The sequence below is a fragment of the Sinohyriopsis cumingii genome, chromosome 15 (assembly GCF_028554795.1).
Source record: "Sinohyriopsis cumingii isolate HCF-2022 chromosome 15, ASM2855479v2, whole genome shotgun sequence".
Lineage (NCBI taxonomy): Eukaryota > Metazoa > Mollusca > Bivalvia > Unionida > Unionidae > Sinohyriopsis > Sinohyriopsis cumingii.
In genome coordinates, this window is record NC_142975.1 from 48,394,720 (window position 1) to 48,503,559 (window position 108,840).

General features: G+C 36.8%; 2 protein-coding genes across 3 annotated transcripts; one reads left to right on the forward strand and one right to left on the reverse strand.

Moving 5' to 3' along the window:
* Positions 1-30,219: 30,219 nt before the first annotated feature.
* Positions 30,220-63,204, forward strand: LOC149781762 (enolase-like). Its single transcript, XM_089935895.1, has 14 exons — positions 30,220-30,372; positions 36,889-36,978; positions 38,296-38,391; positions 39,968-40,026; positions 41,088-41,157; positions 43,041-43,108; positions 45,572-45,713; positions 46,448-46,537; positions 51,465-51,521; positions 53,084-53,229; positions 56,442-56,581; positions 59,134-59,250; positions 60,508-60,616; positions 62,413-63,204. The coding sequence occupies exons 1-14, from the start codon at positions 30,294-30,296 to the stop codon at positions 62,539-62,541; spliced, it is 1,392 nt and encodes a 463-aa protein (XP_089792021.1). The 5' UTR covers positions 30,220-30,293; the 3' UTR covers positions 62,542-63,204.
* Positions 63,205-66,423: 3,219 nt separating this feature from the next.
* On the reverse strand, positions 66,424-108,139 carry LOC149781763 (caspase-2-like). 2 transcript variants are annotated; one of them, XM_089935897.1, is made up of 9 exons: positions 108,089-108,139; positions 104,929-105,101; positions 93,863-94,172; positions 89,605-89,768; positions 84,977-85,144; positions 75,804-76,026; positions 73,433-73,588; positions 71,031-71,140; positions 66,424-68,360 (listed from the first exon to the last, which is right to left on the reverse strand). In XM_089935897.1, the coding sequence occupies exons 2-9, from the start codon at positions 105,058-105,060 to the stop codon at positions 68,262-68,264; spliced, it is 1,362 nt and encodes a 453-aa protein (XP_089792023.1). In that variant the 5' UTR covers positions 105,061-105,101; positions 108,089-108,139; the 3' UTR covers positions 66,424-68,261. The 2 variants fall into 2 exon arrangements, with proteins under 2 accessions (XP_089792023.1, XP_089792022.1); XM_089935896.1 differs by having other exon boundaries at positions 107,981-108,131.
* Between the last annotated feature and the right edge of the window lie 701 nt (positions 108,140-108,840).

The following is a 108,840-nucleotide window of genomic DNA, read 5'->3' on the forward strand; positions in this document are numbered from 1 at the left end:
AAGTTCTGAAAAAAAGTATCATCTTTAGTGAATAAATTTACATTACAATAGCATGTAATATAAAATTAAAAACTATATATATATATATATATATATATATATATATATATATATATATATATATATATATATATATATATATATATATATTAAACCAGATATACATAACAACTGTTTAATTGAAATTATTTAAATTGACTTTTGGTGCCATGTATTGTGCACCCTATGGTATATAGAGACAACTTATAATATGCTAAAATGAGAGATTGCGCAGTTTTACACAGATGCAGCAATGCTATTAAGGGCACTATTTGTAGCTTTAAGGATTCATTGTATAAATATGCAAGTTCGATTGAAATAGGAATATAAACATGTGATAATAATTTATTGATCTCATTACAGAGTTATAATAAATAAGCAGGAATAGTATATTGGTCTGTATATTAAATCACTGTGTCGAAATGGAATTTTATGCAATATCTAGGTAGCACTAAATACGGCACAGATGTTGTGGCGGAAGTTTTTAATAGCTTTCTATTTTAAATATACTTCGTTAACACATATATCCCTTTAATTACTTTCTTGTTTTAACTGAAACATAATTTTTTAATCTAAGGACGACAGTCAGCATAAAAGAATTTTTTATGACCAATTATTAAAACATTTATTAATTCCAGTATCTTAAGGATAATTATGTCTGATTATGATGATGATTATAATGATAACGATAATGATGATGATCTTTTACAGGAAGGACTGATTTTATTTTATCTTCATTTGCTTTATTGACAACCGCTGTTACTATAAGGAGTGCAAATGTCGACATCATCACATGTAAACACGCAGAACAAATTATTGTACATAATGAATAGTAGCTATGGAGAAAGAACATCAATATTATCTATCTTACATTGGATGGAATACCTCTCTGAATGCCATCACTTCCTTACCCAAACATATCGTATACAGGTTTCGCACGGTCATTGAAGGTCATTGAAAGTCAATGAGAAGTGAACACTTCAATTCCAGGCCTTGAAAGTCATTGATGTTTCACCTAGGTCATTGAAAGTCGTTGATTTTTTTTTAGAAATTTTGCTTAAAAAATGAAACGTTATTGAAAATGTTACTTTCGAATAATTTATTTTACGTTTGGTGACGATTAGAAGTACGGTTTGATTTTCTGTCATATGCTAGCAATGCAACTAATATCGTAGTCCACATGAAGTAATCAGATATTATGCACAGTGCCCCTTTGACATAATGTCATTAACACTCTTTGACTGCACTAAGTTTGTCACATTGGTCACATAAAAGACCAATCTGTCATAGATTGAACCATGCATCGACGAAGTTTTACAAATGAGTATTTAAAATACAGGTTACGTAGACAATCCAATAACAGGTGTTCGTTACAAAGAAAATTAGGAGTATTCATCTGTGAATCAAAGGATGGTGGGGGGTCTAACCTGTAACAATATGTTGTTGTTGTTGTTGTAGGGTTTAGCGCCATTTTTCAGCACACGATAGGCTATACATGGCGGCCAGTATTAATGGTGGAGGAAGAACCCGGGATAATCCCGTAAATAACCACCGACCCACGAGAAGCAGCAGAGAGGGTGAACAGCCTCTAATTGATTCACTCCGTTTCGCAAAATAAACCTTCCTCGAAAATCGCAAAAAACAAAAACAAAAAAATCGCGATTGACTCAGTACCTGGTATGAGACGAAACTCTAATTGACTTAACCAGTCTATCGCTGATAAGTTTTTCTGATCGCGAAAAATCTCAGGAAAATACGCGATCGCGTCGGTGTCAAGTTGAGACATCGTCCTCTCTGCTGCTATTAATTAAAAATTGTTATATCAATAATAATTCGTCCAGAATCTTATACTGCCCGGTTAGCTCGAGAGCAACTAGAAGCAATTAAGAAATTTAGTTAAACCTGTTACTAAAGTTACTGAAAGAGTTGCAACAGCTACTGGAAGTTTTCTTCCACTTTCCGAACAAATCGCTAAGCAAATTGCAAAGATAGCTGCCGCTCAACCTTAACCCCAACCACGAGATCTTGACGTTGACGACCCTGCCGCGAATAAAGATGTTGGTAAAGAAGAACATATAAAGAAAACTAAATTTACGGAAAAATTTACTGATGGTGGTATACTAGAAATAAAAAATTATGTATTAAAAAGTAATAGGGATGATGTGGAGTTTGCTTCGTTTGCTGCTGAAAGTTATTCATCCAGACACAGTTTTTTAAAACCTGAATAGACTATAATAAGTCGTGATACATGAATCGATTGGGTGTATAAAATAAACAAGGGTATTATTCGGATATCCAAACAAGACAATATTAATGACACTTTTTTAGGCGGAGCAGTATTGCATGATGAAATGCAACGGAAACAAGCAGAACAAAAACAATTGGAAGAGGAACAAAAACGGGAACAAAAACAAAACGAATATGAACAAAAACAAAAGGAAGAGGAACAAAAACAAAAGGAAAAGGAACAAAAACTACAACAAAAACTTATTATCAACTTACTCCTCCATTGCAACAAACGGAAACAGATGAAGACTTTTATAAACGATATGGAGAACCTACAAAATATGAATTTTACGATGAGCCTGGTGATACTGGTAACGGTTTGGGAAGTGGTTTTGTTTGTCCTAACAATATTCTTTCCGACATATCACGATTAGAAGTTTTTTTTTGGGGGGGGGAGCGTGCTGATAATAATTCTCCGGAAATAATTAATGAAGCCGCTGATATTTGTCAGAGATTATTCACAGGTGGTATCATGGATATTGACGCTTACCGAGAACCTATTGATGAACTCGGTGATGATTACGGTGATTAGATAAATGGCAAGTAAATTAAGATGATCATACACAATGGTCAACATAAACCTGTAATGGTCAGAGTAGTAAACTCGCGATTACCGGTTTATAGAATGTATTACGGAGATGGACTTGATGATGTTGTTCGGGGATTGTTCAGAAGATTAGTTCCAAAAGTAGCTCCTGTTGCAAAACAATTATCTATGAAAGCTATTGATGTTGTTCGTGATAAAGCTCCTGGGGCAATCGTCAATGTTGCTGGCAAGACATTCTCGGCAATCAAAGAACGATTAATACGCAGACAGAAAGCGGTCCGACCACAATTAGTGAAATTATCAAGCACTGAAGTTATGCCAGCAAATGTCAGTAAAATAATAAATCAAGCTGCAAAGAAGAAACTGGCAGCGCTAGCAGATCAAGAACTCGGTGAAGCAGGACATAATATTTAAAGTTTAATATCTGAGAGCGGAATTTCCCAAAGAAGCTGTTCACGTGTTAGACGAAAATAATTATAATAAAAATGTTTCAGCGCATGCCCAAAAACAGCATTTTACATAAACGCACCTGTCCTTAAGGACGAAAGTGTACGTGATTATCAATTTTATTCTTATAACGCATACGTGCCTAACGAGCGAGGAAGAATTGAATTACAAGTCCACGATACAAGCAGATACCGTTTGCTCGCCGAGGTTTTTATTGAGGTAGAAGGTGAAATTTTAAAAACAGATGATATTACATATGGCGCAGACGATCAAATTGGCTTTGTCAACAACGGCATCATGGCGCTGTTTGAGAGCGCTAGCTATTTGATTGATGGAGACAGTATCGAAATGATTCAGCAAAATGTTGACGTTGCCACAACAATAATAGGACTAGAAAGATACTCTGATGATTATATAAGATCAGCAGGCCCCACCATGATGTTTATGAAAGATAATTCTAATCACCCAGACAGCAAACTCTATACTGAAAGACGGCCAAAAAACACAGCACTGCTGCTGACGACGCAGATGTGGCGACGGTGGTCATAAAAGCTAATCCAATATATAATTTAGGATTTGCAACAAGTCGATCAATGTTGGATGGAAATCGTAGAAATTTTTCATGTGCGATTCCACTGTCGCATATCTTTGGATTTTGCGGAAATGTTAGAAAAGTTTATCTTTGGAACTAAACACACAGTTGCTCTTGTGAGAAGGCATACCGACAACAACCCGCTATGGAGATCTGCTGGTGATGCTGGTAAAGTGGAACTGTCAAAACTTTCGTTGTGGATGCCGGTAATGACTCCATCGCTTGCTTAAGAACAGAGATTACTTTCTTTCATGAACACAGGTGGTAAGTATCTGTTGTCCTGGTTAACAACAACCACTAATAGTATACACTCTAACGTCGACGTGAAATTTACATGGCATATAGCATCACAAATAATGTTTCTGCACCACGGCATGTATTCGTTGCTTTTCAAGAGACTGCGCGATTCAATTCACATGAACGTTCCAATATGATATTTCACCGACTTGGTGTTACCAAGGTTTCTTTGCGGATAAACAGACAACAAGAACCAACAATAGCATAATACTGAATTTTGAACACATTGGTGTAGCGCGTGCATACCATCAGTTAATGATGTATATGAGATGTGATCAAAACGTAGATACTGGATTACAGATCTCACAGCATGATTTTAGAACTCTGTATCCAATTTATTACTTTTCACTGGAGCATCTTGATTTATCAAAACAGTCTGTCGTTGATATTCTACGCCAGAATAGATACAGGTGGTGCCGCATACAGAGCAATCGCGGTTATACTAAGTGACATGGCAATGTTACTTGAGGGTGGAAGTGGTCAAATGAGAGTCGTTAATGCACCAGTGGAAAATCTTTAATCTTTTAGAAACACGAGTATTATAGAAAAATGTCATATCATCATGCTAGTGTCAGTCTGACTCTGGTCAGATCAAGAAATTACAATCCGCATCAGCAAAAAAAATGTGGGACCACAAAAAAGCTAAAGCAAAACCAAATCACAGGCGGTGAAAACAAGCTGTCGCTGACAGAACATCAATTTAAACATCTTGATAAAGCCAAACAATCCAAAACTGGAATACAATACGACTTGAACTTTCCGCTGGTGCCATCAAAGATACTGCTAAGACAGGTGGGATATTCCCACTTCTTGCGGCAATACAAGCATTGACAGCTGCTGCTGCTGCAGCTGTTGCAAAAGCTGCTGCGTTAGGTGCTGTTTGAACCGCTGAAAGTAGTGAATGGGGATACTATACGTACAATGGGAATTAGCATTACAGACCCCCCTGGGTCAATATACGTACAAGGGGAATTTAACATGGGAATAAATCGTGGGTCAATATACGTACAAGGGGAATTTAACATGGGAATAAATCGTGGGTCAATATACGTACAAGGGGAATTTAACATGGGAATAAATCGTGGGTCAATGTACGTACAAGGGGAATTTAACATGGGGAATAGAGTTTGGGGTTGTTTAGGGACAAGGGGAATTGAATATGGGATTATTTTTTTTTTTAAATTTTTTTTTTAAAAAAAGGGGTAGGCAATTGAAAAGTCATTCTCTTTTCGAGAAATATGGCTGGCCCTGAAAAGGGCCTTTGGCTTTCCTCTATTTCCTCCATTTACTCATCCAGCCCCTAATTTTTCCCCAAATTCCTTTTTTCTTCTTCTTTTCATTGTCCGGTATCCAGTCCGGGTGACCCATGGCTCGGAACTTCTGTTGGATTTTTATCCAGTTATTGTTCAGTCTCTCGTATTCTTCTTTTTTCTTTCTATTCTCTTGTTCTTTTCTATCTTTTGCCCACCTGTCCTTAATTTTCTGCACTTCTTCCTCTATTATCTTTTTCATCTTTTCTTCCGCTTTCTTTAGTTGTTCAATGCCCCTTTTCACGAACTTCCACTCTGACCATTTCTCTAGCTCTTCTAAATAGCATCTCACTGCTTTTACCTTGTCCATAGACTCTTTTATAGTCCCCACTCTTACATACTCTGGTTGAATCAATCCTCTCAATCTCTGATAACTGCTGATCTGTTATTTTTTGTTGTAATAGTTGTTATTGGACCTGTGGGGGTTCGCGCCCTACATTTCACACAATATACATCCATATTTATTTATCTTTTTATAACATGAATGTAATTGATTTTTCTGCAACACGAGCGCGGGAGCCGGTCAAGCACCATGCTGCGCTACCAAATTCTATGCGAATGATTATCATAGGTCCATCTGGGTCTGGTTAAACCCAGCTGTTACTTAATCTGATTATGAGGTGGTTGAAATGGAATAAGTTGTATTTGGTAACTCCGTCTGTACATGATCAACGATGCTATGATGTACTTCAGGATTTTAATGAAAATGCAAAATCGTTAAATGAAAACGGAGACGATGTTGTTGAATTTATCACTGATATCGATGAAGCGCCGTCTGTAGATGATATTGATGGATCCGTTAACAATTTCGTGGTGTATGATGATGTAATGTTGGATTAACATTCAAATCCTGCCAGAATATTCTCGCGGGGAAGACATAAAAACTCGGATCTGATTTATGTAACCCAGCGGTATACACAAATTCCTAAAGTGATTAGGGATAATTGTAATATTCTCGTTGTGTTTAACGGGGTTGATACTCACACGTTGCAAAATATTCATTGGACCTGGTGCGACGGTGACATGGATATAACCCAATTTAAATATGTATTTAGTCAGGCTGAGTTATCTCCACATGGATTTATAACAATAAACTTACATGATCCTCGAACAGGATACCGAGTCGGTCTTGATACAATTTTTAATTAATAGCAGCAGAGAGGGCGCTGTCTCAACTTGACACCGACACGATGCGTATTTTCCTGAGATTTTTAGCAATCAGAAAAACTTATCAGCGATAGACTGGGTAAGTCAATTAGAGCTTCGTCTCATACCAGGTACTGAGTCAATCGCGATTTTTTGTTGTTGGGATTTTCGAGGAAGGCTTATTTTGCGAGCTTTCTCACATACCCACATTAGCCGAATCCTCGACTCAAACCCACGCAGACAGAGTTGAGATGGCAGTGATCCGTAACGGATAGCGCTTTAGACCAATGGGTCACTCGGGCCCCTGTAACAATATAACACCCCATCCGTTGATTCATGGACGGTTACTCCTACTTTTGTTTGTAACGAACCCATATAATCCAAATGGGTTGAATCCCAGCACGGATGATTTAGTTCGGCAAATATGCCTACTGGCTGATGATAGTGGTGGAAATTTTATTGTTATTGTTGTTGTAGGGTTTAACGCCATTTTTCAGCGCCGATAGGCTATACATGGCGGCCAGTATTAATGGTGGAGAAAGAACATAGGAAAACCCCAAAAAGAACCACCGACCCACGAAAAGCTACTGGCATTTTACTAACATCAGCAAAATGACTTGAAGCACGTGTCAGATTGTCAAAATTATCGGCCCCCCCCCCACAAAACCCCAAAACGTACACATACAAATGTACAGTCATTTTTCACTTGAAATGTGACCATCGTTTTATTATTGCGCACGTTTATTGGGTATTATGCACAATCTGAGTAAACAGACGCGTACATTTTTGCTTGGGCGCCCTTTCGAGGAAAGTCATGGTGGTTTTGAAATTTTGAAAATAACCCCCATCCCAGGTACAACACTTGACCTAATCCGGCCCTGCTAATGAACTTGAAATAAATGTATGAGGGACTACAGCAACCAGTTTTGTTTGGCGATTCATATGTATTGCCAAATAGTTGATGAGTGTGTGTGATTTAGATTTTTAACGTAGCTTTAACAATTTTCCAGTCATATCGCTACGACGTCTGCAGTGTGGAAGTTTAAAGTGATGTCTAACACTGGGGCATCATGCCACAGACATGTAGCATGGTGTCCCACCCAGTCACATTATCCTGACACCAGGCCGACCAGTCCTAACACTAACCTCTTAATGCTGAGCGCCAAGAGAGGCAGCTGTTAGAACCATTTTTGTAAGTCTCTGGCATGACTCTGCCGGGGTTCGAACCCACTACCTCCCGCATCAGGGGCGGACGCTGTAACCAATCGGCCACCGGAGCTGTCCACCTGTTTTATGAAATCGACCAGAATGGTTGTTGCATAGCCAGCTAATTCATTGAGAGTCAATTGGATATGTTTTCTATTTGAAGAGCAAATCGTTATGCCAAACGAGATAAAAACCACAACAACAACAAAAAAAAAACAAAACAAATAATAATAATAATAATAATAATAATAATGAGGACTTTGTCTAGCGCCTAATCTTTAGAAGCTCTAAGTACTTTACAACACTATACAACATCTATAAGATATAAAAAAAAACATAACGATATGATAAAAAAACAAGCACAATGAAATTAGAAAACATAAAAAAACATGCTGAGAATATTTAAAGTAGGAAATATTTTCAGGTCTTAAAGCTTGTTCTTGCAGTCGAAATACGTGAGTTTTGAGAGCACCCTTGAATGGAATCACTGTGTCTTTATGTCTAAATTCAGTGGGCAATTCATTCCACATTGCTGGGCCCTGGTATGCAAAAGAACGCTGTCCATATGGCTTTGTTTTCATAGTGAGAATAATGAGTATATGATTGTCAGAAGAGGAGAGTAAGTATCTTGCTGGTGTGTACACATGGGTGAGGTCGGATAGGTATATTGGAGTCCAACAGTGAAAAATAGTACAGAGAACAAATTTTGTGTTTGACTCTGAATCGAATGGATAGCCAGTGTAGGGTACAGTGCAGCAGGGAGGTGTGCTCTGATCGGGTACTCTAAGTATGATCCGAGCAGCTGTGTTTTGAACTTTTTGAAGTTTCTGGAGCAGTTATTGAGATGTGAAGAGTGAAAACCCTTTGTTGGAAAACTGGAGTACAATTCTAGCTCAAATTTAGTTCACAAAAAAAAAAACAAAAAAACTGGCATTTATAATAGCTTCATTGCAAATATTTGGAAATAATGAGTTCTTGAATAAGATGCACCGAGGCGATGACTTTTAACATTCGATGACTGATCTTGTCAAGTCCACAAGCCTTTGACTAGGTATATCTCTTTTTATATCTTGAAAATCCTGTTTTATAATTGTTGTTTTTTTTTTTTTTCCATTCAGCTTGTAATACATTTTGAGGTAGTTCAACTTTCCTATCATCAAATTTGGATACTGTAGTGAAAACAGTGTTAGACATTCTGCTGCTTTTTTTTAAAAAAAAATCAGTAAACTCTCTGTTTATATAGTTCCGTCGCCTGCTGTATGTTGGTATTGTATTTATTTTGTTTCTAATTACATGCCAATAATCATGCGCATTATATCGCGTGTTGTCAATGTTGTCATATTTTGAGACAAAATGACTTTGCAACTTGTTCCGGCTGTTTGCAATATGTCTGAGGTTTCTAAAGTTGTTTTCTTTTATATTGCGACTATAGACGTGGATTATTATTCTTCGTTGCTTTTATCTTGATACGATCTCGATTTATTGTGGTTCCAATGGCCAACACTGTTAGTTTTATACTGAAAGCGCGTACGTGAAGGAAAACATCCCCCTAAAACATAAAATTGATCTTACCTAGATCATGACCCAACAACGCGCGGACGTGAAGGAAAACATCCCCCTACTTTCTCATTTCATATAATATAACCCTAACTATACTCTCTACATACGCTAAGAATCAATAAATAAACCCATAATCTACTATTCACACAAACTTACTTCAGCATTTACAAACACAAACACACAAACACATTCACTTCCACTATTAATAAAGAGTTAGTGTTTATATTTACACTACTCTACCTACACACATTGGCAAATCGATCGTTATTCCTTTTCTAGAGTATTGGGGTAGCCCTGAAAAGGGCTGTTGGTTTTTTTTTTGAACTCCTGATGCACCTATCTAATGGTTGCACCTTCCTGGCCTGGCGCCACACACGCATCTTCTTCCCCAGTCTTCTTTCACCTTTCTTCTGGGGAGCGCAGAGGGAGGATGATTCGCTTCAACACCCCAATCCTCTGTCTCGGGAATATTGAACGACGTCCTGTCTTCTCTTTTCTTTTCCTCTTCTTCCCTCTCTCTTCTCTCCTCCTCTTCCTTCTTTACTCTTGCTTCTTCTACTATAGCCTCCGCTGATAGTTCGTTTACTATGCGCCTGACATATTCCAGGTGCATCTGGAGTTCTAACAGTTTCACTATTCTGCTATTCATTCTTCTGGCTGTGTTGATCAATCAACAAGGGTAGCTAGACTGCCCAGCGAGTTTCAATTTATAGTGAAAGCGCGGACGTGATGGAAAACATCCCCCTAATAACATAAAATTGATCTTACCTAGATCATGAACAAAAAAACAACAACGCGCGGACCTAAAAGAAACACTCACTCACTTTTTTATGCTACCCATCACTATTGTAAAATTTTTTATAAATCACTTCAATAGACTATCCACATACGCAAGGCAATCCAATCTAACCCCAAATATACACCTCAAACAGCCCAAAAAAACAAACATCATTTTAATCTACTATCCACACCAACCTACTTTATCACTTACAAACACAAACACACAAACACACAAACACATACCCTCACATTTTTTTAAGAAAGAGTTAGTGTTTATTTTCACACTACTCTACCTACACACATTGGCAAATCGATCGTTATTTCTTTTCTAGAGTATTGGGTAGCCCTGAAAAGGGCTGTTTTTTTTTTTTTTTTGTTTTGCTATGGCATTCTTTTTTAGTTTCTAAGAATGCGATGTCCTCTGAGGATAGACTTTCTGGCGATAGGTCTGCTTCTTCGGAAAGAGAAGAAGAACTCTTTGGTGTCGATACGACAATCGACAAAGCCTCTGTCAGGTTCAGGTTGCTGCTGCTGCTGCTGCTGCTGTTGCTGTTGTTGCTGCTGTTGCTGCTGTCTCTGAAGTCTGTACTTCTCTGTCCATTCTTCTTTTTCCCTGTTCATTTCTTCTCTGAAGAGCTCTTCTATCAGGTCTTCAGTGATTTTTAACATTCTCACATTCTCTATTTCTTCTGGCTTCGGTATCAGACTGTGTCTGACCCTATGCAAATTCACGTAGGCTTCGTTGAGCTTAGCTAGTTTGGAGCACATCTTCTTAGGAGGATGAGTCGACAATGGATGGTTAGACTGGAAACAACCCCGGTTCTTAAAGTCAAAGCGCGGACGTGAAGGAAAACATCCCCCACACGGTTTTCGAGTCGCAACGTTCAGTGAGTGTCATGAGAGGGATAGTAAGAAATGAAAGAGCATCAATCCAACATTCTTATAGCTAAACAAAAGACAAAGGCATTTTTCTAAACACAACATTTTTTATTCAAAAATCACTTAACACTAAACAACAACATTTCTAACATTTTTTAACAATAATCCAACACTATAACATCAAACAATTTTTTTCAAATCACAAACATTTTTTCTCAATGGACAATCTACTTTGAACAGGACTGACAACGTTGTGAATGAAATTGTGATTTCCACTGTTGGAAATCATTAGGCCATTGACGGACACTACGTTTCCTAGCTTGAGACAAAAGATAAGCATAATGGTCACAAAACCATCGATCTACTTTCACATCGTTTCTAGCAGAAGAACGAGGATCAAAATGAGTCACTAAATGTTCTAAGGAATAGCCCAGGCTGCGATGATGCAGAAAATACACACAGTACTGTCCACACACCAAGGAATCTGTGCCTTGTAATTTCACATTATTGAATCGGGTGGTTTGAGCATTTCTTCTCATAAAGTCGATGATATCGTCTTCCAAAGGGGGCAATCCGTACGAATCGAAATATTCCACACATCCTTCTTGAGGAAAGTAGACGGCTACCCAGTGGGTTCCTGGGAGATGACTGTCGTCCGTGTTGATCACATAAGCTTGACGGTCTTTAGGTTTGCGATGAGGGAGTTCATCTTTAGCACAGACAACAGGATTCCAAGAAGCCGTATACGAACTGTGGTTCAAAAGGTAATAAAGTTCCCAGGTATCCATTTGTGTTGTTTTCTTCTTCACAGATAATAATAAGTCGTCAATTCGATCCTGACTTTTTGCTTGAAAATGTCTGACGAATAAACGGTTATTCGTTCTGTTTCCTCACTCTGATTCAGGAGAGCTTCGATACGATGGATCTCTTGAGTGGTTAATGGTGGACAAGAATGTTCACACAAGTCTTTATACCACTGGTGCAACACGTCTTTGTTCGAGATGAGACTCCAAGCTTCGTCCAGATACTCGTCCAATTTTTCTTCTTGACTTAACATCAGGCATTTATCGTGTTGAATTTGACTGGGATGATCGTTTTGACATCCATAGCAATTTTTCTTGATCAATTCCGTCATTTTGTCGACCAAGTGTTTGGCAAAACAGGAGACTAAATGGGCTTCTTGTTCTGGCCATCTCGATTTCATCATGATCACTTCTTCCACAGTCTCCTCACATTTCATGTCCAAAGTTTCTCCACTAGGTAAAGAGGGACAACAGTCTTCCATGGTTTCTAGTAATCTAGGATGACTTCTCTCAAACTGTTGATTTCTATTGTATTATCGAATTCTGCATACAGGAGAACGTTCACCGTCTCTGGTAGAGCACTCGAAAACTGAAGTTCCACACGAATCTGGCCAGATTTTATAGGGTGGAAATGTCCCTCATCGCTGCCTTGGTCTGGAGTGAAATCAAAAGCCCACAAAGCATAACCTCCTGCATAATCGTCGTACGTAATACCGTGACTGGTGTTGGTTCCTAACTGTCCCGTGGCTTCGTACAGGGACAAGTACGATCTCAAATAATTCTTTGCGGCACCAAAGTTAGGCTCAAAAGGTCGGGTACACAAGGTCTTGCCATCGCGACTGACTTCGATCTTGGATACATTGTAATGTTGAAACTCAAAAGGATTTTCGTTGTGGAATCCATTGAAGGCTGAATTCTTGACGATACCAACAATCAAACGTTTGGGTAACTGTCCTTGGAACAGATGATCTTCGATCATGGATCGCTGTCCAGTGGGAATGGTGAAGGTTTTCACTTCCACGCGTCGAATCGGATACTTGGCGGTCGTTCTGCTCAACGTCTGACTGATGTCGTTACCTGCTTTAGGTAACACTTCCACACGACGCACGTAAAGTCGGGCTTCTTGAATGATGGTTTTGTAAGTGGCGTCATGAGACATCAAATGGAAAGCGGCACTGCTACGATTCAGTCTCAGACGGATATCCACCCCGTTCAGTTTTTCTTGTAACCACATGTCCAAATGCAAACGATCCATCAGTTCTAAACTTCGCCCTTGCAGAATTTTCTGTCGTCGAGCCATATATCCCGCATTGTGAGGATTGTCATCTTCTGCTGCAATAGCTAGGTCGGTAAACGTGGTTGTACCCGCTGTGTCAGGTTTCCATACCACGCAAGCATCCAGATGAGTGTTCTTGGCTTCTTTTCCGTACGTCAAGAGATTTTCCAGGTAGGCGCGATAAGGGTAAGTATCCATGCTGCTGCTGACCAGTTTGTTATTCAAGTACAAGTCCACTTCGCTGAACAAGGAATGCATGAAATTGTTGACAGGAGCTACTTTAGCATCGCCTGCAGGATTAGTGTTGTCCGTTTTGATCACTTTCACTTTCAAATACAGGTAACTGCTATTCAGATCGATGTAATCTTCGGGTTGTCCTTTGATTTCAAACTCGATGGGAGCGGAATCCGTCAAAGAGGAGACGGGATGAAATTCCACCCACTGAGATTCTTGCATCGTCATCATGGTAGGGGGCATGGCAAACAGATCCAGTTCTGTCTTGGAACAAGCACAAGACTCTCGGTGCATCATTTTTTTCTGTGTCTCAATAATCGAAAACGTCTAAGTCTCGAACGGTTCTTCTTTTCTTGGCCTTTCTAGCTTGAAGTCTGGTGAAAGGGTGTTTTCTTCGTCGTCTCTTTCTGCCTTGTCCTTGCTGAATGCCAGACTCGGTAGCGTGCAGGGCATTTATAGGTGTGTCTCGTCGGCCCAAAATGTCTTTACCCGTTTGCAGCAAGACATTTTTGCCAGCCCTCATGAAGGCTTCTTTAGGGTTTTGTTTGTCGATGATGACATTTTGGAGAAATTCTTTGCCTTGCGTCAGTGCCGCATCTTTCAAGGCGTGCAATCCGCGTGTCACCATCGGTTTCAACACCGGAGCCACCGAACGAAAGGCCGATTTTAACATGTCTCCTAAACCGTGTCCTCGCTGTCGAGCAACCCCTCGGTACACTGGATACATGACTTACTTACGAGTCGTGAGAGAACCGTTTTCGAAAATGGAGTTTCACCGTGACTTTTCCTTTGGTGAATGGAATATTTTGTCCCAGATCTCCTTTTATAGCAATGTTGACCGTGTCCAAATAAGACTTGCTGACGGGCAAATAGTGAGGATGGACAAATTCGCGGTGGATGTGGTAAGTGTTTCCACCTTCCTCGTCAGTGGCCGTGGCAGAATTTACTTTGAAAGGAATGACACGTAGTAACGGTACGGAGGTGTGTCCCACCACGTTGTACTCCACCACATCGGAGTACACGAAGATCAAATTCAGTCCTTGGTTCAGTTCTACCGGGTAACGAAAATACCTTGCAAAATGCCCATCGTTGTCAATCTCTGCCATTTTAATCTTTTTGGTGTCCTTATCCATGACCATTTTGAGGTCTCCACCCAAAATGTCATACAATCCAGGGCAAAATTTAATACGTATACTTTTTTCATCACTTTCAAATCTGATGAGTAGACGGTGAGACTGTTTGTGGTACTCGATGGTGACACGTTTTTTTGCATTGGTCAGAACTTTGTCAAAGGTTGCATAGAATTTGTCAGCGATGGCTTCCACCAGATGTTGACCACTAAAATAATGGCCTGGGTTAATTTTAAAGTGATAAACGAAAAGAGGAGGAGGAGGAGGAGAAGAAGAAGAGTCACTGCTGCGGGATAATAGCTCCCTTGCAGAATGTGAGTTATGTTGAGGACTGCCCGTCATCTTTTGCTGCAGTGCTGGGTCCAAAATTTCGACGTAAAAAGTGTTCTGAGTTTCAGTGATGTTTTGGATTTGTGTTGGGTGAATCATTTCTACTAAAGCCACTTCCCAATGGGCTTCGTGATCTAACGGGATGGCTTGAGGTAATTTGGCCGTGTAACAGCACAACGTGTTGTTGGGAAACACCTCCATGGAACTGTCACTGGGTAAAGTTAAGTAAAATTGGTTTTGGTGACTCATAATTCCAGAGTTCTGTGGCTGTCCGAGGGGTTACTGGACGTCAGAGGCGTGTCTCCGTCTAAAATGGGGTTCTGATTGTGGTTGTTGGAGTGGTGACTGACACTGGCGCTGGACACAACGTTCCCGTTCGAGGAGAATTTCAGGGAGGGATTAGGAAGCAGGTAACCGATGCAACTGCTCAATAAAATGGTCCACAATTGTTTGTCTCCTTGTTGCAAACTCAAATTGGCGATGGCTGCCCCGATGACACAATACACCACGAAGATCTGGCAGAAAAAGACGATTTGCGTTTTAGGCACACGTTCTCCACACCACACCCACAAGGGTTGTTTTTGTAAATCTTGCACAGAAGAACTAGGTGAAGAAGGACTGGTCGACGTAGCTGCGTCTGCTGAGTGAAAAGGCATGATGGTCACTTCTTCTTTTTATAGTCGATGACTTGCGAAGCGTCGATCCAAGAATCAAAACTGGGTGGATATCCTTTCCAACGTACTTTGACTTCTTTGACACGTCGTTTGCCCACTTTACGGGTTCTGCGTTCGAGAATGCTTTCGATGTCGTACACGTCGTCTTCTTTTTTGGTGACACGTTGTAACTCGGGCAAATAAAACGTTCCTTTGAGCACTTCTCCGTTCATGTCTTCCAATTTATAGACGGCAGGATGACGGCCATGCACTCGTCCAGTGACGCGAAACAATTCGGTCGTCCAGTTAGGTAAGTAACCTTTGTCGAAAGTGCGTTTGGTTTTGCCAATGCGCACCCAATCTCCTACGGCCAACATTCCACTTTTCTTGGGGACAGCCCTCGTCGGGGACGTACCAAACAGGCGCTCAAACACCAGCACTTCGTTCTCGGGAGTCACGTCTTGCGGGGCACGTCCGATGCTTCGATGGTAAGATTGGTTGTACGCTTGCACCAGGTGCGGTAAGATGTCGATGTACTTCAGAGTGTGGTGATGCGTAAAATATTTCCACATGCGTTCTTTCAAAGTGCGTTGAAAACGTTCCACGATGCTGGCTTTGGTTTCGGGATTCTCAGTGGTAAAAAAATGAATGTCACGTTTCTTTAATTCTTTTTGGAAAGCTTGGTTCAGAAATTCGGTGCCTTTGTCCGTTTGCCATCGAAGAGGGTGACGACCGCTTTGTTTCAACACCCGTTGCAGGGCTCGCACTAACTCGCTGCTCGATTTGAAAGTCAAGGGCACGACCCAGGCAAATTTGGAAAAGACGTCGATGACACAAAACAAATATTTGTAGCCACGATTGTAGCTGGCCAAATGAGAGACATCAGCTAAATCGGCTTGCCATTGATGATCGATGCCTTCCACTCGGGTGCGACTTCTGGCAAACTTGCGTCGAATAGGTTTGTGTAAAGTGTAGGTAGCTTGTTCTTGTAACCATCGTTGCACTTGAGGTAAACGGAGACTTTTCAGCCGCGTTTTGGCAGCACGATACAATTTTTGAACTCCTGCGTAACCTGCAGGATGCGAGGGATCGTAGTAAATGCTGGCTAAGACTTTTTCCATTTTTTGTGTGTTAATAAGTCACCCACTCTTCGGTGATGCTACTTTGGGTGGGACGAAAGGGTGGTTTGGAAACGGATTTACGTGTCCGATGGGCTACGGGAGTAGAAGTCGAAGGTAGTGGTGGTGGAGGTGGAGGTGGCAATGGAATGGCTTTGGTTTTCTTTTCTTTTTTCACTTCTGGTTTCCCTTCTTTCTTTTTCACTTCTGTCGAAGGAGGCGTGGACATCATCTTTTTAACCCAAGCTTTCATTTCTTCTCGTTGGGGTGTGGGGGACGGGGTCAACAAGTATGCTGCAATCTTACTCGAAATGGGAGCTGCTGACGGTGTTTGAAACACTTCGCGCATCTCTTCTTCCTCAGGTCTTTGTGGGGTAGCATCTCTGGTGACCCTTGGGGATGGCAGTGGTGGTGGTAATGATGATGATGGTGCTGGACTTTTCATCAAGGTCTTAAAATCTTTCAGAGTGGGTAGAGCTGTTTCGTCTAAAGCTTTCTGGTGAAAGAGTTGCAGTCGTTGCAAGAGTTGACCGTACTTTTGCGATTTTTCTGTTTCGGACAAATCTTGGCGATCCATCAAGGACTGCAATTCGTGTTGTAACTGGGACATCTCGCTCAAATTGGGATTGGGAGGTAAATGCGGGGTGCGTTGTTCTTGCCACCGATGGTATTCCATCCATCGTTTGTAAGGCACTAAAGCTAATTTTCGTCCTTCCATGGGGTTGTCAGGGGTCGATTCTGAGATCTTGGGACTTCCGAGGGTCTTTTTATCTTGCTCCCACCAGTCCTCCCAACATGGTTCCCAAGACTCCTTTCAGTATGGGACCTAGCAAGAGAGGTAAAATGCCTCCACGTTGGACCAGCATCTTCTTATTTTGACGAATGGGAATTTTCTTTCGAACCATTTGGCGAAGAACGTGACGATGTTTGCTTAAGCATTGTTTCTGGTGTTTGGACAAAGGAATTGTGCCTTTCAAAACGTTCAAACAACATTCGCACACGGTATCGATGACCTCTTTGGAAGCCGTTTGAATGAGTTTTTTTCGTAGGGGTGAAGAAGCTTTGGACAGGACAGATAACAGGTCCCCATGTTTGGCTAAACGTGGTGGTAGTCCTTTCCTTTTCTTTCCTTGGGGTTTTTTGGAGGGTGACATCTTTGAGTCTTTAGGAGCACCAAAAAAACACTGATACCCGACTTGGTCACAGGCCTTTTTTATACTGGAACGCGTCGCCACTGATTGTCTTTACGGCGTATTAGTTTGAGGACAGGCATGACACGTCGTGCAGGGGTACGTAACGGACTAAATCGAGCCAGTTCTTGCTTGGACAAATCCAGTAAACTTTGTAACATGCCCGATCTTTCATGGACTTTGATTTTGGGAGAAGGTACTTTGTGAGCAGCAGCCACTGCCGCTAAATTGGAGGGTCCTGCCACTGGGGAAGTTCTTTTGGGGGTCATCAACGGAGAAGTTCTTGGTGTGATCAACGTCTCCAAGTACTCTTCAGTTCTGGGTGTCATTAACGGAGAAGTGGACAAACGTGAAGCTGCCGGAGACGCAGTCACCGCTGTGGCAGGTCGTGGTTTGCGAGTGTAAGGTTGCGTCCTGGCCGAAGTGCCTCTCTTGCGACTAGTTTTCTGTGGACTTTTCTTTTTCTTGGGGCTTCTTTTCTTTTTCCGGGGTGGTGTCTGGTAAGAGGAGGGTCCCGCCACTGGAGAAGTTCTTCTCTTTGGGGACGTGGTCTTTTTCTTTTTCTTCTTGGGGCTTCGTTGGACTTTTGTCTTGGGAATAACTTTGGGGGCATTAGGATCCCATCTTAAGAGTGAGCGAATGATGACCCCTCCTAGAGTACCGCTCCCTCCAGGTTTCAAAATGATTTGTTTTTTGGTTTGAGTGTCGATGCGGGGATCGGCCAGTTGGACCAAAGCGACTTTGTTTCGATCGAAAAAGCGTTGGGTTTGATGAGGAATCTGAATGATTCCTTGGAGTAATTGACGTGCCGTCAGCGTGAACCATCGTAAGACTTCTTTGAGACTAGCTTCTAAGACACGAGCTCGTGTTTGTGGATCTTTTTCTCGACTGATGCCATACAAGGCACGAATCAATTTGACGGGAAGATGCGACTGAAGGGACGTCATGTTCACACTGTGTGAGACAGACGAAAAAGGGTCTGAGGTTTTTATAGATTTTTTCATGGGGAGTGAAATGAAGTCGAGGACGGAGACGTGTACAGGACAGGCCCTCCATCTTGGCACCAGTGGTGAAACAAGTGGGTACGAAATCGCAAATCCTCGGGAGTCGTAGGTTTCAAATCGACGAGTAAATAGGCGTGTGGCGTTTGAGTGGCATCGTCGTACGCCTGAGTTAGCCAAGGCGTTCCTAACTGTTTGGCTAAGACTTGCACTTGCGATTTATCTCGAGGGCTTTTAAACAAGACCACGTAATGCTCATTGAGACTGATGGTGCGATGGGCTTTACTTTGTTGAAACAAATTTTGGGTGATGTAAATGACACTGGCATTACGGTGATGCCCTTTGCGCGTGAACCACAGTTTAATTTCTTCTTCGTCTTCTCCTAACATGTCGTCGAAAATGACCAAATGGGTTAGACGGGAGTCAGAGACGATGCCGTCGTCTTCTTTAGGAATGCCTTCCACAAACACGATGGAATCGCCTTGACTTTCTCGCAAGAGGCTGTACGCCGATTGCCACTCTTTGTAACACCACACGATCCGTTGAGGGGTCGATCGATCAAATGATGTTTATGTTCGATCAAACGTTTGACGAATTCGGTTTTGCCTGAACCGCTAGGTCCAGCAATGAGCATGTTAAAGGGATGGCGAAGATACAAAGCCTCCCAACTGGCACGATCTAAGTGTTCGTCGATGACTTTGACAGTAGAGGAAGAGGGAGCAGAGACAGCAGAGGTAGCCATGGTGTGAGAAATGTCACTTGTGACACGAAAAACAAACAAGACAAGAGTTTATATACTTTTTCAGAACACGTTTATTGAATCTTTTTTTTCAAACATGAATACGAAAGACAAAAATACATAAAAGCCAAAGGCTTAAGTACAAGGATAAAAGGCACATGATAACGATGAACGTAGAATAAACACAAGTGTCTCTACAACAACATGTTTTGGGTAATGTTCTAACCAGTTCTATAGTAGGGGGTAAGGTTACACAAGTGTCCTCCCGAAAGGGTCTTTCAGGCCTGTCCACGACAGTCCTGTCCTGGGTGACGGGTTCTTCTGGCACCGTCACTAACACGGGTTGAAAAGTAACTTTTTTCCTTGAACAACTCTCGTGCATACTGGGCCACTTCTTGGGTCCAAGCCTCAAAACCCCATTCTTTCCAGGCACGGACATCTGTCCAATGGGGATGTAAGTCACAAGCTACACACACATCGTCATACACGTCTTGGGTAGCTAAAAGTTGACGAATCTTTTTTTCCTGTTGAGGACGAGAAGTATCCAGATGAAAACGCAAGGCTTTGAGCAAAAGGAGTTTTTCGTGACCATTTAAGGCCATTGAGGTGGTAAGTACTGATCGTAAAGAGTCCACAAAGAATCGGCTGGTAAACGAAATCCCAGAAAACAAGTCACTAAGACACACACCACTTGTCGTCCCAAATTGAATGGATACAGTTCTTGTAATAATCGATGGTAATGATCCACAGTTTGAATATGGTCATTGAGTTCCTTCCACGGAATCTGTTGGATGACATACGACATAAGTCGTGGCATAGCAGCCTGTTTTTATAGTCTCTTTGTTTCGAAAAGAATACACGTACTTTCTAGCCAGAGATCTTCGTTCTCCAGTTGGGAATGTAAATCTTGCATACTGTAACCGAAACGTCAGAGTTCGATTAGAAGTTTCCTCTTCCGCTAAGTAGATTCCACGTAACAAATGTTGGTAATCCTTTACCTTGTCTTCCTCAATGGGTTGCTCTAGGTGAATCTCGAAGTAACCAAAATGATCAACACGTGAATCATCGGGGGCCTGGAAGTATTGAACAAGGTCTGACCACTGAAACAATTTCTGACGAATCAGTTCTCTTATACCATTTAGGTACCAGTGGTTAAAGATCTGGTGACGTAACGGATGCAGTTGTTCTTTACGTTTCACTTGTATTTTGACCAGCTCTCGGTAAATGCGTTCTCTCAACTCCACAGGCAAAGCACGAATGTTCTCTAGCAAAGTATCCATGAATAGGTCATACTAAATCCTCTTTGGTCTGACACAAGAAATGTACTCTTTGCACAAACATGGTTTCACTTCAGTGTCGAATTTAAATCGTTGAGTCACTAATCTACACATTACAATTCGTTCAGAAGTTTCCTCTTTCACTAAGTTGACATTGTGTTCAAGATGTTGGTAATTCGTTAACTCTTCCTCTGGAATTCGATGCAGTACGTTTACAATGATGTAACTACAATCGTCCATACCAAACCAATCCTTTTTAAAACTAGAGGATCGTTGATCAATGTCTGTCCGATGGAACACTTTCAATTGAATCAATCCTTGTATAGCCTTCAGGTACCAGTGGTTCAAACACCGGTGACGTAACGCATGCAATTGTTCTTTACGTTTCACTTGTATTTTGACCAGTTCTCGATAAATGCGTTCTCTCAACTCCACAGGCAAAGCACGAATGTTCTCTTGTAAAGTATCCATGAACAGATTATTATGGTAAGAAGTTACTTCAATGTCTCGGTCCCACTAAGGGTAAGTAATGACAATTCGGTGACCATCGAGCATGTTCTACGTAGGCCGAATCTTGCGGTTCCCAGTGGTGAAGTGACACACCGCAACTGAAGCACTTGACTTTATCTCCTTCGCCCAAGTAGAAAAATCCGGCTCTGGCTAATTCTTCGGGGGTCGGTCCTCCCAGATACTTTGGCCATTTTCCTTTGAACGATTGAAGACGATTTTCAAAGTCGCAGTATTCCGACAAACGCACAGGAAACGAATATTCGTCTTTCACAGGTTCGTTTCGATGAGGGTTGAGTGACATGGGCAGGAGTTTGTTCAGGGCTGGATGACATCCGTAGGGGGGTAGACGTGAAGGTGAACATTCCCCTTTAAAACGAAACCCAGTAAAATGTCCAAGAGGACGAGCGGCATCGCTTTCGCATCCCACAGGTTTGACACGCACAGCATCACTTTCCATGATAGGGGTAGGGACACTAAAGTTCCCATGATGCTTTACGGCATCGCTCAGGTCACAAGGTACAGCATCGTATCCATCGCAAGGCTCACAATCGCACTCATCTGCAAACTCCGTTACGCAATTACAATGGTAACCACATGGACAATCGCAGTTTCCTTCCGGACATTTTCCGTCGCAATGCATGGGTCTTATCCATCCAATATTAGTCACACTAGAGGAAGATACAACTTTTTTACAATCCCCAAACTGGAACGATGCCTCTTTCAAAGTATTCATCTTGTTCGCTCGGTCTTGGTAGTCACAATGAACTATCGATCTTGCCTAGGGTTCCTTTTTTATATACAGACCAATACCGACGTGACCGTACGGCAACGTAAAGTGATTGGGAAGTCGCACTCGCTTCTGGTACACGATTTGATAGATTTTTTCCAGGGGTCTACTGACGATGTGGTGAGTGGGTAAACGTACAATCTTGTTCGGTTGGTGAGTGGTCACTTTAAAGTTTCCATCCTCTCCCGATTGCAAGGCTTCTTTCAATACCCCAAAGTTGACCACTCGACTGGTACGATAATTCAGAGTCAGTCCTTTCACTTTGCACGTCGTGTGCACTTCTCCTTGTTTGTCCCGGTATTCGTAGCCGTAATTTTTGGGACCGCCACTGACGAAACTTAGAATCTTGTCGTTGGGATGTTCGTCTGTCCAGGCTCCTAAACGGTCTCCTTCGATGTCAGGGTGATGTTGAATCGGGTGATGGATGTAAATGCAACTGTCCGTGTCAAAGTACAGGACGCGTTCTTCTAACAGTTCTAAAGCTTCGTACAATTTTAAGCGAGCATGGGCTGTCACGTAAGCCGCAATGATGACATTTCCAAAAGGGTCGTCTTGTACAAAGTCCAGATCTTCTTCGTAATTGACCAAGATTAAATCCTCTCGAACGACGTCCACGTGTTTCATGTATTTGGTTTTGTCGTGAATCATCTGGAAGTAGCGGGAAGGTTCTGTCAAATATTCCGTCTTGGGTAAACACGGTCGTTGTGCCATTTTACCCCACAAGCAATTTAACATCACTTTGGCAAACGATCGCCTGCCTTCGTTTTTTTCGATGTGGTCTAAAGTGATGCCTTCTTGTTCATAGTATTTCTCTTTGAATTGTATTTGGTCTTCGGGAGTGTGACACCAGGAAGGATAGCCGCTGGCTTCTTGCTTCAGTTTCAGAAAGGCATCCACGTAGTCTGCGAAAATGCCTTTCTGAGTAGGGTCACCCTTGTGGTATTGTTGTGTCTTGGGAAAGTGGCAAATTTCGTACACTTCTAACAGTTGGTATCCCATGTCCAGAGCTTTGAACAATTCTACGCTGACCCAGGTTCCCGTCAAGGCCCGTTCTTCCTGGGTGTGCTGACAAGGCTGATCTTGGTTGCACGTTTCGGCACAAGTACGGCACAAGGGAAACATCAGTTTGCCTTGACAATGGTGAGGTAAGACGGGATGGTATAGGTTCGTGGGAGGCAAAACTTTGCACTTGATCAAGCCTTCGTATTGTCGAATGTTGACCAGGTCGATGTGTTCCGTTAACAATTGCGGGTGCCCTACAGGAAAGCGACAATATTTGCACACGTAGGGATACAGCGAACACACGTCCAAGTATTTGATTTCTTCTCCTTTCTCTTCGTCGGCTTGGTACAGCAAACAGGTGGCATTGGTCCTTCCTCCGTACAAACTATCCCTCGGATTCAGCGGGTCCATAAACTGGTAACTTTCCACGAGGCGTTTAAACTCGGGATCGGTTTTCATACGGTGATCGTACTCGTGTTCCCACATTTCCACCACTTGGTATCCTTGCTGTTCTAACTTTAGGCGTCGCTGACAAGTGTCCTGGTACAAGTCTTCCATGGTTCGTTGCAAAAACTGATTTTTAGTGCCACGGTCAGGGTAACAGACGGGACATCCGTGAAATAAGCAACCGTTAAACTCGTACACGATCTTGGGGTTTTCTAAGTCCCAGCCATCGACCGAATACGTTCCGATGGTCTTTTCGCCCCCTCCGTTGCGGGCATGCTGAATCCACTTGTCTTCCTTGTCGCACAAGTAATGTAACCAACGTAGGGCTTTGACCGAGTATTGACGTTTGACAAAGTGGGTCGTTTGAGGACTGATGACAGCCACGGTCTTTTCAGGCATGAATCGTTGTCGATACACTAAGGAACACGCTTTGGCAATGGTGCAAGCTTCTTTCAAAGGATCGACCCCTCCGTGTTCCATGAACAGTTCTCGAAATTTTCCTCAGCAACGCCGTAAAATGTCCACGTCGGAACGACAATACTTTAGCATTTCTTCCTGAAAGTCGAAAGGGTCCGAGGCGTGAATCTGGTACCAAGCGTAGAAAGCTTCTCGTTGTTCGGTACGCATGTTGTCGGGGTCGTAATAGTGAGCCTCTGGTAAATGGGGTAGAACGGCGTGTTGATTGGCTTCCGTATTGAAAAAGTGTGGAAAGTACCCTTTAGCCATTTCTGTCATTCCAAACGTTTTAGGCATTCGACTCAAAGGCATGGCCAAATAGCTCATCGAATCTTTAAACTGTACTTGTCCCACTTGCATGAAAATGATTTTGGCTCCGTTCAAAGTCACTTTAGGACGCTCGGTGCCTTGTTCCGTATAGTACCTCAAAAGAAACTGTCCATCGTATCCGGAGAAATTGTGAGCCATCACCGTGGCATGACGATGACAATCTCCGTAACGTTCGATGTCCTCTTGGCTCCACGTCTTGTCGATGGGGTCTAAGACCCATCGAGCGAAATCGGCTAGCGTGTTCGGTCCCCGAAAGATTTTTTCACGTCCTCCGGGAATCTTGCTGCAGTGAGGGCAATGATTGAAGATAGGTTCTTGAATGCACTTCTCGCACGCTCGATGAGCCACGCAGAAATTAGGAATGTGAATGCCGGTCTCTTGCATGCATTCGAAATCGAAAAAGATGAAATTGCCTTTCTTCTTGTGACCGTCCTCTTTCTCTGGTGGGGGCTGGTATTTTTGCACGTAACATTGGTGTTCCAAGTCCACGATGTGGTGACAAATGTGACATTTTTTCTTTCCTGAACATAAGTGTGCCTTGGTATTATTGGTACGTATGACTTGTTCACACGTAGGGCACAATCTCAGCAGTTGACAAGCACATTTCTTCTGTGAACCTTGTGTTTTCAGATGTTGTTGGTAACAGGTAGGGCTGACAAACGTGCGCAGACAAGTTGAACAAGGCACTGGTTCTTCGCTCAGACAGGGTGAAGAGGCCAAACATCCTGAGCATTTCGATCCACAATGCTTGTGTTGCTCTCGATTGTTATAACCATGGTCACATTTCTCACAATAATAAACATATCCCAGGAATCCAGTGATACTGGTAATGGTATCAAAATGGTCATCGTGATGATAAAGGTGAATGTATTTTCCGTCCTTAAAATCTTGGCCTCGAAACAACAGAGGTCCGCGCACTTCTTGAGGGTGCACTTTCAAGGTGTATCGTGGAGCTAGAACATCTTGCAATTTTTGCATCTCAGGAATGCCACAGGGTGTGTCTTTGGACAGGCCAGCTTGTTGCAACAGGAGTTCTGCTTCGTTTCGTTGTTTGGCTCGGTCCGATTGTCGAATAGTTTTCCAGGCTCTTTTCCATTCTACCGTGTCGTTCTTGTTGGCATAGGTTCGTCCCACCACGATGGCACGGGCTAAACACATCTGGTCTTGAGGGTTGTGAATTTGGACGAGGCTCTTTTTGGTACTGCGAAGTTCGTTCACCAATAACACCTTATTGCGTTGTCCGGTCCCTTGAGGAGGAGAGACGTGGGTCATGTCCAGTGTGGCTTTACCATCGGTGATGTCAAACTGGTCATTAGATTGTTGTACGTGTTGAATCTTGTCCGTGACTTTGGAAGCGGTTAATTCTGCAGGGGTGCTAAACTCGATCCAAACAGGGGATTTCAAACCGTCGTGTTGTATGGAAAGTCTCAAGCGATCGTCTTCTTTGGGTTGACATTGTCGCTTGAGTGCAGTGAGCAAAGAATCCCACACCCCAGTGATGAACACTTCTGCTTTCTCTAACGGCACTTCAGCCTTGAAATCTTTAAACTTCACCGTGTATTTGTAAGCCGTGGTTCTAAATTTTCTAGAGGAGCGCTTTTCCGTCTCTCGAATGGAATAGTATTTTTCAGGGTTGACTAAGGGTGGTGAACTTGGTTTAGAGGTTTCTGATTCTGGTTCACTCATGTCCTCTTCAAAATCACTGGCATGAATTTGTGCCAAGATTTCAGCCCTGGTACGAGGCGATAGATCACGTTTCTGCCTCTTACTTTCTTCTTTCTTCTCGAATGAATGGGATCGTTTCATCTTGAAAGCAAAAAGTCAAATGACTCAAGTTCAAACACCATGAGCTACTTTATAGTCATAGCAGACCAGCGTATATAAAAGGGTGTGTGTCTTATCCTTTCACTATTCATTTCACTCTCAAGCCGAGCACAACGATGGAAGAGACTAACCAAATCGAACGTTTCGTCAGAGCTTTGCGAGGGGTCATTAGAAAATTCTCTTCAGACCAGCCTACGGACTACTCTCCTTCCTTTCGAGATAAAAGTCAGGATACTTGCTATATCTGTCAGAAGAAAGGGCATTGGTCTTCAGAATGTCCAGACCGTCAAAAAAGAAAAAAAACAGGGGATAAAAAAGACAAAAGTCAAGATACCTGTTATTATTGTAAAGAAAAAGGACATTGGTCTCCAGATTGCCCAAAAAAGAAACAAGAGGAGTCAGAAGAAAAGAAGGATTCTTCAGAAGAAGAGAGGGATTCTTCGGAAGAAGAGAGGGATTCTTCAGAGGAAGAAGAGGAAGAAAAAAGACAATTCTATTTAAATGAGGCAAAGAAACACGAGAAGAAAAGAAGAAGGGAAGAAAATGAGAAGAAAGAAGAGGGAATGAAGGTGAAGAAATTCAAAAAACAGAGAGACTAAAAAAAAGGAGAAAGAAGAAGTCAATGAACTTTTTATTAAAGTGTTGTGTTGTGAATTGTGAATTGGATTGTAAAAAATGGATAAAAGAATAAATGAATGATATAAGGTAAGAGTCTTTGAGTTATGATTTTAAAATAAGAACGTACACTCACGCACTCATACACAAACACGTACCATAAGGGTAAAATGGGTGGGTTTATTTTTGAGTTATTGGCAAATTGAAATTGTATATCTTTTCGAGAAATGTGGCTGGCCCTGAAAAGGGCCTTTTTTATTTCGGTGCAGGGGTGAGTTTAACCAATCAACTTTAACTGCCTTATGCCTTTGCCACGGCCAAGGCCTACTTCTGAACTGCGTAATGTTGATGATTGGGTTGAAATCACTAAGGGTGGTACGGTAGGCTTAGTCACAGGGTTAACGTGTTTAGCTCGGGAAGGTCGTATTCTCTTCGGTCGTGATAAAGAAGTCTGATACATTTGTTTCAGACTTCTTAACTCCGCTAAAATGTCCAACAGTACCGTGACCGTTTGATTTTCACCCTCTTGTTTCTTTGCTGCTACTTCTTCTTGCTGTTGTTGCTGTTGTTTTTTTTTCTTACCTCTTCTTCTTGCTGCTGTTGCTGTAGGAGAAAAACTTGTTCGGCTTCCTTTTGTCGTTGTATAAATTTCTCCAATTCTTCTTTCTGTCTCTGTCTAAAATTCTCCACTTGCGGTAATGAAGAAGGTAACACAGGTTCCGGAACAAATTCTTGCGAGGAGAGAAAATCCACAAAATCCCAATTCACCTCTTCTGAAAGTAAGTCCGGGTTCCCTTGGGCGGTCTCCCCTGCTGGTGCACCCCATTGGATCGTTTTCTGAGTTTCCGTCATGTTGAATCACTGTCGCATAGATTGACTGCACACAAGCGCTAGCGAATCTATATTGACTACGTGACGTCACAGACTGCTCTCTTCGGATTGGATGCGGGCTGACTGAATTCTGTAACGCGTGTTCGGATTGGTGAATGAACTCAATCCGTTTCAATCCTTTCTGTCCCTATAAATAAGCGCAGTTCACTGCATTGATTCACCTATTCTCGGAGCCTCAACATGTGGACCGACGTTGAATCTTCAACCCTTGTGTCAACAATGATGTTCAGGACGGACATGCTCATGTATGTCCGATCCAAGTGGACCGTTGTCCACAGGACCAGCAGCAGCCTGTGGATAAGAAGAGTCTATATAGAGAGACAAGGTTGCCTCAAGAGGACTCTGATGTATGGCCCTGCTGTAAGACGAAGTTTGAGGACAAGAAGATGTCGCAAATGCCCTTTATGTTAAGGGCATATTAACATAAACCAAAGGCCCTTTTCAGGGCCAGCCATATATCTCGAAAAGAGATAGCCTTTCAATTGCCTACCCTTTTTTTTTTTTAAAAAAAAAAAAAATCCCATGTTCAATTCCCCTTGTACGTATATTAACCCACAATTTATTCCCATGTTAAATTTCCCTTGACGCTAATCTGACCCACGATTTTTCTTCATGTTCAATTACCCTTGAGGCTAATCTGACCCACAATTTTCTCCATGTTAATTTCCCTTGAGGCTAATCCTACCCACGATTTTTCTCCATGTTAAATTTCCATTGAGGCTAATCTGACCCAAGGGTGTTTTTAATGCTAATTCCCATTGAGGCTAATCCTACCCCCTTCACTACTATCGACATTCATATTAAACTTTATGGTTCGGACATTTTGTTCCGAAATTTTGAAGGTACGCATCTTATGACAAATTCTGTGTGTGTGTGTGTTTGGATTTTTAACGTAGCTTTAACAAGTTTTCAGTCATATCGCTACGATGTCTGCAGTGTGGCACATTATAGTGATGTCTAGCACTGGGGCATCATGCCGTATACATGTAGCATGATACCCCACCCAGTCATATTATCCTGATACCAGGCCAACCAGTCCTAACACTAACCTCTTAATGTTGAGCTTCTAGCGAGGCAGCTGGTAGTATTTTTTTTTTTTAATCTTTGGTATGATTCGGCCGGGGTTCGAACCCGCGACCTCTCGACAGAATATGTAAACAAGGATGTAAATCAAGTTACACTTCCATTCATGTTACATCAACACTTTTCCCATTTACGTTTTCAGATAATCTCATTTGATTGGAGCCAAACTTCTTATTTGTGGCTTGAACAAAACTCAAATACATTTTAATCGTCAGAAACGTAGCTAGATGGTCACTTCAACAGTAACTACACCCAAGAGTTACGCGACAATTGTGCTAGAGTCAATTAAAGCAGCTAAGATATCAATAATCTTCGTAGGATCAGTTATTATATTCTATAAACTGTTGACTGACATTATATCCCTGAGCTTTCTCAAATCAGTGTTAAGTCAACATTTAGACCCCGAGAAAAATCTTTCATTTTATAGTGATTGTCGGCACGTTTATTGGTAATATATAATGAATCCCATAACCCCACAGCTGATTATGGTGGCGCCACCAGTCATATCAGAAAAGGGTAGTTAACAAATTATTGGTCTAGTAGTCCATAACTACACATATCACATAATTACAATGCTCTGCAACACGTTTTGACACTATAAACCTTCTAAAGTACACACGCGCGCGCACGCACACACACACAGACATACATGCAATCGTACGTACGCTCGTGTGTATGTGTTAGATACTCCAACATCATATATAGTAAAAGTCATACATGTTATGGTTGGGTTCAGTACCGCGTGTAGAATGTAGAATTTGATTACAACTACATTTTAAATGGCGAATATGTGCTTTATTTGGATCCTCATATATCGATATTCCTTTGATGGTCATTATGTATAGGCCTCTACAAACACGTACCGCAAAACTATATTTTAAAGTAAGTGGACATATTTGGATAAGGTTATCTTAAAGGCGCGATACAGAAGACTGAATGTCGCACGCTGTCATGTCACTTAAAGCTATGTTATGTTGATGAGAGAGAGAGAGAGAGAGAGAGAGAGAGAGAGAGAGAGAGAGAGAAGAAGAAGAAGAAAAAACATTCGTACTATCCTGTATTGTGATGATTAGACCCGACGTACTCTTATCTTCACCAAGTTGCGATGAATAATTTTCGTTTGGAAGTTTCTTGGTGGTAATTAAGGTGCAGACCATTCATTAATCAGGTTTGAGTAGATTTTGGAAAAATTATATTCGTAAGAAATTTTTGAACAACAATTAATTATGTAATATGAGTAAATACAGCTCCATGACCACGTTAAGTAGTGACTATATAAGTCTCTGTTGTGGTCGTAAAATACAGCTCACTGAGCTACGACAAGGGTGTAGCTTGTTCTCGGTAGCGGAAAAACCCGAAAATTTTGGAATAAAATAATATCTAACAAACTTGTGTCTTTAAAAGATATCAGTAAAGAAAGTTTAAGATGCGAAAACCAACAAACAAAAGAGGTCAATTCACGGTCATATATTTTTGATTACAAAACATTTCCGTTCGTTTCACTGACCATGATCAATTTGTTACCAAGGTCAAGGCCACTATTCCTGCTAGTGAACGCTGCTCATCTTTTACCTCGACAACAAAATAGTGAGTAGAAGGTTTTTGAATTGTTTATTTCAGCTGTTTTCTTGTATTAAGGTTATTTATACAAATGTTATATACCTTTTATTATAAAGAACGGTGTTTTCTTGTGTGGCAAAACGTATATTAATTTGACCTTGAATAATTTCTATACCGGCCGGTGAAACGACCTTGCTCGCAGTTGGTACATTGACAAGTGATGCAGGACACGTACTTTATTTTAGCACTGTGTCATCGTTAGGGCATCTGTTCTTTTCATTTTTCTTACGTTTTATACTTGATGTGGTAGGAGTTGCACTAAAATTAGTATCGTATATAAAAATGTAATATGTAGGTCTGCATGGGAAATATATGGGACTTAATAAGCTACCATGGGCGAGTCAAGTATAAGTCATACAGGTCATATAAATGTTATAGTCCTACACGTAAGACCTTGACGCTGATATGTATGTTGTGGGCGTCAAGTTCTTACACCTAACTAACGGCGCTGTGTTGCATGTTTTTATGTCGACTAACATAGTTACGAACGTCAAATTTGCAGGAATATTTCACACAACTGACAACTAAAATAACGACTCTTTTCCACAGAGTAAAGTCATAATGTTTTAGTCAGACTTTACTTACTTTGATGTCCTTTTCTTAATAAATTAAAATTCTCACAAAAGAAATGGAATTGTTTTCAAGTTTTTTTGGCCTACATTTCAGTTAACTTAAAAGCAATGAAAGATGGAAATGCCGAAATTGGATTAAGTCGAAATATTATTCTTTAACAAAACAAATAAAAATATATTATGCCTATTGGAACTGTACGCAATGGTTCATTTCGCCTATCCCCAACATGAACTTACTTCGGCATACCTTGACTACCGTTGCATTGCAACAAATTCAAATGTATGTCAGTGGAACGTGAAAATGTGTCCATTTGCTAGTATCATATTTTCATTTTGCCAGGATAAAGACAGAACAGTAACTATATTAATTACACATAAATGAGTGGAAGAGTGTTGATATCTTCTGCCAAGTGTGTGCGATGTTCCTGAAAATTTGATTACTCATTCTGATGTCAACGCGCTATACAAGGTCATTATTTGGATAGTAAGACATAGCACTTAAACAAAACCAGCTTGTGCTATGTCTTACATTGTAGAACTAATAAATTTTACAAAACACTTAGAAATCATATATTCTTGGGAAGTTTATGACTTGGGAAGTCATGATCTGAAATCATTTCTTAGATATATTAATGTTTCAATCTGTATCAAATGAGGAAAAGAGATGGTAAAAATTCAGTTTGTATGCATGAAAATTTCAGATGAAAGCAATGAAATAGTAAATAAAGTTCAAAACACACACACACACACACACACACATATATATATATATATATATATATATATATATATATATACACACACATACATACAAACATACATACATACAACAAAATGTATTATTTGCATATCTAAATGTATGAACTTGTCACCTAGGTACATAAGCACATTTGCAGAGATGTCAAACAGAAAATGGTCATGTTTTTCTTTATTTAGGTTACTTCTTTGGGCAATAATAACGTGTACATGCACACTTGGTGTTCATCCATTCTTTATAGTTTGGAACGTGTGATAAATATAACAGTAACTTTCTTTTCTCATTCTTAGAATATCCCTGGATTATCCTAAATTGTACGTTTTAATGCTAAATTTGAATGCAGTTTAATAGTGTATAGCTGAGGAAAACTCAATTCCAAGAACCATATACTGTCAGTAATTTAATTCTGTAAACTGCTAACGCCATAAATTTTAATTTAAATGTAAATATATTTTGAAACAAATGAAGTTAATACTTGCACATTCTGTTGACATGATTGGAAATTCATTTTTCCAAGGGGCCCCAAGTGGTCTAAAGCGCTTTCCATTATGAATCACTGACATTTCACCTCTGTCTGCGTGGGTTCGAGTCGAGGATTTGGCCAACATAGGTATGTGAGAAAGTGTGCCAGTAGTTTCTCATGGATCGGTGGTTCTTTTCGGGATTTTCCTGGGTTCTACCTCCACCATTAATACTGGCCATCATTTATAGCCTATCGGTTGCTGAAAAATGGCATTAAACCCCACAACAACAACAACATCATTTTTCCAATAACATTCCTTTATAATTTACTTATTGTTCTCGTTCTCTCGTTTCCTGACATTGCGAGATATAATCTTTGATTAATACCTGGAAACTTGCATTTTTCACATAAATTTAACCGGTGTCCTACGGCTAATTTTATTACCCGGGTGATTATGAACCGATGGTACCCAGTTACCCATTGAAAGCCCTAGAAATAAGCAAGGCATGAAGAAGCAGTTTGACCAATACAGTATGGACAGATACTCAGTTCTGACCATACTGCATCAGCTTTCCAGATCGCAAAAGCATATATTGTCTTTGGTATAATGTTCGAACTGCTGACAAACTGGTTCATCAATACAAATTAGCTATTTACAAGTAAAGCTGTCAGGAGAATGTTAGCTCTGACCCATTTTAACATTTTGTTCCATTATAGAATTTTTAACATCTTACCTTGGCTTCTTTCTGTTGTAGGTCGAGCATTGTAGAAACTGTCAAACAAGAAATTGTTTATGCAAGGAAGTTTCTTTAAATTCCATGGTCTACTCATGTATGGGTGGACTTCAAGTTGCTTCCTATCAACCTCTATCCAACGAAACATCCTATTAATGTCACACATTTCACTAATGACATACAACTTTAAGGTGTGGGGAAAAATGTCACCAGATCTTTGCCTCACAGTACGAGAATACCTTCATGGGTGCTCTGAACGTCAGGTAATATTTTAAGTCTGATACATTTCTGGCTGGCTTCGTGTTCTGACCATCTCATTATCAAGGGAAGACAACTGCATCATACAGAGTTGTTCCTTCCCGGAACTTTGCACCAGGTCTGTGCCTTTTGGGGCTATTCAGTACTTGATATTTTCTTTGTCAGTTTTCCATGACCCCATTAGCATGGGGTGTACAATCAGCTGTGAAGTAATGTGGGTATACACCTTCATTCTATCAGTATTCCACTATGATGAAACACTGTGAACCAAATGAGCCATGGTGCCCTCCACTCTGCTCAAGCAGTTGAGATTATCACTAATTCCATCCATCGCCAGAGAAACTCCTTCACTCCTGGCTCCTGATTGAAAAGAACTTTGTAGCTTCAGTCCTAGAGACGGTTGCAGCAGCTGAAGAATATCCACATTGAGGACATACAGAGGGAAATCATTTGTTGTCAGTGACTAGTGTCACATCATTGAAGTCGCACCACTCTCAATGCCCATTACCCACCTTCCAATATCTTTCTCCTTTTCTCATGTCACAATTAGATAATACTATCACATGATCTCAAGGCATGAATAGGCTTCACAGAGGAAATAAAATAAATAATCTCCAACTTGCTGCCAATTCTGACAAATCCAGAAACATGCTCACTCAATAATCACAGTGGATTCTCCAGGGTTGGACATGGCTAAACTTGTCAAAGCTTGAGCTAATCACACACACACACACACACACACACACTGAAGTAGCTATCATGTGGATTGCAGTTTATGATAATCAAACAGAATGAGTGGAGCTACATGCATATACAATAAATGTAAATCTAAATTACAAGCAGTTTTGTTTTGATGGTTTGGTCATTATGATTGTACAGCTAGATTCTAAGAATTGGTTCTTGCCACTAGTCAGCCAACAATAAATATTCCGTCTCTCAGATTTTGTCTGAGACACAGACAGTACGTGCATCAAAGGTCGGCAACCTATGGCATGCATGCCACAAGGTGGCACATCAAGAGGTTTTGTGTGGCATGCGAAGGGCAGCCAAAAATCAAAATTGTAAGTGTACTCTTAATGATGGCATTGCTTATTCATTTTTTAATTAGTCTGGAAAAAAATGGCATGCTATATAAAATAGGTTGCTGACCCCTAATCTACACCAGCTATAGAAGACTATTCCTATTGCTGAAGGCAGGAATGTAGAATATAACCCCACAGGTGCTGGTCACATGGCTAAAGGGATTTATTACTTGGTGTACTCAGAGGTCTCACAGGATCAGGTACACTAATGAACAATTTAGCTCATGAAATACAAGTGACTTGCATGAGTCCAGCCTTGAACATAATTTTTCAATTCAGGACAGCTGACTGGCATATTTAGCATGCCTTTTGTTTCCACTGGAATGACATGGCCTGGCTAAGGACAGAATTGAATCTCTTTGGAAATTCCACAGTGATCTCCTATGCATATGTAGCAATAAATTGTCTCTTGATTTACCAAACTAATATTAGGAGCACTTCATCATTTTAATACAGTAATCATATACCTACTAGGTCACACAGCTAGGGTCAAGGTGCCTATGATTTCTTCCTCTCCTTCTCATAATATGATGTGATGAGGTAATGTATTTTACAGAGAAAGTAAATGTTTTAGTAAATTGTTTCTCTGATAATACTTACATGATTACATAAAAAATAATCCCTCCCACCCTTCTTTGCTCAGAGAGCATCCTTTAAGATTTTGCTGCAGATGGTACATATGGGTATAATGGCAGCCACCTGGCAAATAAAAAGGGGAAATAATCTGCTATAGTTACTGCCCTTTGTCTATTATATGGACAGAAAGACCCTGTTTTCTTTCTAGGAGTGATGGATTTGGAGAAAGGTATCCTAATGTAATGTGAATAAGTCAGGGTCTTCCATTTGGTTTAAAGTTGGAGGGTGAGTTGCCATAGTGGGCAAGGGATTACTGTTACAGAGACATCCCTCAATGGGGATAGTTAGTTTTTTTTTAAAAGTAACCAGGTGTAAAGTAAAAGTTGCCAGGTAAATAACCCAACTCCTGGCTGGTAAGGAAAGCCCTGTGAGCATAATTGGACAAACACAATTAGAAATAAAAATTGTTTTTCCTTATTGGAAGCCATTACAATTGTTCAAAATCTTTCTAATTTTTTTTTATATTGTCAAAGAACTGTTTATTACTCCAGTAATTGGAAGAGAAAAAGTTTGGATAGTTGGCAACGATGCATACTAGTAAATATGAATACCATAATCATTTTAATTTGTGTCTCATTATCCCTTTACATGTTATGCCTCTTGTAATAAATATTAAAGGGTTTGAATGTGAAGGGTTAGCAAGTTAACAATTTTGGTCAACAGATATGTCATTTTTGACAAGCCCGTGAAGCATTAAAGTTGTTCTATATCTTATTTTGTTTGGAAAAAAAACATTTAATGACTGCTTATTGTGTAGTGATCTTTTCTTAATCAGCTTTCCTGAAGCATTGTTGTATTCTCTAGCTTATATATAGATTTACTCAAATTCATATGACATACTAATCAATGAGCGATAAAGGAGCAGAGGACTATATATCTTAAACTGATGATTTGTTTTAATGATCCATGACAGCATTGTCACTGTTTATTGATCAGAAGACATTAGTAATAAGGGAATCTAACATGGTCTCTTTAGACTATAGTGATCAAAATAAAGATGGGAGTCACCATGTGCAAACATGTTTACACTCAGCAAGAGAATGAAAATAGATTTATTCTTAAATATATTCTGAACAAATAGCACATGCTTATAATGAGAACAGCACATGCTTATAATGAGAACAGAGTTGAACATTGAAATCCTTTGGCTATTTAATTATTAAAAAAGTGGGGTCCCGGGTGGTCTAAAGCGCTTTTCGTTACAGATCACTGCCATCTCACCTCTGTCTGTAGCGGTTCAAGTCTCGGATTTAGCCAATGTGGGTATGTGAGAAAGCTTGCCAGTAGCTTCTCATGGGTGAGAGGTTCTTTCCCGGGTTCTTCCTCTACCATTAAAACTGGCCACCATGTATAGCCTATCATGTGATGAAAATTGGTGTTTAACCCCACAACAACAACAATTAACAAAGTACCAGAAAAGCAAACAAACCACATACTGCAGCACTGGTATGCATAATAATTTTATGAGCATCCAACACTTGTCTTGAAAGAAACACAGAACAATGGTCAGTGGTACATATCAAAATCATATATCCTTAACAGTTTGAAACTGTTTGTCAATGAAATGTTACTTGGAATGGATATGTGGCATTGTTATTGTAGGGTTTAACACCATTTTTCAGCACATGATATGCTGTACATGGCGGCCAGTATTAATGGTGGAGGAAGAACCCAGGAAATCCCCGTAAAGAACCACCAACCTTCGAGAAGCTATTGGCAAGCTTTCTCACATAACCACATTGGTCAATTCCAGATATTTGGATGGCATTGACAGTACATTAAGAATCGTCCACATGCTTGGTCGATTCATGAGGTCACTGCTGGTGTATACATGATTGAGGTCACTGTGCAAATTTAGCATGAATAAACTAAGATTGTGCAGTTATAATACTTTAAGACAGTATGTACCTTCATAAAAACTGATTCCTATCCCAATGCCATCTACTGTATCCAAAAAGTGTTGTCGTTATTTTTGTTTCAGGTAACATGCCTTTCAAGAGTGTTAAAGCACGTCAGATCTTTGATAGCCGAGGAAATCCTACAGTTGAGGTGGATATTGAGACTGAGCTTGGTAAGACTTTTAGAATTGATCACAAGCCATGATTTAAAAAGTCTTTAAAAACCGTTTGCGTAGCCAACTGCACCTGTACCCAGATAAGTGATTGGGTCCTATGCATAGATCACACAATAAGTGGGAGCACAGGACAGCAAGGGCTAATTTTAGTCTCCTTATCCTACACAAACATGAATTTACCCTATTTTAATATTAAATGATATTGGCTCTTAAGAACTCGTTCAGGATAATAATTTGATGCCAGACTTTTAATATAAATCAAGTTGACATATAGTGCTCACAAATTCATGTATCAGTAAAGCTGTCCCTTCTCTCAGACTAATACATGTATCCATTGTAATCAAACACAAATGAACAAAAAGGTTCATGGCAAGATTTAAGCTGAAAACATGCAAAAGCCATCAGTATTTTTGCCCAGGTTAATTCCTTATGATTGTGATTTTAAGTGTCACCATAAAGCTTTTCATCTGTATTACATGACAGTGGCAGAATTCAGCTTCATGTCATTATACTAAAAAACAGTTGGTACATATTGCTTGCAGTCCTACAGTTTTCCCCACGTGTGCAAGATTTAGAATCCCAAATCACCTTGGTGTTAGGATGGGTGGGGTAAGATTAAAAATTTGGGGATCTCTGATGTATAAATGGTAAAGGAAAACACTGGGTGATAGAATACTGCATCAAGGTAACGAAAAACTGAGAAGAAAGAGGAACACAAAATTATGAACAATTGCAAGTTGTTTTCTCATGTATTTCTGCAAATTCTACAGAACAGTCCACATATTAGTTGTTATCTCTGATTTAACAAGAAATTGGTATTACCTATACCTCTATGTTACTGTAATGTTAGCATAATTCGTGTGTTGTTAACAGCTGTAGAAAATTATTCTGTCAATTAGCTTGTGTCTTAGTGTACTATGAACAATAAATTCTCCGAGTTGTCAAAATAAAGCCACCGTAGCTGCTGAATAAGTACTTAATTTGGTTCTCATGGGAGTGTTTGTGGGCATTGCAGTGATAATTTGGTTGTCATGGAAGTGTTTGTGGACATTGCTGTGACAATTTGGTTGTCATAGAAATGTTTGTGGCATTGCCATGACAATTTGGTTGTCATGGAAGTGTTTGTGGGCATTAACAGGTAAATGCCCACAAACACTTCATGACAGCCAAATTGTGATGGAAGTGTTTGTGGTTCTGACTTTTCTGTTCTACATTTGAGGCACATGTGAATGTCAAGATGTAGTTTAGAAAGATTGTTACAAATTGAAGAGATGTAATTACTTTCTCATCTAAAATTTTTTCTTTCTTCATTAGGTCGTTTTAGAGCAGCAGTCCCAAGTGGTGCCTCTACAGGGATATACGAGGCTTTGGAGCTTAGAGATAATGAAAAGAAATTATACCATGGAAAAGGTACTGACTTTGATAACATTGTATTTTCAAGATGTTTATGAGTGAAAAGTAGAGTCTGTTATCAATGTACTTACAGACTGTTTATAAGTGAAATGTACCAAGTTTGAATATGGGGTACTTACTGGTTGTTCTTGAGCAAAATGTACAGAATTTGAATGCTGTGTAATTAATTGCTATTGTGAGCAAAATGTACAGAGTTTGACAACAGTGTATTTACAATCTGATTACAAGTAAATGTGAGTAGAGTTAGACCAAGAACAGATTAACCTCATTTGTTCTACAACTGCCATATCGTGATAAGCCGATGCTTGATGGCCCACCTGGCACATATAGAAAATGTTAGCAAATATTTTATTAAAGATCTTTTTTTCTCTTTCTCGTTACAAGTCCGCTTTCTTCGTTTCAGTACTGGCATTGTCATAAAATCTACATTATATTTGGTCATAGTTTTAACCGTGCTATGATGATTGTGATTTCGTAAGTGTCTAGAAGGTATTGCAGCCAAATTAAGGTAGGTTTTTGGGTTATAACCTGATACAAACCTGACCATAAATTGTTCACAAGAAAACAGTATTTAAAAAAATGTGTTAAGAGGATTCCTGCTAAGTTTCTGGACATCAGAATGACTTGTAAATTTGTCAGACCCTGTATTGTGCAGGTTGTTCAAAATCTAAATCGTTAATCATGTGGACTGGCTAATCCCATGTCTTTACAGATGTGCTTTACTTTAGAAAAATAATATACTCCCTCGTAATTTGAAAGTGCTATGTATACCACACTGGGAGTGCTTTAAGATCAAAGTAAAGGGTAACTATTTAATTTTCCATCACATTGTCTTTTGTTTCTATTACGTCATCATTGGGTGTGTTGCAGAAAGCATGGGGATCCTATCTTTTAAGGAAAGGTTATGGGCCAGTAGTTCAAATTTTGATTTGTTCTCCTTTTCATTCTGCAACTTCAGAGCCATATGAGATTAATTGATGAAGCTTGCTCTGTGTGTCATATACCACATTGAGGGTTTTGTCTTCAAGATCATTGTGACAGATCAATATTGTAGCTTTCTTTAACATTTTCCATACACCCTTTAACTTATGAGATGTTTAAAGATAAATGAATGAACTTTGAATATGTGTATATTATCACAAGATGTGTTGCATTCTTTATTTGGGTTCCTATCTTTATGGTCAAGTGACAGATGTATGCATCATGGTTGCATTTGTTTATGCTTCACTTTTTAAATGCTATTTGAGGCTTAGGATGAACCATAATATGTTTATGTTCCTCTGTTTCATATCTCATTTATCACAGTCTGCATTTTATCTTCAATGTCAGGGTCACTGATCTACAGATTCCCCATTTCTTCATGTTTACTCTACCACCCCTTGAAATACAAACTGTAAGCTTGGCTTTGTTCCATATCTGTTTAGTATTTCCACAGCTCAGTAGGTAGGATCATAGTGTAAACCAGTGTAAACTTTCGGTGACATCACCAACACATTTGACAAATAATCTTTGAATTTACTAGGTATAATTAGATCATGTCTGGTGTAAATAACATCTCCAATATTCATTGCAGGTGTGTCTAAGGCAGTCTCCAATGTTAATGATGTGATTGCACCCAAGCTAATAGCCTCTGTAAGTATTTTCAGGAGATCGTAAACTCTTAGCATGCTGTATATAACAGGTGTAATGATTCATCAATACAGAACTGTATTCTTCCAATATGTTATAAATTTGGTAACAAAACATTATGACATGAAATCTTGCATTAATACAAAGTTGTGAAACTTTCTCAACACAAGAGCCTGTGCTATTTTAGAATCTTGTACTTATACTGAAGGATAGTAGTACAGTAATGTAGCTATAAATCATACCCTGCAAGTTATAAAATACTAGTCTGGTCACAGTTGTATGCTAACATCAGTTAATTAGTACTTAGTGGGCACACATGCCCAACTCTCAACAAAACATTGACATCATGATATCTTTGCTATACATTACCATGTTGATCAATGTACTTGTGCCAGAATATCCCTATAGCTATTTCATAACAAGCCTGATGGCATATCAGTGTATGACTTGGAGACAATATATGCTAATGAACAAGAATGGAAGAGAAGAAACCATTTAGCAAGCGGCTGTTTAATTTCTGTCATCAGCTCAAAATTAAGGTGCTGGAATAGTTTTCTTCCATCCCTGACTCATTGCAGTGTTCTGTTCTTGTGTCAGCAGTTGGATTATCAGTTCTTGACAGATTGTTTTAAATATTTAAAGGATTTTGTACTTTTAAATATTTAAAGGATTTTGTACTGTCAAATGAGGATAAGCTTTTAAATTCATAAGGAGTCTCTTTTATGTTAGGTGTGCCCATTTTTCATTAAGAACAGTATCGTGTGTGTCAGTATTCTATAGATGCTTTAGATAATTGTTTTTATTTTCATAACATTAAAACCCAGGTATTTTTCTGCCATAAGGCTCTCATCATTTTTGCACAGGTTATAGATGATATATAGCATTGAGGACTAGACATCATGAACATGTTGACCGTCCAACTTTATGCTAGTACAGTTGGATGTGGAATGCATGTTTGTAATGCCTTTTGTATATGACTTTCATGGTTATGAAAACGTGGCAGATTGAAGATCTGTGCAGCAGGGAACTCCAGTGATGCTAGTAACAACCTCTTCTTTTTTTAGGACCTGGATGAAACAAACCAAGAAGCAGTTGATAAATTCCTGAATGATCTTGATGGAACCAAGACCAAATGTAAGTGACTCCCGTATCATTATCATTCAATGTCATGTCATTTTAAAAAAATTGTAAATCAAACTACTACACCTAGCATTACCAATGAGTGACAAAGTCTTGGCAGCACATTATAAATTGAATCGCTAATTTATGTCAGTCAAACATCAGATTTATAAAGGTTCAGGAATGTGTCATTTGATGCCAGCAGCTCCTGGCATATAAGGTTGTTGTGTTGCTTAATGGTTCTGTCTACAAGCAGCTCCTGGCATATAAGGATATTCCTTGTGTTGCATAATTATGTTAGCAGAGTTTGGCATATAATGATATTGTGTTGCTTAATTGTTCTATCTATTGAACATTCATTCATTATCTCTTCTGTTTGATTTCATAATTGTATCATAAAACATGATATTTAGTCAGTAGGATCAAACAGCATTATGACATTCAGTCAGTATGTTAAAACAGCATTAAGAAATTCAGCCAGTATGATTAAACAGCATTATGACATTCATTCAGTATGATCAAATAGCATTATGACATTCAGTCAGTATGATAAAACAGCATTATGACATTCAGTCAGTATGATAAAACAGCATTGTGCCATTCAGTCAATGTAATCAAACTGCATTATGACATTCAGTCAATATAAAAAACCCAGCATTGTGGCATTTAGTCAGTATGATAAAACAGCATTGTGACATGTAGTCAGTATGATAAAACAGCATTATGACATTCATTCAGTATGATCAAATAGCATTATGACATTCAGTCAATATGATAAAACAGCATTATGACATTCAGTCTGTATAATCAAATAGCATTATGACATTCAGTCAGTATGATAAAACAGCATTATGACATTCAGTCAGTATGATAAAACAGCATTGTGCCATTCAGTCAATGTAATCAAACTGCATTATGACATTCAGTCAATATAAAAAAACCAGCATTGTGGCATTTAGTCAGTATGATAAAACAGCATTGTGACATGTAGTCAGTATGATAAAACAGCAATTTGGCATTCAGTCCATGTGATCAAACAGCATTGACATTCAGTCAGTATGATAAAACAGCATTATGACATTCAGTCAGTATGATGAAACAGCATTGTGACATTCAGTCAGTAAAATAAAACAGCAATTTGGCATTCAGTCCATGTGATCAATCAGCATTATGACATTCAGTCAGTATGATAAAAAAGCATTATGACATGCAGTCATTATGATAAAAAAGCATTATGTGATAAAAAAGCATTATGACATGCAGTCAGTATGATAAAAAAGCATTATGACATGCAGTCAGTATGATAAAAAGCATTATGACATGCAGTCAGTATGATAAAAAAGCATTATGACATGCAGTCAGTATGATCAAACAGCATTATGACATTCATTCAGTATGATAAAACAGCATTATGACATGCAGTCAGTATATGATAAAAAAGCATTATGACATGCAGTCAGTATGATCAAACAGCATTATGACATTCATTCAGTATGATAAAACAGCATTATGACATTCTGTCAGTATGATAAAACAGCATTATGACATTCAGTCGGTATAAAAAACAAGCATTATGACATTCAGTCAGTGTGATCAAACAGCATTATCACATCCAGTCAGTATCATAAAACAGCATTATGACAGTCAGTATGATAAAACAGCATTGACATTCAGTCAGTATGATAAAACAGCATTATGACATTCAGTCAGTATCATAAAACAGCATTATGACATTCAGCCAGTATGATTAAACAGCATTATGACATTCAGCCAGTATGATTAAACAGCATTATGACACTCAATCATTATTTTTAAAAAACAGCATTATGACATTCATGATCATAATTTTGTCTACTGTTGTAGTTGATGTCTAGTAATCATCTTTTTTGTTTTTGTAGCTAAGCTGGGTGCTAATGCCATCTTGGGTGTTTCCCTAGCAGCCTGTAAGGCTGGAGCTGCCAAGAAGGTAATTGAACATATTTAGTAATTCCTCTCTTTGTGATCGTTTCCAGACTCGAAGCACACCTCAGTTACAGCCATGTTCTATTATTCCTGCTTATTATATATAAGAACTAAATGATCCTCTGAAATAAAACCATTCCTTTCCTAATCATGAGTTTGAGAACCACTTTTTCTCCATCATTTTTGTTGAAGGCTTTACTGGGTATTTTAAATGTAAAGCTTGTTTCATTGATTCACACCATAAATTTTTTTGAAAAAAGCAACAATGAACAACTATTATTCTTTGGGAAAAAGGAAACTTTTCTAATCCAGTAATTAAAGTAGTATTAAAAAATGCAATTTGTGAAAATCTACAAAAACTGATACAGACAAAAATGATTGAATTCAGTATATGCTGTTCCATTTTTGCCTATTCAAAAAGAAGGATAAACTCTGAAGCACTTCAATGCAGTTTTAAATCTCTTTATTTTAATTTGTCACTCACTTAACCCTTTCAGCACTAGGTAACTTTTGGGAGCATAGAGTCCTCAACACTAAGTAACTTCAGAGTTGTAAAGCAAAATGACTTGTAGATTTTGAAATAACATAACTTTGCCAATTTTAAAGATATCTGGCTGGATTAGGTGTCAAAATCAAGGTTACAAATCAAATTTTATGACTAATTGACTAAAATGTGCATATCTATTACAACTGTTAAAATACAGGTACAAACAGGTAACACAACAGGTAAATATAAGTAATTATCTATTTACTTCTAAGAAAATTTATAAAGTTCCCAAAACTTGTTCAATTGACCCTAGATGTACTCATGAATAATTCCAGTAGCAACATAAGTCTTTCCTTCAGGTATATGACAGGTAGAAATTAAAATTCCATAAATGCCTTGATTTCATCCAAGGTGAGATCTGTCTACACACCTCACCTCTGGCACGTTTGATTGTTGCATTCATATTCGTCAGACGGACAGTGTTTCCAAAAACTTCATCTGAATAGAATATTTGAAAATATTCCAAAGCTTTCCTGGAGCCGTCTAACACTCGGGTGGGCCCAACTCTCTCAGAAAACTGAAATAAATCTTTTTGGTTTTCCAACTTCGACCAAACAAAACCACGTGGAGCGTACACTTCCTCTGGTTCAAAACCTTCAAAGTCCTCTTCATCTTCATCACTGTCACCCACAAGTGCATTAAATTGCCTCACCAGCCACCTTGTCTCATTTTCATCCAACTTTACTGGGTCGAAATCCTCTGATAATTCTAAATCTGACACTTCACTCTCATCTGATCTTTCTTTGAACTCCGCCATTTTGGATAAAAATTTCACCATTCAGAAGAGTCGTTAAAAGTGCCTACTTTGTTCAATATTTCTAGTTGTGTATAAGCTAAACTCACAAGATAATCCAAATATAATATCTACATTACAAGTAGGAAGTTATTAGAGGTATCCCAAAATTTGTATAGACTGGTACTATAACATTAGAGAAGAACACTGTCCCAGACCAGTAAAGCAGTCCATAGTGTTGGGGGACTTGTTTCCCCTAGACCGGTAAACCGGTCCATAGTGTTGACAGGGTTAAATATCAGGGGCCCAGAGTGGTCTAAAGTGCTTACCATTACTGATCACTGCCATCTCGCCTGTCTGCATGGATTCAAGTCTCGGGCTCGTCCAATGTGGGTATGTGAGAAAGCTTGCCGGTAACTTCTCGTGGGTCGGTAGTTCTTTCTGGGGTTTTCCAGGATTCTTCCTCCACCATTTATACTGGCCACCGTGTATAGCCTATCTTGTGCTGAAAAATAGTGTTAAACCCTACAACAACACTTAAATATCATTGTGTAAACAGTAATGTGAAACAATTGAGCGCTGAGCACACAACAGAGAGATTGGTATGTCAGACTTGTTATGTAAATTGATTCATTGGATGTTTTATCGATACAGTATGTTTGGAATTTCATTTTATTCATGAAATCCACCCGAGTACTATTATCGAAAAAAATTCCATTTTCGAAGAATTGTTCAACTTTTAAAGATCGTGGTTCTATATGCTGAGATATTGCATCTGGCAAGTCATTGGTTATGGCATTATTTTACAACTGTGCATTTTGTTTTTGGTCAAGAGTATGTATTTTATTACATCTTAAAATTTTTAATAAAGCTATTTGTTGTAGCAAGGGACCAGTAAATTTTAACATAAAAAGCTGATATTTTGAAGTAATTGAAAGAGTTAACTAGGCTGGATTGATAGCAGTCTGTGTGACCAGAGGAATAATGTTGATATTTCAGATAGTAATATTGTAAAACAAATCCACTCAAATCTGCATTCAATATTCATTTAGTTTATTAGTGGTGTTAATTAATATAGTTTAGATAAGATTTACATGAAGTAGAATCTTATATTAATAATAAAATTCTTTTATTGCATCGATCAAGATTTGTCTTTGCTTGACAAAAATTTGTCTGTTTTATTTCAGGGTGTTCCTCTGTATAGACACATTGCCGATTTGGCAGGGAACAAGGAGCTAATTTTGCCTGTTCCAGCATTTAATGTGATCAATGGAGGGAGCCATGCTGGAAACAAGTTAGCTATGCAGGAATTCATGATCTTGCCTACTGGTAAGCCTGTTAGCTGTAGGGAACTGTGGTAGCGCATCAGACTTGTAATCCAAGGTTTGCAGGTTCAGTACCTGACCTGGCCAGCCCAAGTTGACTGCCTCAGTGTTTTTCTTGTAAAGGCACTTAGCTACCATTTCCTGGGCATGATATAGCCAATAATTTGTTCCAGTGCCATGAAAACCAACAGGAAAAACAAATTTGGCTATAGTAAATAAGAATTAATGCTTTTTTGTGGATTGTAATGAAAAAGTGTATTGGTGTTCAGAGGTTTGTCATCTTCTGGTCTCACGGACACTTTGAAGTTTTGCAGACAAATCACTTTGTGATTATATATACTGATTTCGAAAATAGGAAGAAAAATATTTAAACATTTTTATATATATGATCTTCAATAATTTGAACTAATGTATAGTATTACTGTTATTGCATCTATGCCTTATAGTGGAGCTATACAATTTTTTTTTTAAATGCATCAGTTTTAGTGCAACTATTCACAAACCACCATATTGCAAGAAATTGAGCTGTTCAAGGGAGATAATCATGTTATAGCTGTCAATGACCTAGATAAATGAATGAAAGTTTGGAAGATCAGATTCTGGCTTGGTTTTAGTGTATCTGTTGATGGGAGTTTCAGTACATTCTGTATGGCTATAGACCTTTAGCAAATGATAAATGAAGATTTTGTGGTACAAAAACACTCCTTTTCATGTCTTAAAATTCCCTTCATTTTGCAGGTGCCACCTCTTTCACTGAGGCTATGAGGATGGGATCAGAGACCTACCATCACCTAAAGGCTGTCATCAAGGAGAAATATGGACAAGATGGTGAGTTAAAGTATAAGAACAGGTATCAGTCTTGTTTCAAATTAATGAACACCAGTGATGTGCCAAATATGCAGCAAGGTTTCACTTTATTTTATTTTTTTAATTGGTGCAAATGCTGTTGCATTTGCCTGCTTTGTCAGAGGTAAATGTCTGCCAGTATATTTTTTCATTCTGATTTTTAAGGTTTTAGCAAGTCTTTTTAGATGAGTTGTGCTGTAATCTACTGAACATAAGTTTGTACATGTCTTGTTATATGTGAGGACATCTACAGTTTGTATGTCCAAGTCCTTACTCAACCTGCCATCTAACTAGCTGTCCAGGCAATACAGACTATGTTGATTGTTTGCCCATCAGTTCAGTCCCCTTGTCGGGGCCCCGAGTGGTCTAAAGCGCTTACCATTACGGATCACTGCCATCTCACCTCTGTCTGCGTTGGTTCGAGTCTCTGATTCGGCTAATGTGGTTATGTGAGAAGCTTGCCAGTAGCTTCTCGTGGGTCGGTGGTTCTTTCCGGGGGTTTCCGGGTTCTTCCTCCACCATTAATACTGGCCGCCATGTATAGCCTATCTTGTGCTGAAAAATGGCATTAAGCCCTACAACAACAACAACAACAACAACAACAAGTCCCCTTGTCAGACTATGATGGCATATCCTAGTATCCTGTGGACAGATACTTCACTACGCCCAGGGACAATGCTGCCTCTTGTTCCATACTGCAGGGCATGATATATGCAGAATAAAAGCATCATTTGAGTGGGGGATACTTCCATGAAGCAGAATGAGTTTAAATCAGTAATATATGAAATTGTTTGCACTTTGTTGTCAGCTGAGTGCTGTGAACCAGGACATTGGTTGGAGCCTTGTTAACAACCATTAATGAGGATGTGCATCCCTCCTTCTGTGTACTGCCACAGTTGACAAATATTAAGGAAATCTTGGATGATGTAGCTTGACAAATCCCCTGATTTTTTCAGCATGGTATAGCCAGTAATGTGTTAAAAGTGTGATGACCGCCAGCAAAATGAAACAAAAAAACCCCAACAAAATCCCAGAACCAGTCAATTGCAGCAACATCTTCTTGTACATATACCATGCTGAGGTCCTGACTGTAGATAAGATATTGTAGTGTTGAACGTGGTGACATTGCCCTGGTGTCATTAGTGTTTTTTCATCTGTCCTGAAACAAACCCTTGAACATTCAGAAATCAAACTTCATTCCACCATTTGGCATACAAATTTGTCCTTGCTTAGAAATATTGAAATCATTGATGGAATTGCTTATTCCCAAATCACCACCATGGTTAACTAAAACTCCCACAGTAATGCTTGACCTTTGCAACTTAAAAAAGTCCTGAACAATCCCTTGTTTTTTTATACTAAATTCAATGGAATCTGAGCACTTATAGTTGTACGTCCTTGTATCCTGACAGTTTTAAAAACAAATTCAAACTTGCAGCATCCCATGACACCATCTAATGCCTTTTCCGAGCTAAAACCACAATTTTTATTGCAAAGATTACAGCCATACTCGGTTCTTGTCCAAAACAAACAGCAAATTACATAGTCTTTTTGGATTCCCTTTTTACATTGAAATCATTGCTGAATTTTAAAACGGGCCATCCATTAATGTCCAAGATATTACAGAAATATGATCTTCTTGTACAGTCTAGGAAAATCTTATTTACTGTTGGCTGCATAATCACATTAGCAAAAATGGTAATGAAAAGGCAAATAAAGCAGCCAAAGATCACTGCAACAGTTTCTGAATGGAAGATTCCATAAGCTGACTTGAAACATTTTATAAATTAGTATTCTTATCATACTTAACAAAATATGTGGAACGAAAACACCGCAGTCAAACCCAAGAACATCAAAAACCCACCATCGGAAAGTGACATCCATCATATCGACCAAAATGGAGAGATGAGGTGGTATTGTGCAGAACATGTATTGGACATCTATGCCTGATGCACCTTTACCATTTGAAAGGTGAACCTTGACCAGAGTGTGTGCCTTACCAGTGTCCACTGACAGTGGAGCACAATCTTGTTACGTATGTTGACATCAACACTGACTGTGGAGCACATTGTTGTTGTGTGTTGACTTCCACACTGACACTGGAGCACATTCTTGTCACGAGTGTTGACTTCTGCACTAACAGGTAAAGCACATTCACGTTGTGTCGACTTGCACCTTGTGAGACAGAAGTATTTTTATGTAAAATGCACATTTACAACTTGAAAGGTGAACCTCGACCAGAGTGTATGCCTTGCCAGTGTCCAGACAGTGGGGCATATTCTTGTCATGTATGATGACTTCCACTGACAGTGTGGAGCACATTCTTGTTGTGTGTTGACTTCAACACTGACAGTGGAGCACATTTGTGTTGTGTGTTGACTTCCACACTGACAATGGAGCACATTCTTTTCATGTGTGTTGACTTCCACACTGACAGTGTGGAGTATATTCTTGTTGTGTGTTGACTTCAACACTGACAGTGGAGCACATTCGTGTTGTGTGTTGACTTCCACACTGACAGTGTGGAGTATATTCTTGTTGTGTGTTGACTTCCTCACTGACAGTGGAGCACCTCCTTGTTATGTTTTGACTTGCACCTTGTGAGAAGCATGTTGATGTAAAATGCTCAAACAAACTATGAGGATATAACATTCAAGAAATATTTTTAAGGGAATGATTCTTATACAACAAAATTTTAATCATGTTTTAAAGATTTTAGATATGTTACCTTTGTCTGTAATTTACATAAATTTACAGAATTTTGTCATCTATACATGTAGTATTTTATCTTCTTCTACTTAACTTTACATCCACTTGGAAGGCTTTATCTTCCTAAATTTTGTGCAATTTAGTTTTACATTTTTACAAGTTAACCCTTATGTTGGTACTACAAAGTCACTTTGGTGCTGTGGTATCTATCATAAAACAATACATACATACTTACATTTCCCAAACCTCAATAATCGTCATTGACTTTCAGCCCTGTCTGCCTTGTGGCAAACTGCAAAGACTCTATCAATTTTGACAGGCACAACTCTAATATTTTTGTGCAAAATGAATGGGTTATCCAGGTTGTTTCAGAGGGGCTTCAGACGTCATTCACTGAGCCCTCTCCCCTTTTGCTCTACCCTTCCATGTCAAAGGTCCAGACTTATTGCATGAAGATGGAAATTCTACTAGAAATTTGTTCTTTACTGTCTAAGGGGGCAGTAGAGATAGTTCACAGGCAAAACTTTACAGGGTTCTGCTCTAGACCTTTCCTAGTGCCAAAACTCTATGGAAAGCTCCATTTTGTTACAGACTTGAGTTAAATGCTCCATTCAGTTATAGACTAGAGTTATATGCTCCTTTTGGTTATAGACCTAAATTAAATGCTCCATTTGGTTATATACTAGAGGTAAATGTTCCATTTGATTAAATACCTGTTAAATGATCCAGTAATTATAAACTCTGAGTTAAATGTTCTATTTGGTTATAGAACTGAGCTGACTTAGCAGCTGCATAGGCACACCAAAGTTCAAAATGTGCTTGGTATAGTCAGTAAGACATTTCACAAATAGGGACAAGCTTGCGATCAGTCTCAATTGGACTGAACACATTTTCATATCTATATTCATCAGGCTTTGTGCAAGTTTCTTTGCTTTACACTTCAAGAAACTATTTACCAGCTTTATGCACTCCCATTCAGACTGAACCTCAGCTCATGGGAATCATGAAGGTCCTGTAATGTGTCGTCACCCTGTTAAGGTCAACCTCATCATCAGCAACTGTAGCATGCCTGGACAACATCCATCAGAAGGGGGCCCCGAGTGGCTGAGTGGTCTAAAGCGCTCACCGTTCCGGATCACTGCCATCTCATCTCTGTCTGCGTGGGTTCGAGTCCAAGGCTCAGCTAGTGTGGGTACGTGGGAAAGCCTGCCAGTAGCTTCTCGTGGGTTGGTGGTTCTTCCCTGGGTTTTCCAGGGTTCTTCCTTCACCAGTTATACTGGCCGCCACGTATAGCCTATCTTGTGCTGAAAAATGGCGTTGACCCTAGAACAACAACAACAACATCCATCAGAAAGATAGGGATGCATGCACAGATACATGGGTGGTGTCTCATGATTCCTACCATTTCTTACAAAAGTACACAAGGAGGAATTCTAAAAGCAATCTTAATGCTATGAAACCATCTTGATTTGAGAACTGAATCACATTCATTAATACATGTTATAGTCAGCCTTATTACCACCAGCAATACGGGGCCCCGAGTGGCCGAGTGGTCTAGAGCGCTCTCCGTTACGGATCACTGCCATCTCACCTCTGTCTGCATAGGTTCGAGTCTCAGATTTGGCCAGTGTGGGTATGTGAGAAAGCTTGCCAGTAGCTTCTGGAGGGTCGGTGGTTCTTTCCGTGGATTTCTCAGGTTCTTCCTCCACCATTAATACTGGCCGCCATGTATAGCCTGTCATGTGCTGAAAAATGGCGTTAAACCCTACAAAAACAACAACCACCAGCAATACATGTATGTGATAAATAGACTGACATATGACCAAAAAGAAAATCGCGAGAAATGCAACCAAAATTTGTTTTTTTTTAGACAACATGTAAACACCAGGAAGCACATGTTCTTATTGGTAAGAAAGGATACGATACAATGGGATTTACATAGACTTTGTATGCTTGGTGCATCGCTACACAGTCTGACTAAAATATAATAATTTTCAGACAGTATTCAAGAATATTATCATTTTATGTAGTACACAAATTACCTTTTAGCAAATAAGTAATTATATTTTAGTGTTTAGATATTGGGGTTAATGACAGTGCTTCCTTTGCAGTGTAATACATTATATAATTGAATAATGAAATTTAGCATACTTGTTTTATTTTTTCATCTAATTATGATTTTGTTTTCTTTTGCCTGCAGCTTGTAATGTTGGTGATGAGGGTGGATTTGCTCCAAACATCCAGGACAACAATGAAGGTTTGTATATAAATATGCTTTTAACTTTGTACACTTGGAATAAGTCGGTTACTTTTAGAAAAGTAAAATAATAATAGGGTCTTCTAAGGGTTGCCAGTAAAATGCCTTTAATGCACAGTGCAGGACATGTGTGCATTCTCCCAGATGCTTGAAGAGAATCTGTTTGTGTCAAGTATTTTGTGTTCCTGGAAATTTGTTAACTGTTTGAATGTGATTGGTGTCACACAAGTTATAAATTTTGATGTATCAAACTCTTCGCATTCAGTGGCATTTGGGTTGCTTTTATGCACTAAATGACTGATTCAGTTTTATTGTACCTGATGTATGGTCACAAAGCAGCTATCAACTTTTTAACAATGATTTTTATTGTCAGGGCCCCCCCCCAAAAAAAAAAAAACCATTTCTTGAAAATGAATTTGCTGCTGTTTGTTGCTAGCAGTGTTTTAATTACACAATGTGTTTGACAAAGTGTTGGGTTTTATGTTCATAGATGCTTATTACAAAACAATTTATCTTTTTGCTGCTCCCATTTATAAAATTTTCTGCAAAATTTAAAATTGTTTTCTTTGATTGAACAACAAATTCAGACAATTCAGTTTTGATTACTCACATAATCATATTGAATTTTTGACAATCCGATGTCAATTCACTTAGGAAGTATATAGAGTTTTCTACACGTATTTATTTGATATGAAATCTATGATAATGATTAAAAAACATCATGTCACAAGCATCTTTTCATGAGGGGCATAATACATTATCAGTTTTATTTTAATTGAACACATGTTTAACAGTCTTTTTACTATCTCATAATGTTATGTACTTTGCATTATTTATGACATTGTTTGGCATTGCTATGTTTTATGTCAGTTTTGTAAAACATTTTTATGGTAAAAGTTATTACTGTTGTAGAATATATTATTATACAATCACTTATAAATAGGGTCCAACTGCAAACAACACAGACCCTGATTTGCTATTGTAGAATGTTCCAGCACATCCAGACCAACTGCATAGACTCTGTTGGTGCATAATACACTGGCAGATCAGGGTCTTTGAAGTTTGCAGTTGGATCCAACTTGTAAGCGAGTATGGTTGGTAAGTGTGAACTTGATAATTACCCATCTTGCACAACCTAAAGAAAGATTGGCTAATGTAAATGTGTTATCTCTGAAGAATGAGGCAAGTACAATAGTAAAAGGAACATATAAGAGTTGTCTCTGAAGGATTAGAGGCAAGTACAATAAAATAAAAAGACCAAATACATGTTGCCGTATTCAGACACTGACCTGAGTATAAGGGAATATTTGAAAACAAATTCAAAACCTTACATTTAAATTCTTTTTAATTGTTCCCATGATCAAGCTGTAAAAGTCGACCTGTATTCATAGACAGTGTCACTGAGCAAAATAAAAATATTGAACTACACATAGTTTAAATTTAAAAAATGTCTCCAGCTCCATATGCAAGTCCAATGTTGAGAAGGTTTTTAATACAAAATAATTGGTAGTAATAAGGTTGGGATCAGTGATGTTAAGTATGAAAGTGGGTCTTTTTTTTAGGTCTGAAGCTGCTTCAGGAAGCCATAGAGAAGGCAGGCTATGTGGGCAAAGTCAAGATAGGGATGGATGTGGCAGCCTCTGAATTCTGCAAGGAAGAGAAATATGACTTGGACTTCAAAAACAAGGATTCCAAGCCTGAAACTTGGGTCAGTGCCACCTTCACCCTAAATATTTAAAATTCAGATAACAAAAGAAATAAAATATGCTTGTCTCACATATCTGTTTATATTAAGCTGAGAAACAATTCCATGGTTAATTCAGGTTTCAAGTGTCAAGTGTGACACCACTTACTGAATGGCACAGTATATAGAAAACCAAATGGAAAGTAATCAACAGAATGCTATTATTTGGAGGAATTATTTGAATCTACTATTGTGTAAGAAAGTTTAAACTGAAATAATTGGTGGTAACATGATCCATAACTTTGTTTCTAATCCCAAAATGAGTAGCAAATACCCCCACTTTTCCAGTAATGCAAAACTGGTAAAAGTTTTCTGAAAAATACAAGCCATACTTTTGGTACAGCAAACTACCAGTACTGAAGGAAAGTACGCAAATACCCAGAAGTTGTGCTCATCGTAATATAAATAGAAGATACCATCAAGCAAAGCTTTCACCATTCTAGAATCTCCTATCTCTGTCTACCAGATAAAATCAACTGATTGTATTTAATTATATGGGGCATTGACCATAAATAGCTTATGGGATTTCCTGATGTCTGTTGACTATCCATCTGTTAGCACATGTTTTGTTATTGCTACATCTCCTGAACTGCTTGGAGTATTGCTATGAAGCTTTACACATACACACACACAGTCATCACAGTGACTAGTTGGTCCTAAATAAATATCAGGGTTTGTATGGTCTTGGACAGTTTGGGTAAAATGAGGTAGCATTTTCAAGGCTTTGAAAGTTTGGGAAAATTAAGCAGATTACCCTGAGTTCATTAAAAGTTTAACATAACTTAATCAAAATGTTAGCAAAAATAGGTCTTGGAAATCTGTTTTTGGTCTTTGAAAGTTTGGGAAAAGTCTTTGAATTTATCATTCAGAATTCTATATGAACCCTGAATATGGTTCACCTTGGACGTACAGTGTGGCTGCAACAATGGCTGTCTCGAAAATCTTGTTATTGCTACTCCTCCTTAATGGATGGTCACATCAGTATGGGGTTTTTAACTAAAAGACTTCATATCTATTTGGTCCTAGTGGAATAGTGCTGATCTGGTGTCCATTATGGTTGCCACAGCAGCTATCTTAGGAATCTTCCTATCACTACATCTGAATGGAAAGTTGTATTGGCATGGGGTTTTCACCAGAACATGAGAATTACAATTTCCACAAATATTCATCTAATGGATTTTATTATTCATTGGTGGATGTTATATGTAAAGATGTCGCAGTTAGTAATTTATGACTAACATGCAATATAAATGGTACCTTTCATTTATAGTAACTTGCCATGACAATTAATCTGTTAACTCATTAACCCCTGGTGCATCGTTTATGTGTCAGGAGGTAATAGCCTACTTCCGAGCTCTGTAGCGTCAAGGTCATGATACATTAAAGTGGGTGGTATAGAAAAGGTAGACATATGTAGCTCTACAATGATACCAAATAATCTGTATGTTATAGTTGCACTACAAAATACAGAAGGAAAACATAATTTTTTGGACCCAGTTTTTTTTACACCAAAAATTTGACCATGGTCGGAATCCAATTATGTGTCCGTATTTTAAGATTTTCTGCCTCAGATTTAAGGCAGGCTGGTCTGAACTGCACACAGACAGGCGAGCCTTTGCAAAAAGTAGGATATGATGGTCATTTGGAATAAAGAGTGGTCTCAATGCAAAAATGATGGGTCTTTTAACAACTTTTACCCTTCTCATGAGCAAGTGAAATAGCCAATGAAAAACAATGTTTCTAACACATCTAGGCATTGGGTTAGCTGGAAATCTCTTGGATGTATTCATATAGCCCCCAAAATGTGTTTCCTACTCGCATCTCAGGCGAAAACAACAAAAACCTCCAGGGGCTAATGAGTTAATTAACTTTTGTAATTGTGCCATAGGACCATCGGGTATTTGACAGTTGCCAGAACAAATGCAGTACAGCATGGAGTAAGCATTTAGTTATGTTCTCTGGCCCCCAAAAATGACATTTCTGGTTGACCAACTGTCCCAGTTTTTTGTTGCCGACCCGAGTAAAAAAGCAAAAAAGAAAATTGTTTGAGAATTTATGAAATTGATTTGTGCATCAAATTGAGCTGATTTTTGCCCTTTGCTTAAAGTACTTAGTACATTGTATATTTGTATATATTAATCTTGACTATATATATATATATATATACTACTGTCTTAAAAGAAGAAAAAGAAACATCACCTACCCTAATTTTAAACCAGTGCAATGGGAAATACATTTTTGGGGGCATCGTAGAAACACAGGGATTGTTATAACAGTCGGTTGATTCATTTTTACATTTAAATAGAAGAGCACATCACATTTGTAGAGATTAAAATAAAACCAAATTAGGAAAAGAAAATTAATACCCAAATTTGCTTGATAGGTCTGCTTTTGTTGGTATTTATATCTTATAATGTTGCCACCAACAGGCATTTCCCAGCATACTCATAGTCAGTATTTCATCATATATTGTGTTATATTTTGAGAAAATGTTTTTCAGACAATTTTTAAAACATACGATTTCTTATTATTTCATGATGTTGATTAACACAAACTAGCCACTTTCAGTGTCAAAGCTGGCAACATATTGAGCTTTCATTTACCCTGTTTGATGTGATTTTTAAATATTGAGGAAATAAGAGTCTGTTTTTTGTCATTTCTAAAAGGAAAAAATGGGATCATTTCATGTCATCATATTACATTGGGATTTTAGGGAACAGTGTAGATGCTTTGAGAGGTTCTTAAGAACTGTCAATGTGGACTTGCGATCAAAGCTATGGTAACAATCTGCCGACGGGTGGCTGAAATGAGGGGTTGGGCTTTGGAAAAAGATAGCATCTTGTATTATTGTTGAAAGTTGGTGTTTTACTGACAATTTTAAGTGAAATGAAAGCAGAACGCAGAACAAGTACAGGTTAAATGCAAAATGAACCTGAATGAAAAGAAATTAATTCCAAGAAAAACTGCAAGTGCAAAAAACAACGACTGATAAACTAATCAGACCGATATAGGAATGCATGGTATGAATATATTTGAAAATCTGTTATTTTCAGGCTTCTATATTTCCATGGTTGAATGACTTTCACAAATTGGTGGGAGCAGATGCCTTACATTGAAAAATTTTCACTCCTTACAAAAAGCTTCTTTATATTTAAGTGTCATCTTTCTCATACCAGCTGACATCCGATGCCCTGGCCCAGGTGTACAAGGACTTTATTGGCAACTATCCAATTATTTCCATTGAAGATCCATTTGACCAGGATGATTGGAAAGCATACACCAAGCTCTCAAGTGAAGTCAGTATTCAGATTGTGGGGTATGTGTAATACATCCTTTGCACATCTAGAGTGGTTGATGATTTGATTGCCATTTTACAGTGTAACACTAGTTTAACAGTACATACCAATAAAGGCTGAAAGCACACAACGCTCTGCATAAGTGCATAGTCTATGCAGGGTAAGAATCATGCATTGTCCTTGCCATTGATCTTTTTTGCATTGTAAGCATCATTAATGTTGACCAATCAGACCTCAGTTGTGTATGTAATTGTTACACAGAAATAGATGAGATTGTTTTCAGTAAGGGATTCAATGCTGGTATGTTAATATCTCTCTACCTCATGAACATGCACGTTTCAAGTCCAAATGAGACCATTTTCTTTGTTTCATTGATTTATTCCAAATATATGAAATATTTCAATTAAACTGAAAGACAATAGCTTTGATGTTGACTTGTTTTTCTTTTCAGGGATAACAATTTTGTGACCACTAGCATTTTCAATTCTCTTTTTTTTTATAATCCTGCAACATTCCGCCTTTTTAAATACCTTTATTCATAAAGGGGAAATAAGAACCAACCTACTTCTTGACACTTAAACACTTACGCAAGTTCCCTCTTGTAATAATTTAATTCTTTCTCGGTTGGATTGTCTGCCTTGGATGCAGAAGGTCGCAATTAGAACCCTGGCTTAGTCATACCAAAGACTCATAAAAATTGTCCTAGCAACTGCCTTGCTTGGCACTCAGTATTAAGAGGTTAGTGTTAGAAATAGTCATCTTGGTGCTAGACATCACTTTAAACTGCCACACTGCAGACATAGTGATACGACTAAAAATGTTAAAGCTACATTAAAAATAAACACAAATGCCCTCTCTCTCTCTCTCTGGCTGGCTGCTAGGCGGGGTGCCTCATGGGAAGGAACTAGCTAGATCATTTTATGAAACATTAATTTGATCAATTCATAAAAATTAAGGAAAATTCCAACTACATAATATTCTTTTGCATGTTTTGTATTGTTGCTAATTTTTGTCATCTTACCATACAATTAAAATTCCTTGTGAAACAGCATCTTAATTCATCCTCCAAAACTTGGCAACAACCCGAATGAAGAGGTATCACAACAAAGCTTCAAATGCAATCTCGTTATCAACACTTAATACACAAATTGATCTCATGATGGAATCTAGGTATCTAACCTAGATGTAAGGCCAAGTGAGCTTAAGCTATGCTTCTGTGCTTCATGCAATCATTGAACATTTGTTTCAAATCTGTAACCAATAAAACACAATTGGTTTTCAAAAAAAAAATTCAGAGAGCATTCTAGACTGAATGCTTTTCAGATTTGTGCAAATAATACTGATTCCCAATAAGATGTGATGACCATTACTAAAAATATCAAGACCTTGAAATGACTTGCACTAACATATTGCTGAACAGAATGTTATCAACTTCACTGAAAGCATTTTGGCATGAAGATATTTTAAATCTCTGTAAATATTAAGGCCATTGCTGAAAACAGAATAACCGGTCTTTCATCCCATAAACAATTAATATTGTCAACTTCTGAGGGTCAGTTGATTTCCTTCAACACCTGATCATGCCATGTAATATGCCAAGCTGGCCAGTGGAAAATTGTATTAAGTCAACCCATGGATAAAGATGTAAATACTGTATAGACCTTGAAACAATTGTTTCATTGCATATGCAGTGAATAGCATTGGAAGAAACTTTTTGGCCCTGATTTCTTGATGATGATGAGAGCTGAGTAGATTTAGATGCTGCTGTTGCTAAGTGAAATGTGTTCTGTGGATACATTCAGATTATACCAGGAGTAAATGGCAGTCATGCGTTGTCACCCTTTTTGGAGTTATTTGAAGATTACGGTAAACAAAACAGATGCAGGTATCACAGTTCATGCAAATGAAAATGATTTCCAGGAGCTGAACAGGCCTGTCCTCAAATAATAATTTTTAGAAAGCATCATTGTTAGAGTTCATCTCATCCGTTGGTCTTTCTGACTGAGCTTATCTCATCCATTAGTCTTTCTGACTGAGCTTATCTCATCTGTTAGTCTCTCTGACTGTGCATCTCTGTATGTTCTGTCTATAATTCTCAGTAAAAAGAATGATTTTGTGTGAATTTTAGCAGTGAGAATTAGGTTTACATTTAGAATATCTTAATCTTTTTAAATAGTAGTGTTTGCATCAGTGATGCAACCGCTCCAGTGGCCTAGTGGTTAGAGCATCCGCCTCGGAAGTGGGAGGTCGTAGGTTCAATCCCCGGCTGAGTCATACCAAAGACTTACAAAAATGGTACTAACAGCTGCCTCGCTAGGTGCTCAACATTAAGAGGTTTGTATTAGGGCTAGTCGGCCTGGTGTCAGGATAATGTGACTGGGTGGGACATATGCTACATGTCTGCGGCATGATGCCCCAGTGCTAGACATCACTATAAACTGCCACACTGCAGACATCGTAGCGATATGACTGAAAAATTGTTAAACTACGTTAAAAATCCTAATCACACACAAACATCAGTGATGCAGTCATATAATGAACCTGCTGAATATTTTGTTTTGTTCTTCTGCAGTGATGATCTGCTAGTAACCAATCCAGACAGAGTTAAGATGGGTATTGAAAAGAAGGCCTGCAATGCTCTCCTTCTAAAAGTCAACCAGATTGGAAGTGTTACCGAGTCCATCCAGGCGTAAGTATCTATTTTAAATCTAATGATTTTAACATGTTTCTGTACAGAGATCTATCTTCCTTTTTTTTCAGCCAAGAAGAAATGCCGATTGTCTACGTTGTATGTCCATCAATCTTCCCTTAGCTCATCCTGCTTTGGTGGTTTTCTGTTTAGGTTGGCAGTTAGCCATATATTGTAATGTGTCAAGGGTCAAGGTGAAATATAATGGGATAAATGGACAGCTCACACCTTTTTCAGTTACTAGATCTCTCCAGTGTATTGTAGTGTCAAGAAATGTTGTGTTCACCACAAAAGTTCTTATTTAGATGACAAAGCACAAAACAAAACAGATATAAATAGTCAACACAGTTTATTATATGACTTCCAGGCTTGTATGTGTTCTCTCACAAAATCAAGTGCTCAAAGTGGTGACATAATATTTGCCAATTTTCAGAACAGGTGTTTGATAAAGCATGTTGAAATGACAACAATAGTTTCAGTGTTAAATTACATGTGAAAATCAGCATAAATGTTCCATTTGTCCTAATTCACATAATCTCTAACTCAGATAATCCCAAATCCCAAACTAATCTTGCACAGAAAAATAAGTTAATGGTTCTCAAAATTTGTTCATATGATGTACCTTAGTGGTAATGTTTTTGTGCATCCAATCAAGGTTCGGAACCAGACCCGGGATTGTGTTTTATAGTCCAGTGGTGAATATGGTAGGGGCACAGTCTGGAACCGAATGTTGATAGTTTGTCGCATTTGTTGGCTGAGACACAGTTTGTCATTTTGAGCAACACAGTCTGGAACCAGATGTCATTAGTGTATTGCATGGGTTGGCTGCAACACAGTTTGTCGTTTTGAGCGACATAGTCTGGAGCTGGATGTCAGTAGTGTGTCGCTTGAGTTGAATGTGACACTGTGTCATTTTGTAACAGTAAAATTTGTTGTTGTGTCGGGTATATTATTTCATCATCTAAATGACACAACCACTACAAAATGGATGGAAATTTGTGATTTCAAAATGATACATGAAATTGAGTAGGAAATTTGCTAATGCCAATACTAAATTTCCAATGGATAGCAGATGGCTGTGTTGATGACGACACAGTGACAGTGTCGTCAGCTATTAATGCTTGAAATTATCAGTTGAGATGACTGGAGACCTTTGTTCTTTTAATATTTTTATCACAAAAACCGGTCCAGGATTTCAGCTCATCATGCAGAATGGCCTTAACATTTATCAGATATTTACTTTTTTCTGATTTACAGCTGGAGAATGTCAAAGGAGAATGGATGGGGTGTAATGGTGTCCCATAGGAGTGGAGAGACTGAAGACACTTTTATTGCTGACCTTGTAGTTGGTCTCTGCACTGGACAGGTAGGTCATTAAATTGATGTAAAGCTGTTATGTAGAAGATAGACATTTTTGTCACACCTGTGCCAGAGTAAAGTGAGATGAAATAATCACTCTTCTGGCATCAAGGTCAGCTTCATCAGTAGTTTATGTTCATGTTGTGATAACAGATCTTTTAAGTATGGGCCAGACATGCAGGCCCTGACCTTTTTGTTAAAATTTCTGACCCCTTCTCATATCACCAAGCTTAACACATCATCTAGTTTTTTGAGGCTTTATCTTAGAAATATTTGTTTCACATGTTTAGTGTGTAATTTAAATACAAAAGTTAATTTCCTATTTGAACATCAGGAGGCCTGTTTCAATGACTTCTACCTGTGACACAGTTAAGATCCATATTTGAATCTTGATTGCCACCTGTTTTCTCAAATCCTTAACAGATGTCAAAGTGTATACAATATAGTCTTAAGGTAAATAATTATTGAATTAGCACAGAGCAAAATGATCTTAGAAAGTAAAATCTAGTTTGATAGACATTGTTGGAAATATTATTTTTGCTGAGCCCTCATTACTTGACAAGCAAGATATAGCAGTCACTTTTCCAGTGTTGGCATCATTGGGTTTATTTAATTTGAAACTTTGCCTTGTAAATTAATTATATTAATAATTAATTTAGGTCGCAAACCACTCTGTACTTTTAAAGAAAATGACGGGGGCCCCAAGTGGTCTAAAGTGCTCTATTATGGATTACTGCCATCTCACCTCTGTCTGTGTAGGTTTGAGTCTCGGATTCAGCCAATGTGGGTACGTGAGAAAACTTGCCAGTAGCTTCTCGATGGTCAGTGGTTCTTTCCGGGGATTTCCCGGGTTCTTCCTCCACCATTAATACTGGCCGCCATGTATAGCCTATTGTTGTGCTGAAAAATGTGTTAAACCCTACAACAGCAATAAAGAAAATGGCATGAGAAATTATGTGAAATGGACTTTTATGGGTTGACATGGGATGAAAATTCGTAGAGCAAATGGGTCTTTTTAAACTTCAAAACATGTCTGGTCATCAAAAAGACGATACAAAACTGCAGTATAAATGTGTAAAGAAGAATATGAGACTGATGCAATACAGCAATCAGATAGAGGACAGAATCTGTGGACTTCACAAACATTCTGCAGAAGTTATAGTCATATAGACTAGTGAAAGTCAGTGTTGAATATAAATAATTTTTCTGTATGCATTGTGTTTGCATTCTGGCTCAAATCCACATCGATTTTGCCCATTTGTACCTAGTATTTTGACTTGCAGTCAGGTTAGTAGTAAAAAGAAATGACATTTTCACACAGTGTACTGCATTAATGGCATTAAATGTATCAGCTATGATGAAGTAGCCTCAACAAAGATGGGGTACTAATGTTAGTAATAGTAATATACAAATTATGCTTTTTGTGCTCCAGTTATGCCTTTTTGCCACTTGTATTACCAAAAATTACGCTTATACATATCCGGGTTGGCACGTATGCATATGCAATAAATCAAAAGCTAAAATTTCTGTTCTGTAAATTAAAATGTGTTACGTGTAAATGTGTATAAATTTCAATTGTTACACGTGTTCTGATACATGGTTATACATCTGATTCAGATGTTAATGAAGAGTCTCAAAATATAAACAGTTTTTAATTTGTTTTAAAAAGTGACATGATTGTCTAAAGATATGATTCTGTATTACAAAATCACCTGTCTTGAAAATGACTTTTTTTTTTCCTTCTTATGAAAGGTTTATCAGTCTAAAGCGAGCACAACTTTTATGCATTGCTTGGTATTTCAGATTAAAACTGGAGCCCCCTGCAGATCTGAACGACTGGCAAAGTACAACCAGCTTCTGAGAATTGAAGAGGAATTGGGAGCTAATGCCAGATATGCTGGAGAAAAATTCCGCTATCCCTACAGCAAGTGAAAAAATATACATGATTTATTGTAACAGTTGGCTAGATTTTCCATGTGGGAACCTCGAGTGTTTCAAGTTTTTGGATCTCTATCTACTTTTTTTCAACTTTGATCTGTCAGTGTTAGTTTCAGGACTAAGAATGTTGTTGCTATGGAGGTATGCTGGCACAGTTATGATGTGTTTTAATATAAAGATGCTGTAAAAGTGCTAGAAGACTTTGTTTCTTGTAAAACAATTTTGTTGTCCTTTACATTTTACTCTTATATGACCCTATTGTAATTCTAGCTAATTAACTTGTCTTATATGACCATATCATAATTCTAGCTAATTAACTTGTAAAATAAAGAACACTGTGAGCCAGAGCTAAACAAAATTAAGTATAGATTAGGAACTTTGGTAAAAGATATAAAAGTGATGTTTATTTATTAAAGTACATCATATTTGTCAAATATTGTGAATATTAAAACATCTCCAAAAGATAAATGACTTTGCATTACTGAAAAATACTCCATTTTTCTCAAAGTGATACATATGCAATGACTGTGCTTGTGGGATAGTTGGAAGTTATATGGTCATTTCTTAAAGCTTCTTTTTATTATAAGTGCTATTCTGGGAATAATATCATATAATTTTATGATAAAATTGTCAACATCAAAGTGACTTGGATCTGTTTATTTTGTTGAGTTTCAATGTTTTGTCCATATTGTGTGTACAGTGTACAGTTTCTTCAGTTCTCAGTCTTAGCACAGCTTCTTACAAGATGACTTCTTTTATGGCAAGATAACTTTTACTGATTCATTTTGTGAACTTGCTTTTTTAGCAAGATACTGCTATGACATGTATTTTTGAATATCAAATCAAATTATATTCCAGTTTTAACAAAACGAACCAAAACCTACATAAAATTCAAGCTACTTTCATTCAGCAGTGTTGCACATTTAACGAGTTTTTCTGTAAATTTTTGTCTTGTGTCATCCTAATCTTCACCATGTTCCACCCTGGATGCACTTTTTAATGAGAAACAATTGTGAAAATACACCTGCAGCTTTTCATTAGCGACTCCCCATCCTGTCTCTGTTGGTGCTAGCAATGGCCAGAGTTGCAGAAGGTGATAAAACTAAGATGGCGATGAATATCTAATTTAACACAATGCAAGCATTCAAGGTTTATTGTTGTCTGCTGAGTTGCAAAGTAAAGTGTTTGACGACTGTTACTGTGTTGTAAACTTGAGAGGTTAAAGTCACTCTGAGTGTAAGGAAGGTGTATTTAATTTTGAGGTTGAAATGATAATAAAAAAAGATTAAACTGATGCAAAAACACAAGCTGTTATTTAATTAGTTATTTCTTTGGAATAAAAAGTAATTGGGAGAATATAGGTTTTTATTATAATCAATGCTGTTAGATAGAAAATAAGTGCACATTAAAATTAAGGAAGCCGAAGATGTGGAACAGAAAATTCTATGGTGCAGCTCATTTCAGGTTAACCAGATATTCAAGCATGATAATGTTTTCATGAGTTAACTGAGGAGACCCTGAGTGACCTCAAGTGCCCACTGTTCCGGATCACTGCCATCTCACCTCTGTCTGCGTGGGTTCAAGTCTCAGGCTCGGCTAATGTGGGTACGTGAGAAAGCCTGCCAGTAGCTTCTCGTGGGTCAATGGTTCTTCCTGGGTTCTTCCTCCTCCAGTTATACTGGCTGCCTTGTATAGCCTATCTTGGGCTGAAAAATGGCGTTAAACCTTACAACAACAACAACAACAGCTTAATTCAGCATATGATAAGACTTTCATTATAGTAAGTGCCCAATGAAAATATGTTAATACAGTGCAGGCAGCAAAGTCATGGTGGTAGAACTGTCAAAGCAAATAAATTATCTCCCTTTCAGCCACTATTAGTGCATTATATGGAGGATGTTTGCTTCAAACAAATGAATAATATACATATTTCAAGTGTATGAAAAACCACCCACGATGAAATGTATCCACTATTCACTCTTCACAAGTAAATTTTCATTTTATTTTATGCACAAATGTATTGGCTAGCAAGATGTCCTGTGTGTGTAGACTGTATAACAGACTGAAGTAGCAGATTTCTTACTGAATCCCATGCGATGTCAGCAGTTTACTGTTTATGTTCTCCTGTGATTTGTGATTATTCACACAGAAAATACAAGCATAATTTTCCTTTACAATTAAAATAAAATAGCACATTGACAAGGAAAACATTATTTGCACCTTCTTGGATTTGAACTGAAGTCTGATTTACCAGGAGCTATCTATTTTACCACACAGCCATATAAGCATCCAAGAATAACTTATAATTTCATGGTTATCTTGACATATTAGTAAAATTATTTATTGCAATTCAGTGAATAATCACAATTATTTTACTTGGAAAGTCCAGTAATGCACAGCCTAGCATAAAATAAGTACTATTATTTTCATTTGTCCCAGAAAATTTAGTCCCCTGGATTTGGAGGGTGGGGAACGGTGATATTGGTCTCCAATTTTTTAAAATAATTTTTATCTTTAACATCTTTAGGAATACATGTGATAATGCCTTCCTTCTAAGTTGCTGAGAGGCTATTTATTTCATAACCATATCCAAAAGAACTTTAAAAAATTCAACAGAAAACCCATAAGAACCTGGCCTCTTACAATTTTCATGTTTTTTATAGCAGCTAAAGCTTCTAAAAAGGAATCTTACCCTCTAATTCTTGGCTCTCTTTTGTATTTGTTTTTGGAATATCGGAGTCATTGAGTGGAGATCAATATTTTCTACACCTCTTGAGGCGTATAGACTTTCATAATAGGATTGTGTCTCTTCAAGTATTTCTTTTTGTTTGGTAATGATAGTGTTGTCACTTTTTATGATATATTTCATTTATTTGTTCTCTAAGTTACAAAAATATTTTCTTACCCTCTTCAACCCATCAGACTCTAGACCTAGTCATACGACCCTTAAATTTTTCCTGATGCAATTCTTGTAATTCACATTGTATTTCACCTGTCAAATTTTAATAGTATTATTTCATTATCATCTGATAAATTATTAATCTCTTTACATAGATCCTTCTCTCTAGTCTCTCTTTGCCTTTTCTCAAGAGAATAATAAGATATTGGTTTTGCTTTAATCTCCATTAGAAGAACTTCAAAAATTAATTGGTCATTTATCTTAAATTGTGTTTCATCATTTGGAATATCACTAACGTCATTGTGGATATAAATATCTGATAAATATTGTAATTTAATGATTTTAATTACTTCTTTTATATTTTCAGTATATATCTTGTCATTAAGTAGCTAGTTATTGAACTTTCAAACTGATTTTCCTTTCTTGAAGTTCTCAGTTTTATACACCAATGTTAAGAGAGAATGGTCCACTTTATACCATTTTATCTGCTGCTTCAGTATCTATAAGTAAGTTCTCTGAAACAAGGAAAAAACCCAAGCCTTGCTACTTTGTTTCTACCCTGCCATGTGTTTTTTCTTTTCTTTTCTCCACAAATTTCTCTTCAGATATGAATGAGTCCAAATTCATTTGTGGTTTCTATCTTGATCTTGGGTTGTTCAGTCTGACATAGTTATATGTACCATGTTGTTGATTCATAATTAAATTAAAATCAATGATTATCAAGTTTTAACAATATTCATTTAAGTCAGTTTTGAACTGTTGATAAAAATTAGGATAGTCTTTATAAGTTGATTTGACTATAAGTTACCCCTTCCCCAATATAGGGCTGCAAAAAATGAATTTATCCATGACCCTCCTGTAACTCGAGGTGTTTTTTGCATGTCAGTGAGTTGGAGCTGCACATGGGAAAATATACAGAAGTCAAACTGGATAGATGGATAGAAACAGAGATAGAACAAATAAAGACAAAACCAATGTATAATAAATACATTTGTATTATTGAGTTGAATATATACAAATACACTGACAACTTACATTTTATCCATTTTTATGTAACGAAATCCATAATGCTTAACATTTTAATAGATTTATATAATAAATCTATGCATGAATTACATGGGTATAAATATGGTAATCCACAGTATTGCATAATATATTAATTCCAAAAGTATTATAATAAACAAAGTAAAGTCCACACTTATTCACACTAATATCTGGTTCAAACTCTACGAATTCATCATCAACAGAGTTGCCAAGTTCTGAATTCCTCCACTGTCATCTGATCTTCATAAACAACTCGGATTCCTCATCTGCTTATCTAGAATGAAATCACTGAAGAGTTCATCATCTGTCCCATCCATTTCCTTGGAAATACCACATTTCTTAACTGATTTGACCACCATCTCATTTGGAATTTCTCCCACACATTACACACCCAGTGAGATACTAACTCAATCCCTGGATAATTCAATTCATATTTCCTGCCTTTGAAAATGCCTTGGGCCCATCTACAGTCTACATGTGCAACTGTTTATACATATTTTCCTTGAACAACTTGTTTAGGCAGACATCCAATGGTTGTAGTACAGATGTGATGCTGCCAGGGATCACAGTTTGGTATCTTTGATGTTGCCACAACTACTTCTGTTTCACAGACTGCATCAAATGTGCCAGAAACATGCTTCTCTAGAACCCACTAGTTAAAACCACATTCCCTATATGCATAAGGGCTTTCCATTATTCAAATTTTTTTCAGATGTCTTGCACTATCAACTAGAATTGACTTTTTATTGCATCATGCACCTGTTTCTTCGACACACCAAATTCGCCTTCTGCAGCACACTTGTTGTTTTTCTCTTCAAAATCTATAACCTTTAACTTCAATGCTCCATCATATGCATTAAGTTTTCTTTTGCCCGTATTGGTGAAAGTACCCAAGTGTAGCAATTTGCACTCTATGATATCTAAGTGACAAAGTACATTGTAATTGACAGAATACTGACTATTCATAAGGCAAACAAATCTGGTTGGCCGACCCTTCGCTTCTCCTTGCCAACCCTAGCACTTCTTCCGCATTGTTCTTAAAAAAATCACATTGAATATATCTAATGTTTTTAAAAAAAACAAAGAAACAAAAAAACGGCCAACCTAAATTATAAAACCAGTGCAATAGGAAACATGCATACTTTTGGTGGCTCTAAATTTGGACCATTTTTATGTAGAGGCTGAGCATGGGGTCTGTAAGAGATCATACAGTCTTTGAAATCTCATCAAAGGATTGCTGCAACTGAACAGGTGTCAGTTGCATGGGATGATCAAAGGGACTCAACATAGCATTGAACAAGTATCAAATTCACGGCACACTTGTTATAGACTTTGCAGAGAAAAACAACAAGAGCACTGCAGAAAAAGCAGTGCTACTTTTACACGCTAAATGATTAAGGTCGGATTTTATATATTTTTTTAATTTTTGTTATTAGCATATGCTTTAAAGAGGCCAAAAAGATTTATAAAAGGTCTTTTTTTGTACAATAAATATAATGTGATTTTGTTAAAACATCCCATATTTTATGTTCCTAATGTTTCAACTTTGTTTTATTATGTTGTTATATTTTGGGGCAAGCTCAAATATACCAAGGGTAAGTTCAATTCTCCAGTCAGCTTGCCCTGGGTAACTTTATTAAAAAATTTTAAAGCCCATTTTTTTGTATTGCCTATGATATAAGAATGCCTTTACAGTAACAGCTGCCACTGTCACCCACACCTAAATATAAATATTCTAGTTGAGCCACCATAATGTAAGGACACTTTATCATTATAAAGGGTTAAGGAACCAGTCTTTTGTAAGCATGTTAATAGACTGTGGCAGCTGCACTTTGTCCTCATGAAGATTCTGCGCAACTCTTCTATTTACCTGTAAAGACAAAAATATCAAAGATGCAAACTGGAAAAACATAAAATTATGGTGTAAAAGATGAAATATTTTTACCTATTTTATATATTCCCAAAGTAATATGATGGAAGGAGCCAACACTTAAAGGAGAGTTGTCATGATTATTTCTGTGTCATTATGATGGATTAAAAAAAAAACATTTATAACCAGCACCATATTCAGGGCTGTTAAATGCAAACATACACGGTACTCAGGGGAAGGCAGTTTTTAAAAAAAATACATGCCAGGGTGCTTTGATTTCACGTAGTTCATATTAAAATTAAAGAAAATTGTAAATTGCATTTATGGGTGAAGTACTCCACTTTAAAAGTGCCTTCCCTGGGTCCCATATGTGTGTTAATGAAACAGCCCTCAGTTATGATTTACAATTGGTCTTGTATTGATTGGAATTCAATCTTACATTTACTGTAACCACTGGAATCAATAAATGCCCATTCTTCTGTCATATGCACCCCAGTGTCTGGTATGACCTCAAATTTCAATCAAGACACCCGATGTGGCAAACATAAAACAGTCTTCATGCCAAAATAAAGTATGTCAAAAATATCCCTTACAGTAACATGATAAAATATTAAAAAATCATTGTAGTCAAAATATAATTTTCCATTTGTTTCTATCCCCCTACCGATTTAAAAAATGAAAAGCACAAATGAGATAAAGATGCACAAAACTTAGTTCATTTATTGATTTATAATTTCAAACATGATTACTCCCAGGTGGGCCCTAACACCATTATCGTCTGCATATTTCATTCCAAATGGATGTTTTCTGTGTAAAAGATGACCCTGCTTGCCAGTCATTTCCAGTTCCTGCACAAGTCCATTTTCAGTGAAGGAGTGTATGCATGACTACACATGTATGTACACAGAAGGAAAAATACTATGTCTGCTTCCAATATTTACACTGTCGAATCAAGCAAAGGAAAAGAATGACAACAACAAATCTGCCTTTCACATGAATTTAACAAGTGGTGTAATTTCTATGCACAGGTGTGCAAAGGGATATAACCCTAAACCCTCAACATTGTGGTAATTTATGGAATTATTAGGCAGTTACCAAACAGGATGAACTATGTCACTCTGTTGTCTGAGGAAAATAGACTCACCATAGTGTATTCAATATGGTGCCGTGTTAGTATGGAAAGTCTGCTAAGCGAGAACGGCTTAGATAATGCCAGTGTTAGGGCCACTCTGGTCAATCAGGTAAGAAAATATAAGTCAGTGAATGAACTAGGTTCTGTGCACTTTTTATTACATTCAAGGTTTTTGTTATTGAAGACGGTGGGGGTACAAACGAACAGGGAGGAATATTCAGACAATAGTTTATGCTTCCACTTTCTTGGATTTTGCTCTTACACATGATAAATAAACTTATTGCTTGGTAATATATATATATATATATATATATATATATATATATATACAAAAAAGTTTAGTGCTACAATGATTTCACTATAGGTTCTACATAATGTTTCACAAAAATATGGTCTATGGTTCAAAAATAATTTTCAGGAATTCAAGATAACACAAATGTTGAGTGTCGAAATTATCTCTAATATTCTTGCAATAACGATTTTCAAATTAACTGCTATGGAAGCCATATTGGATGTCAGATTGGCACCATTTTATTTAGGACTAAGTAGACAGCATTATTGTGATTGTGACAAGATTTTCAAGATGGCTATTGTCAGCCATATTAGCTGTACAATTGGCACCATTTTCATTTAGGGCCAACTATGTATCGAAGTTTATTTGTGAAAACGATATTTGGATGACCACCAAGTTTGGAAAAGTAGAGATAACAATATTTTCAACATGGTCACAATGGTGGCCATTTTTCAAGCCAGTCTGCATCGTTTTCGTTTAGGAACAACTAGGCATCAAAAGAACTCCTCTGATGAAAACACCACTTCAAAATGGCCTTACATTTAACAGTAGTATTGATAACAATATTTTCAAGATGGTCACCATGGTAGCCATGTTGGATGCAAGATTGGAACCATTTTAAGTTTGTACCAATAAGACATTTTAAGAAGTCTTCCGGTAAAAACCTAAGCTCTTATGACTTCTGTTTTGGAGGAGTAATGATTATATGATTTTCAACATGGTGACTATATTGGATATCAGATTAGCACTAATTCCAACATGAACCAACAAGACATCATAAGTCTTTCAGTGCAAGCAAAATGTCGATATGACCAGCCAACATGGAGAAGAAGTGATACCAATTTTTTTTTTTTTAAGTCACTGTGACAGCCATATTGAAAGTAAGATGGGCGCCATTTTCATTTACCACAAACAAGTCATTATAAAAAGTCTGTAAAAACTCCATGTTAATATCTCAATTTCTTCAGAAGTCTTGATAACAATATTTTCATGATGGTGGCCTGCATGCCTGAACAGCACCATTTTTTGTTTGTTAAACAAACCAGACATCATAAGTCTTATAGTCAAAACCACACATTGAAAAAACCAGAAGTAATAAATGTTGGTGATAGGCTGCCAGTGTTAGAATGACAAACCACACATGGTTACAACACATTTATCAACAAAACATTCATCTGGATAAATGTTTCAGTATGCCCTGCTCACTCTACAAGTATATGTGTCTATGTGCCTGTGCAAAACTTACCCTAACAAGCATATCCAATATATGATGTGTTTTGCTGAACTCCTGAAACACATCCACTATGGCCTGGATAAACCAGCTTCCCTTATTATCAACCCTCCAGCTCACATGACCTAAAATACATAGTCAATATTGTTTGCAGTGTTACAATTCTGTGGTCTTACACTAACTTACAGAAAGAAGCAAAACCAACAAAGTTTGTAAAACTTTGCAAATAATTTAATTCTCTTAGTTATAAAGTGAAAATTTAGAGGAACTTAACAGTATTATGAATTAAATCCAAAGTAGTCGCAAAAAGGTCTAGGTAAGTCCAAAAGAATAAAGTGTTCTAAATGAATTCCAGGTCCTAAGTGTGCTGATGTACTAATAACCTTGAAAATTATGAAATGCCAATAATCTTGATGTATCACAATGGCATTGTCCAAAACTCCTCTGAATGCATTCACAATAATCCCAACATGTTCCTTTAGTCCTAATTCATAGGAGGAATTTGTAATTCCAATAAATAATTTAAATGTTTTTTCTCAAATTAAATCTAATCACTATCAATACATCTGCAGACTGCTACTAAACATGAACAATATTAGCATATTGGAATCGGGAATGAATCAATTGTCCACATTTTCATCTTTATCTGCACCCTATTGTTCTTTATCACATTATTTTCCTACACTAAAACCAAAAATTACTTCACAATTTATTTTTACCAATATTATTTTATAGTTAAACATAGTTTTATTCTTGACAATAAACTTAAAGCATAGCCATCACCCATATTTAGTACAATAGGAATCACAACAATTTCAGAGTGGAATGAGTGACTTTCTTAACGACAGTCTCTCTCCCTCCTTGACCCCTTCCCAACTGATGTCTTATGTATAAAAGTAATTTTTTTATCAATTTGTCCTCCCGATTTCCAAAACACACATGTTTGCCCTAGCTTGCATGAGACCATTGATACCTTAAAAAAAAAATTAATTATATTTTATCTCAAAGATGTCTTTTTTACCCAAGTTGTCTCCCCCTCCCTGTGAACGTGAAGTTTAAACTTAATATACAAAAATAATCATTTTACTTTTAAAAAAGCTATTAACAAACCTAATGAAATTGAAAATTAAAGCAACTGCATTCAAATTCCAACAATAATCTGCATTAAAAATCTCACAAGGATAAAAAAAATTATGGAAAAATACCAAATTTCAATTTAGGTTTACTTGATTATACCTAGAACGGGAAAACAATTGCCTCTTAAATGGTAAATATTTAATGCATTAAAAACATGAACATATTTTTACCCACAATCTTATTGGAAACTTCACCAATCTGCTTTGTTTACTTAAAAATTATTTAGCAAAATTAATAAAATATTTTATTCAGTAAATTTATTACTAAATATTACTATATTGTTTTGCAAAAGTAATTGCTAAGTATATTAACAAGTAAAATAATTTATACTAACTAATATTTACTGAGTAAAATAATTACCAAGTAATAAGTTATTTAGTAAAATAATTACTAATTTAAAATATTTTACTCTGACAGTAAAATAATTAATAAGTACTATGTTATTTAGTACAATAATTACTAAGTAATATTTTACTCAGTAAAATAATTACCAAGTAATAAGATTTCACTTAGTAAAATAATTACTTAACAATACTTTAAACTACCTACTATTACTTACAATTACTCATCCATTCGACAAACTTTTTTAAATTACCTTTTTACTTATTTTGAGTATAAGAAATACCCGTTGTGAGTAATTACTGATAGTTCTTTTGTACCTAATCTATGTTGCAATACTTCGTATGTGACTTATGTCCCAAGACAACCCACCTTACTTAATTGTTAGATGGGAAATTACCCCAAGCTTGTCAACAGGTTCGATACTGAGTTTAACACTTGCAAACACCTTTTTATAGGTCACTGCAATCTAGTCATGCACCAAAGAGTTAAATACCATTTTGAAAGTTTTCTTGGGATGCCTGGTATCATTTATCAACCTGGAATAATATGTTTATTGTTGTTAAGAATAGATTCATTTTCTCTTTCTTAAGTTGATAAAATGTAAGAGTTAAAAACAACATGAGTTAAACAAATTTTTAACTAGCCCCCCCCCCACCAAAAAAATCGTAGACCCCTTAATTCAAAAAATGATTTTCTCTTTGATCTTTGACAATGAAAAGACAAAATAGACTGTCATGCATCCCTTTTTTTTTAGAATATTTTGATTTTTGTGTGCTTTTCTGTGTATCAACTTAGGTCTTTTGAAAACTGGATTATGAAAAAATATCATAATGGCAACTTCACTGAAAAACAGAGCATGATTAAGTGTGTTTCTGTTTGTTCATGACAATAGGTTTAAAGTATTGATTAGAAATGTCAGATTTTGTAAAGGTACATACCAGGCAGAGTGGATGCAGCAATAACCATGTCCTGTAAGGTCGGGATTGGTTGGCTCTTGAGTGCATTACCTTTTGGTCGGGGCTTAATAACAGCTATATCTGGGTCAACTCTGTCTGCCTGAGTAGAACTACCCTGTGATCCGGTACCCTCCTTATCTAAAATACAATAACCTTCATTAAAGAGTTATAGTTTAAACTAGGCTTAAGTCAATGGGGTGCCACAGCAAAATATCTGCTTCATTTATTCAAATTGCTCTCATTTTCAGATTGAAATTCCTCCTGAACTCTGACATGATTTTGGTCTTCCATAAAAAAGCTGAACAAATTTTATGGGGGGTTGGGGGTCCTCTCCCAATGGGGTCTTGAGGGGCAATGCCCCTAATCTGGGGGTCCCAAAAAAAACACATTTTACAATCATAAAGAACTGCTCCTGGTGTAACTTATGATCATAATATAAAACAAAATAATCATCTGATAAACTAATAAACTCACCAAAAATATTCAACTTGAATAATTTCACAATTTTCATTGTCACTGCACTGGTGGCCTAGTGGTTAGAGTGTCCGCCTCGGATGCAGAAGGTCGTGGGTTTGATCTCCGGCCAAGTCATACCAAAGACTTACAAAAATGGTACTAACAGCTGCCTCGCTTGGCGCTCAGCATTGAGGTTAGTGTTAGGACTGGTCGGCCCGATGTCAGGATAATGTGACTGGGTGGGACATCATGCTACTTGTCTGCGGCATGATGCCCCAGTGCTAGACATCACTATAAACTGCCACATTTTGCAGACATCATAGCGATATGACTGAAAAATTGTTAAAGCTATGTTAAAAATCCAAATCACATCAATATTCATTGTCACATGAATTTGTTCTCCAATAGACCACTCCAGTGGCCTAGTGGTTAGAGTGTCTGCCTAGGATGCGGGAGGTTGTGGGTTCAATCCCCAACCAAGTCATACCAAAGACTTACAAAAATGGTACTAACAGCTGCTTCACTTGGCACTCAGCATTAAGAGGTTAGTGTTAGAACTGGCCGGCCTGGTGTCAGGATAATGTGACTGGATGGGACATCATGCTACATGTCGGCGGCATGATACCCCAGTGCTAGACCACAAAAAACTGCCACACTGCAGACATCATAGAGATATGACTGAAAAAGTGTGAAAGCTATGTTATAACATCCAAATCACACACATGTTCGCCAATACTACTGATGCTGAAGTTATTTCATGTGCATGTTAGTGTTCACAAATAATTTGTTGATTTTTGCAGCAAACATATTATACTTCTCTCTTTTTATAACGAATCTGTAAAATACACACCCAAGTACATCAACTATATACAAATAATCCCATACATTCACTTGTCTTTTTCTCCACTGGACACAACCTGTTGATATGCCAGTAGAGCTCTTTTTGTGGCTTTGGCAAAGATTTCTTTAGCCTTCCTTTTTGACACCACTGACTTTTTTGGGCTCAACATGCAATTGTTTCTTTTCCTTCTCAACGAGAGCCTTTTACCTTTCAAGCTGGTGCTTGTATTAGTGACATGCAGAATGCATGTTCTGACAGATGGCTACATCTGTTCTCTCATGCAAGGAATCTTTCTTCTTATAGTAATTAACTGCATTTTTTCCAGATGCCTTCTGAACTTCAATTTTTTTGTCTGCAGCTTCTTTTGTAGGTGCATCGGTTTCCATTACACGAAGATTCATTGGATGAATTTAAACCATTTACCAATCCAAGAGTCGTGTGATAGCTAATATATGGGAAAAAATACTTTACAAGGGTCGTTGCGGAATGGAACCAGACAGACTGTTTTTAAAAAACCCAGATTAGAGATGATTTAAAAAACAGACTACATCAAGAAAAATTCAGATTCAAGCAAGGAGAAAAGTGGAATTCTGCTTTAAAATGGAGACAAATCATGTCAATGAACTATTGCAACTTTTATGCCAAAACAATGTAAATCTCCACATATGCTCCTCAAAACCATTGATCACAATACCTTCCTTTTCAACCCCCTAGATAATATCCCAGAGGCTACAACATGACTTTTATTTGTGACTCCAATGTTTACAATATGTTACAAGTATAATATATTTTGAGTAATTTTTTAGTGGTACCAATTTGAAAATTAAAATCGTTAAGAACAGCAAAGAAATATAGTTTTATGTAATTTTGATAATTTTTTTCAACCAATAACCATAATCTGTGTCTGCTGGGGTCACAGAGAAATTTTGAAACCTTGTTGAAGATAAAGAGTTCATAATGAAATCGAATTATCAGTAACTATGGACATGTATCTATTCAACACTCTGTAGGACATACACAGCCTGAATAATAACTAAACTTAAATTTTATAGTTACCTCCCCTGCAAGCATTGATGATGAAGAGCTTGGGTTTATGGTGGAGCAGTGGACAATTCTTGGAATCAAACAGCTCAGTGACTTCATCATATTTCAAAACACTGCCATCCACCCCACAAATAGTATCATCCTTTTGGCCGTGGGATAAAATCACAACAACAAGACTGTCAACATGTTCCAGCGGTGGATATTCTGCCAACTGTTTAAGCTTTTCTTTCATTTCCTGAAACAAACACCATAAGTTGTTCCATGTGACAAGCTCCATATGAAAACAGCTCTCCTTTCTTATAACACCCTTCATTACAATGTGATTCTAGAGATAATCTAGGCATACCAACAACCACATTTAAATATTTAAAATGAATAAATAGCTTCCAATATTCATAACCTTAAAGATCTGTAAAACATTTCATTCTAGCTTGCTTTGCTGAAACTTGTTACTAAATTCTGCATTTGTCTGTAATTACTCTTGTATTCTGCCAGTTTTAGCTATTATTTTCCACTGCCATCCACAGAACACTTTAAATTCCCATTAGTTCAAAGCAAATGTGCTAAGATGGCTCATACATGTTCAGCCATCCATCCATAACATGCCGATGACACTAATTATTCTGAGTATGTGCATGTATTAGTTAATCCTCTATGTAATTTGATACATGTTATGTGACAACAGAAACTGCCCAATATAAAGCTTGTCTTACACTTGACAAAATCTCAAGACAAGTGATCAAAGTTGTGCAATACAGTCATGACCCATCATTCAAACAACAGACATAAAGCCAATGTTTGTAACTTTTTTTGTCTTGTCATTATTCATTGGCAATGAAATAGAGCTCAAATAATGAATAATATGTTTTGCATGAATTATAACAAACAAAACATCTGAAAGTTTCCGCCATTTAATTTGTTAAATTATTTTTTTAATTTGTTAGATTATTTTTTTAACAATGTTCTGCTGTCAAAAGAAAAATATGTTCTGCTTTTAAATTTCTTATTTAAAAAAAACAATTAGAAAATGCATAAAACTGAACAAAATATTTATATTTTCTAAGTATGGTTATGACATAAATGTTAACTTTCAGTTTGAAAGTTTTTGAAATGAAAAATTATCTAGCTTTGTTGTTGTTGTTGTTATAGGGCTTAACGCCATTTTTCAGTACAAGATAGGCTATACATGGTATTAATGGTGATGGAAGAACCCCGGAAAAAAACACCGACCCACGAGAAGCTACCAACAAGCTTTCTCATATATCCACAATGGCCAAACCTGAGACTCGAACCTACGTAGACAGAGGTGAGATGGCAGTGATCTGTGACGGAGAGCACTTTAGACCACGCGTCCACTCGGGTGCCCCCATCTAGCTTTGTAGTAACAAGTATGATAAAACAGAATATGAAGAAAGCAAAGTAAATTGAGTTTCTCCAAGATAACTCGCCCGATCACATTTACATTCAGAATATAAGCCCGCTACCTTCCAAATCCAGTCTTATTAAGAGATGAAAATTTTTAATTTCTGTTTATATCACACAGAAAAACGGCAATAACTCTTGCCAATAAACTCCACTAGCTAGGTTTTAAGCTGAGCAAATTACCAGTGAAGTTGCTCACACAGTGGGGTGGATGGAGGTGGGGGGGGGGGGAATAATATGATTGGATCTGTTTTTCCAGAGAAACCTAATTTTCTAGAAAATTTCTCCTCTGAATACATTTCCTGATCACATAATATTTGGAGAATGTGTAATAGGAGGCTGGAATGCTGTGTATCCTACCTATATATATTGGGTATCCTTCTAGGGAAGAAAGAATGGATTTACTGTGTGAATGATATATTATGTGTGTGTGTGATTGGGAATTTTAATGTAGCTTTTAACAATTTTTCAGTCATATCACTATAATGTCTGCAGTGTGGCAGTTTATAGTGATGTCTAGCACTAGGGCATCATGCAGACATGTAGCAGCATGTTCCACCCAGCCACATTATCCTGTCACCAGCCGACCAGTCCTAACACTAACCTATTAATGCTGAGCACCCAACAAGGCAGCTGTTAGTAACATTTTTTATTAGTCATGACCTCCCACATCCGAAGCAGATGCTACTGATGTTTATGATGATTGATATCTGAATGTGTCAAATCAGTGAGCATTAGCCGTTGATGGTATATGGTTTTCTCCTTGTATAATCTAAGACAAAAAAAATCAGCCAGTTGCAGGGGTCGAGCCACTCAAAGGGATGATGTTAATGACTGCACCAGTCCCTGAAAACAAGTCAGCTATCCTTATAACCTTCAGAGTGAAGGGCCTTCTTGCTCTCAACATTCTCTCCACAATCAAAGGGATCATATCTTCTCTCACAACTCTGTCCTGACAAGAGCCTGGCATGAAGAAGAAGACAGTCTAGGCAGGGGTTGAACACCTGTGACTGTTATTGTTTTAAATTATTTGTTTTGGCTGTAATCTTGAGTTGGTCTATTGCTAGATCAAAGAACCAGGACTCATCCTTTCTGAGAAGGGCTATCAGATTTATCTTGCAATACTGATCTATTATTTTCTGCACTGTTTTTGGTATTAAGTGGAGGGAGTAAGCAAAGGCCTATAACCCCTCTAAACTGATTAACAATGCATCTATGGCCCAAGTTTCTGGGATGTGAAATATTGAGACAAAAACACCAAAGGGTGAAGGGACCATTCTGTATCCATAACCTGACCCTTTCTGGAGACATTGAGTCTGCTGGCAATGTGTATGATTTGTATTTTGATCTGAAGATGGCAGCACCAACTGCAAGATGAACACATACAGGTAAGACAATTTTCTGTCCCCCACCTCACTCCACCCTGTTTGAGAAGATAAGACAGAGTTGTCTGGCATATTCAGGACTGACTTCCTTCACAGTCAGTCATTCCAGAACTGAAAGGCATGCACGACAACCTTCATTTGGATGAGGTTAACCTGAAAAGGAAGTTTCCTTATCCTCATTTTCGCTGACCATATCAAATTCCAGCAACCAGTGGGTTTCACAAAGTATGTAATGGCATCTGTACATACCATCACTTCTGGATGGGCCTTCTTCAGAGGAATTCCTGTTGTGTGTCAACCATGGTTGTGCCAGTGACACAGAAATTATCCTACCTCATTCATAATATTGTCCTTTTGATCAAATGGTCTGGAAAAAGGGCATCACTGAGCCAGCAAAGTCATTTGTAACAGGCACACATAACAGTGACCCAGTGAATCAAATCTATTGCCTCACTGAACAACCCAAGGAGCTGTAAGAATTGTCTGACTAAAATCCCCATCCTGTTAAAACTGGACTCAATGAGTTTAACACTCCATATAATGCAGACATGAAGAAGACATAGAACACTGGGAATGGTTATAAACTTGATACCAAGGTGGTCAAAACACTGGAATGGGTGAAGGCCCAACTTTTCCCACTTCACAAGAAAATCAAGATGATTCAAAAAGGATAGGAGACTGTTTCTGCTACTGATAACAATATAACCATACGCTCTTGAAGGAGATTATCTGAATATACTTTCTTTGCTGTAAAGAAAGTCAACCAAACTCCTTAATTTTGGTAAAGACCAAAGGGCCAATATTCAGACTTGTTCCATCTATTACACTTCTTGTACAGGTTTCACTAAATTGACAAATACAGTGTGACCCTGCATTAACATGATGGTTCGAGTCCATAAAATGTTACCGTGTTATGTACCGAACCATGCTATAACCAACCAAGTTAGTTAGCTGAAGAAAATTATGCATGCACAAAAAAAAATGGGGGTGGGGATACAAGCAATCACAAAATGCATGCTTCATTGAAACAGTTACCAGCTTAAATCAATTCATATTAAATATCAACTTGTTCCATATTAAACAAGTGCTTAAAACAGTTGTCACATATTTAATATTTATTTTTATGTATATCCAATCTCAATATAAGCATAAATAGTTGTGTTTGTGTACTTACCATATGAATGTTTTTTATCCATAACAATTCCATAAAAATGTGCATAAAGAAGCATAATTTCTATATAAAAAAAACATTTGCAAGGTCCATTTGAATCCATTTAATTTCTTGCTAATACATTCACAAAATTTATGGAATGTCTATTTGTTTCCACAAGATTCATATTTGTTCAAAAGGGTCTAATTTCTTTTACCAACAGAGAGTCTCTAGAAAGGAATATGTATTTAGGCTTAAATAGTACAAGTATTTCAGCTGAAAAATGTAAAAGGTATTCACCTTGTAATGCTCTTGCACTGAGAATTCAACAGGTGGTGTGTACATGTAAACTGCCTAAACCCAGTTTGGGAGTAAACCATTCAAATGGATAGGGTCAGAGCAAGTTCTTTAAAAAAAACACAAAGCTGTGGTCATCCTCTAAAGGACACACCAAAAAAACCTAATATTCATTGAAACACTTGTTTTATTACTATGACTTTGCTTCAGTCCAGAGCAGCAAGGGGTAGAATGTTTCATTATATTAGCCAATCTCTCCATCCCTATAAACTAAATGGTTTTGTTCCAACCAGAGTTGATGCTGGAAGGACAGTTTGATGTGCATGTGAATGATCTTAAGCTGGAGAATTAAAGGATTAAGATGACAGAAGGGTGGGGGTTAGTTTACATGTGTGTGGCAATGACCAAAAATGCAGAAAATTTGGTCCATAAACATTTTCAGAGGGTATTTATAATGGATGATTGAGCAGGCATCAATAATTTATTGTTTTGTTATAAAATGGTATTAAAATTAATCAATTTATAAATTCAGTTAAGAACCTTCTTTAGACTAGCATATTGTTATCTTAGCTTTTGAATGCTAAATCTCAAAGCTCATTGTATTTGTTTAACTCTGAATTTAATCTGCCAGAAGCTTCAAGCTTCTTGTTTCTTTATCCCATTATCTATTGTAAATATTAATTAACACTCTGATCCTATTTGTTTAAACAACTACAGCAAACATAATTGTTAACAAATGAGGTCATTTTTTTTATAGGAAATGCAGAATAGTATTAAATGGTCAACTGACTGCATGACAATTGATAACACCACATGTGCGTATTGGTGGTTTCTCGGGGGGGGGGGGGGGGTATTTTATATATCATTGCCTCAGAACTGTAACCATCTTTAGTAGTGAGATTAACATTGATAATTACCAATTACTGAGATTAATGGTTATAAATTCAGATAAGAATCTTTTCCTTCCTTTCAGCAATAATTTTACACAGCATGTATTGAAGAAAAATGTAAAAGACTTACTGACGTTTATTGTTCATAGTTCAATAATAATAAAATTAACATTAATCAGCTTTTTAATGAACTGGCTTCTTTCAAAGCTGAGTTAAGATGAAAGGGCAGTGATCAACTACTGATATGTTTGATAGGAATATTAACAAATTATAAACTTTAAACATTTGTTTTTCAAATCAAGAAAGATGTAACCATTAGACAATTTTTTTGTCAAGAATGTGTCCAATCTTGTCAAATTATTAACTGTTAAATCCCATGATCCATGATATAATCGTGTTATATCTGAATTCATTCACAATTACTTCCCCAAAATGATAATTAACTTTTTACACATTAGTTTTCATACTTTGAAAAAAGAACATGTATTTTTTCTACAATTGAACAAATATTTCAAATTTCTTTATAGAGTAACACCAAAATTGTGTTATATCTGAATTTATGCTATAACAAATCACACTAAAGTGAGTTTATGTTGTAGAAAACACACAAGAAAAATATGTAATAATTAAAAATTCAGTATATTTAATAGGTTGATTAAACAACACTATTAACTGGGTGAATAAACATTAGTGTGTGCAAAACCCTATATCACAACATGGATGAACAACAGCATGTTGTTCCATGCAGTCGAAATAGACAAAGTCCAAGATAGGAAAAAATTCACACAATATTGGAAAGATCAACATACAATATAAATCAAAATTACTTGATGGATGGTTAAATTTAACACTAATATACACATGGATTAAGGGGAGGTTTTTGACTGTATGACAGCAAAGTTTACAGACTCAAAATCACATATGTAATGTAACAGACTAAAACCAAACTAAACATGTCAAAATCACATTTGTGATGTAACAGACTAAAACCAACTATGTCAAAATCACATTTGTGATGTAACACACTAAAACCAAACTAAACATGTCAAAATCACATATGTGATGTAACAGACTAAAACCAAACTAATCATGTCAAAATCACATTTGTGATGTAACAGACTAAAACCAAACTATGTCAAAATCACATTTGTGATGTAACACACTAAAACCAAACTAAACATGTCAAAATCACATATGTGATGTAACAGACTAAAACCAAACTAATCATGTCAAAATCACATTTGTGATGTAACAGACTAAAACCAAACTATGTCAAAATCACATTTGTGATGTAACACACTAAAACCAAACTAAACATGTCAAAATCACATTTGTGATGTAACAGACTAAAAACCAAACTAAACATGTCAAAATCAAATATGTGATGTAACAGACTAAAACCAAACTAAACATGTCAAAATCACATATGTGATGTAACAGACTAAAACCAAACTAATCATGTCAAAATCACATTTGTGATGCAACAGACTACAACCAAACTAAACATGTCAAAATCACATTTGTGATGTAACAGACTAAAACCAAACTAATCATGTCAAAATCAAATATGTGATGTAACAGACTAAAACCAAACTAATCATGTCAAAATCACATTTGTGATGTAACAGACTAAAACCAAACTATGTCAAAATCACATTTGTGATGTAACAGACTAAAACCAAACTAAACATGTCAAAATCACATTTGTGATGTAACAGACTAAAACCAAACTAATCATGTCAAAATCAAATATGTGATGTAACAGACTAAAACCAAACTAAACATGTCAAAATCACATATGTGATGTAACAGACTAAAACCAAACTAATCATGTCAAAATCAAATATGTGATGTAACAGACTAAAACCAAACTAAACATGTCAAAATCAAATATGTAATGCAACAGACTAAAACCAAACTAAACATGTCGAAATCACATATGTGATGTAACAGACTAAAACCAAACTAAACATGTCAAAATCACATTTGTGATGTAACAGACTAAAACCAAACTAAACATGTCAAAATCACATTTGTGATGTAACAGACTAAAACCAAACTATGTCAAAATCACATTTGTGATGTAACAGACTAAAACCAAACTAAACATGTCAAAATCACATTTGTGATGTAACAGACTAAAACCAAACTAATCATGTCAAAATCACATTTGTGATGTAACAGACTAAAACCAAACTATGTCAAAATCACATTTGTGATGTAACAGACTAAAACCAAACTAAACATGTCAAAATCACATTTGTGATGTAACAGACTAAAACCAAACTAATCATGTCAAAATCAAATATGTGATGTAACAGACTAAAACCAAACTAAACATGTCAAAATCACATATGTGATGTAACAGACTAAAACCAAACTAATCATGTCAAAATCAAATATGTGATGTAACAGACTAAAACCAAACTAAACATGTCAAAATCAAATATGTAATGCAACAGACTAAAACCAAACTAATCATGTCAAAATCAAATATGTGATGTAACAGACTAAAACCAAACTAAACATGTCAAAATCACATTTGTGATGCAACATAACAAACTAAGCTAAAAATATCCAAGTCACATATGTGATGCAATATACCAAACAGGTCAAAATCACATCTGTAATGTAACATTCCAAATTAAACATGTAAATATCACATCAGTGATGTAACATACCAAATTAAACATGTAAATATCACATCAGTGATGTAACATACCAAATTAAACATGTAAATATCATATCTGTGATGTAACATACCAAATTAAACATGTAAATATCACATCTGTGATGTAACATACCAAATTAAACATGTAAATATCACATCAGTGATGTAACATACCAAATTAAACATGTAAATATCACATCAGTGATGTAACATACCAAATTAAACATGTAAATATCACATCTGTGATGTAATTTATGAAATCAAATTAAATATATCAAAATTCCATCTGTGATTTAATTTACCAAACCAAACCAAACATGACAAAATCACATCTACTTTTTTTGATGCTGCAAAGAAAAGAAAATGTTAAATAATGTCTCTACTTATACATAGAGAAAACTGCAAAAAAATATGAATAGGGCATGAATCCATACTTTCTTGTAACAGCATCTAAAACTTAACACCATGTCAAGATCATCTTTATATTTCATACATAGTAATACATAGTTAAATACTTGTTATTTATCTTTACACAGCAATCACCAGAACTATACTTGCTTAAATATTACTCACCTCTCTAAAATGCCATGACTGGATATTCAATGAAATCATCTTTTGTGATGGAAAATATTTTCATTTACAATCAAATGAATGATATAAAGCAAATTCTTCCAAAAATAGAATACAATCAATAAATACCAGAACATGTACAAATGTGGCGCACTTCTGCACAGGTGTGAATGTTATTTGCTTATGTTGATAACTTAGGATATTTTTTAAACACCCTGACATTTTGATGCTTCATGCAATATATAGCATTAATAAAGTTCATGTGTCATTGACATCATGTTAATGTTATCTCAAATTTGACAAAAAAAAAAAAAAGACTGTCTGTTAACTTATTGCCCCATCTTGCACTCTTGTTATTTCTCAACGAAACTCAATAGTGTACGTTTGCAGGGTTATTACTAATTAACTAATAAACCAAATCCATTTTATCAACACCTTGACTCTGCCATGACTGGCAGTTAAAACTCTGCAAGGAAATGTGGCAAGCAGAACTGCTCCCCACATGAAACTTCACTAATACATCAGGAAGCATGCAGAGATGATGGAAATACATATTCTTAATCCTTTACACTAACTCTCCATTCCCATTACATTGCAATGTGTGGAGAACTAAAAAATCACACAAGCTGTACTGTAGTTATTGCGCAAAACTTGGCCTGCTTCTTGGACCTTTTAATCTTTATTAGACTCTTCAGCAATCAATATATTCCTGCAACCAAAATACACAATCTAATCTGCATTTCATGAAGTATAAACATAATGCAAATTAAAATATTCTTTTTACAACAATAGTAACTTACGAATGCTCTAAGATCACAGATCTGGTCTACAGCAAATCCCATATGGAAAAACATATTTTGCAGCATTGCACCATCATACTCTGTACCATGTCTGGGCTTTTGTGTAGCAAATGTATGGTTATTGATAATCAACACCAAACCACGTGGATTTGATTCCATTCTGTATTGCTGAAAACAGAATTAATATTTTAACTGCAGCTTACTTATAATGTCATTTACCAGTCAAGGATTGGCCCAGAATTATCATCTAAGGCTGCATTAACACATAGGTGCAGGGTCAGTGTGACAACCCCAGTTGGAGGCAAAGTGACAAAAGCTCCCTGCATCCCTGCATTTCAGGATATAATTTTGTAACCATCTAACTGTAAAGAAACTCTAAGAAATGTTCTGGTTATTTCATGCTGGGGGGAGAGCAGATAAAGGAAAATCGTACAATGAAATGTTTTCTTCAAATGTTATATGTATCTATGTATCTTCAAGGACAAGAGACCCAAGTAAACATGGGATTACTCACCTTGTTCACTTCATTCCAACAGTCAAATGAAGGTATATTAGCAAATTAATTGAGGTTAATGTATTTGTAAAATTCAACCCAGTGAACTTTCGGTATTATTTTTCTGTATAAAAGATGACATTTAAGAAGGGGGGGTCTGTTTTTGGTAATAGCAACAATATTTCATGGCAGAGTGACATTGTGCTTTTCATGAAATTTGTTCAAATTTAGAAAATAAATATTTTATTGTAAGACTTTTTAAGGTTCTTATGTTGTTACAAACTGATCATGTCTGACACTCTACAAACAAAAATGGCTGCCAGATTTCTTCTGTCAAATTTGGTCAAGTTTGCATAAATCATTTTGAAGAAATTATGATATTTTTCTTTTTTAGTGATGCAAGCCAAATTTAAAGGTGAATTTTCACCAGTTCAGCAAACCTGAAAGTCTTTTATGCAAATATATTCTCCAACTTGTTAAAATACTAGCTGTTTTTTCTCTCTTCATGACATCATAAGATTTGTCTGTAGCTAGTAAAAGTGGCTTTCTTTTATAACTTAGTGGCATTAGTTGAAGACAACTAAAATACCTGAATAGCAAGATGCTTTCTGTTAAATTTTGTCAAGTTCTTTTGAGTACTTTTGAGTACAGGTCATCTGAATATTAGTCATCTGAATGTCATTCAAATATTAGTCATCTCAGTAGAAGTCATTTGAATATTAGTCCTTTGAATAGATGCTGTCTATTGATTTTACATTAGAGACAACAGCAGTATTCGAAGGTTTATCATTGGCACCATTTGATTACAATCATTAGAATAGCAGTCATTTGAATATTAGTTACTTGAATAGCATTTTATTATTAAAAAAAACATCACTATGTTTTTTATGTTGTTGTTGTTATAGGGTTTAACGCCATTTTTCAGCACAAGATAGGCTATACATGGTGGCCAGTATTAATGGTGGAGGAAGAACCCGGGAAAACCCCGGATAGAACCACCAACCCACGAGAAGCTACCGGCAAACTTTCTCACATATCCACATTGGCCGAGCCCGAGAATCAAACATACGCAGACAGAGGTGAGATGGCAGTGATCCGTGACGGAGAGCGCTTTAGACCACTCGGCCACTCGGGGCCCCTATGTTTCTTATAAAACTTTCTCAAATCCTGTTAACTGGTTGACTACAAAAATCATCTCTAAGGTTAGTCTATTTGTAGTCATGGCAGCCATACTTGATGCAAGTCATCATCATCATCATCATTTAAAAGCCTGACGCCAAGATGCTCTCAATCCATTTCTGTCAACTGATTTTGAAGAATTAATTTAAGGGTTTTCAATCACTAGTAATGACACCATTCTAAATGAGAGATCAGCATCATTTGCATAAAATAACATACCTGATACCAGAATGTTTTTTGTCAAATTTTATTTATCAAATCCTGTTTAACCCTTTCTTACAAGTATCTTAAAACTGAATTCCTCTGCTAAAACGTTTTTATCTTCAGATTATGTGTAAAATGGCATGCCATTATTTGTGGAACTCCCAGAAAAGAATAATAAAAACTATGTTATAAAAATATACAACAGAGGCAAAAAAGGGCTTATCTGAGTAGGGTCCCATAATGTGCGATTTGTGTGTGATTTAGATTTTTAATGCAGCTTCAACAATTTTTCAGTCATATCAATGTCTAAGATGTGATAGTTTATAATGATGTCTAGGACTGGAGCATCATGCTGCAGACATGTAGTATGATGTCCCACCCAGTCACATTATCCCGACACAAGGCCAATCAGTCCTAACACTAACCTCTTAATGCTGAGTGCCTAGTGAGGCAGCTGTAAGAACCAATTTTATAGGTCTTTGGTAAAACTCAGCCAGGGTTCGAACCTGTGACCTCTCACATCCGAGGCAGACACTCTAACCACTAGGCAACTGAAGCAGTAGGTCCCATAATGCTGGATAAAGAAGATATCATGTAAACGAGCCAGGGTGATTTCATTTACATTGTCTTTCACATCTGCATTATCATAAAGTAAACAAATGGGTAAAGAGACAGTGTGCAACTATATACAGACCATCTATAATGGACTTGAGGATTGGCAAAGCCAAGTATGGAGTGCATGTTACCACTGATCATGTGTCATTACCAGAAAGTACATTATCAAATCTGTTCTAACTAAGAAAACATGTATTTATAACATCCAAATAAAAGCCAAAATAACATCATTACAATGCATGTTTAGTGAGCCTCTTTATTTATAACCACTACTTCACTGATTTTAATCCATACCATATTTAGTACACAAATTTGTTGTTTTAGAAAAACTAAAGAAAATTCATCAATGGTCTGGATGGAATTTTGTAGGTAAAACAGGGGCATGCTATCAGTAACAATTATTATTACTGAACTTTTTATTTTATTGTATTTCAGAAAAAATCTGCAAAGATGGACATGCAAAATAATAACTTAAATACAATGATAGTAGTTTATAACAGTTTCTTGACGTAGTAAATGAACAAGAGCTGGTCACTGCTGTGTGCAGTATGGCAATCTTGCCAATTTTGTCAAAACATATCTTTTTTATGTCTGTAAGTGTTGGGACACTGAAAAGGCCATAAATTTTAAATGCACATAAATCCTGGGACATGAAAAAAAAAATTTATTTTTTCCTGTCCCAAGACTTACAGTCATTATGGTAGCTATTTTATAAAAACAACTGTTTGAATGTTACCCATATTTCTTTATCTTTATCTACATATGACTGCACATCAGCATCATTTGCCCAATGTTGAAAGGCTGCTTTTCTGTTCAGATTTTTTAAAGTAACTTTTTAATAAAGTGTTTTTTAATCTTTTAAAATGGAAGCCATATTTTATTGCAAAATAACATAATTTGTCCAAATCTAAAAAGTGTTCAAATATATACTTTCTGTCAAATTTGGTCAAATCCTGTTAAGTGGTTTTTCATCATAAGTTGAATTCTCCAATGTTAGTAACGGTGGCTACATCTGATGATGAACTGAATCATATGTATAATTTAAAAGCCTTTCATACCAGAATGTTTTATGTCCAGAATTTCATTAACAGTTAACAAGAATATGTCTTTGAACTTATTTTTTGCAACAGTGGCCATTCTGATGTTAGATTGGCATCATTTGGAAACGTCCTGAAAGTCATTTATGCCAAGATTCTTTCTGTAAAGCTTAGTCAAATACTGATGTACAGTTGTTCAGGAGACATTTTCTAATGGCTTTCAATTTTTTTATTATCAGTGGCCAGATCACATTGCAGAATGGTATGATTAATAAAAAAAATTTCAAGGTCTCCATGCTAGATGCATTCGACTGAATCTAATCAAAATCTGTTCAGTGGGTCTGGGGAACAAGCTGTTTAAAGATTTTTCTGCTTTTTATTTGATGGTAGATCTGCTGAGTACATACACAATTCAAATGCCTTTATGCCAGAATGATCTGCTGAGTACATACACAATTCAAATGCCTTTATGCCAGAATGATCTGCTGAGTACATACACAATTCAAATGCCTTTATGCCAGAATGATATGCTGTGTACATACACAATTCAAATGCCTTTATGCCAGAATGATCTGCTGAGTACATATACAGTTCAAATGCCTTTATGCCAGAATGATCTGCTGTGTACATACACAATTCAAATGCCTTTATGCCAGAATGATCTTCTGAGTACATACACAATTAAAATGTCTTTATGCCAGAATGATCTGCTGAGTACATACACAGTTTAAATGCCTTTATGCCAGAATGATCTGCTGTGTATATACACAATTCAAATGCCTTTATGCCAGAATGATCTGCTGTGTGCATACACAACTCAAATGCCTTTATGCCAGAATGATTTGTATCAAAATTGGTCAAAACTAGTTTGGTGGTTTTTGAGAAGAAGTTGAAAATAATAAATTACAATGGACAATATATGATGTATGATGGACAAAGGACATTACCATAAGCTAACTCAGTCTTGTAGCCAGGTGAGCTAAATATATGATACAATGATCCAAATTAAAGGTGCTACAATCATAGGCCTGCATGAGTACATTTGTTTGTCAAGGGAAATGTCTTATCTACTAACTAATAATACTAAACAAAATAATTACCTCTTTCCCCCCTGTGTAACCCTTATTGGAAGATTCAGTTATAAGCTGACTGGTACTTAGGGTGGCAATACAGGGCACTGCGTCCCCCTCCATCTGAGTATCTTGTACAGGAACTATGGTATTCTGATCCGAGTCATCTCTGTCATCCATGGACTCTACTTCAACTAAAAGAAAACAACCCAAAAGTTCTTAGACAAGGATATGTGATCAACCCCAATATACCATAGATAGTCTTGATAGCCCAATATACTATTTATAGCCTTGATAGCCCATTATAAAATAGATAGCCTTGATAGCCCAATATACTATTTATAGCATTGATAGCCCAATATACTATTTATAGCCTTGATAGCCCAATATACTATGTATAGCCTTGATAGACCAATATACTATTTATAACCTTGATAAACCAATATAAAATAGATAGCATTGATAGCCCAATATACCATGGATAACCTTGATAGCCCAATATACCATAGATAGCCTTGATAGACCAATATACCATAGATAGCCTGGATAGCTCAATACACCACAAATAGCCTTGATAGCCCAATATACCATAGATAGCTTTGATAGCCCAAGATACCACAGATAGCCCAATATACCATAGATAGCCTTGACAGCCCAACATACCATAGGTAGCCTTGATAGCCTAATATACCATATATAACCTTGATAGCCCAATATACCATTGATATCCTTGATAGCCCAATATACCATAGATAGCATTGATAGCCCAAGATACCACAGATAGCCTTGATAGCCTAATATACCATAGATAGCCTTGATATCCTAATATACCATAAATAGCATTGAAAGCACAATATACCATAGATAGCCCAATATACCACAAATAGCCTTGAGAGCCCAATATACCATAGACAACCTTGATAACCCACGATACCATTGATAGCCCAATATACCATAGATAGCATTCTCTGTATTCACCATCTGTTTGCCCTTTTTTTAAAAATTTCTGATGCATGTGTGGAAGGCAGCAACACTCTGCCACCAGAAATGTCACAAAAAACCCCAAAAACAAAAACAGAGATCTGCTTATTGATCTATTTATGCTACCAGGGCTAGATACAATAGACCAGCTTTGAAGGCAGGAAATCTAACTGCTACAATCAACCAAACAACAGTAAATTCCTTATGTTTTTAAAATGTACCCAGAAGAAAATAGGTTTGCTGACACTTCAAAGAAAACTGATCACCTCTGAAGCACATATCATTCTGCATAAATACTAAGCAAATGAAAACAAATCAGCCTTAATCAATGTTCTACAATTATTTGATGTTGCTGCCACAATAAGAAACAGACTTTTGTTTGGTCCTCCAAAACTGTCCTTTAGTGGTAAGTTCAATAACACATGCACCCTTCATCAAAGAAAGCCAACTACAATCTTCAATAAAAACAAATAACTTTTCATCATAGGAAGTCAGCACCAAACTTTAGAAAAAACAACGGAATCTGATAGATTGTTGCATTTTCCAAAAGTGACTGGAACACATTTATTATGCCATGAAAGTTTCTTTTCTTATGGCTGCTACCAACGGTGGCAAAGAAACACAAACAAAATTTCCAATCTTTTGAAACCACAGAGGTATGGCCATCAAGTTTATTGAAGATGGGGTATCCTGCAAAGATGTCTGTTAAACTTTTTAATTTGTTCCAAGTTTTCATTTCCCTATCAATAGTCTCATCCCCTGGTTAGTCTCGGCACTATGATACTTTCTTCAGCTAACCAAAATCTAGGCCAATTTAAGTACATGTACATGTAGCATGTAAACAGCTATAGCCAAGTGCTATTAGCAACAATTGTAGTAAATTGTTAAGTGACAATTGGATATAAATCAAAATGAGGATTAACCTTTATTATTAATAAATACCTGTTATTTGCATTTCCTAACGGGACGTGAGTCATACATGAAGTTTATAATGTGATCTATACTCGAATTCATGGATTTATTATATACAAGTACAGTACTTAAAGGTCTATGGATTGTACTACACAAATGTAAGTTGTCAAGATGCAAGTGTTTTTCAGTCTAGTTTGTCTTCATTTAATCAAACGTACTTATTTCTGCACTTGCTTTTATTACCCCACCACCACATTTTAGGTAAATGCATCATTTTCTTCAGCTAACTGACTTGGTTGGTTATAACACGGTTCAGTCTATAACACGGTTCAGTCTATAACACGGTTCAGTCTATAACATGGTTCAGTCTATAACATGGTTCAGTCTATAACACGTTCAGTCTATAACACGGTTCAGTCTATAACACGGTTCAGTCTATAACACAGTTCAGTCTATAACACGGTTCAGTCTATAACACGGTCAGGTTCTACCATGTTATAGCGGGGTCACACTGTATCTAGTTGTTATCTATTTAGACTTTTATGTCATAAATTTTATACCTATTTAGTAGTTACTTATTCAGATATTTATGTCATTCATTTTATAACAATCTAGTAGTTACTTATTTAAACATTTGTGTCATACATTTTAAGCTTCCCGCCATATATTCAAACATTATTCTAATTTCAATCCTTTTGCAACCCTAGATAATCAAACCATCAATTGAGGTATTAGATCATTATTCAAAACTATATGAAGCTATCAAATATTCCATTATTTTTATATTACAGTTATCTATTTTCAAGGTTACAGTATAATTCAGTAATGAAACTGTATAGTAATTTTGTAAATTCAGTTTCAAAAAGCTATGTTATTTTTTATAACGTTTCTTTTATTTTCATATGACATTCTTGGAAGATTGAGTACAATGCAATGTACATTGGTAAAAAATAACATTTGAACTCATTGGTCTCTATTTTCAAAATCAATCATATAGCTTCTCTATCTCCTCTCTCTCTCTCTCTCTCTCTCTGTCTCCACACACACATACAGAAAAACAAGGAGAAAAATCTAAAAATATACAAAAATACAGACACTTGTACTTGGACGGTTCACCATCTCTGCTAACTGTTCCCTCATAAATGAAGTGAGTAGAACTTACTCAATGAGCAGAAGGGGCGCAAGTTTATTAAAGCTATTTAAAAATACTTTTCCCCATTTTCATTTACAAATGAGAAGCCCTGGTAACTCGGTAGAGTATCCTACACATAATCCAAGAAGAAAAAAAACAAATTTTGAGTTTGGCTGCCAGTTTGTGTCGGTGGATAAAGGTACATGACTACTATTTCTATGATATACATCACATATTAAAACTACCATTAAAACAAACCCACAAAACATTTACAAAGATGCACACATGGCATACATGGAAAATATGTAATCTGTCATTCTTTTATTTAACAATTTTTCTTTAAATTTAAACAATCCAAAAATATGCCAAAACAACAAAAAAATACCATAATATTACTTAGCTTCTGAAACATTACCATGAAGCTAAAGTCTGACTATTCAAAAGTTGTGGTTTTTCTACTCAAAATCTGATCTGTCGATTTCAAACTTCCAATCCTGATTTCTACTGGATCCACTGTTAGAGCAATGCACATATCTTGCTATCTGTAAATCTTAACTGGAAAGACCTGTGCATATCCGAATGGAAATAATCTGCCTCCAAGCACATTCTGTAGATGCTTCCATTTTTCAGGTGCCTATCATCATTTGAGTCATTATACAATACACAAATGAGTCAGAAGCAATATGTATCACAATACATACTCTTCCATTTACTACACTTCTTCACAATAAACTACATCATTCCCTTGAAATTTAAGAGAAACTAAACTATCATGGTCCTGCATCAAATACAAATATAATCAGTTTTATGTTAATATGAGTGACTATAGATCTTTAGATTCACCTGTTGTAGTAAGTGTACATACATCTTGAAGATACATTTCATAAACTATTGGACCATAACTGCCATAAAAATTGTCCGATATCCATTACATACTGATGTATCGCTGCATCTTACTCTGTGTCAAAGATGCCTGTCTAAAAACAAAATTTTATTTTTGACTCAATGTCCATTATTGACAGATTTGTCTAGACCTTTTATCAAAAAACCCTTTTTCACTCAAAACAAATTGTGGCATAATCTTGCCATTTTTCTGAGGTTGAAAGATGATGAATAAAACATTTTAGATATTAGCTGAAATGTCACATGGTTGTCATGTGTCTAAAAAAAGCAAGAAACATGAGTAATTATGCAAATTAATTTTTACAATTTCAAGGTAGAAAATCCTTTGTGTTCTTATCACACACAAAAATTCCATTTTACCTCTGGTATCTGCCATATTTTGGCCTGCATCTCCATGGCCTGTTTCCTGCACATGTAACAGACTTGGAATTGGTTCCATGGGCTGCACTGACTGTGATGACTGCTCAGAGCCACTGTTTCTGGATGTCTGTTTCCCAGAATACGGTAAGGACCAGCCACGTATTTCTGCCTCAACATTAAGTATATAATTGGCCAGGTGATCATGAGCACCTTCTCTAAGACATAGAATAAACTTGTCATAGGCACCTGGTCCTCGGCGCTGCAGATCATCAATTAATTTGCGTACCTGATCTGGTCTAGCTTTTTCAGCCTGGTAAAGATTATACGTACATGTATATGAAAGGCATACAAGTATGAAAAGATTATACATATGAAAGGCATACAAGTATGCAAAGATTATACATATATGAAAGGCATACAAGTATGCAAAGTAAGAAGTAACCACAATATACCTCATAAAGAAATAAAGTACAATTATGTACACAAACTGACACATACATACAATCAAACCTGTCTACAGTAGCCACCCATGGGAAAAGACTAAGGGCTGTTCCAGTAAAGCATATACCCCCAGGGTGGGAAGGCACTTTCAAATTCAACCAACGCACAACAGAAGCAATTTTAAAAAATTATGATCCACCGTCAGATATGTTTTAATAAAAAAACACTGCCCCCTACACAAGCATATTTTTTAAACATAATTTCTGGATATGGGTTAGTGGGCAGTAGAAGCGATTTTAATATTGGGTTGGGGACAGAAGTGATTTAAATAACAGCTGGCTGGAGGTAATCTACAGAATTCTTATAGATCATATAATTTACTGCATATATTTATTTTGTATTCATCCATTATAATCAATCTTTTGTCCTTTTGTTTGTCTGTCAGGTATGTATGTCCCTGATACTGTGAAACCACAAATTTTCATGGTGGTTTATTATTTGTAGATGTCACTGATCAGACCCTTAATAACGACTAATTTAAAGTAGATGTCATTGATCAGACCCTTAATACCTACTAATTTAATGTCCATGAATACAGATTTTATAATAGGGATTTCTATTCTAATACAGACATCATGAATTTGTATCATTACTAACCTGTGTGTTTACTAAAGTGATCACAATGTTTTGCTATTTTTCTTTGTTCTCAGGCATGCTGCTTTTGATTAGAATAATAGTTAAATCTTGTAATGCTTTAAATGTGTGGTCAGATGCTATGATTCCTCATTAAAGCCTGTGGAAGTGATGATGCATTATTTCTGCCTACTTTTACACTATATCATTTCTTTTAAGCACATATATTTCAGTTACTGATGTCTTATTTTTACGCTTGTTGAAAGACTAATATAAAGTTTTAAAAACAAAAGAAATATAGCAGGTCAAACATTTTTATATCATTAATTAGATTTTAAAAAATGGATGAAAGTCAAGGAAATCATTTTTCCCAGAGTACTCATAAAATCAATGTCATTGCAGTTAATTGTATTGTCAACAGCATCATCATCATCACTGATGGCCTAGCAGTAACATTCTGCACTTTCAATCCAGTTGTCACAGGTTCTATCCCTCACTTCTAGTCTTTCATATGAGACTTATACCTATGGCCTGAGGGACTTCCATGGCCGAGTGGTACAAGATGCTTGTCATGTGATTACTTGCCTACAATGTGCAAATGAGAATGTTGTCAGTTACTTGTGGAAGGTCAGTGGTTCTATATAAGTGGTGTTTGGTGTCTCAAAAGGACTTGGATTTTCTTCAGCAGTAAAACTGGCTGCCATATATAGATTCTCTTTCATCTGAAAATGGTATAAAGGCCATAATGATCTACTGAAACCCGCAGTTTCATGTCTAAATGACTTCAGCTGTTGGAGATAATCATCAAATCAACAGAGGCTCCATGTACCCATGTGTACTAAGGTGCTTGCTTTTACATCACTTGCACATCTCACAGAGTTTTTGTCACAAATCAACCAATTTGGGTTGGTGGTATGTCAGGGTTCTGCCTCCACCTAATATATTGTTTAAAAAAAACAAGAAAACCAGACCAAACTAAATCAACAAACTAATCCACTGTGGCAACAGCAGCAAAGGTACTAGTCCATTATTAATTCCAGCTGTATGTTTATAAATTTTGACTAGTTATTTTTGTAGACCTTTGAATATCCGTCAATTATGCCTTTCTGACAGTTACCAAAAAGTCATCATCTGTTGGTACAAACGGATTTTTCACGGTAAGCATATGAGATGGAGAAGTCTTAAGCAATCCTGCATCCCACACTGCCAAAAAGTTTACATTTTAGCTCACTTAAAGTTTCTCTAACAATGTCCATTGTTCCAACTAGAACTGTTATAACTTATTCAAGCTATATTCACCGATATCTGGAGATATGCATCTGTAATAAATATTTGTAACAAAGTATGAGAATGCATCAATGTTTTCCAATGATACATTTGAAATGGGCAACAACCAGAATCAACAAACCAATAAATAAAATTATTCACATCTCTCAGGCAGAAGTACAGTGTATACCGGTAATCATAATCTGCCAAATTTGCCAATTTTTTTTCCAACCATACTGATTCAGTGGACATAAACATCAGAATGGACAGAAACAGACCAGAACAGATATAACCAGAAGGTTAAAATCGATTTGATACATCTTTTAAGTAGCTAAATTCACATTGGTTCAGTTAACTCTATACCCTTTATTGTCTTCCCTTTCATGTAATTTCTTACTGAAGCTAAGAAAATAATGTTGCACACATAAAAAAGAGGCACACTTCTACTCATTATTGTTTTTATTATACTTCTCTATTCCAGTCTGTTCTTATGATCTTGTCCCCCCACATACTGTTTGTCTTCTTTATGATATGTATCTAAATTTGTCACTTATTTTTCCTACTACTATACTAATTGTCTGTGAATATGCATATCAATGTGAAATTCAATGGGGAGACTAAATCCAAGATAGAAAACCTCTAAATTTCTGGATGTATTCTGCTTGGATTCCATGTTTCTGCACAAAACTCAAGAATTCAAGACTTGCATTACTAATTCAGTCCCCACTGTAAACCTGTGCAAACACCATGATATTAAAATTATATAACATAAATTTTTTAGTGCTCATGATCAAATTTGTATCAGTATAGACACATCTATGATGACAGCTTTTGTGAAAATAAAACCATAACAGCTGCACCATTTTCTGGACCTACACAAATTTGAAATGTGTGTTTTCAATACTGCACCAAAGAGTCAGCTGCTGATTTCAGTAACGAGTCTTCCAAACTTGGGCCTGTAAAGGGATGGAAATTACGTTAATAAAACAATGTCCCTCACTTTTTTCAGTTACAAGTAGGACAAGCTCTCAAAAGAATCTTTTTACTAAAATCTTACTTTCACTATCAACCAATCAGGGACAGTCAAACCCAAATATACTCTATTTTATCTTCACTGATTTATAGTATGGTTCTCATTCTTTCATATCGGTAGTGTGTCCTTCAACAAATCTCAATGGTTGTAAGCCTTTATCAACCATGCTGACTGGACACACTGTAAGACAATGTTCACGTAACAGAAATACCATGGGATAAACAGAGACCAATAAAACAAATAAAATTGTCAAGTTATCTCCCCTGCAGGGATGCTGCCAGGATTTCAGGATTTCCACAAAGTTTTGTGTGTGTGTGATCTCCAATGAGAAAGTGGTGGTGGGAGGAACAGCCACTGTTAAATATCTCTCTAACACTTAAATATCTGTCATTCTTTCTTACTGTTCCACTCTGTTATGGCTCTACTGAAATCAAAAGATGTCATCTCTAGTTGTGTAGTGATTATTACTGTGATGACATTGGGTATGGTCATGTGGTTGTGGTGGGGTCTTGGTTGGGATGGCAGAAAGACCATAGGCTTACTCCACATATGACAGCTAATTCTGATTTGGTCAAAAGAATTAAAAAATTTCTAACAATTCAGTTGTACTCGGATTATATACTTGATTCATAGTCAATGAACAGGTTCTAAAACTGATGTGGTTTTTTTGGAGCCATGTTCCTCCATAAATTCCAGATTTGAATATACCAAAGGTGAAATTAGTACAGTTGCATCCTAAATTACTATCATGGCTACTTCAAATGTTATTTAATGTGAGACTTTAATGCCAGAATTCATAGCTTCAGTGATTTTTGGGTTAAAAAAAATGAATTTCTTCTCAAACAACTCAATTTGCTGCAGATTACATTGTTTTTTTAATGATACTGTGAGAATTCTTGATGTGTAAAAATTGCACAAGAAACGAACATCAGATCAGAGAATTAATACCACTGGGAAATTACTGATAGGAATATGCAGAAATAATGATATTATTATTTAAATGGAATATGTGGTGACAATACGAGTGCTGGTTCTACAACTTTGCAAAATACATCTTGTACAAATATTCTGTTTTTTCTAACAACACTGTAATATGGCAATAATGTATACACACATGAAGTTGACCCACTTTTTACTTTAGTCCCTTGCTAATTAACAGTTTTAGATTTTACAACAAAACTAAGTACATTTTACCTTTTGACAATAATACATGATTACAAATATTAAGATTACAAGAAAATAGAAGTTACAATTTTATTAAAAGTACCGGTACCAGTAAAACTAAAGGAGATGGTAAAAAAGAATCAGGATGAATAGATTAGTAGTGTAGTAAAGAATCCCATACATCAGAATGACATCAAGTATTTTGTCATCAATTTCATTATTAGTTAATGACACTGCTTCAAAATGTTGTGTACTAGATGATAGTAACCCAATTTGTAATACCAATACCAAATGATGGCTTGGAACTAAGTATCAAAAGATCAGCAGAAATGATCAAAATATAAATAGGAAGAAACGAGCACAAACAGGACAAATTTTATCCATCTTGCTTTGAGTTTACACAGATCAGTCAGTCTCTTATGTTTAATGTCATTTAATTTTTGCACATAGAAAGCATGTACTTCATTTGGTAATACATCTGCATGATACGAAAGTTTGTCTCATTATTCTTTTGTTGCTATGGTGGTTCTGCCAACTAGAGATATACACACACGTAATTATGTTGTATGGGGATTCTTGATGTTCTCTATGAGGATTAATCTGTTAATTGTTTCTGAATTTAATATGATCCTCCTCATCTGTGTATGAATAGCATTTTATGCTGAGAACTTCTTTCATTGCCTGCTTTCTGAAATGCATATGCATAACTAGCTTGAACAAGTTACTGTTCTTTATGGTTGTGCAATTTTCAACATCTCACAGGTATGGCCCCATGGGTATTCTCTCTTGGATATCTCTGTTCCAAAAAGAAATGTTTTCCAGAGGTCTTGCCAGAATTTTAAAACTAGGAGTCCAGGACTCCCATTTTGGTAAAAATAGGAGTCCCACCAGCAAAAGTTGCAGTCCCCTCTCAGAAAACTAAGCAAATTATAAGAACTGTTGGTTGCCATTGAGTTTAATTTCTGCATTCTTTATAACACTGACATAGCTCTTGTTTGTCCATCAGAGTGAGTCTGAATTTTGTCAGTCCAAGGAAGGTCTTATTCAAAGCACTAAGCTAGGCATCACACACTCTCTTGCACTTGGCTACTGTCCCATCCAAACTATCAGTACTAGCAACTTTAGCACTCTCCTGAATCTCGTTACAATCCTTGTCAGTTTGCTGCTGAACCCCAAAATACTCATTCAAGTCTAAGTCTCAACATGTCATGATTTCGAGGCCATGTGCACTGCTTATTCCGCTACACTTAGAAATGAACACAATAATGAAAGCTCAAGTTTTTTATCTGATGCACTATTATAAACAACCACATGTACATCTCTGGGTCTTTCTGCCTCTGAATTCAAGCACTGTAATATCAGTAGATTTTCCCACCCAGCTGCCAGTCAAAGCCTTTGATCTTGCCGCCCAGCTATTGCAGTGTGTTCTTTTGATGTACTCTTATAATGGTGACATGTACATGAGGCTTTCAGCCACTAAATTCTGTCATTGTAAATATCAGCACAGCTAATTGATCAACACATTTTCCCACTAAGCAGGCGGCTGAAGCAGGACTGGCAAGTCTTTGAATTTTGCTGCCCACATATTACATGCGTATGGAGGACTCTCGCCTAAGTGATTTTCTGATCCCCAATATAAAAAATTGACATCCAAATACATGTGATTAAGCATTTCCAAGACATATGAGTTTTCACGAACATGAACTCTGCCTTAGATTCATTTCCTTGAATCAGTGCTTTGCTGCCTCTTATACCAGATTTTTCTCTTCCATAATGCTGTATAAGGGTTTTAAGTCTTACATTCTCTTAGTCTGCTTGTTCAGACATGGGTATCTTGAATAAATATAACCATCATACTGTCCATCCAACATGTACATTGGACTCGCACTCAACATCAATTTTGGGCTCAAAATCACACACTGGTATTTCCAGTGACATTTTCCCAATGTCCAACAGACCGATATACATGAAATTCATTGTCATCATAGATATCACCAGCCAGTATTTGCTGACTAAAAATGTCGTCTGAAGACAAACCCTTTTGTGAGTCAGCCATTTTGGTTTTCTGTGTGGCCCTTGCTTGAAACACGCATTTGTAAAACTTCCATGATAAAAATAAGTTTAAAACTACCATAAAATGCTTGTTCCAGGGCTAATGAACCAATCAAATTTAGTTTAACAGCCATTCATGTCAAACCGAAGTATCCAGCTATCAAATGCAAAAAATATGAAAAGACAGGTCACACACCTCACAAATATCTGAATAACAAAGGCAGCACAAGAAGCGGAAATAATAGACCAACACTAACGAGGATAAATCAACAACAACAACAACAGAACAACACCCAAGTGGAATACAGACATCAAATAAAGAAAACCAACAACAATCTGGAAAACAACAACAACCAGAACAAGGAAAATTAACTACCATGCAGCCGCAAAAGGAACAACCACGGTTTACACAGCAACAACCACAAGGAAACCAAAAGCAACATGCTGGACAAATGAAGAAACAAAAACACCAAGAACAAGAACAGCAGAGAAATAAAATACAAAAGAAAACAATTGCTAACCAGAAAACACAGGCCCCAGTATCAATAACAACAACAACAACGACAAATGGATCAGCAAAAACAATCCCAGCAGGGCAAGAGAAAGAGGATAAAGACATAGCAATTAATACAAAACAGCAACAACTACAACAACAGCAACCAAACCAACAACAAGATGAGCAACAAGGGAAATTAGGTACAAATCTAAGACAAATAGACACCAATCAACAATGTCAACAGTACCAACAACAACAAGGAAAAACTTTACAAGCCAAAACACCAGTAACCTCGACACAACAAGGAAAAGTAATCTCGACACCACAAGGAAATCAGATACCCAAGCCTCCAATGTCAATACCAGCTGCAGAAACTCCAGAACAAAGAAAGGAAAGAGATAGGATAGGAAGAAAAGAATTGAGAAGACAAAAAAGGGATCAAGAAGATGCAGAAGAATATTTCTTAGCATTAGATGAATTTCTAGATTAGGTTAGGGAAAAAAAAGGAAAAAAATACATTATTTTCCTATATAAAGGAAAACAAAACGGAAACAAACATTTACAAGTTTAATAAACTATCCTATTCTATAAATCAAATAAATACAGCAAACCATTCCCATTGTAAAAACAATACAATATAGCAAACACATACGATTAGGGCAGAAGGGCCTCTCCAACTGGTCTGTAAAGATCAACTGGAGAAAGCACCCTCCACAAAACAAACAAAAAAAAAATAAATTATGTTGCACAATGCACTTTTACAGTTAAAACTTTAATAAAAATTGCATACTGTGCATACCACATGTTTTATATCATTCCGCAATGTTTACGTAATTTGTGGAACGCGTATCACTGCTTTAAAAGTACGCGAGTTCGTACAAATTACATGCACTCACATGTACTGGCATCATTTTCTGACCCAATGTTTTATTCACGTTAGACCACTAGGAGGGGGTTAAATGCGATTTTAAATAGATATTCGTTTGATTATTTTTTTCTTCTGACAACCCCACCAGTGATTTCTCATTTTGTTAACACAACCCACAACAGAAGTGATTTTCCTAACCAACCTTCCACTGTTAGAATCAAAATAGTTTGAAACACAACCCCATACAGAAGTTTTTTTTGAAGTGCCGTCCCTGGAGTCAGGGGATATATGTTTTACTGGAACAGCCCTAAAGTGGAATTTGTAGACAGGTGACCTCTGAAGGCAGGTTCAGCTCTCAAACTTGGTTCATGGCAAATGCATGTACTATGCACAGAATAGAATTAGCATTATTTGTAGAAGTAGTATCATTATTTTTATTTTTACATGTAGTATTATTGATTTACTTAATATACCTTTACATATATTGTGCCTTTCTCATCAAAGAAAGTAAGTCTAATTTGCATACTTATACCAGTCACTACTAATATGGTCCAGTGAAATGGAAGGCAGCTCACTGCTGATTACATGTTATAACATTTATATAGGACATTTGCTGGGGGAAATTAGATTAGCCATCGTGACCAGTGACTGCTGCATTCAGGTGATTGTTAGGACAGGCCTCTAAAATGTGAATAAATTAGCTGATCATTTTTTGTATATATAAAAGACTTTATACAAAGTAATCCTAAAACACGAATCCCTCAGAGGAACTGATGCTCATCTAGCCAAAAAGAATTTCCAGGAATTCAAGTTAATACCCTTTCTTCTTTTTATCTACAAAGTGTTAAAATTATCTCTGATATTCTTGAGCAATAAGACTTTAACCACTGTGGTAACTCTATTGGATGCAGGATCAGCAATATTTTCATTTAGGGCAAATTAGATTCAAATATCATGACAAGACTTTTGGTGAAAACCCATCAGTCATCAGAATAAACATTAACAAGATTTTCAAGTCTGTCATCATGGCAACCATGCTTGATAAAAGATTGGCATCATCTGCATTTAGAACCAACTAGGTATTACAGGAGCGCATTTGGTGAAAACCCTATGATGATATAACCATTGATTCTCAAGGAGTAGTTAAAGCAAGATTTATTTTCATGACATCATACTGGAAGTTAGATTAGCTCTTCCTGTGCAAAACCCATAACTTCCATTTATGAAGAGTACTTAGCAATGACAAATTGTTAAGATACCTGCCATGGTAGCCATACTGGAGGTTAGGTCAGCACCATTTTTATACAGAACCAACCAGATATCATAATTATTCTTCTGGTGATAAACCCATGATGAAATGACTTTTTGTTAAGGAGGAGTAGAGATAACAAGAATTTCAAAATTTCTGCCATGGAGGCCATATTGTGTGTCAGATTATCAGCATTACTATTCAGGTCCAAACAGAAATAAAACATCCTCTGATGAAAACCCAATGTCTATAAAAACTTTCCATCTAGGAGGAAGCAGCCATAACAAGGTTTTCAAGATTACTGCAGTGGTGGCCATATTGGGCATCAGATCAGTACCATTTTCATTTCAGATTGAATAGACATAAAAAAAAGTATTTTAGTGAAAATACTATATTGATATGACTATTGCGACTATTGCAATAACTATACACTGGATGTCCAAAAGTCATTATTGACTGACAAAGTCTTCTGGTGAAAAACCCATGTGAATGACTTTCCATTTAGAATGGGGTAGTGATATAAAAATTTTAAGATGACTGCCATGGTGGTCATACTGGATGTCAGATAAGCACCACATTCACTGGGATCAACTAGAATGCAAGAAGTCCTTTAGTAAAAACCCTACTGTTGATACGACCTTCCATAGTGATGATAACAAGATTTTCAAGATGACCAAAGCAGATCTCCAAGCGTTTTCATTTAGGACCAAACATACATAATAAGCAGCCTTCTGGTTATCACCCCATGTCAAAATGACTTTCCATTCAGAAGGTGAAACAATAACATGATTTGCAAGCTGGCTGGTACCATTTTCAATTAGGATTAACTAGACATCATACAAAGGCTTTTAGTGAAAACCCTATCCTGATATGACCATCCACTTAGAAGGAGTAGCAGTAACATTTTCCAGATTGTCACTGTGGAGGCCATATTGATTGTTTGAACAGCATTATTTTCATTTAGGATCAAAATGACCTTAGGATGTATGGGTACTGAACGTTTCATGGTAAACCCCCTTCAAGAGGAGCAGCCATAGCAAACTTGTGCTAATGGGCAGATAATGGACAACATCATCCCATAAGGTCTTCTGGTCTATGACCAATAGAGCTAAAATAAAAGTTCAAATAATCGCCAGTGCAAGAAACGTAGATATGGCCTATTGTCGCTAGTAATATGAGTTCTATATCAGGCCTGTTTACATTCAAAGCAAGCTGGCTGATTAATTTAGTATATAAAATCTAGTCTTGTGCCAAATAGGTCACCCCCTACTGTTTACATACACAAAATTTACATCTGACAAAATTGCCATCAAAAACAGCACATGTAAGCATTCATTTCAACAAGCAGTATAAAAAAAATTTGTATCACCCCTAGACAGGTCCCAGGATGATCTGATCCAACTGACTGATCTTTATTTTTATGTGTTCTAATTCATGGTGTTTGTTTTTTGTAATCATATCATTATATATGTTTTTTGTATACGTTATAGGTGTTGTCTAATGTTATAAAACGCTTAGAGTTTCTAAAGATTATGCGCTATACAAAGTCATTATTATTATTATTATTATTATTATTATCAAATGCATTTACCGATTTTGTATGACTGTTCATACCAAAGCAACAAAATTTAGATCTATACTTTTTCCAAAACATGAATGGGTCAATTTTGTCTACAACCATCAAGTTGAATGTACATGCAATGGTTTGATAGAAAGGTAGCAAAATACAGAATATTTACATTGATGCTCATGGTACAACAACTAGAGAAACAACAAAAACAATACAAAACTGACAGTATGGTAAAAGTGTTACCTACATGTCTCACCTATGCTACACAGGTAAGATTTTAAAAAAAGTATGCACCATAATGTATTCAAGCATCATAGTGGTAAACACTTCTTTCTCCAGAAGCTTATCCAGTATTTCATCGATCAGCAAATCTTCTACAATCTTCACCCGACTTCTGCGAAGAGTATCTTTATGTACTTGATCCATGATTCAAACAACATACAGTCCTCAAGCAGAATATTTTTTTCCTGTCAATAAAAAGACTTGCTAATGACAACCACTTTCAAGACTGCAGGCAAAATGTAAATCGTCACCAATCAGTTTACAGAAGTAATAATTATTTTCAAATATATTCTTTTTGAAAAATTATCATGGTGTACAATGGAATTACATGCTTCAGTAAAAACTGATGCAATTAATTGTTAGATTCAACAATGTAACAAAATTAACCTTCACAAGCTTGATAAAATGGTGATCCAAATATGCAACATGTTTAAATCTTTCTCAAAAGAAATCCAAAGAGAGACAGTCATGACCACTGTGATATTTTACCATCTGGTCATTAAAATTTTACAGAAAATTTTATTAATGAATATTATGAACTAAGTTTTGAAAAGTGGCAGCAACAGCCTACCAGGGAGTAGCATGCTTTATCCAATTTAGTTGGCTCATTACTGCACCAATAAATATTACTCATGTTTTTATGTGCAAAATATAAGCAAATTTTTTTGTCATAATACTCCGTTATAACGTGATAATTGGGGTTTTAAAAATTGGATCGTGTTAATAGCAGGGTTACGTTAATGCGGGGTTTTACAGTATTTTACTTTTTTCAGAGAACAACGCAATGGCACATACGTGTTTATTCATTTATTCATATCAAATGTATATCATGAATAGGGTATCAGCACCATTTACTATTGTGCCATCGTGGCATGCATTTCATCATTAATGCATGTAATTCCATTTAAAAATTGCACACAGATTTAAAATATTCAATAATTTTGTCACAGATCATTTTTACCTGAATTCAACATCTAATATATAGCATAAACAGAGTATTAACAGCGTTTATGGACCATTTGATATCGTACCATCGTGGCACACAGTTAATCCATAATACATGTAATACCATTGCAAAAATTGCATACATGTTTAAACTATTCAGTAATTTTGTCACAGATCATTATGTGTCTGACTTCAGTGGGAAAAATTAACAGCAAAATTAGGTTAAGGAAGACAAAGCACATGTACAGTTCATTACGTTCCAGGATCTATGAATAGTGGCTGTACAAATCTCATAAGGCTAAAATTTTCTCATATCCATTTCCATGTACCTTTATCCATTGTCAATTCCCAATAATTAACACTTGTATGACTATACATTTGAATGACTACAACAAGAATAATTAACAAACAACACATGCTTTGAGCGTGCATATAACTTTTACTTCAAATTTTGTGAATATCAAAAGAAACGTGAAAAATACTTTTATAAAGATTTTTAAGCTGAACGCATGTACAATTTCATAGCCTTTCAATTTCCAGCTAATAAAGTGGACATTATTTACTGGTCAACTGAATGTGTCTAATAACACCACCAAGCCCAGCAAATACTTTGGTGGCTTCCGTTTTTTAATGTTAATTAAATTGTGAGAATCTTTTATCAACCACCACATTGTCTACTGCTTGGTTGTGTATGCAGTTAAAGAAACACATGTTGACTATTGTTTGAGCAACGACTGCATACAGAATTAATTGAAGACAATCACAAAGATGACTTCTGGCTTTACTCAGGATCAGTAATAAGTAGCATTTCCAATAACATTTATTTTGGCATAACACTTCAAGAACATGGTGAAATTGTTAAATTTCAGAAGTCATGCCACGATTGTATTATATTCAAATTCATATGCGAACACTTCCCCTAACTGATAATAAACATTTTGCTCACTATTTCTCGTACTTTAAAAAAAAAAATTCGAGGTACGACAAAAATACACATACATGTATTTAAAATTTCAGGAACCATACCATGATCATATTATATTCGAATTCATACACAATCTCTTCCCCAAAATGATAATAATTTTTTGTATACACTATTTAACGTATTTTTCATGTGCGAATGAATATATGAATTATTCAGGAGCCATGCCACAACCACGTTATATCCAAATTCGCATTATCGCAGGGTGCATTATAGCAGGGTCATATTGTATTTAATATTTTTCAATCAAATAACCAGAAAAAGGCCTTCCACAACTTTTATGCTAATACAATTACTTCAAAATGTTTAAACATTATTTAGAAAAATCATGTCCATGACAATTTGAGTTGGACACCACAATATAATGACTTTATAAAACGTGGCCTTGGGTGGCAAAGTGGTCTAAAGCACTTGCCTTTACCGATTACTGTCATCCTGCCTGTCAGTGTAGCTTTGAGTCTCAGGCTCAGACAATTTGGGTATGTGAGAAAGCTTGCATTAGATTTCTTTGGATCATGGTTCTTACTGGGAATTTTCCTGGGTTCTTCCTTCACCAGTTATACTGGCTGCCATGTACAGGGGCACATATCACTGATTACAATTTACCTGTCATATATGTACTGTATTATTAGATAGTACATGTATGACTGATACTTTGGTAGCTAAATTGTAAACAAGCCCCAGGAGTACAGCCCATCTTGTGCTAAGAAATGACATTACACCCAAAACAACAGTAACAACTTTGCAAAGCAGAGGTTAGTACATATACTTCATCAGTAAAGTGAATCTTTACATTCTTGTGCAAAAAAGCAATAATGAATCTTTTATATATACTTGTAAGCAAACAGTAGCCTCTGCGATTCCCTACTGAAAATCACAGGATCGGACGTTTAATCAATAATGTACGACGAAATCTGAGAACACGAAATCTCTTTATCTGTACTATACGTATATTTGTAGCATAGATAATGTGATTTCGCGTTCTCACAGATTTCGTCGTACTTTATTGATACAACGTCAGACACCTGTGCAAAATGAAAGATGTAAATTGAATTGAATTTGTAATACGCATGTTTGTTTTTCTTTTCCCGTAAAAAGATTTGGTATGCCGATTATTTCAACAAAACAGAATCTCACCCTGATCTAATATTAGCAGCTACATCTCGTCCAAATTTAGGATTATTTTTTCTTCTTCTTCTTCTTCTGTAATTTCCAAGATATGTAAGACACCTCAGCTACACTTACGTTTCATTTAACGGGAAACTCCGCACTTCTAAATTTAACTTGCATGAAGACGCACCGGAACCAGAAGAGTAAACATTAAACAGAACTCCGACCACATCACTATTATCGACTTGACACGAAAATTAACACGCTCAATATAACTGTTCGATGTTCTGTACAAACACAAATTTTGCACTGGGTCAATTATTTTTTAAAGGGATTTTAAAATAAAATTGCTACAGAAAGTCTAAATGCATAGCCTGCTAGCAATTGAAAACATCTGGGATAGGAAGCGTTTTAAGTCCGACGACAACCAGCAAAACCTGTTATGATATACTGGATTGTACACCAACTAGTTGACATCCCAGTAGCACCATGCTTCTACCAGATAGAAGTGATACTAGTCAGATAAATCAACCCCCTCCAAATCTGTGTTGATAATGATGGACGATATAGTAGGTCTGATGTCGCCTGTTCATTAAAATGTCCAATTTTCCTGCGTTCAAATCATTCCGGAACGGACCTGCGTACACTTTAGACACACCGGTAATTGGTAACAGCCATATCAAGCGCGAAATTAAAAATAGTCACAGGACAGACGATTGTGCTATTTCACGTGGATTTACAAGTCACCAAACACAGGATTTGCTCCGGAAATATAATGTACATGTCACCAAAGGAAACTTTTAATACAACAATAGCTCCACAGCCGGGAGAAATACCGGTAAGTGTATAAAATGTACACTGATGTGTGCAGCCAAACATTTCTGCAG

Bases quoted from the DNA above. Each gene is read 5' to 3' on its own strand.
- LOC149781763 (XM_089935897.1), bottom strand. From the start codon at position 105,060: ATGGATCAAGTACATAAAGATACTCTTCGCAGAAGTCGGGTGAAGATT. The intron at 85,145-89,604 runs GTAATTATTTTG...TTCTGTTTTCAG, and splicing joins GTTACACAGGGGGGAAAGAG to CAATACAGAATGGAATCAAA. The intron at 76,027-84,976 runs GTAAGTTACTAT...TGTTTGTTTCAG, and splicing joins TCTGTGATCTTAGAGCATTC to GAAATGAAAGAAAAGCTTAA.
- LOC149781762 (XM_089935895.1), top strand. From the start codon at position 30,294: ATGATCAATTTGTTACCAAGGTCAAGGCCACTATTCCTGCTAGTGAAC. The intron at 51,522-53,083 runs GTTTGTATATAA...TCTTTTTTTTAG, and splicing joins CATCCAGGACAACAATGAAG to GTCTGAAGCTGCTTCAGGAA. The intron at 60,617-62,412 runs GTAGGTCATTAA...TTGGTATTTCAG, and splicing joins TTGGTCTCTGCACTGGACAG to ATTAAAACTGGAGCCCCCTG.